Here is a 140,984-nt window from a genome sequence, read left to right on the forward strand (position 1 = left end):
TAGGTGGGCTAAAGAAGTAGTAAAGATATACAGCTTTTGTACAAGAGATTACATCACAAGAGAGAATTGAGAAGGGGAGGGGGAGGCATCTAATTGGTTGTTGCTATTTGAAGAGATTGGAATGGAAGGTTTCTGTTTCCCCCAAATCTCCTGATTTCTAGGAAACAGAAAATCAGGCCTTCAGACTGAATCAAGCAGATAGTGGTCCAGCTAATAGACTAAATGTTGATAAATGTCAGGTTAAGTAAATATGGTTATAGCTTGCCAAGGCTCAAGTAAATATGGGCCTGCACATATTAAAGAGATCATAGGGGAAACACAGAAATAATGAAAATAAAATACAGAAAAAGAATTCACATATTCTTAAAAGTTCTTCACCTTATCTCACTGTATTCCCCACACAGCTATATGTGGCTCCCTGTCTCCACTTTGCCTTTAGGGATCCCAAGCCTAAGCTGTCTAAAATGATCCCAGCTATACTCCCTAGCTCCTGGTTAAGTCTGGTTAGACCTCAGGACACAGTCTTCCTGCTTTCCCAAACTCAGCTCTCTTATCTGTAGCACTTCTGTCCCTCTCTGAGCCCTGACCTCTCTTCAATGACCTGTCTTACCTCCCAGACTCTAACCTTGCTCTCCAGGTCTCTTGTTTCCCTGCCACCTCTTCTTTCAGAGTCCTCAAGGTTGAATCCCAGACTGGATTTTAGATCCCTTGGTCATTCCCTACTGGCTTCATTTAAGAGCCCTCCCCATACTCCAACTTCCCTGTTTTCCCTCTCCCCTACATCAAGTAGTCAATCTATTGCCTAAAATTATGTGTGTGTTAGTTGGGGAGAAGGGATACAGGGAGGACAGAGGACCAAGTGGAGGGAAAGCTGTGACTCAAGAACCACTGAGGTACTAACTTGTCTCCTCCTACATGGGATCCCAAGCCCTTTGTATCTCTGGAGTCTCCACAGGAAGATGGAAAGAGGGGAGTAGTTTTCCTGTTCAGACCATCTTCACTTCCAATCCTGACCCTCCCTGCTGCCTGCATCCCTCAGTAGGTTGGAGTCTTTCCCCTGAAGCCAGGGCCTTTGAAACCCCCCGAGGTCCTTACCCCTTGTGCCTTTTTGTAGGCTTGCCTCCTACCTATGGAAACTTCTCTCCCCTTGTGGGATGGTTCTCCCTCTCCAGCTCCATCTTCAATGAACAAAGGTCTGCTCTAAGCAAGTACTGGATCAAATGTAGACTCCAAACCTGGAGAGAAATTAGAATGGCTCTATTATGAGGCTCCCAAATAGCAATCATCCAGAGGATGATGAACACAAAGTCAGTGAGCCTGGGAAGGAGATTGTGGAGAGAAGATGGGATTTTCTATTCAGAGATAAAGAAGGGAGGGACTCTAGGAAGCTCCAGGCCTTTCTCTTGGTTATCAGAAAAGCATACAATTAAAACCTTTGGTTAGGTGTGATATGACTGTTGATTCAATTGGTACTGTAAAGGAAGCAGAAAACTGAGATAGGTCAACAATGGAGAAGACAGACTCCTTTTGATTTGGAAAAAAATAAGGATTTGAAAAAGAGTTGCCCTCTTTATGGGGCTACATCATCTTTTAAGATGTTACTAGAGAATTTGGCTTATGAAATTCTAACCCCTAGTGACTGGAAATCCAAAACAAGGACGTGTTTAGAACCTGGACAAAACTTGTGGTGGCGTATGGAATATAGTGATTTATGTAGGATTCAAGCCCAACTCAGTAAGCAAACAGGAGTTAATATTCAAATCACTTTTGACCAACTAGCAGGTGAAAGTCAGTATGCAGAGAATTCAGCCTTCAGAAAAATAGAGCAAGGTTCCAGTGAATCTTTTGCTGATTTTGCCGTACGTTTGCAAACAGCTGTCACAAGAACCACTGGAGAAAATGCAGCTACAAGAATTATGATCAGACAACTAGCTAAGGAAAATCCTAATGAGGTTTGCAGAAGAATTATATGGGGACTAAACAAAGATGCTCCTTTAGAGGAGATCATAAGAAGCTGTGCCACAGTGGGCACAAGTGCTTATTATACCCAGATTATGAAGAACATGGGAAGACAGGGTCTCTCTTTGCAAAGGACTTCTGGAGAGCCTCACTGATGCTTTAAATGTGGAAAAAATTGGTATCTGGGAGCCCAGTGTAGGTATAGAGAGAGAATGAGAAGACAGGTTGAGAGAAGACCTAACACCATATATCTAAAATGCAAATGAGGTTTCCACTGGGCCTCAGAATGGAGGTTGACCCAGGCAGATGAGAGGCGGTGCCCAGCTTCAGGGCTCAGCTTCAGAGTCCCAAGTGGGGCATGATGGTAGCCGAGGTTACATCCAGAGTGTCTTTAGAAATTCAATAATAAGACATGATCGATCAGCCAAAAGGCAATCAGATGGCGCAAAGGTTTCACATGAGCTATCAACCAAGAAGGAATCGGGGGGAAAAAGGGATTGCAAATAGGGAAAATTGAATTGTATGCAGTAGGGACTACTGAGATATCCCCTGGAGAAGTGATATCTGTTCCTGTCTGGCTTATGGATTCTTTGCCCCCAGGGACAGTAGGCTTGACCATTTCACCTCCTGAGAGTGCTTACGAAACAGTGTTCATCCATACACTGATGTGAGAAACTGGAGAATGTGTACCCAATATCCCAGTCAACAATGTGTGACTTATCAAGCAGAAGTAGTAGCATCAAGTTTGCTGATACATACCTCTAATAGGCAACCTGATGATAGTTGCCCAGATTCTGATTCCAAGCAGCAGAGCCCAGGAATAAACTGGACAGCAGATGTGACAATTGACGACCTATGCTTACTATTTATATAAATGGCATACCATTAGAAGGATTAGTAGATACGGGTACAGGTAGTACAGTCATTAGAGGTACCAGCTGGTCCAGTCACTGGCCAAAGATTAAGGCAGACACCTATATGTCTGGTGTGGGAAGATCGATAGCAACAGAAGTTAGTGCTGCCCCTATGAGATGGACATTTGAAAATGAAAGAGGAGTTTTTACTCATTTTACGATTGAAAAAATCCCCATCAATTTGTGGGGAAGAGGCATTTTACAGCAGATAGGATTATAGTTGAGTACTTCGGTTTTTAAGTAAGGCTGTTCTTGAAGGCCTGTCTACACTATCACCTATTTCTATGCAATGGAAAACTGATACATTAGTGTGGATAGAACAGTGGCCCTTAACAAGCAATAAAATTCAGGCCTTAGTAGATACAATGCAAGAGCAATTTGCCCAAGGACACTTAACAACCTTGTCTAAGTCTTTGGAATTCCCCTGTATTTGTTGTTTAAAAAAAGAAAAGAAAAGAAAAGAAAAGAAAAGAAATCTGGAAAATGGAGGATGTTGATTGATTTAAGAAGGGTAAATGAATAGATGGAAACTATGGAACTCTTCAGCCTGGACTTCCATCTCTTACTCAGTTGCCTAGAGAATGGCCTCTTTGGATTATAGACATTAAGGATTGTTTCTATTCTATCCCTTTAGATAAGGAGGATATGAGAAGATTTATCTTTTCAGTGCCTTTACAATTTGGGATAACAAGAGAAGAAGCTAGGAGCTTAGTAAAAAGCTCTACAGCTTGCCTTCCTTTCCACGCTCCTTTGCTCCTTCCAGGGAAGAACCCTCGTGGTTTGTGACCCAGTGAAATCTGGCAAATGGATGTGACCCACTATCAATCTTTTGGTCATCTGTCTTTTATCCACGTTGTGGTAGATACCTTTTCAAGATTCACTTTTGCAATACCAACAGCAAAAGAGATAGGCCGAGTGGTCACTGAATTCCATACAAGCTTTTGCAGTTATGGGTGTGCCACAAGCAATAAAAACAGATAATAAACCTGCATATACTTCTAACCATTTTGCAGTATAACATTTTACACACCTTTTAATCCTCAAGGTCAGGCAATAGTAGAGAGGAGAAACAGAGACATTAAGACACTCCTCCATATATTATTGTTCTGTAAAAAATGACTAGTAGTATGAATACAGAAAGGCTTGGTGAGACTTACATGACCTGATGCTGAGTGAAATGAGCAGAACCAGGAGATCATTATACACTTCAACAACAATACTGTATGAGGATGTATTCTGATGGAAGTGGATATCTTCAACAAAGAGAAGATCTAATTCAGTTCCTATTGATCAGTGATGAGCAGAAGCAGCTACACCCAGAGAAGGAACACTGGGAAATGAGTGTAAACTGTTTGCATTTTTGTTTTTCTTCCCAGGTTATTTTTACATTCTGAATCCAATTGTTCCTGTGCAACAAGAGACGTGTTCGGTTCTGTACACATATATAGTATCTAGGATATACTATAACATATTTAACATGTATAAGACTGCTCGCCATCTAGGGGAGAGGGTGGAGCAAGGGAAGAGAAAAGTCAGAACAGAAGTGAGTGCAAGGGATAATGTTGTAAAAATTTACCTATGCATATGTAGTATCAATAAAACGTTATAATTATTTTTTTTAAAAGACACTCCTCCAAAAACAAAAGAAAGGGGGAGCCACAGGAAGTTCAAGAGAACTTCTAAATTTAGCTCTTTATACCATTCATTTTTAAATTTTTGATAAAGATGCATCGGCTCTGGCAGAAAGGTTTTATAACCCAGCAGAAAGACAGTGTCAAGTACGAGCAGCTCCACTATTTTTAGATAATCACCAGATGATGTAGAGGTCCAGAAAGTGGCGAATGGAAGGGACCAGATAGGTTAACTGCCTGGGGGAGAGCTTTTGCTTATATTTGTACAGATGGAGAAGGGATCAGATGGATGCCAACAAGCAGGAAGGAATTTGTGACCAAAGAAGAACCAGATATCATCATTGATCACTAAATAGAAAATTTTTATTATATCAAGTTAAAAAGCTTTTGTACAACCAAAACTAATGCAGACAAGATTAAAGTGAAGCAATAAACTGGGAAAACATTTTTATAGTTGAAGGTTCTGATAAAGGTTTCATTTCTAAAATATACAGAGATTTGACTCTAATTTATAAGAAATCAAGCCATTCCCTGATTGCTTAATGTTTAAAGCATATGAACAGACAATTTTTAGATGATGGGATTGAAACTATTTTCACCCATATGAAAAGATGTCCCAAATCATTATTGATCAGAGAAATGCAAATTAAGACAACTCTGAGACAGGACTATATATCTGTCAGATTGAATAAGATGACAGGAAAAGGTAAGGATGAATGTTGGAGAGCATGTGAGAAAACTGGGACACTGATCATTGTTGGTGGAGTTGTGAATGGATCCAAATATTCTAGAGAGTAATTTGGAACTATGCTCAAAAAGTTATCAAACCGTGAGCACCCTTTGATCCAGCAGCATTTCTACTGGGTAACCCCAACTTTTTTTTGAGGAGCCACGTATCTCCAATTAGGGTCTGACTTTTCTAAAAGCTCCAACCCCCCCACCCAACCTACTAAAGGATGGGTGGGGTAGGATCTTTTGTCTTTCACCTGACCCACTGTTCTCTGCTAAGCACCTCAAGCTGCCTTCCCCCACCTCCCTGCCTCTTGGAAATGGAGTGCAGAAGGGCCACGTGGAATTCATCCACCCACCTTCTGCAGAGGGGCTTGGCTTTGTAAAACGTTCTGAGGTAGACTTTAAATTAATTTGAAGGTAGACCTTTAAAGGTAGACCTTTAAATTAACTGATCTATTTTTAAGACTTGTTAAAACTGGGGGATTTGCTAAAACTGTTTAACTATTGCTGTATAAAACTGTTTAACTATTGTTGTATGAAAATGTTTTAACTATTGCTGTATGTCTGAGGGATTTTGGGAAATTTACTAGTCTGTTATGTATGATCTGATAATTTCTGTAAACAGGGGAGGAAGGAAACTGATTACAACTGGTCAGGAAATTGGGAAAAACTGATGTATTATCTCATTAAGTTCAGACTGACTCTTTGCTTAAAATTTACTAGACTAATTTGCTGGGTTATTATTCTTTAGAAACAATCAAAAATCAGACACCTGTCCAAGGACTGGCAGCCTCTCTGATCTGTTTCTCCACCCCTGTAACCCCAGTTCCTTAATTACTATTTCAGCATATCGATATCAGGACTCTAATGGTTTGGGGTGGCCTGTCTTGGTGTAATTGCATAATTTACTCAGAAATCTGTCTTCTACTAACAGCTCCTATCCAGAGAGAAGGGGGACAAGTGGAGTTCCACCAAGCCCCACTTTTCCCTCTTGAAGCCCCTGATAGTCGTGGGGTGCCCCTCTTAGGGCAGCAGAACTGTGTTGAACACTGCTACTCAACAGAGGCTGAGTTAAATGTACAAATGATCACAGACCTAAAGACTGTCCATTTCTGGTTGAGATGTCCCCCAACTGCATAGATTCGAACAGGGAGGCTTGTGTGTCTTCCTGAATGAGGAATGCTGTTTGATGCTAATAATTCTGGGATTATCGGGGAGAAACTGGTTCTTGCCATAAAACCTTGTATTTTTATAGTCTTAGTCTTGTTTATTATTTATTTTTGTCCTAACTCAGCTTCCCTAATTATCCTGACACAGCCCCGCCTCAGTTCTCCTGCTTCTCTATTCTGAAAAACCTCCTGGCCTCCTTATCAGTAGACCTGATAAGAGTAAAAGAACTTAGGCTTAGAATAGCAGAATTCCTCTCCCATCCCAAGCTATCAGAATATCTTCTCAACTGTCTCCCCTGATTATGTCACTTCTATGGAGACATACTCCAATAGTTTGATTGCTCTTGCATGATATACTGTTCATGAGATTTTGTTTTCTTTTTTCTTTGAAAACCCCCACCCTCTCTATCAGCAAGATGAGACAGGCAGCTTCCCAGGACATCGCTGGCCTGTCTTGGAGCTCTACATTCAAGTTAAGCATTTGCCCATTGAGACGTCATGGCAAAGCTCTGGCGAAATAGACAAAAATTAAAATTTTTTTTTCATCTCTCTCTCTCTCTCTCTTAGGGACGCCTAAAGAGAATGAAACTATAGAGTTGGGGTCCAGTTACTGCCTCTTAATATAGAAATTCACTTGCCTTAAAAAACTCCACTGAACAGATTAACTAATCTATCTCCACCCACCTTGAAAGGGCTTCCCTGCTGCTAGGAGACACACCCACCAAAGCTAGCTCCTTTTGAAATAAAAGAGGTTGGGAAAGAGCAATAAAATTCAAACTTAACCTATGTTTAAAAGTTTAACTTCTTGAATTCTCTTATGTGGAATTGGACATTCTGTATAAGTTTAAATTGATTGTACAATTGTATTGTATTAGATCAGGGACTCTAAAATAATAAATTTTTTTTTTTCCTTGTCCTTTTGAAAATGTTTCTGTTAAGGACAATATGCAATTTGGGATATTTTTCTATGTATTGGGTATTTTAAAAGCAAAATGATTTGTATGAATAATGTTCACTTATGAAACATCTACTTGGATATGATAATTGTTTGTTATGAACTTATCGGGACAAATTCCTTACCGCTATCAATATAAAGTTATGATAAATATTTGTTTAGAATTTATGTTCTTGCATTTTTTTCCTCCTGTAACTGATTTCTAAGATCAGAGCAATAGTCAATAGAAATTTTTAATGCAATTCAATTATGTCATACCTTGCTCTTTCCAGACTGATTATATGCTTGGGCAAACAAGTATTTAGCCTCATCATCTGTCTGTTACTGGACAATTAACAAAGTGTGTAAGACCAAAACTGATTTCTAACACCTGTTGGTTTCTCTTTATCTCGCTAACCTGAGACTCTCAGTTCTTCTCTTCTAAGGGCAACTTCTGTCTCCTGAAAGAAACACTCAGAGCAGATATGCTTTTTAATACAAATCTTTCCCAGATTCCTGTAGGAAAAACTACCTCAGCGAACACCACAGGGGCTGAACTGGCCCCCCAGCATCCTGCTCCCTGGTAGGAATTTGGGGTCTGGCCCTGTTTTATATCAGGACAGCCTGAACACCTCAGGGGCCGTTAAGCTGGGTAGGCTATGCTGACACTGTGCATCCCTCTGATCCCTTCCATCCCTCCCCCATAAAGAGTGGGGAAACTAGGAAGGAAAAGATTCAGGATCTTTGCTTATCGAGGAACCAACTTTCTTCTTTTCAAGAAAAACAGCACAGTTTTCCCAAGATTTCCAAGACCTTAAACTGAATTCTTATATTGATCTGTAGCCCTGACAATTGGAGATAACACCCATCCCTAGACCCTGCCTCACAAAAGAGCAGTGGCTCATTAAATCTGCTAGATATTAAGGCCTCTTGCCTCCCCTGACTTCTGAGTCTACACCCTTTAACTCCCAACCAGGAGGAATTAGGGGTGAAAGGACTAGGCTACAAATACTCTTTTCTCTCAGCATTATCTCCTATTTCTCTTTCATAGTTAGATAAGCAGCCCACAGAAGGGACCTGATGCATTTCTTGCTAAAAGCCCATTCCACTGAATGTCACCATCTTCACCTTGGATGACACCCCACTTTTAATCTGTTCCTAAGATCTGTTTTCTCTAAGCTTCAAACTTTGGATTCTCAGTCACCCTTCAGACTGGAGAACATAGACTGGACAACTGACTGGACGTCCCCTAGATGCCCTGCAGCCATCCCCCACACCTCACACCCCACCTCCTGGCATGAAACCCCAAATCTATACGACCCTTGTCAGCTAGTAGCAGTTAAGAGGAGATCGTCACCCCTTTTCTCACATGCATCTGGAGGTGATATTTTGAGGGGGGAACAAGAAGAAGGGACCCCGATACTCTGAAGATCTTTGGAGAAAATCTTCAACCTTTCCTCAAATGAGGGAGACTGCCCCAAATTTTTTTAAATGAATTTAAATCTTAACTGTTTGAGGAAGGAAATGATGGGTGTTGAGCTCTCTTTAAGGCAGGATCTTTTGATTCACAAATCCTGGTCCCCCAGCTCACACTGGATCTGAGCTAACTTGAATTTTTCCAACCCCCATAGTTTCTTCCTTACCTGAAAATCCATTGAATTCTATTTAATGCTGACCCTGGCTGAAAAACCCGCCGGGAGCCTGGGCTACCCACCTTCAAGATCACCAAGAGCCCCCCATTATAAAAGGGACTACTTTGGAATCCACATTTTGCAGAAGTCCTAAGCATGGCATCCTTATGTCAGTCATGTTAAGGGATTCTGCCCACTGGACCTATTCCAGTGCCGTTTTATCTCTACCCTCAACTTTACTAACTAAGCTTTACTTCCAAATCCCTACAATAAACCTTTTTATCAATCTAGGTTTTGGGGCCGGTAAATAGGGGACACTGCACTTTCATGGGACTATCCTTGCACCGAACCCAAAAGGTGTACCTCCTTTCCTAAGTCTCATCAATAAGAGCTAGATAAGGGGTACCTAAATGAAATAAGGGTTTTGTTAGATTCTTACTAAGTGCTAATGAGATGAGATATTAGGTTCTTACTAAGTGCTAAGTCAGTACTTAACAATTCTCTAGTTCCAGCCTTTACTGGGAGTTTTACTTCTGTGACCTCCTGGGGAGGATATTGCATGCTTAGGAGGAGCAAGTTCAGTGGTTGAAGTAATTTTTCCCAGAAGCCCTTGCATTATCCCATGCCCATTCTCTGGAGGATAAAAGAGGGCGGCACTTGAGAGAAAGAGAGTCTCTTGTCTGGGCCAGCCTTGCAGCTCTCTGGAGGAAGAAGTCTGTCCTCTAGACCAGAGAGTGATCAACAATTTCTAAGACGACAGCACATTACATAATGGTGTCCACAATGTGGGGCAAGGACTTTTGCTTATCCTGACTAGGACTTATTCTGAGCCCTTCAGAGGAGCTAGGCAGGGCCATTGCAATTTGGCACCTGAACAGGGACAGACACAAGCCTGATTCCAGTGGAAACGCCTCCCATCCAGATCTCAGTCTCTCTGACCCAGTACCTGAGTAACAAGGAAACTTTGTTAAAGATTAAGTGAGCTTGCTAATAGATAAATAAGGAGCTTAACTTCTTAAGGGCTAAACCAGCAATCTCTTATAGTGAAATGGAGCAAACGCCTTCTGTTTCAGGAAAATGTTTGGAGAGCATCATCAAGGTTATGAAAAACCAAGGATTGATTATAATTTTGGAGGAGATTACTGAACTTTTAAAAACTGTGTAGGTCATATGTCCTTGTTTTTCTCTGGAAGAAGAATTGGATCCAGATGAATTGGAATTAGTAGGAAAGCAATTAGGTGAACACTACAATTCCAGACCAAACTCAATTTCCAAAGATACACTTCATACCTACAATTTGATCCAAATGGCTTTAAAAATTGTTATTCTAAAGGAAGAGAAGAAGGAGCAAAATGGGGAGGTGTCAGCTAAACTAGGTGAAAAGGATGAATCAGATAATAATGAAGTCAAGTACAATTCTGAGCAACAGGAGCATTTCCCAACTCCTCCCTCAATTAACCCTTCAGGGGTGGAGCAAGAAGAAGGAGTGGAAGAGGCAGAAACACAAACAGAATTGCCTGTGAAGCAGCCTAAGCCTATGACAAGATTAGAAAAAGCATTGGTTAAAGCTAAGAGAGAAGGACAGGATATAAGTGATTTTGTACATGCATATCCTGTGATTGAAGAGATTGACTCTGTAGGTCAAAAAAGGAGAAGATATACACCTTTAGATTTGAATAAAATTAAAGATTTGAAAAAAGATTGTACCCTTTATGGGGCTACATTAGCTTATGTTTTAATATGTTACTAGATGGTTTGTCTTATGAAGTCCTAACCCCAAATGATTGGAAATCCATAGCAAGGACATGTCTAGAACCTGGAGAAAATTTGTTATGGCTTGTGGAGTTTCATGAATTATGTAAGATCCAAGTCAGATGCAATTTGGAAATAGGAGTTAACACACAATTCACTTTTGAGCACTTAGCTGGTGAAGGTCGGTATGGAGAGAATTCAGAACAGATTAATTATACCATGACAATATATGAGCAAATTGCTAAGGCTGCAATAAAAGCTTGGGATGTCCTCCCTGGACAGAAAGATCGTGGAGAGGCTTTCACTAAAATACAGCAAGGTCCCAATGAACCTTTTGCAGATTTTGTGGGACGTTTGCAAACTGCTGTCAAAAGAACTATTGGAGAAAATGCAGCTACAGAAATAATGACCAGACATCTGGCTAAGGAAAATGCCAATGAGATTTGCAAAAGAATTATATGGGGATTAGACAAAGATGATCCTTTAGAGGAGATCATAAGACGCTGTGCTACAGTGGGAACAAATGCTTTTTACACCTGGACAATGATGAACGTGGAAAGACAGGGTCCCTCCTGGCAAGGGCCTTCTAGAGAAACTCAGCTATGTTTTCAATGTGGAAAAATTGGACATCTAAGAGCTCAGTGTAGGTATGGAGATAGAGTGAGAAGACAGGGTGAAAGAAGACCTAAAACTCCATGTCCAAAATGTCACAAGAGCCACCGGGCCTCCAAATGTAGATTGACCCAGGGAAATGTGAGGCAGGGCCCAGCTTCAGCCCCCAAAGTGGGGCATGATGGCAGCTGAGCTTACATCCAGAAAATTTTAAGACATGATCAATCAGCCAAAGGGCAATCAGATGGAAGAAAGGGATTGAAATTAGGAAAAATAGAGTTGTATGCAGTATAGACTACTGAGATACTCCCTGGAGAAGTGAAATATGTTCCAGTTGAGCCTATGGATCCTTTGCCTCCAGGCACAGTGGGAGTGACCATTTCATCTTCTGAGAGTGCTTACAAAACAGTGTCCATACATACATTGATGTGGAAAACTGGAGAACGTGTAGCTAATATCCCAGTCACTAACACAGGTAGACAACGTGTGATTTATCAACCAGGAGTAGTAGTAGCATCAGGCTTATTGTTACGGACCCCTAATAAGCAACCTGGTGATAGTCACCCAGATTCTGACTCCAATGAACAAAATTGAGGAATATATTGGACAGAAGCTGTGACAGCTGACAGACCTATGCTTACTATTTATATAACTGGAATACCATTAGAAAGATTGGTAGACACGGGTGCAGATTGTACAGTTATTAGAGGTACCAATTGGCCCAGTCACTGGTCAAAGATTAAGGCAGACACCTACATGTCTGGGGTAGAAGGCTCAATAGCAGTAGAAGTTAGTGCTAGCCCTTTGAGATGGATATTTGAAGGTGAAACAGGAGTTTTTACTCTTTTTGTAGTTGAAAAAATCCCCATCAGTCTGTGGGGAAGAGACATTTTACAGCAGATAGGATTACAAATAAGCACTTCAGCTTTTTAAGCAGGGCTGCTGTTGAAGGCCTACCTGCACTTTCACCGGTTCCTATTCAGTGGAAGACTGATTCGCCAGTGTGGGTAGAACAGTGGCCCTTAAGAAGTGATAAAATTCAGGCCTTATTAGACATAGTGAAGGAACAACTTGACCAAGGACACTTGCGTCCTTCTCTAAGTCCTTGGAATTCCCCAGTATTTGTGGTGAAAAAGAAATCTGGAAAAAGGAGGATGTTAACTGATCTAAGAAGAGTAAATGAACAGATGGAAACTATAGGAACTCTTCAGCCTGGACTTCCATCTCCTACTCAGTTGCCAAGAGAATGGCCTCTATGGGTTATAGACATTAAGGATTGTTTCTATTCTATCCCTCTAGATAAGGAGGATATGAAAAGATTTGCTTTTTCAGTGCCTAGTGTTAATTTGGCTGAGCCTTATAAAAGATATGAATGGACAGTTTTGCCACAGGGAATGAAAAACAGCCCTACTATGTGCCAAATGTATGTTGCTGCTGCTCTTGCTCCAGTAAGAAAAGTATATCCAAAAGTAATATTGTTACATTATGTAGATGATATTTTGGGATGTGCACCTGAGGAACAAATGTTAGAAGCATGTCTACAAAAGACCATGGAAACACTAAAGTACTACAAACTGCATATAGCTACAGCAAAAATTCAAAGGCATGCTCCTTTTCAATATTTAGGATATGAAGTATATCCTAAGACACTCACAATATAAAAACTTTCTTTAAGAACAGAGAAGTTGAACACCTTAAATGATTTCCAAAAATTAATAGGAGATATCCAATGGATGCATCCAGTGTTAGGCTTAACTACCAATCAACTACAACATCTATATGACATATTAAGGGGAGACAGTTCTTTAAATTCACCACACCAGCTTACAAAAGAAGCACAAGAGGCTTTGAGAGAAGTTGAACTGGCTTTATCCAATGTGGTTGAAAGAGTCACTCAGAAACCCTTGGAAATATCAGTTTTTGCTACACAAGAGGCACCCACAGCAGTCCTTCATCAAGGAGACAGTGTGATTGAGTGGATGAACCTCCCAGCACAACCAGAACAAAGCCTTACTCCTCACCCAGTGCTTGTGGCTAGAATTTTATTAAAGGCTATTAAGAGAGTAATGCAATTATCTGGAATAAGTCCTGAAAAAATATACTATTCTATACTAATGCACAAATTAATGTATGCAGTGAGACCATCCCAGAATGGCAAATTTTATTGGCCACAGCTCCAAATTTTGCACATGGATCTCCATTAAAGATAACCCGGCTACTACATAACTGGCGATGGATTTTTGAAGAAAAGGTTTCTAAGGTTCCTCTTAAAGGACCAACAATCTTTACAGATGCCTCCAAAGAAAATATTTGTGCTGTATACTCTCATGATTTAACCATAAAGAGAGTAGTCACGACTCCTTTTCAGTCCACTCAACAGAATGAATTATTTGCTATCATGCTAGCTCTTACTTATTACCCAGGAGACGTAAATATAATTACTGATTCAGCCTATTCAGTAGGTGTAGTACAAACAATTGCCACAGCCCAAATAAAATTGGGAGCCTCTAATATTTATCAGCTCTTTAAGGAACTTCAAGAGCAAGTGAGAAAACATCCAGGCAAGATTTATATCTTGCATGTCCACTCACATAGTGGACTTCCAGGTCCTATTTTTGATGGAAATTCAAAGGCAGATAGCCTTCTAACCATGTTAGCCAATAGTCTTTTATTTCAGGAAGCACAAGAATCTTTTTCTAAATATCATCAGGCTGCCCAAGCTTTATGTTTGCAATTTGGAATCACAAGAGAGGAAGCTAGGAGCATAGTAAAAAGCTGTACAGCTTGTCTTCCTTTCCAAGCTCCTACACTCCCCCCAGGGAATAATCCTTGTGGTTTGATACCCAATAAAATCTGGCAAATGGATGTGACCCACTATAAATCTTTTGGTCGTCTGTCTTTCATCCACGTGGTAGTAGATACCTTTTCAGGATTCACTTTTGCAGTGCCAACAGCAAAAAAGACAGCCCGAGTGGTCGCTGAATTCCTTATCCAAGCATTTGCAGTTATGGGTGTGCCACAAGAAATAAAAACAGATAATGGGTCTGCATATAGTTCTAAACATTTTGCACACTTTTGTGTGCAGTATGAGATTTTACACACTACTGGAATACCTTTTAATCCACAAGGTCAGGCAATAGTAGAGAGAAGAAACAGAACCATTAAGACACTCCTCCAAAAACAAAAGAAAGGGGCAGCCACAGGTAACCCTAGAGAACTTGTAAATTTAGTTCTATATACCATTAATTTTCCAATTTTTGACAAAGATGCACTGGCTCAGGCAGACAGGTTTTATAACCCACCAGAAGGGCAGTGTCCAGTGCGTGCAGCTCCACTGTACTCAAATAATCTCCAGGTGATGTGGAGAGACCCAGAAAGTGGTGAATGGAAGGGACCAGATAGGTTAACTGCTGGAGAGGTTTTGCTTGTATTTCTTCAGATGGAGAAGGAATCAGATGGGTGTCAATGAGTCATATTCGCCTTGTCCACCAGAGAGAGACAGAAAAAGAGAAAGACCTCAAAACAAAGGAGAAAAATCTAAGAAACATCTGACAATGAAATAACATGGCTAATAAGAAGACTGTTAAAGAACTTTAAAACCAGCAGGAATCACTGGATTTCCTAACACAAGATGAGACTAAGGGACAATGGACTTATGGACATTTATAAATTCTCAATTTATGATTATTTGATCATGTTATTTTTTACTTATTTCTAGTATGTACTATGTTACTATGTTACACCACGTTATTATGTGTTTATGTAATCTATGTAATTATGTGTAATGCCTCCCATATTGATGGATTTATGTTTCAAGGTCATGACCACCCTATGTTCTAAATCAAAAGAAAGGGGGAGATGTTAGGTTCTTACTAAATTCTAATGAGATGAGATATTAGGTTCTTACTAAGTGCTAAGTCAGTACTTAACAATTCTCTAGTTCCAGCCTTTACTGGTAGTTTTACTTCTGTGAACTCCCAGGGAGGAGCTTGCATGCTTAGGAGGAGCAAGTTCAGTGGTTGAAGCAATTTTTCCCAGAATCCCTTGCATTATCCCACACCCATTCTCTGAGAGGATAAAAGAGGGTGGCACTTGAGAGAAATAGAGTCTCTTGTCTGGGCCAGTCTTGAGGTGGCTCTCTGGAGGAAGAAGTCTCTCCTCTAGACCAGAGAGTGATCGGCAATTTCTGGAGACAACAGCACATTACAGGGTTTAATCATGGACTAGTGGCAGGTTCAGGGTACAAGGAGTCAAATGAAGCTTCCCTGCAACCCATTTGGATTTGGTGCAAGGATACAGAGTTAAATGAGGTCTAATGGCGGTGCAAGAGTCCCTTCTAAAGGAATTTACAGACCCCAAAGCCTAGATTGATAAAAGAGGTTTATTTTGGGGTTTGGAATAAATTTAAAGTCTAATTAGTAAAAGGTGAAGGCAGAGATAAAAGGATACTGGAAATAGGATTCCAGTGGGCAGAGAGTCTTTGGTAACAGGCAGCACTATGCCTCTCCGCGATCTTTCTGTCCAGGAAGGACACCCCAAGCTTTTATTGCAGCCTTAGCAATTTGTTCATATATTGTCATGGTATAATCAGTCTGTTCTGAATTCTCTCCATACCGACCTTCACCAGCCAAGTGCTCAAAAGTGAATTGTGTGTTAACTCCTATTTCCAAATTGCATCTGACTTGAATTTTACATAATTCATGAAATTCCGAAAGCCATAATAAATTTTCTCCAGGTTCCAGGCATATCCTTGCTATGGATTTCCAATCATTTGGGGTTAGGACTTCATAAGACAAACCATCTAGTAACATTTTAACATAAGCTGATGTAGCCCCATAAAGGGTACAACCTTTTTTCAAATCTTTAATTTTATTCAAATCTAAAGGTGCATATCTTCTCCTTTTTTGACCTACAGAGTCAATATTTTCAATCACAGGATATGCATGTATAAAATCACTTATATCCTGTCCTTCTCTCTTAGCTTTAACCAATGCTTTTTCTAATCTTGTCATAGGCTTAGGCTTCTTCACAGGCAATTCTGTTTGTGTTTCTGCCTCTTCCCCTCTTTCTTCCTCCATCTCTGAAGGTGGGGTTGATGTGGGCCTGTCAATAATCTGTTCTCTAGGCAGGGTTGAAGCTTCTTCAAGAGAATCATACCATAATTCCTCATTTAAATCCTCTTGCTCTAGGGAAAGATCTTGATCTTTCCTTTTTTCCTCACACTTCCTCCTCTGTTCATTTTTAGAACTTTTCCTTTTCCTACAACTTGCTTGATAGTTTAAGGCTAATTGAACTATGTTGTAGATATAAAATACTTCTGCAGAAATTGAATGAGGCCCATTTTTTGCTTGAAATTCTTTCATTTCATATCCCACTAGCTTCCATTTATCTACATCTATCTTTTCTTCCTCTAAGAACCAAGGGGATGTGTGTCTTAATGCAGCCAAGAGTTTAGCAATCTGTACCCAGGTTACAAGTAAACTCTGCTCCTCAATTATGTTGATTATACTCTCTATAGTACCACTCCTGAATGGAGCTGAGGTTGCGTCTGGGGCTGAGGTTGAGTCGGCTGAGGTCCAGGGATTGAATATAGCTAACATCTGCCCCATTTCAGCTATAAGAGATTCCTGGTTTAGCCCTTAACAAGTTAAGTTCCTTATTTATCTATTAGCACGCTCACTTAATCTTTAACAAAGTTTCCTCGTTACTCACGGTTCTGGGTCAGAGAGACTGAGATCTAGATTGGAAGCTTTTCCACTGGAATCAGGACTGTGTCTGTCCCTGTTCGGGCGCCAAATTGCAAAGGTCTGGTCTAGCTCCTCTTGTCAGGATAAGTAAAAGTCCTTGCCCCACGTTGGGCGCCAATTGTAACGAGCTGTCGTCTCCAGAAGCTGCTGGATCGCTCTCTGGGAAGAGATCTGCTGTGTCTTCTACTCAAATCTCTCCGACAGATTCTTCTTCCTGTAACGAACCGTTGTCTCCAGGCAGTTGCTGTTAACTCTTGTCCAAAGAAGTGACTTCCCTTCCTGCAGAGAGCCCCGTCAGGCCTGATGCAATTCAGAGTCTTCTCCTCTTCCTGGATTGCTGTCCTCTTTATCCTCCCAGAGAATGGGCGTGGGATAATGCAAGGGCTTCTGGGAAGAACCACTTCAGCCAATGGGCTTGCTCCTTCTACCAAGTCAACCTGAGTTCTCACCTTGTAACTATCCAGACAACCTCAGTTCTCACTTAGTAATCCTAACACCCTCTGCAATAGAGGAGTCCAGTCTGGCTCTTTTATAATGAAAGATTTAACTAAAGGGGCCTGTGGCTGGAGTCCTAAGTTGGTTCCTGGATGGGTTTAAGGGAGGACTAGAATTTGCTAGGTGAGGGTTTGGAAATCTGAGCAGATCATTAGAATGGGGGCTAGGACCACCCAAGTTGGCTCAGATCCCATGAGGATTGTGAGACCCAAATATATCCTACTGGAATTCAAAGGAGTGCTTTTGACCTGGGTTTGTGAATCAAAGGTCCTAGCTTCTTGAATTGATCAGCTAGAAGGGGCTGGAAATCAGGAAGGAATAAATCAATTGAAAAGCACTAGTCTTAAAGGAACCACAACCCACATCAGCGCCTTGCAAAGGGCCCAAACAATTTGCTAGGACCCTGCCCACTGTGGCTGATTAAAGGGAATTGTAACAATTCTCTTATTGCCATCAACCTTATGACCACCACTCTCTCTTACTAATTCTAGGTAATTCTTGCTAATTCTAAATTAAGGTCCAAGGTCAAACCAGTAGAGAAATATCTCAAAAACAGAACTAATCTCAGAGGTTATTTCACTACATCTCTACCTAGACATGAATTTTCTCTTTCAATGGCCTGAAATTTGCTCAAGCAGCTTTTCCTCACAGCCTATTCCTCTGTGGGATAGGTTTAATATTTGGAATGTTATTCTAACAAGCATCAATTTGAGCTGAAAACTCTTGGGTGACCCTAATATAGGAAGCTGATGGACAGTTTTCCTAACCCATTGCCCTCAAACATCAGCACAGGCAAGAGGAAAGGAATAGAAGGGAATAAGCATTTATTTTCACTCACTATATTGTCAGGAGTGGAATGGTTTTTTTTTTGTTTTTTGTTTTTTTTTAACAATAAAGTAACAACAATATTGTTTAAGAACAATATTAAGCAAATAAATCATTTTGACTTCAATTACCCATATTAATGATAAAGGACAAAGGGAAAAAGACGCTTTTTGCATATGAATGGAAGCCATCTCTAGAGTGTGTGAAGGCAGAGAAAGGAAAAAAATTATTTGATAAAATTGTCTAAATGAAAAAAGCAGCAAATTGTGCAATCATCTTTTTTAATTGTACTATGGTATAAAAATTCTAGTTTTGTTCCATACTTTAAAAGAAAACTAAATATTATGCCACTTTACCTTCAAAACAACCTTCCAAGTTAGGTGGTATTATTCTCCCCATTAAGAATTGAGGTAACCCAGGCAGATTTTAAGTGCTTGCCAAGGGGCACAGAGCTAGGAACTGTCTGAAGCTTGAGGTAAGCTCAGGCACTTCTGACTCTATGCCCAGGTGTCTCTTAATTGTGCCACCAGCTCCCCTTCACTTCTAGATAATGGAAACCTTGGGAGGAATAATCTTCTATGAAGAAGATGCCCCCAACCCAGATCCCTGTTGGTCAGGCTTGAGGCTGCTCTGGCCCAGTATCACTCCTCTGTCCAGGTGCTGGATTAGGACTCTCTTCCAGAATGGAGCCTGGCAGGAGAGGAGGCGGGACATGGACAAAGGTTTTGGGCTTTGCATCCCTTGTGCCCAAGAGCACCGTGTACATGGCAACAGAAAGACTGTGCGATGATCCTTTCTAAAGGCTCTTCTCAGTGATGTGGTGATTCAGCCAAACTCCAGTACACTTGGGCTGGGGAGAACCATCTGTGGGCACTGAAAGTCGATCATAATAGAGTATTTTACCTTCTTTGTTGTTATTTGTTTGCTTTTCCCCCCTTTTTGATCTTATTTTTCTTGTGCAGCATGACAAATGAGGACATGTGCATAGAAATGTTTAAGGTACTTTGGGTCCCTTGCTCCCAGAGGAGGGAGTGGAGGAAGAGAGGAAGAAAAGTTTGGAGCCCAAGGTTCTGCGAGGGTGAATGTTGAAGACGATCTTTGTATCTACTTTGAAATTTTTGAAAATAAATTTTGAAAAAAATAAATGAAAACATTTTGAAACATTAAAAATAATTATACAGCAGAATAATGTGGCCTATTTGTTTTGTGTTAAATAAGCACTAATGTTTGAGGAAAAAAGAATAATATGTGTGCACATAATAGAGCAAATCTCAAAATGGAGTAGCTCTGGGTCCTCTCATCTTTCCCTAAAGAGAACTAAGTGACAGCTTCTCCCCCTCTTCATCCCTGACTGATTTCCCGCCAAGGGCTTCCGGGCCCAAGGGAAGATAGGATCTCTGGTTTGGGGCCTTCATGGGGGCTGGACCAAGAAGGCCTGAGGAGCTGCCCCGCCCCCCAGGGAGGGGAAAGCAGGGGCAGGAGAGCTGTGGTTACAAGAGGCTTCTGGGAGTTACCAAGAAGGAAGTGCCAGACTTGGGGAAGAAGTGCCTAGAAATTCTTCTTTAAAACATTTCTTAGCCTGGGCGTCCTGGGCTGGTCCCTGAATCTGTGTCTCCCCCTCTCTAACATGAGGAGGTCCCTTCCAGGGATCATCTGGGATCCCACAACAAGTCACTGTTTGGGATTTGGGGGCTTGAAATGCTCCTGAAAGAGACAAAGGGATCAGGTGATCCAGGAAGAGCTTATTTCCTCAAGTCAGCCAACCCTGAAGGGCCAGCTACACGCCGGGCTCGGGGCTAAGCGCCAGGAGCAAAAGGAGCGCAAGGGACGCCCCCTGCCGTGCTGGAGGCCACAGACTGCTGGGCGGACGCACCGGCACCGGCAGTGAGAGAGAACCCTCCGGGGCCCCGCGACAAGCGGGAACGAACGGGGACTCACTCACTGCTTAGGGAGGACGGGAGGGTTTGAGGAGATAGAACGTTGGGAGGGAATAGTCAGAGTGCAATAGCACAAGGGCTGCAGGAGTGAGGGGTGCTTATGGAGGAGGACGGAGGAGTTCTGATCCAGGACATTTAATTCTTCCTGGTTCTCATCCCGCACCATGTGGTTTAAGGCTGAATTTTAAGGGTCGTTTGCCTTGTAGACTTGTAGAGGGTCCAAGATCCCAGTGACTGAGGAAAATTCAGTACAATCCAGTCCTGATCTACAGTTACTGATGCTGTGCAGCCCCCGACTGTCCCAGGAGCCTTTGGCTTCCAGAGGGTCAGAGCGTGGGCTCCCCTCCTGGGCGTTAGTCTCCTGAGGCAGTTTCAGCAGGGGGGAGGGGGTCTTTCTGCCAAGGAGGAGGAGGGGCGAGTGTGGGAAGGGAGGAGGAGGAGGCTGAGGGGAGGAGGAGGAGGAAGAGGAGGAGGAGGGCTTGGGGAAGAGGAGGAGGAGGCCCTGGGGAGGATCGGGAGGAGGCCGAGGGGAGGAGGAGCTCTCAGAGATGAGCAGCCCGGAGGGGGGTGTGGCCCAGGAGCGATTTGAGCCCTGTGGAGGACTCGGGAGGTCTGGGAGGAGTTTAGGGCCGAAGATCTTTGTGTGAAGGGGGGCAGGGCTGAGGTAGGAGAGGCGCCGGGAGGCCCAAACCCAGCCCCTCCCTGTGATTGGAGGAAAGGGCTCCACCGCCCTGGGGGAGGGACGGGGCGGGGTTCTTGGGAAGACCCGCCCGCGCGGGGCTGCCGGAAGCAGGAAGTGTCACCGCTCTCCATTCCCTGCACACAAACTGCTCTGCCTTCCTCTGAAGTTCCTGTCTGTCCCGTCTCCCGGAGCTCGGATCTGTCCCCGTCTCCCGGAGCTCGGACCTGTCCCCGTCTCCCGGAGCTCGGATCTGTCCCCGTCTCCCGGAGCTCGGATCTGTCCCCGTCTCCCGGAGCTCGGACCTGTCCCCGTCTCCCGGAGCTCGGATCTGTCCCCGTTTCTCGGAGCTCGGACCTGTCCCCGTCTCCCGGAGCTCGGATCTCTCCCGTTCCCCGGGATCAGCGACACTCGGAAGCCGGGCCTGTCCTTGCAGCCCCAGGTAGGTCGGAGCCTGCAGCCCCCGGGCTTCCTGACTTCCGTGGCCGCCCTGGCCTTGGGGTCTCCGCTCCGGAACTCGCGGCTCGGGGCCTCCGGCTCCGCCAGGAGCCCTCCTCTCCGCCGCGGCGTCTGTGCGATGAGCTCCCCCAGCCCTAAACCTTCGCTTCCGCACTTGGCCAGATTTCCCGTCGGGTCGGACATTCCCAGACTTCAGACTTTGTCCTCAGAAATCCGGGAGTCCTCCTTTCAGCCTCTAAGCCCGCTCCAAGCCTCAGCTGTCCCAGAAGCTCCCGGCGGTCCTCCCCACCTCCGGGTAGACCCCAGGACAGCGTCTTGGCGCTTTCCCAGGCTCCGCGGTCCGTCAGGAGCACTCCTCTCACTCCGCTGGCCCTGACCTCCTCCCCACGGACTGCGCTCTCCTGCCTTGCCTCCCTCCCTTGGAGCCCTCAGGGTTGAATCCCACTTTGGATTGAGTCTCTCTGGCTCTGGCTTTCCCGATCATTCCGGGGGCTCCCTTCCTGACCTCTTCTGATCTCCACCTCCCCCCTCCCCCTCCCTCCTCCACAAAGAGTCAGTCCCCGGAGGGTGTGGGACGGGGCAGGTCTGCAGTTCCTCTCTCCGGTGAAAGAATTCTCCTCCTCAAAGCTCTCTTGATTAGTAATAAATGCAAGAGGTGTTGAGGGGCAATATCAGCTTGGAATCACTGCCAAGAAACATAATCTAAAAACGTTATACAGAAACAATAGAACAGAGTAGGTAAGAATGCTTACGTTTGTATCTGAATAGGCTTTTCTGCTTCCAGACCATATGGACCAGTTTGTAGAACTAGGAGAGTTCTTCTCCAGAAGATGTAAATCCATTTAAGTTGCATAAGATTTTGTTAGCGATTTGACATACTGGGCTGTCTGGTTCTGCTCTCATCAAGTCTATGGCTGGAATGATGACATGTGTCAGTTCTGTTGAAGGGGGCAGAGGACCAGGTGCAGGGAGAGGCTGACTCAGGAGCCATGGAGGCTGACTGGACTCCTCCGTCTGGACTCCCCAAAGCCCTTGTGCCTCTGGGCTCTCTGTAGGAGGATGGAGAGGGGAGCACTCTTCCTCTTCAGACCACCTTCTCTCCATTCCTGCCCCTCCTGCACTGTGCTTTTACTGCCCAGGGTCCCACAGCCAGGGTTGAGGTACGAGGTGCCTGAGACCAGATTAGAACTCGGGTCCTCCCGAATTCAGGGCTGTGCTCCATCCACAGCGCCCCCTCGCGGCCCCTCCTGCACTGTTCTGCAGGGGGCAGTCTGGAAGCCCTGGGGGACCTCGCACTCCAGGAGTTGCTGTGGGCTCCTCCTGCTCAGAAAAGAGGGGAAAGTCCCCTCGTCCTCTGGGAGCGTTTCCCGCTCCAGCTTCACGTGACCAAGGACTGGCCCCAGCAGGGACCGAGTCAGAGACAGACACCCAGAGTGGGTGGGCCCAAAGAGCGGTCCCCCAGGCCGGGAGCCCCAGGCAGTCCGCTGGGCTTCTCTGGCACAGGCAGAGGGGGGAGGGACGCTCCTGGAGCTCCTGGCCTTGCTCTGGGATTTCTGAGGGGCTTAGAATGAAAGCCCCAGGGTCCCCTGGGACCTCTGTCTGGAAGAGCTTTGGCCTTGTCACTTCTGAGGGTCCTTCCAGGGTGGGAGCAACAGGACCCCGGGATGGAGACGGGGCCCAGAGGGAGGAAGTGGACGCAATGAGTCACTCTGGTTGCTTTGCCACCTCCACAGGGAGCCGGGAGCCAGAGGGGATGGGCCCCGGGAGCCTCGGACCTCCTCCTCGGGTGAGTGCAGTCCATCCCCAGACCCCAGCCCATCAGCAGCCACAGCCATCCTTGTGGCGGGGGCAGGGCCTGATGGACGGGTCATTTCTTTACAAAAAGGGGGACACACAGCAGTAACAACCCTGCCGTGCCCAGCGGATTCCTTGGGCCCCTGGCATCTGGGCACCGAAGCCCGTGCACGCCCCCTGCTGGGGGTTATTTCATTACAGAGCACTGAGGAGGTGCTCCACTTGCTTCCTCAGGAATCTCCTTCCCAGGGGTCAGATCTGCTCCCTTTGGCCCCCCCCAGCCCCCTCCCCACCCCAAGTCTCTCCTGCTCTTGGCCTCCTGTGGCCACGCTGCCCTGAAGCTCCCGTCTCCCCCTTTCACCTGCTCCACTTTCCCTGGGAACAAATAAATCCAAGCCCCTTCCCACAGGGCCCGGCCCATCCCCCCTTCCTCCCCCCCTCCTCCCTTCCCCCCCTCCTCTGGCAGACAGCTGCTGCTCCTCCCTGATCCTCAGCTCCTGGCTGCTCTTTGTGCTAAGCTGAGGTCCCCGCCAGAGGGCGCACCTCCTTTCAGGGCCTCCCCTTCTGTGCCCTTCCCCATCTCCCACACTTGCACTGGGCGCAGTCCCGGGTCTCTGTCGGGGCCTCGGGCTCCTTTCCCCCTCAGACAGAAGGAGACTCACTCAGCTCCATCCCTTCCCATTGTTTTGCTCAGGACTGATCCCTCCCTCCCCCCTCCCCCCTTTTCACTGGGTGCGCTCCTCCATTCATCTCCTGTCACTTACTCTTCCTTCCTTGGGCAGGCTGGAGGAGGTTCCCAAGGTCCCTCCCTCTGTGGAGATTTCTGCCTGCCGTGGGAGCGGCCCCAAGGGGGCGCCGCTGGGTCCGAGCGGCCCACAGCGGGGGAGGGGAGTGGCGCCCCCACAGGGACTTCCTCGGTATCACTGCCTGCTTCACTTGCTGCCTCCTGCTCTGAGGCTGTGTCAGCCATGTTGGTACTTGCCTGGAAGCAGAGTCAGTTCTCCTTGTTTCCTTCTCTGCTTTCTGAATCATTTGTGCCAGACTTGCCTGGGAATGTCCAAAGTCTCCACAAGGGGGCGCGGAGGGAGCAGACAGGAGGGAGGGGGTGGGGGAGGAGGAGGCGGCCTCCCCCCTGTTCACTTTCTCCTCCCTTGTCTCTCTCTTTCCTTCCTCTTTACTCACCTGGTCCCGCCTCCTCCCGCTCCTTCACATCTGCTTCCTGCTGCCCTCTCACTTCCTCTTCCTGGGGTCACACCCGCTGCTGACAGCCTTCCTCCCAGCCCCTTCTTCTCAGATTCTGGACCATAAAGGGGCGTTCCTTGGACGGTTGGGCCTTTTCCTCCTCCTGGTTTTCTTGTGGTGTCTCCTCTGCTGTTCGGCCCCGGACTGGATTTCAGGCTCCGTCCCCTTGATCCGAGTGGGTTTTCTTTCTGTTGGTCATGTTTTATTTCCCTTCTCATCACCACATCTTGTCTCTTGGGTTTATTTGGGTTTATTTGGGATTCGTTCCCATTTTTCTAGGTTTTTGTATAATGCTTAATCTTCCCTTTTCAAGTGAGTGTTTCCCCCTGAGGGCAGCTTAAGCGGAAACTCAGAAATTTTGGAACATTATTTAATTAATCATTTTCATTTTTCTGTTGTTTTTTATTGTGAGGGCATTGGGGGTTGAGTGACTTGCCCGGGGTCACACAGCCGGGCAGTGATAAGTGTCTGAGAGCAGGTTTGAACTCGGCTCCTCCTGGATTCAGGGCTGTGCTCTACCCACTGCGCCCCCTACTGCCCCCATTTCCTTTGACGGAGTTATCGCTGCCGAGTTCTGCTCTCGCACTCAGCCATGATGGAATTCATCCTCACGGGTCAATCTCCTTTTGGGTTTGTATTTCCGGTGCCGATCTCTGAGCCAGTTTTCACTCTTATTTCATTAGGGAATGAGAGGGAACATGGACCATTTCTACCTTCTTACATTCGTGGGCAGGATCTGTGATACAGTGAATTTTTCTAAAAGTTCCTTGTGTCGAAAAGAAATAGGCGTCTTCCTCTGTGGTCCCCCGTCCTGAGTCTTTTACCTCCACCTTCTCTAGACCTTTGTCCATCTCTTCTCCTCGATTTCCTCCTGCTCGTCTTCACCTCCATTTCCCTTCAGTTCTCTCACACATTCCCCTCCCCCTCTTGCTCTTCCACTGGTCCTGTTCCTTGGCTTTCTAACTGCATCCCTTTCTCCCTCTCTAACAGGGACCCCCCTCTCTGCCCTTGGCCTCCATCTTCCCCTCCTGTTTTGCCTGGATTCTCATTCTCGGGCCCGGGGCTCTCTGCCCACGGGCGCTTTCTTTTTCCTTGACGCTTCTTACCCTCAGAGCCTCCAAGGCCCCGTTCTGAGGCTGTGCTGCAGGGGTTTCCGCCACTGCGTGTTGGCCAACGGCACAGACGCCTTGCTTTCAGAGCCCAGGGCAGGTGTTGGAGAGAACCCTGCTTCTGCTGGGGAACATCCCCTGCACATGATCCATCCTGCCTCGCCGTCCTTTCATTTTTCTCCACGTTCTCCTCCCAATGCCAACCCTGTGTCCATGCTGTCCTTCTCCTCCAAGGGCTCGTGTCTCCCAGGAGGGACAGCTCCCCAACCCCAAGACTAGTAGATTTTTCAGGCACTTTAGGTCCCCTGGCTCCTATGAGACCTTTCATCAGTGGAGCCCACCTCCTAAATCCGGCCTCCTGCTTTTCTCCACCTTTCCTAATTCCCACCCTCCTCCCCCCTCCCCATGTGGGCTTCTCCTTGGCAATCTCACAAACTATAAAAAAGCAATAAATTCCTCAGATGTTCAGAGGTGAAATAATAGATTAGAAGAAATAACCTGAAAATTGTGGCTTACACTTAGACCATGATGAGGTCAGGGTGGCAATTCCTTGTTTGACATAAACATGTCAAATTTACAATGGCCATTCTCTTTGGCAGAGATGGTTCATTTAGGAGAAAAGGTTATAGATAAAATGAAAACATAAAATGGGCACGAGAGGGAAATATGAAATGCGCTTGGAAAAGCAGAAGGATCACCAAGGAAACGAGTTTGGAAGAATTCATTAAAAGGACATGCCGTGGGGCCCAAAGATGCCATCCCATTATGTGTTGCATGATAAGTCATTTCTCAGCTTTATTTCAGCTGATCCCAAATTCTCTCAGTCTCTTAATGACCACAGTCTCAAGAGCTGACCCTGACTCTCACAAAGCCTGTGACCTTTGGGCAAATCCCTGCTCTGAGTTTCAGTTTTCTCCAGCAAATTGGAGCAGTTTGGATTCTACTTCAGAAGGCTCTTTCTGCTCCTCATCTTATGACTTTTGATGGTTTAGGAGATGGTGACATTCAAGGATGTGGCTGTGGAGTTCACTAAGGAGGAGTGGGGTCTCTTGGTCCCCTCTCAGAAGGAGCTGTACAAGGAGGTCATGGTGGAGAACGCCAAGAACCTGCTCTCCCTGGGTAAGGGCACTTCCCCTGATGACGGCAGGTCTGCACTCAAAGGGAAAATCTCCATTCCCCAGGGTGCGAGATTGGGGGATGGGGAAAGAGAAGAGCAAGTGCTGGTCTTTGCCTTGCATGATAGGACCTGGGGATGTCCTTTGTTGTTCCTGAAACTCTCTCTTACCCATTCCAGATCAAAGATTAAATCAGGGGAAGCATCTGAAACATGGAACTAATCTTAGAGGTTAGCCTCTACCTGGACACAAATTGTGTCTGCCAAAGGTCTGAAAATTTCTCACACAGCGTTTCCTTTCAACTCATTCCTTTGGTGGATGGGTCTAGTATTTGGAATATTCTTCTTTTTTACAAGCATCAATTTGTAGCTCAAAGCAACTGTTGGCCCTAGAGTATGGGAAGTTTCTCTTTAATCTGCCTTAGTATTGCCTTCAAATTCCAGCAAAAGCGATGAGACTCAGACAGCTAGGTGGGCATTTCTAAGTGGTGGGAAAGGAATAGAAGGGAAAAAGCATATTTTTTTTACCTACTATGTGCCCGGTGCTGTGCCATATGCTTTCTTTACAATACTATAACATTCATTAAGAATAACTTCCATGAAATTAGTTATTTTGACTATTTCTAAGTACCTAAATTAACGATAAAGGACAAATCAAGAAAGATGGCATTTTCATCTAGAGAAAAAACTGAGAAATAGAAATATGGTGGTTGTGTTCTGGTTGGTTTTCTGGAGGTCTTGGAGCAGCCTTCCTTTCAGTTGAGTAATCACCACAAGAATAGCCAGGTGTTAAAGTCCAAAGTCCAAATTCTTTATTGTCTCCTTGCCTGTGACCTGGGCTAGCTTGGTCTCATTGGAGGAAATACAAGAGGACAGGCCACACCATAGTAGGGTGAGATGGAGTGAATCTCTCTGAGTCCCAGAATTGTGCTCCAGCCTCCAGCCACCACAAAAGTGGACAATGGAATGAATCTGTCTCTGAATCCCCATTAGCTTCTTATATGCTCTGTTATAATTACATCATCAGAGGTGTGAATCCATCCTAGGTGGAACTCTGTAAAGTACTAAGTACGTGTACTGAACTAGAGAACTGTGAATCACCATGTTAGACTAGATAATTATCGCTTATCAGTTCCACTGAGTTAACAACTTGTAAGACAATTTGTTTCAGGTACATAGTTCTGGCCCATAATATATGGTTATTATAATTTTACATAAATATGTGTGTGTGTGTGTGCGCGCGCACGCATATATACCTTTACATGTCTGTATATTATTTATTTGTGTATAAAAATGTCTATGTAATGGCAGCCATGCCTATGTTGGGGACAGGTAAAGTGAAGGGAAAAAATGTATGTGATAATTTTGTTATCGATTTGAAAGTAATAGAAAGTTGTACATTGTGGATTTACAGTTTCACGTGCACTCATCTTTTTTTAATGTGCTATTGTACGGAAATGTTTGTTTGTAACTTAATAATAGAATAAAATATTGTGTCACTTTATCCTCATCTTCACTTTCCAAGTTAGGGTGATTTTGTTATCCCCATTTAAGAGCTGAGTAAACAGAGGAAAACAAACAGTTTAATTGACTTGCCCAAAGGTGCAGTTAGTAATTGTCCAAGGCTCCCTTCAAACTCAGGTACACTTGTCCAGGACTCTCCATTGAACTAGGGGCTCTCTTTAAGTAATAGAAAATGGACACTATGGAATGAGTCTATCCTTCTGTAAAAAAAAAGGTGTACTAAGTTTGTGGTCCCTTTTGATCAGGCCTGAGGCTGCTCCCACCCACTAACTCTTTTTACGCAGGTCTGGGATGAGAAGTTTCTTCCAGAAGAGAGCCTCACAGGGCAGGAGGTGGGAGGAAGGTTGTAAAGGCCTGGTCGTCTCTAAATTATCCTTCCAATCTGCCCTCTCAACTCACTCCCAGACTTGACTCATCTCCAGGCCCAATGTTGCCTCTTTTATCCTCCCAGAGAATGGACATGTGAGAACTCAAGGGGGCCTGGGGAAATATTTCAACCAATGAACTTGCTCCTTTTAAAGGGGCATGTGAGAACTCAGGGGCTTAAAGGCTTCTTTAACTCAGGCTTCTTAAAGGTGCAAATTTCTTTTAAACATGTAAATTGTCTCTCAGATTCCAAAGGTGTAAACTCCCCCTAAAGGCTGGAACTAAAGGTGTGAGTTCTGACCTAGAGAATTGCCCAGACAACCTGAGCTCTCTCACCTTGTAATCCTAACATCTCCCCCATTCTTTTGATTTAGAACATAGGGTGGTTATGATTTTGAAACATAAATCCATCTGTATTACACATAATTACGTAAGTTACATAAATACATAGTAATATAACACATGCTAGAAGTAATGTAACAAATAACATGATCAAATCATAAATTGGGAATAAGTCCATTATTCCTTAGTCTCATCTTGTGTTAGGAAGTCCAATGATTCCTGCTGGATTTAAAGTTCTTTAACAGTCTTCTTATTAGCCATGCTCCTTCAGTGTCAGATGTTTCTTAGATCTTCTCCTTTGTTTTGAGGTCTTTCTCTTTTTCTGTCTCTCTCCAGGTGCTTGTTGCCACCCATGTGTTTCCTTCTCTGTCTGTAAAAAAACAAGCAAACCCTCTCTCCCAGGCAGTTAACCTATCTAATTTCCTTCTATTTACCACTTTCTAAATCTCTTCTCATCATCTGGCAATTACATTGGAGTTGTTTGCACTGGACACAGCCCTGTTGGTTTAAAAGGCCTGTATTCTCCCCAAGTGTAATCCATTTCTGCAATCTGATTGCCTTTTGGCTGACTCATCACGTAATCCCTTTCTTCCATGGATTACTCTTCTGCTGATAGATCACATCAGAGTCCTGACTTCTAAAGGCTCTTTGTGTCTAACCTCAGTTGCCATCATGCTCCACCTATCTTTTGATTGATATCTTGGAGCTGGGGTCCACTTCTCATTTCCCTGGGTCAATCTGCATTCAGAGGCCCAGTGGAAGCCCTTGGGACATTTTCCACATGGAGTTTTAGGTCTTCTATAACCCTGTCTTCTCCCTATCTACTGAGCTCTTAGATGTCCAACTTTTACACGTTGGAAACATCGACGAATTTCTCTAGAAGTCCTTTGCCAGGAGGGACCCTGTCTTTCTATGTTCATAATAGTCTGGGTGTAAAAAGGATTTGTTCCTACTGTAGGACTGCTGATCTCTTCTAAAGGAGCATCTTTGTCTAGTCCCCATATAATTCTCTTGCAAATCTCATTGGCATTTTCCTTATCCGATGTCTGGTCATCATTTCTGTAGTAATTGTCCAAGGCTCACTTCAAATTCAGCTATACTTGAAACTATGTCCAGGACTCTCCACTGAACTATGGGCTCTCTTTAAGTTATGGAAAATGGAAACTATGGAATGAGTCTATCATTCTGTAAAAAAAGGTATACTAAGTTCAGTGTCCCTCTTCATCAGGCCTCAAGCTGCTCCCACCTAGTAACTCTTTTTTATCCAAGTTTGTGATCTGACGTTTATGCCAGAAGGGAGCCTCACAGGACAGGAGGGAGGAAGGGCCTTTGTCTCTCTATCAGAGGAAGCTGTAAAAATAGAGGGCACATCCTCTGTTAGGTGACTTGCTCTACAAGCCCCAGTGGGTGAGAATGGACGGATATGTCTGAACATCAGGGGCTGAATTTCAGCATGGAGCAGCTCTGGACCCTCATTGTTTCCCTAAGGAGAACCAGTGGCCGACTTCTCTCCATTTTCTTTCTAACTGCTTTCCATGCCCAGGGCTTCCAGTTCTCAGAGAAGAGGTGACCTCTTATTTTGAGCAAAGATGGATGCTGGACCAAGAAGGCCTCAGGAGCTGCTCTCCAGGTAAGTCAGGTGAAAGCAGGTCTCTGAGAGCTATGGCTACAAAACTCTTCTGGGAGTTACACTGAAGTAAATGCTCAGTGAGAAAGACGAGACTTGGAATTCTGTAATGGATATTTCTTGGCAGCAGTGACCAGGGCCCCTCATTGACCCTCGGTTTCCAATCTACAAAATGAGTGGATCACACTCCATGGCCCTGTTGAGCCCTTCCAGTGCTCATCTATAATCTTATAAGAAGCCACTGTTAGGGATTTGGGGCAATGGAACTCTCCTGAAAGTGCCCCAGGCGATTAGGTTTGGGACTTGAGCCATTCTTAGAACTTCTAGTCAGTAAACAATTAAGGGCCTGCTACAGGTCAGCCCTGGGCAAAACACCAGGAACACAGAGAGATGTGAGGGACATGCCCTGATCTCCTGGAGGTCACAGAGTGGCAGACAATACACTAGAGACTGTGGAGAGACCCACTGTGTACCAGATGAATTGAATAATTTAGTGCTTCACTGCATCATTAATTGGTGAGGATCATAATGGTTTAAGAAGGAGAGCAGGACTGGGGAAGAAAGAGCCAAAGTGAAATAAAATAGCTAGCACTTCTACAGCCCTATTTACCATGCTCTGCATTGTCTTATTTTATCCTCATGAGAATCCAAGGACTTAACTGATATTATTATGCCCATTTGACAGATTAAAAAAAACTGAATCTAACAGAGATCCTATAACTTGACCAGCAACTTTCTGAAGTGAAATTAAAATCCTGGGTTTCCTGGTTCAACGCCCCATCCACATGTTATCCACTATAACTGTAGTTTGATTTTGAAACAGATATGATGAACATAGTCATATGTGTATGAGGTAGAAAACAGGAGAATTGGACAAGCTCCTGTGGAGACATAGAAATTCATTTTTTAAACTCTAGTCCGTCAAAGCAATTGCTAATTAGTATTAAAAAAAAAAGATTTATATTTATATTGGCTCTTGACAAGTATTGCACTAAATGACAAATGTACTCAAGAGTCCATTTCAAATATTGCTTTATGTTGCTTTTCTATAATATTTACATACAACCTTTGAAAGGATAGTAACTGAATCCCTACTGAATGACCAACCCATGTCCCCAACCAATTCCTTTGAGAAACAGCCAGATAGAAGAATAATATAATTAGAGGAAACGTTCAAATTAGAAAATAAGCTTACACATGTCAATGAGTGGCATTTTAAGATCTGATTTTCTGGAAAGGTTGTGGCCTTCCATGATGATTTCATAATGACTCTCCTGTCCCTGCCTCCTGACCATGGTTCTCAAGTACTCTGCCAGCACTGCTGCAGGAATGCAGACCCAAGTCACATCTTACTCAGGCGATTAGAGATGGAGTTGCTAGGTAACCCAGGAAGGAGAGAATGACACTTGTCTGGGGAGAGACAACCCCATGGATCTTTGCACTCCTCTGCCCATTTGTATATGAATGTTCAACCTTCCTGGCATGCTGGGAACATTGTAATATCATTTTCAGAAACCGAAAGTCTGTACTTAGTCTGTTGCACTTAGAAGGAGCCAGAGTTTGATGGGATCACTGCACAATCCTCCTCTGCAGTGTGTTGGTGATTGTGAGAGTTTGAAATCACTGAAAGACAACTATTAAGGTGGAAATGTACACATCTGTCTCAGAGGACAGCTACCTGTATAACCAACTCAGGCATTTATTTACCACTGAAGGTGCCACTGAGACATTTTTGGGTGAGATCTCTTGAATCATTATCTCAATCCTTCAAGGGATTTGTGAGCTTCTGAAAGGGAAAGGATTGGCATAGTGGACCTCCCTTCCATATCACAGGATGGGGAACTCAATTTTCCATATGAAACACATTTTCAGATGTGGATATTTTTATACTTTTTTTGTGTGTTATGTTATGCAGGGGACACATAATGATAAAGGTATTTTTTTTTTTTCTCCTGAAGCAGTTGGGTTTAAGTGACTTACCCAGGATCACACAGCCAGAAAGTGTTAAGTGTCTGAGAGCAGATTTGATGTCAGGTCCTCCTGAATTCAGGACTATATCCACTGGGCCACATAGCTACCCCATGATAATTGTTTAAAAAAGTCATAACTAGTAGCTATCTCAAAAAAGTAATCTGTCAGAACAAAAAAACTTTTGATGTAAGTTATACTCAGGTTTGAGTTACAAATTGTAACAAGTGGGTTAGCCTTCTGAATATGATCTCAGATAATGTAATCAAAAAAAATTAAAATTGAAAGTCATCATCATGGAAATTTGTTATAGTTACAGGTAGGATGGAGCATAAAATAACTTGAGTATTTAGTATATATGCACCACATGACAAATCTATTGAAAAAGCATTGAAAGTAGAAATAATGAAAGGCAAAGGGAAAAATGCGTGGAGATCCTTTGTCGCATACTGTAGGCAGAGCATGTCCATTCACAGAATGTAAATCCTAGTCTAAGCTGCTGGGATTGAAGTCAAATCACTCAGCCATTCTGATCTGAGTTGTGAACCGAATCAGAATGAAGGCCCTTTCACAGTTGTTATAGGTTTATTCTGAGGTTCCACTGTAAAAGTGCATGAAGCTCCTTAAAAATGTCTTTTTGGAATATAAAGTAATGAGATTTAAAGTGTTTGCTTCTGCCCATTTAAAATTTTTCTCTTTGCCTAGGAAAAGAGAAAATAACTGAGTTTCTCTTTTGCTCATGGACAGAAGGGAATATAAACAAACATATATATGCTCTGCATCAAGTTTATATTTCTTTATTGTTTTCTTTCTTTCAAGCAGAGCTCAGATTTGGAATGAAGGGAACTCCTGCAGATATAAGCCATTCTGGGTTTCAAACTCACAAGCAAAGCCTCATGTGTGATAGTCCCTGTAACTTTACTTGGAGAGAAATCTGTGAATCACATGAGAGAATCCAGATTGGGGAGAGACATTATGAAGGTAACCAATATGGGAAAACTTTCATAAAAAGAGGAATTCTTACTGTACACCAGAGAATCCACACAGGAGAAAAACCTTATGAATGTAACCAATGTGGAAAGTCTTTTAGACAAAATGGAGCTCTTATTAAACATCAAAGAATCCACACTGAAGAGAACCCTTATGAGTGTGAACCCTGTGAAAAGACTTTTAGAAGAAAGGGAGCTCTTACTAAACATCAGAGAATCCATAGTGGAGAGAAACCTTATGAATGTAACCAGTGTGGAAAGGCTTTTAGATGGAAGGATAGTTTTATTACACATCATAGAATCCACACCGGAGAGAAACCTTATGAATGTAAACAATGTGGCAAGACTTTTATTAAAAAAGAATATTTTACTGTACATCAGAGAATCCACACTGGAGAGAAACCCTATGAATGTGAACAATGTGGAAAGACTTTTATTAAAAAAGAATATCTTACTGTACATCAGAGAAAGCACACTGGAGAGAAACCTTATGAATGTAACCAGTGTGGAAAGGCTTTTGGAATGAAGAGAACTCTTATTGCACATCAGAGAATCCACACTGGAGAGAAACCTTATGAATGTAACCAGTGTGGAAAGGCTTTTACAGTAAAGAATGCTCTTACTGTACATCAGAGAAAGCACACTGGAGAGAAACCTTATGAATGTAACCATTGTGGAAAGGCTTTTACAGAAAGAAGAACTCTTACTGAACATCAGAGAATCCACACTGGAGAGAAACCTTATGAATGTAACCAGTGTGGAAAGGCCTTTACAGGAAGGAATGCTCTTACTGTACATCAGAGAATCCACACTGGAGAGAAACCTTATGAATGTAACCAGTGTGGAAAGACTTTTGGAAAAAGGGTATCTCTTACTGAACATCAGAGAATCCACACTGGAGAGAAACCTTACAAATGTGACCAGTGTGGAAAGGCCTTTAGAAGCAAGGAAGGTTTTATTGGACATCAAAAAATCCACACTGGAGAGAAACCTTATGAATGTAACCAGTGTGGAAAGACTTTTATACGGAAGGGAGATCTTATCAAACATCAAAAAATCCACACTGGAGAGAAACCTTATGAATGTAACCAGTGTGGAAAGGCTTTTATAGGAAAGGGCAATCTTATCCAACATCAAAAAATCCACACTGGAGAGAAACCTTATGAATGTAACCAGTGTGGAAAGACTTTTATACGAAAGGGAGATCTTAACCAACATCAGAGAATCCACACTGGAGAGAAACCTTATGAATGTAACCAGTGTGGAAAGGCTTTTATAGGAAAGGGAAACCTTAACCAACATCAAAAAATCCACACTGGAGAGAAACCTTATGAATGTAACCAGTGTGGAAAGGCTTTTATAGGAAAGGGAGATCTTATCAAACATCAAAAAATCCACACTGGAGAGAAACCTTGTAAATGTAACCAGTGTGGAAAGGCTTTTATAGGAAAGGGAGATCTTATCAAACATGAAAAAATCCACACTGGAGAGAAACCTTACGAATGTAACCGGTGTGGGAAGGCTTTTACAAAAAGGTTATCTCTTACTAAACATCAAGGAATCCACAGTGGAGGGAAACCTTATGTATATAACCAATATGGAAAGGGTTTTATATAAAAATCTGACTGTTAATTGCCAAATCTATGAAGAAATGTAAAGGCATTAAAATAAGGAGGAAAATGAATTAGGGAGAGAATCCTGGGAGAAGATGTGGTAGTGCTGATGCCTTTTGTACTTGGCCACCTCTAACTATAAGGGGGAAGTGAGGAAGGTAAAATAAAAGAGCACTAGAGGGGGCTGATAACTTCTTAGGCATACTGGATCCTTTTTTTCCACCTGGTCACCTACTTGAAAGGCAGCATCAGAATGGAAGGGCACTATATTTGGAGTCAGGACATGGGTTGAAATTTTGATTCTGCAATTCTGGGCTTGGGAAAGTAATTTTATTTGACTGGAGCTCAGTGCATGTAGACTAGTGTTATGTTCTGTTCCCACCCTAAATCCTTTAAGAAGCCAAAGAAGAGTTTTTAAATGAACCCCATGCCTCCATGCCATTTATTACTGGTTCTCAGCTTCAGATTAAGGGTAATGACTCAGATTACTTCATTAAGCCTTCTGGGTGAGATATGGCAGTTTGGAAGAGGCAATAAGAGATCACCAATTCTAAACCTAGATCATTGTTGATGTAGGAAACTTGCACATCCTTTCTAAATGAAGAACTCTGTGCAACTAATGAAATAGGTTTCTTGCTATATTTGTTCAGGCAGAAGATATTTTATTAAGATGCATTTAAAAATGAAAGCTTTCAACTTTGAGGTTTCATCTTAAATCCATCCAATTGACAGTAATAATCCCAAAAGCTGGAAATAGCACTGGGGGAGGGTGGTTTATCGAATTAGATACACAGTAATACAATATATGTAGCTATGTATTGATGGTCCAACTGTTCTGAAAAGTCATTTAGAGTCAGGATTTATTAAAAGGTGATGATATGTCACATACTTTGTGATAAAGAGACCCTGCAGCAAAGCTTGAACTCTAAGGAATTGAGGGAAAAAAGGATTCCATCTACACTAAAATATTCATTGCCATGGATTTTTTTTTTATTTTTTTTTTAGTTTGGTTTTTTGGTTGTAAATAAAAAATTGATGAATTTTAGTTGGAGAATGTCTAAACAAGTTATGATAATGCACATACTGGAATATTGTGCCATGAAAAAAAAGTGGATAGGAAGAATTCAAAGAAGTATGGGGATATGTAAATGGAGATAGACTGAATTGAGAATAAGCAAGAAAAACTAGCTACATGGTGATTCCCTCAAATACTCAGATATCCTGATTGATTTCTTCAATTCGAATTTCTTCCAACAATGTAGATCCAGCAATGTCTGTCTGTCCATCCTCTGCGACTCTTGCCCAGGTTTCATGTAAGTTCATCACAGAGCATCTATCATGTATGATGGAATCCTTCTTATTCCTTTCTGCTACCATTTCAAGGGCACTTGTAAAGTGTTCTGGCTAACTACTCATCAGCCCTCTTCCTTACCATGTGACCAGCTCCTCTCCTCTTGTCCCACAATTCTTTAATGTGAAGAATGAGCAAAGTCAGTTATTCCAACAGAGGACACAAGAAAGTTCACAAAGTGCATTGTTTAGCAAACATCTGACTCCCTTAACAAATGGAGAGAGGCAGCTGCCAGAGATGGTACCAGCTGGAGTATAAATGAACTTGTGAAATCTTGTAACTTGGTAATCTGTTTTGCTAACAGTGGAAAAACACAACTTTGCGACCCTACAATCTGTCAGTTATTGATAGGTTGATACATTAGACAGAAATGGGGGACCATCACATTCGTCTTGGCTGGTATCTTGCCACTGGGCTCAGATGGTCCAGAATTAGATAGAGTAAGGCTATTGACTTTGCCCAAGTCACTTGCCAATCAAGACATCACTTGCTGATGGCATCAACCCTCTTTGAGAACAAAAGCCATCTTCAGGGGGGGAAGCTCATGAGTTCAAAAGTTCAATTAAAAGCTAAGTTCAGTTTTCCATCACTCATTTTTAATTGGAAGAAAACTCTGGCTGAAGTTGAAATGTGCATTGTTTCTATAAAACACTCAAATTCCAAAGAAATTGTTCTCTCAGCACCACTTGCAAATCATTTCATGCCCAGGAAATTTATTTTCTACTTGGTTCACTATTGTGATTTTTTTCTAAATCATCTATTGTTATATTTAACATGTGTTGGTAAACCTGCCATCTAGGGGAAGGGGTGGGGGTAAGGAGGGGAAAAGTTGAAACAAAGGGTTTTGCAATTGTCAATGCTGGAAAATTATCTATGTATAAAATTTTTGTGAAAATTAAATAATTTTTAAAAAGCATCTATTGCTACCTGTACTAGCCCAGACAGTGCCATTTCTGGAAATGCTGTCTCTATTTTTGTACAATTGGAGGAAATTTGCTATCAGTTATTTCTGCAAGATCCAGGTGGCAAGTATCAATGTTTTTGTGATAAAAAAAGATGTTGTTCCCAATTCACATTTCAGACTTTCAACCAATCAAATTGTCCCTGTCCCCGTGATACTGTTCGTCCTTTACCTATTTAGATTGTTTTCCCCACCTACCAACTTCTGTTTTTTGTTCAATCTTTAAAATGGGGAACAAGAGAACTTTTCATCCTTCAGGTCATTAGCTCCATTAAGAATCCATTAGTCCTCTTTACTATTAAAATTGTGCTTACTTAATAAACTGCTAATATTCAGAGCTTTGTCCCTCACTTGACTTGAGTTGTGACAATTAGGCCTGGTGGTCTTTAGATCACTCATACAATCTCTCCTGAAAGAAGGTTTAAGTTTATAGAATGAATGCTTGGAGGAGACCATTGCCATCAAATTGAACCTGATAGTCTTTTGCCTGATTTGTTGTTCAGTCACTTCAGTGGAACCAAAGATACTGGAAATGGCTTGAAAAAAAATTTTTTTTTTTTTCCCCAGCTCATTTTATAGAAGAGGAAACAGGCAAACAGGGTTCAGTGAGGTGGCTGGACTGACACACCTAATCTGAGACAGGATTTAAACTCAACAGGCAATTGAGTCTTCCTGGTTTAGGGTGAGGGTTGGGGCTTTGAGCACTATGGGCTCCTAGCAGCCCTTGGTCTTACCTTAAAGGCGGCTGTAAGTGTGGAGAGCATTTGTCTTTAAGTCATTCAGTCTTGTTCCACTCTTGAGGGTCAGGAAAGTTATGTCATTCTGTCAACTTCAGGTGATCAACTTGAATCAAGTTGCTGAGACTAACAGTGGTTCAAAGGTATAATTTGTACACAAATTCTTCCAGATTCAGTTTTATAATTTTTGCCATCAATGGTCAATCTTATCAGACAACAATCATTCCTATATTAAGAATAAACTAAACACCACCACCATCTTGGATATTGAGAGGTCTTTCCCAATCAGAATTGGACAGTTTTCCTTTAGCAACGTCTTCCCCAAGGCTGATAAGATTTTCTGACCTTTTCCAAAGAGAACCCACCTGTTAAATCCCAGGTCTTTCCATATAGAATTTTCAAGGTCTCTCCCTCCCCAAATCTTAAAGTATTGTTTTAAAACAAAGAATGGTCAAATAATTCCTAGTGTTGCTAAGTATTGTAACCCTACTCTTGAGCAGCTGAATTCATCATTTGGCATCCAGATCCAAAGGGAGTTAGTTCAGTAAAGGTATAATTACATCACCCTCTAGAAGTCATTTGTTCATTAGGAACTTTTCCTACACAAGGGTTTCCCCAAAATCCCAATACAAGCAAAATTAGAAAATAATAAATGATATAGATTTGAAATATCAGATGGCTATTAACAAATTATATCAATTCGGTCACAAATTCCTTCTCCACAGATCTGAGGTCAAGTATCCTATGGTCTATTTTGTTTATAATATTCTTTTTGTCTAGATCATAAACCCATTTTGATCTTATCTTGGTAGGCGGTGTTAAGTATGGGTCTATGTGGGTCTATGCCTACTTTCTACCATATTAGTTTCCAATTTTCCCAGTAGTTTTTGTCAAATAATGAACTTTTTATCCCAAAAGCTGGGGCCTTTGGCTTTGTCAAACACTACATTACTGTAGTCGTTGACTATTTTGTCTTGTGAACCTAACCTGTTCCACTGATCAACTATTCTGTTTCTTAGCCAGTTGCAAATGGTTTTGATAACTGCGGCTTTCATAACATAGTTTTTGATCTGATACAGGTAGGCCACCTTCATTTGCTTTTTTTTTTTTTTTTTTTTCATTAATTCCCTTGAAAGTTTTGACCTTTTTTTCTCCCAGTTCAATTTTGTTATTTTTTTCTAGGTCAGTAAAATAATATCTTGGGAGTCTGATTGGCATAGCACCGAATTAATAGTTTAGGTAGTATTGTCATCTTTATTATATTCATTCCACCTATCCAAGAGCATGTGATATTTTTTCCAATTGTTTAGATCTGACTTTATTTTCATGGAAAGTGTTTTGAAGTATTGCTTATATAGTTCCTAACTTTCCCTTGGCAGATAGATTCTTGAATATTTTATCCTGTTGACAGTTGACATGGAATTTCTCTTTGTATCTCTTGCTGTTGGCTTTTGTGAGTGATATATAAAATGCTGATGATTTATATGGATTTATTTTGTATCCTGCGACTTTGCTAAAGTTGTGGATTATTTCTAATACTTTTTTAGTCATTTCTCTAGGACTCTTCATTATTTATTTATTAATCTGGGTGGATTCTTACCAATCAGGGATACTGCCTTTACCAAAAGGATTTAAGCATTCAGGGTTGTACAGCTTACACACAGGTTGGACATATTTCTGCACCTGATCGTTTCCTTCTTTCCCAAGAGTCTAAAACATCTCAAGAAACAATGTGAGAGGACTTACCTCTTCCTCTCTAAGATAAGGGGACCAACATCCTCTTAGCTAAGGGCTTAGAGGGAGCTGCTAAGTGCTAGTTAAACCAATCCACCCAATCCTCCATTTGAGATGGCCTCCTGAAGGCACTGTCAGCATCCTGGGGTGCTGTCTGGGATCATCCGCTTCACTTATAATCATCTCCCATTCCTGTATGCTATTGTCAGGATAGCTCATTGTTGCTTTTCCTACTCAGTGTCCATTAGATCAATTCTAATTCTACTTTCAATGCTATCTCTCCCTTACAGACCTCATTCAGCTTTGAAGGCTTTTTTAAAAACAATTTTCTAGCTTCACCTTTTCCCTAAGCTCCTTTACTTCAATCCAACTATTTATTAGACATGTCTAATTCAATTTTCTGCCAGGATCATGAACTCAACAATTAGAAAATGAACTACTTAAGTAGATACAATTCTGGATTTGAAGTCACAAAAACTTGAGTTCAAATTCTACCTTAGACATTTATTAGATATGTATACCTGCTTATGTCACTTAACCTTTATCAGTAAAACAGCAAACATTGTTGTTTTTATTCACTCCTTTCCTCTCTGTCTCTCTCTCTATATATATATATATACACTCACGCACACACACATACACACATACCACTGAATCAAAATTATAAGGATACATTTCCTAATTGATAAAAAGGTCAAAGTATTTGAACAGGCAATTTTCAGATGAAGAAATTAAAGTTATCTATAGTCATATGAAAAAATGTTCAAAATAACTTCATTTCAGAAATGCAAATTAAAATTACTCTGAGGCATCACCTTACACCTATGACATTTGCTAATATGATAGAAAAGGAATATAATAAATATTGAAGAGGATGCGGGAAAATTGGAAATCTAATGTAATGCTGGTAGATTTGTGAACTGAGTCAACCATTCTGGAGAACCATTTGGAATAAAGCCCAAAGGGCTATCCAACTCTGTATACCCTTTGATCCAGAAATACCACTATCACTATTGGGTCTGTATCCCAAAGAACTCTCGAGAACCAAGGAGAGAGACAGGCCTCTATTAAAGCTAACTGGGCCCAAGGAAGGAGATAAGATTTCAAATAAAGGATTTGGACTTTAACTCCTGGCTGCACTTGGGATTATTGAACTGAACTGAAACTAAGGCTGCTTCCAGAAGCTCCCCAAGAAATCTGCTCCCAGAGAATGATTATAATTTAGAGAAGAGAACATTACATTTTGGTGCCCCAATGTGGGACAGACAGGATCCTGATTTCAGTGGAAAAGTCTCTCTGTCCCAGAAATTATGGTGAGTACAAGAAGGAAACTTTGTTAAAGAGTTAAAGTAGAATTTCAGCGAAATGGGGAAAATTTTTAGAAAACAGCCTTCTGTTCAAGGAAAATGTTTAGAGGGCATTGTCAAGGTTATGAAAAGCCAAGGATTGATTATAATTTTGGAGTAGATCACTGAATTTTTAGAAATGTGCAGTACATATCTCCTTGGATCTCTATGGAAAAAGAATTGGATCTAGAGGAATGGAAATTAGTGGGAGAGCAACTTTGTCAAGACTACAACAAAAACAAACCTGACTCAATTTCCAAAGACACACTTAATACACACAATTTAATACAACTGGCTATAGGAAATAAAATAAAGTATAGAATAAGGAAAAAGAAGAAAGAGCAGGAGGGGGAGGTTTCAACTAAACTAGGTGAAAAGGATGAAGAATCAGATAAGAATGGAGTTAAGTATAATTCTGAGAGTGGCACTTCACAACAGGAGCATTTCCCATCGCCGCCTCCCTCAATTAACCCTTCATGGGTGGAAGGGGAAGGAGGAGGGGGAGAGGCAGTAACAAATTCAGAACACCTAGTAAGCAGCCTATGACAAAATTAGAAAAAGCATTGGTTAAGGCAAAAAATGAAGGAGAGGATATATCTGATTTTATAGATGTGATTGAAGAGCTTGACTCTTCAGGTCAAAAATGGAGAAGATATACTCCTATTGATTTGATAAAATTAAGGATTTGAAAAAAGGTTGCACTCTTTATGGGGCTACATCATCTTATGTTAAAATGTTACTAGATGGTTTGTCTTATGAAGTCCTATCCCCAAATGTTTGGAAGTCCATAGCAAGGACATGCCTGGAACTTGGACAAAACTTGTTGTGGCTTTCAGAGTATCATGAATTATGTAGGATTCAAGTCAGATGCAATAGGCAAAGAGGAGTTAACACACAATTCACTTTTGATCAACTAGCTGGTGAAGGTCAGTATGGAGAGAATTCAGAAGAGATTAATTATCCCATAACAGTGTATGAGCAGATCGCAATGGCTGCAATAAAAGCTTGGGGTTCCCTCCCCAGACAGAAAGATAGAGGTGAAGCCTTCACAAAAATAGAGCAAGGTCCCAATGAACCTTTTGCGGATTTTGTGGGACATTTGCAAACAGCTCTAACAAGAACTATTGGAGAAAATGCAGCTACAGAAGTAATGACCAGACATCTGGCTAAGGAAAATGCCAATGAGGTTTGCAGAAGAATTATATGGGGACTACACAAAGAGGCTCCTTTAGAGAAGATCATATGATGCTGTGCTACACTGGGAACAAATACTTTTTACACCCAGACTATGATGAACATGGAATGACAGGGTCCTGGCAAAGGACTTCTAGAGAAACTCGTCGATGTTTTCAGTGTGGGAAAAGCTGGACATCTAAGAGCTCAGTGTAGATATGGAGATAGAGTGAGAAGACAGGCTGAGAGAAGACCTAAAACCCCATGTCCAAAATGCCACAAGGGCTTTCACTGGGCCTCAGAATATAGATTGACCCAGGGACATGAGAGGTGGGGCCCAGCTCCAAGATATCAATCAGAAGACAGGTGGGGCATGATGGCAGCTGAGATTACACCCAGGGGGTCTTTAGAAGGTCAGGACTCTGATGTGATCAATCAGCCCAAAAGCAATAACATGGAAGAAAGGGATTACCTGATCAACCAACAGAAAAGGAATCAGCAGAAATGGATTATGATTGGGGAGAATACAGGATTTTTAAACCAACAGGGCAGTGTGCAGTGTAATCAGCTCCAATGTAATTGCCAGATGATGAGAAGAGAGTTAGAAAGTGGTAAATAGAAGGGAATTAGTTAGGTTAACTGCCTGGGAGAGAGGGTTTGCTTGTTTTTTTACAGACAGAGAAGGAAACACATGGGTGGCAACAAGCACCTGGAGAGAGACAGGAAAGGAGAAAAACCTCAAAACAAAGGAGAAGATCTCAGAAACATGTGACACTGAAAGAGCATGGCTGATGATAGACTGTTGCAGACTTGGTTCCAGTGTTCTCCACAGGACAGCTGCCACTACTTCTCTGTCTTCCTTCCTTCTGCCCGACTGCCGACTCTGGCTTCTGAATCTCCCCGACTTCCAAGGGTTTGTGCTTTAGCCTCCAGCCACAACAAAGGAGGGCGAGGGAATGAATCTGTCTCAGCCTCAGAGAGCTTCTAATGCGCTTGTCCTCTCTGACCCTGAGAGCCTCTCCTTATGTGCCCCATACTGAGTATACACCAATCATTACATCACTAGGAAACCACTAGTCTCCTCAGTCCCACTCAGTACCTTGTTTCAAGTTCTGGCCCAGAACAACCATGCAACAACCTAATGAAATTGTTTTCAATTCTATGAATCATCTCTGGCAACAATAGAAAAGCGGACACTATAATCTTACAGTTCTGAGATGACGCACACACAAGATCCGTCAGATACTGGCCATCCTTTACAAGTTACCATTGAATTACTAGCAGGGGAAGACCCTTTGTAAATGGTCAAGAAAAAGAGTTTGCCTTTGGAGGTGGGGAGCACTCCTTCCTCTTCTTTCACAGCCCTTATTTTGAGCAGACTGTTGCTCTCAGATAGTTGTTATAGTAGGGAGGGAATTTAGAACTCATAAATACATCTCTAGGGAAATGTTAATTTAAAGGCTCCTGACATTTCTAGGAAATCTGTATTATTAGAGATATTATACATTATGTATGTATAAAAGATGTGATGGCTGAAAGGGCTTAAAGGCTAGAATCCTGTGCTATGAAGGGAAATTCAGGCACTTGTGAAGACTCGTCAAGATGGTACAACAGAAATAGTTTTCCACTTTGAAGAATAATCTTATTGAGACTGTATTTTTAAAAAAGCCTTTTATCTAGGAAAAAATGGATCCCAGGAAGTACAAAGAGTATGGGGTAACGTTCTAGGTTTGCAAGTTTGCTTGTACAAATGAGACATTTAGAGAAAGAGCAACAATTCAAAAAGTCACTTTAAGACTATAGATATTCAGATACAAAAATACATGAAATCAATTCACTTCCAAAATATGTTCTGTTTATCCTTGTGAGCACATCTGTGTCTGTAAACCCCATCCTTGTTTATAGTGTTTGTTCTCCCATGTGGTCCTAAGCACTGGTGTCATCGAAGTGCTAGAGACTAGGGATGAAAAGACCAAAACCCTTCAGTGAAGGGTGTTTAATTTCTCACTGTGATAGTTGATGGCTCTCACCCGCAGCTTCCTAACTATAACCTGGAAATAAGAACAACTGTTATAACCACCTCACAGGCAATGAGATAACACCTCTTGCTACTTAAATCGCATGGAATAATTAAGAAATGACAAGGTGGGGTGGTCTCAGAAATATGTGGGGAGACTTATATGATCTGATACAAAGTCCAGTGGGCAGAACCAGGACCTGGCACACAAAAAAAGTAATCCTGTAGCATAATCAATTGGGAGACTCAGCTATTTTTATCAATACAAAGATCCAAGTCAGCTAATGTCCATCTTCTGCAAGAAATCTGATCAGAAAATCTCAGAATCAGAGGTTAGATGACCTCAACGATCTAATCCAGGATATTAGACAGAATAATAATCCCATCGACATTATATACTTGACAAATTGTCGTCTCTGCTCTGATTAAAAAATCTCTAGGCAGGGGCATCCCAGTACTTCTCCAAGTTCCACCTTAGCATATCTGTAATTGTTACAAAGATTTTCCCAGACTGGCCCTTCAGGTTCTATGTGGTGATGCCTGAGTCACCTGACTTTTGTGGACATAGTTTCTTTATCATTGGGATGAGAAGAGAGGAAGTGACTTGGAAGGGTAAGAGTTGTCACTGAAGCTCTTGCCCAAAGCAACCGATTCTCTCTCCCAGCAGAGAAGACTCCCTCAGCTGACTCCTACTGTGAGCTGAGGACGTCTAATTGCTGGAACTTGAGCAGCCTTGAAGTCCTCGGGAGCTGCCTTCAATTCTCCTCAAGCTCAGCCATCAGTCTTTTTAATCGATCATTTCCTTTTCCTAATCCTCATAAATTTCAGGAGAGCCCCCGAATATCAATGGAATCATGAAAGATTCCATTCCATTCCAAAAGCACTTCCCCAACTTTTCCCATTCAATCAAAAGCTCTTTAAAAAACATACTTCAGTCCTGACACGTTTAGGTGATTTCTTTCTTTTGAGGTTTTGCCCAAAGTTAAAGTGTTCCTTACAATTGAATGAAACATGGACCATGCTGGGAGCTGGGAAGCTTCCCCAGGAACATCCATGACTTTAGCACCTTGACACTGTGTTCCTATACATTCATTTATCGAGTTTTTAATAAATGAAAGATCTTTCCCTGCGGACTCAAAATGTGAAACTGCTCCCAAACAATGAGGTATCAGCTTGTATCATTCACAAAGAGATTTGACTCTTTTTTAATCACATACCACAGGGTTGTTTTTTATCCAAAGCCTATTCATTTGAAAGCTGTTGACACATTTATATGTATATTAGGGGTATATTCTAAAATAAGTTCCTTTTGTTCCTCTTTAGCTCAATCATCACTTTGAACAGTCACAACATCTTACAGCCTTTAATAATCGACTTTAGTCTTTCCTTTACACAGAAATGTTTTCTGCCCTTTTCATCCCCAGACTGCAGTCATCTTCCCCTCTGAATGAGCTCCTAACTATCACATGAAAGCACCCAAGTCACACCTCGGGTCTGTATCCATGGAAGGAGAACCCGAAGGGTGGGACAACTAAGCATCATCCCCACCCTGTGCCCACCCAAGACTCCCTATTGTTCATGCTTTAGGGCAAAGAACTCATTTTGAAGGAATTCTTCATGGAAACCACTAAGCTCCTGGAAGGCTCGGCTCAAGAATCACCCACATCAAGACGTTCCTGGGTTTCCCCTGGGTGTCAGAGGCCCACTCTCCCTGGCACCACAGACTCCAGAAAGTTTCCAGACATCAGTAGCTCAGTACAAGAAAACATGGGAGCCACAGCCAGAAAATAAAGAGGCCCCAGCTTTGCTGAGTCCCCCTCTGGCTTTCTAGAAAGTCAACGAGAGGACTGTATTCCTTACACAGCACAAACAAACAACCCTGACTGGTTCTCCCAGGCTCTGGGTGCACTCACCTGGGGAGGACTCGACGCCCCGGAGAAGCTGTAAGCTCGCCGTCCCTCTGGGCCCTTCAGTTCCTAAGCTGCAAGGACAGGGTCCACAAGCAGGGAAGCCTTGGGCAGCAGGAAGCCTTGGGCAGCAGGTCTGGCGGGTTGGACCAGCCCTTGTTCAGTGAGTGACTCCTCCCCTCTCAAAAGTCTTAGCTGCAACACCTGGGGATGCTGTGCAAGATACAGAATCACAGCCCTTCCCCGCATCTAGGGGTTGGGTTCCCCCCTCCCCCATAAGTCACTGGCCTCCCCTCCCCCTCCTCTGCCACTGCAGCAGGGGTGCACCCGCCCCAGCCCCGCCCACACAGAGCCAGATTCGAGACTAAAAATGAAGCTCTTACCTCTTTCTCTTTACATTCTTTATTTTAAAACCTTTCTCTGGCTCCATCCTATGTACCCGCCGCCTGTACTGAGGCCACAAGAAAGGGAGAAGATGCTCACTGTACCTAAGATGACCCGTTAGAAATACTCCCACGTGTCCACATCTTAAAGGATCAGGGCAGGGCAATGGTCAGGGAACAAGTGATCTTCCCACTGGCTTGGCCCTGGACTCCCTGGGAAAAAGCAAGAGAGGAGAGGCCTGACCCATGCTGCTGTCAACCACCCAAAGAACCTGGGGAATCCTTCCTCATTTTCCCACTACCCACATCTGCTTTGGAGAAGACATTTCTTTTTCTTTTTAATTTCTCTTCAGCCTATCTCCCCCTTTGATTTAATGAATCCTGTCTCTACTTCAGTTGCTTCCAGACATCACCCCCAGTCCCACTGAGAGGAGCAGAAAGAAATAAAATGGATTTGACCCGGGGCAGCAGAGTAAAAAAATAAATCCCACTTCATCCATGTCCTCAGGGAAGGGAAGTAAGGAGGGAGGGAGAGGGAGGGCCAGGAACCAAGTTGTTTTTTCTTCCAGATGTGGAGCAATGCCACGAGAAACCTGGCAACTGGAAACAATAAAGAATTAGAGAATGATTAATATGGAATCAGCTGTAACATTTCCCTAATGGCACCACCAGTGGATGGGCTAATGTTTGAACCTCGCTGGGATATTTTCAACATGAATTAGTTTATATTTCACTTCTATTGGGCACAGTGGTTGATACCAACTGACTTCTATCCTTCTGGTATTCTTCCTGCTTATCGACTGACTGAAGGAAGGTAAAACAGGAGGTCGCCCTATGCTGTCCACAGGCTTATGTAGGAATCCATGGATTCATAGCTTGCAAAGTTCCCTGGGGGAAGGAAATATATGCCCCAACCCCACTCCATCCCACCTTCTCCCAAACCTCCAGTCCAACCTAGGTATTCTTGCATTTAAAAGTTAGAAGGAAGACTTGATAAATGTGATTTTTATTTAATTATAACTTTGAACTAAGCCAGGGGAATAAAAATAAAAGTTGAAAATCTCTGGTATCTTAGAACCTGTTTTTAACTATATATATATATATATATATATATAGCAATGAACCACATTTTGGGGTCTACTTTTCTTTAAAAATAAGAATTATAGAGTTCTTTTAGTTATAAAGTAACTGGTCCAGGAAAACCAAGGACAGCTAGCACTGATGGAGCATTGGAAGGCTCGCTAACTTTCACATGTTATTTCATTTGATCTCCACAACCACCCTATGTAGTACTTAACACCCATTTTACAGATGAGGAAGCCAAATTAGTTAAGGATCGAGTATTTTCAGGAAATAAATTCTGAGGTAGGATTAGGACATAGGTCTTCCCTTATGCACAGTTAAAGATATTTCCTGTCCCACTGCTTCCTGGAGATTATGAATTCGTAAAAAATAAACCGAGATCCTTCCCTTCAAGACTTCTCTCTGAGAATTAGAGGGTGGTGCAATGGGAAAGCATGTAGATGGGGAATTGGAATTTCAAATCTGGGGGCTACTACCTGTTACATGTGACCTTGGACAAGTCACTTCTCTCTATGGGACTCAGTTTTAAAATGAGGGGTTAAAGCAGATTACCTCTACAATCCTCTTCAATTCCATGGTCCTCTGATGGTATCACTGGAACCTGAAATGGTCTAATTCAGCAACTTCTAGAAAGTTACCTCCTTCCAGTGATCAATGAGGAAATGATGCCCTTTAAGGGGACATGACTTGGTGAATGTTTATCTAACAGGTGAGCTTGGACCAGAACTCAGAATTCTTGACTCTAATAGTCAATGCCAGTGAACAGATTCCCATTTGGGGACCAATTTTTTAGGTCAGTGACCACTCTGGGCCCTCTGAACCCATCTCACCTGACCTCGATTCTTCTTGAACTGGACATTTCCAGACTGAAGGCTACAATTCTGTTTATCTCTAATTTTGTATGTGAAGCTGATTCTTTGGATAGGACTATTTATAGTATTCTACCCGGTCCCTTCTACATCAACAGAGCTATGCAACAAGGTCTAATCTCAACTCTTTGAACCTTGACATGGCATTGAATTATGTTTCTTGTTATTTTATCTGCAATGGGAAAACAATTTGCATTGAAGGGTTCTGATAAAGGGTTCATTTCTCAAATATATAAAAAATTGACTCAGATTTATAAGCATTGAAGCCATTCTCCAATTGATAAATGGCCAAAGATATGAACAGGCACTTTTCAAATACAGAAATTAAAACCATTTCTAGCCATAAGAAAAGATGCTCTAAATCACTATTGATCAGAGAAATGCCAATTAAGTGAACTCTTAGGTATCACTACACACCTCTCAGTTTGACTGAGATGATAGGAAAAGATAGTGACAAATGTTGGAAGGGATGTGGGAAAACTGGGACACTAATACATTGTTGATGGAATTGAGAACTGATCCAAAGAATCTGGAAAGCAATGTGGAACTATGCTCACAAAGCATTATCAAGTCGAGCACACCCTTTAATCCAGGGTGTTTCTTTTGTTTTTTGTTTTTAATTTTTTATCATAGCTTTTTATTTACAAAATGTATACACAGGTAATTTTTCAGCATTGACAATTCCAAAACCTCTTGTTCGAACTTTTCCCCACCTTCCCCCCACCCCTTCCTCCAGATGGCAGTTGACCAATACGTTTTAAGTGTGTTAAAGTATAAGTTAAATACAATATATGTACACATGTCGAAACAGTTATTTTGCTGTACAAAAAGAATCGGACTTTGAAATAGTGTACAATTAACCTGTGAAGGAAGTCCAAAATGCAGGCGGAAAAAGGTAGAGAGCTTGGGTATTCTATGTAGTGGCTCATAGTCATCTCCCTGAGTTCTTCCGCTGGGTGTAGCTGGTTCAGTTCATTACTGCTCTATTGGAACTGATCTGGTTCATCTCATTGTTGAGAATGGCCACGTCCCTCAGAATTGATCATCATTTAGTATTGTTGTTCAAGTATACAATGATCTCCTGGTCCCGCCCATCTCACTCAGCATCAGTTCCTGTCAGTCTCTCCAGGCCTTTCTGAAATCATCCCGCTGGTCATTTCTTACAGAGCAATAATATTCCATAATATTCACATGCCACAATTTATTCAGCCATTCTCCAATGGATAGGTATCCACTCGGTTTGCAGTTTGCTCCATCAGTTGTTTCTACTGGCCTATATACCAAAGAGATCTAAAAAAAGGGAAAGTGACCCACATGTGCAAAAATGTGGCAGCCTTTTTGTAGTGGCCAGAAACTGGACACTGAGTGGATGCCCATCAGTTGGAGAATGGCTGAATAAACTATGGTATATGGATGTGATGGAATATTATTATTCTGTAAGAAAGAACCAGCAGGATGATTTCAGAGAGGCCTGGCAAAACTTACTTGAAGTGATGGTGAGTGAAGTGAGCAGAACAAATCATTGGACATGGCAACAACAAGATTATACAATGATCAATTTGGATTCAAGTGGCCCTTTCCAGCAAGAAGATGACTGAGGCTGGTTCCAATGATCTTGTGATGCAGAAAGCCATCTACACCCAGAGAGAGGATCCTTTTGGATCTGATTTTTCTTATGCAGCATGATCATTTGTATACATATATTTGATTAAATGCTTATTTTTATGTGTTTAACATAAAACTGGATTACTTGCCATCTAGAGGAAGGGTGAGGGAAGGAAGAGAAAATTTGCAACACAAGATTTTACAAGGATTAATGTTGAAAAATTATCCTTGCAAATGTTTTGAAAATTAAAAAAAACTGCACATGGGGTTCCCTTTCCCTCCTTTAAGATCTCTTTGGGATATAAGCCCGGTAGTAGCACTGCTGGATCAAAGGGGATGCACAGTTTGATAACTTTTTGGGCATAGTTCCAGATTTCTCTCCAGAATGGCTGGATGTATTCACAATTCCTCCAACAATGTGTCAGTGTCCCAGTTTTCCCGCATCCTCTCCAACATTCTGCATTATCCTTCCCTCTCATTCTAGCCAATCTGACAGGTGTGTAATGGTATCTCAGAGTTGTCTTAACTTTCATTCATGGGATCAATAGTGATTTGGAACACCTTCTCATATGACTAGAAATATTTTCAATTTCTTTATATGAAAATTGTCTGTTCTTGTCCTTTTCCCATTTATTGATTGGAGAATGGTTTGAATTCTTATAAATTTGAGTCACTTCTCTATATATCTTAAAAAAAACAGTAGTTCTACTGGGCTTATATCCCAAAGAGATCTTAAAGGAGGGAAATAGACCCACATGTGCAATAATGTTTGTGGCAGCCCTCCTTGTAGTGGCAAGAAACTGGAAACTGAGTGGACGCCCATCTGTTGGAGAATGGCTGAATAAACTGTGGCATATGAATGTAATGGAATATTATTGTTCTGTAAGAGACGACCAGCAGGAAGATTTCAGAGAGGCCCTGAGGGAAATGAGCAGAACCAGGAGATCATTGTACATGGCAACAACAAGACTGTACAATGATCCATTCTGATGAACATGCCTCTCTTCAACAATGAGATGATTCAAACCAGTAAACCAGAGTGAGAGGGAGACAGTGAATGTGACAGTGGGAGAGAAGAAGAGAGTCAGAAAGTGAGAAAGAGAAAAAACCCAAGAGAGAGACAAATCGACAGAGAAACAGAGAAGGGGGCCAGAGTAGGAAAGAGTTAGAAAAAGAGCAACTCAGAGACAGAAACAAAGACACAGAAAAAGAGTTAGAGAGAGCAAGCCAGAGCTAGAAAAAAGGAGAGAAAGAAAGTGCCAGAGGGAGAAATAGAGAGCACCAGAAAATAAGAGAATGAATAGGAGAAAAAGAAAGAGCCAGAGAAACAGAACGAAGACACAATGACAGAGAAAGAGACAGATATTGAAATAGAGTAAAAAAAAAGAAGAGAAAGAGAGAGAGGGGAGGGGGGAGACAGAGACAGAGAGAGAGAGAGAGAGAGAGAGAGAGAGAGAGAGAGAGAGAGAGAGACAGAGACAGAGACAGAGACAGAGACAGAGAGACAGAGAGACAGAGAGAGACAGAGAGAGACAGAGAGAGAGAGAGACAGAGAGAGAGAGAGAGAGAGAGAGAGAGACAGAGAGAGAGAGAGAGAGAGAGAGAGAGAGAGAGAGAGAGAGAGAGAGAGAGAGAGAGGCACAAAAATACAGCCGAGCCCCCTTGCCCTTTCCTGAGTCAATCTACATTCTGGAAGCCTCTGTTGCATTTTGGACATGGGGTTCTGGGTCTTGTTCTCTCATCCTGTGTTCTCACTCTGTCTCTGTGCCGACACTGAGCTTTCAGGTGCCCGACTTTACCACACTGAAGGCATGGCGAGTCTCTCTGAAGTCCCTGGCCACGAGGGACTCTGTCTTCCCATGTTCTGCATCATAGCCTATGTGCAAAGGGCATTTGTGCCACTGTGGCGCAGCCTCTCATGATCTCCTCTAGAGGAGCATCCCTGTGTAGTCCCAGTGTGGTTCTTCTACAAACCTCATTGGCATTTTCTCCAGCAAGATGATGATTATTATTATTATCATGATTCCTGTTGCTGCATTTTCACCATCAGTTCCTATGACAGCTGTCCACAGATGTCCCACAAAATCAGCAAAGGGTCCACTGGGACCTTGGGCTGTTCTCGGGAAGGCTTCCCCTCTGTCTTGCCATGGGAGGAGGCAGGGAGAAGAGGAGGGAGGAGAGGGCCACAGAGGAAAGGTTGCCTCAGTCATGGCCTACATCTCGGCCCTCCACCTGCCCTGAGGAAGGCTTCCCTCCTGCTCCTTGTGGAGGATTTGGAGATTTGCACACAGAATTAGGAATGCAGGAGACCAGGATTTGGGGAGAAGCTAGCCCCAGGTTCGATGGCCCCCAGGGAAGGACATGGGCCCCATTAGAGTGGAAGAAATTTAAGGAACTGAAAGAGGCAGGGAACACTTACGGGGTGACTCTCCACATGTGAAGGAGCTGTTGGCTCTCCTGGCCTCCAGCAGTGTACTAATCACTAGTTACCAATCAGATATTGAACTTACAATTAGACAGGGTGAATACTCTGAGCCTATTTCAGAAACCAGTTGGACAGATGCAATGGTAGGGGCTCGAATCCTTATTCCAGTTTCTTCCTTTCTTTTTGGTAAAATAACATAAACTCTTTTTTTATGGGAAAATTCTGAACCTCAGAGAACATTCTTACAGCTTTATAGATGAGTGAAGGCTTCTGTGTTTATTTCTCTGAAACACTTAAGTTAAAATGTTTGATTCTTTGACCCATAACAGCAAGGGAATAATAGACAGTAATGCAGTGAATGACTGCAGCTGAAACTAATGGTTACTTCATATCTGCATGTGGACAATTCCAAGGGTTAGGGTTAGAGTCGGGAGAAATGTGCAACTAGTGGACACCAGCCAGCTAGAACCTGGCTACAAACTGCGTATAACTGCTCTAGGGAGCAGCTGACAGAAATTCTTTGTCTAATGGAGATCAGCTGAGAGCAGGCTAGGTAGGAGCAAAATTGTTCAACCAAAAACAATCAAAGGATTTTTATTAATAAGGCTGAGTGTTTGTATTTGTGCCTTAAGCAGCTGTAGAGATTTTCTAAAAATACGTATACGTATAAAACATGTGTCAGAGTAGAAGTAACAATACAAAGATACAAGAGAGGGGATGGGAAAGGAAGCATGTTTGATCCAATGAGCCAGTGCCTTCACAGTCATGTTGGCCCCAAGTCAGGTGTTGGGACCAGAGTATTAGGTGGAGCTGTGGAAGGATTTCCCCAAATCAGCTGCAACTCAGACGCAAGGTAGGCAATTGGAAGTCCTGAGGTTGTGGGGCAGCACCCGGACAGCATGTGAGCTGTCTGATACAATGTTAATGGGCTCGGGGTGTCTCCTACAGGCCTGGAGAATAGAGAAAAGATCATTTTCCTGGAGTCACACAGAGTCTCCATCACCTGAATCTCTTTTGAGCACTCATGTTTTGACCACACTTCTTTGTTTGTTGTTTCCCAAGTATGCTTTTTCTTTCTTTCTTTTTTTGTTTTTATAGCTTTTTATTTTCAAGATATATCTGTATTGACCCTTGCAAAACCTTCTATTCCAACTTTTCCCCTCCAGTTTCTTTAATGCAGCCTTAATGACATTCTGAAAGGCGAGTCTGAGTCAAACTCCCCACATCAATGGACTTCCTCCACAAAGGACAAGATTTGTAAGATCATTGCTCTTGTTTCTAAATCATAAACAGGAATGTGGGACTCCACGTGTGCCATAAAGATCTCTTCGGTAGACCAAAACAGTCCTTTTGTGGTATTACATCAATGTGCACATGAAAAGATCACAGAAAGTATTACCGAACCATATTGAGATGCTGGGAGAACTTATCCTTGAGACAGAGAAAAGAGCATCTCATCTAACAGGGAAAAGACCCTTAATGTATTATTTATTAATTTTTCATAGCTCTTTATTTACAAGATACATGCATGGGTAATTTTTCAGCAGTGACAATTGGAAAACTTTCTGTTCCAACTTTTCCCCTCCTTCCCCCCACCCCTTCCCCCAGATGGGAGGTAGACCAAAACATGTTAAATATGTTAAATTATACGTTAAATTATGTACATGTCCATACAGTTATTTTGCTGCACAAGAACTATCTGACTTTGAAATAAAGTAAAATTAACCTGAGAAGAAAAACAAAAATGCAAGTGGACAAAAACAGAAGGATTGGAAATGCTATGTAGTGGTTCACATTCATTTTCCAGAGTTTTTTCACTGGGTGTAGCTGGTTCTATTCATTCTTGAACAAATGGAACTGATTTGGTTCATCTCATGGTTGGAGAGAGCCTCGTCCATCAGAATTGATCCTCATACAGTATTGTTGTTGAAGTGTATAATGATCTCCTGGTCCTGCTCATTTCACTCAGCATCAGTTCATGTCAGTGTCTCCAGGACTCTCTAAAATCTTCCTGCTGGTCATTTCTTACAGAATAATATTCCATAACATTCATATTCCACAATTTATTCAGACATTCTCCAATTGATGGGCACCCATTCAACTTCCAGTTTCTGGCCACTACAAAGAGGGCTGCCACAAACATTTTTGCACATGCGGGTCCTTTCCTTCCAGGAGCTGGAGAAGTCATCATGCAAACTTATTGGCCATGGCCGTATTATGTTCAGTAGCTACACTGAGCCCCCTTTCCCCATGCTTGCTACTTGCCTTGCTGTCCCACACTACAGTACAGCCCCCTCTTAAGATGATTATTGATGAGCCCCGTGCAAGGCACAAATGTCCTTACCGACGCCTCTAAGAACTGCAAGGCCTCAGTTTATCATGAGTGCTCAAAAGAGATTCAGGTGATGGAGACTCTGTGTGACTCCAGGAAAATGATCTTTCTCTATTCTCCAGGCCTGTAGGAGACACCCCGAGCCCATTAACATTGTATCAGACAGCTCACATGCTGTCCGGGTGCTGCCCCACAACCTCAGGACTTCCAATTGCCTACCTTGCGTCTGAGTTGCAGCTGATTTGGGGAAATCCTTCCACAGCTCCACCTAATACTCTGGTCCCAACACCTGACTTGGGGCCAACATGACTGTGAAGACACTGGCTCATTGGATCAAACATGCTTCCTTTCCCATCCCCTCTCTTGTATCTTTGTATTGTTACTTCTACTCTGACACATGTTTTATACGTATACGTATTTTTAGAAAATCTCTACAGCTGCTTAAGGCACAAACATACAAACACTCAGCCTTATTAATAAAAAAGGGGGATATGTTAAGGGCGTTTGTGTCCCTGAGAATTGTCATGTACTCCATGACAGCTGGTAGGGAAGGCCCAGGAGGTAAAAAGAGCCTTGGCCTCTGAGGCAGGAGGTTGTGTCTGCCAAGAGTTAAATAAACTACTAATAGGTGTAGTGAGCTGTCGTCTCCAGAAGCTGCCGGATCGCTCTCTGGGAAGAGATCTGCTGTGTCTACTCAAATCTCTCAGACAGATTCTTCTTCCTGTAGTGAACCGTTGTCTCCAGGCACTTGTTGTTAACTCTTGTCCAGAGAAGTGACTTCCCTTCCTGCAGAGAGCCGACTTCCCTTCCTGCAGAGAGCTGTGTCAAGCCAGATGTAGTGCAGAGTCTTCTCCTCTTTAACTCTTGTCCTTCTCCAGTCCAATCTGCTCTCCAGGCCCAATGTTGCCTCTTTTATCCTCCCAGAGAATGGGCGTGGGATAATGCAAGGGCTTCTGGGAAGAACCACTTCAGCCAATGAGCTTGCTCCTTCTATCAAGTCAACCTGAGTTCTCACCTTGTAATTGTCCAGACAACCTGAATTCTCACCTAGTAATCCTAACAAATAGGTTCCTTTAGATGGGGAGGGGGTGCCCCTTGCTAGATCTCCATCTAGAATGCAGCACTAACTCCAGGTGTCTTCCTTCTGTGAATCCACCTGTGCATAGCTGAATGGGCTAAGCACAGGGTAGTCCCAGAGGAGAATCAATATAAAGCTTTGAGTCCATGAGAGAGAGACAGAGACAGACAGACAGACAGACACAGACACAGGCACACATACATACATTTGCTCTTGCACACTCTTGCTCTTGTTTCCTGATACCCCCTGCTGAGATTACCTATAAAAAAAAAGGCTGTTTTGCATCTCAAGATCGGCTAGTTTTCGTGTATCCAGGATTATCCCAAAGACTTGTATATGTGGCCCTAGTGGTCTAAAATAGTGTGCACAGACAGTCCAGCACACTAGAGAAGAGGAAAGATTTAGAAATCTTTAGAATTGCAAACAGTGTAAAAGAGCAACGAATTTCTCAATTGTTCTGATGTGAAATAATTGAATGAAATAAATAAAACATGAAATATGGATGACACATACACCTCAAATAAAGATGTAGTAAAGAAAAAATCAAAATGTATTTTAAAAAAAAATGGAACAAGGGAGAATTGTTCCCAAACATTGGAATCTCTGATGAAGTGAATCCTATGCTTATAGTGGAAATGGAAGAAAATGATATGGAAAACCATCAAAATCCAGGTGCATTGGCCAAATGGACGTTTTACATATATAGATGGTTGGAAATATAGAGGAGCTCTCCCAAGTATCAGAGTATTCTCAGCTCTGACCAGCCTTTCCATATATGGTCCATCCATATATAGTTGGCATCTCAGTTGATTTTCATGGCTCTTGTCCTCCCAAGATTCTGTAGTTTGTAAGTGTCTCTTTAAAGTATGTTTTTTTAAATAAAGAGATGGCAAAGTATTTTCCTCCTGAATTGTTGTTTAATTGATGAAAAAAATCTCCATGCTAAATGTTCTTTTCTGTAATGAAATAATATAATGGAATAAAGAAATGAAAGCCATTATAAATAAAGGCATGTTTTACTCATGATAACATCATGCCCAGAACGACCTCAGGTGCTTAGTAGAACAACAGATAATAGTACTTCACTTGGATGGAAACTGTCTCCTACCACTCAGTACAGTCTAGATTCTGATGAATATCTCTTTAGAATCCTTTTCATAAGATAAAACTTTATTCCAGATTCTGAGAAAACAAAATATATCTTTTCTTTCACTTTGTTCTCTTTAAGTGATGACATATAACTTTTTCTCCCAGAGGATTTTGGGTTAGAGTTAAGGTTAGAGTTAGCTCCTCATGAACTCTTTGAAGCATTGTGTTCAGAACATATCATTTATATCAGGTCTGCTGAGGAAGACATTTTTCATCACCCTCTTTGCTCTCTTCCACAGATCCATCTATTTTATAGATAAAACATAAACTTTTTTTTTACATGTCCAAACAGTTGTTTTGCTGTAGAACAAGAATTGGACTTTGAAATAGTGTACAATTAGCCTGTGACGGAAATAAAAAATGCAGGTGGACAAAGGTAGAGGGTTTTGGAATTCTATGTAGTGGTTCATAGTCAACTCCCAGAGTTCTTTCCCAGGGGGTAGCTGGTCCAGGTCATTACTGCTGTATTGGAACTGATTTGGTTCATCTCATTTGAAGATGGCCACGTCCATCAGAACTGATCATCATAAAGTATTATTGTTCAAGTATATAATGATCTCCTGGTTCTGCTCATTTCACTCAGTATCAGTTCATGTAAGTCTCTCCAGGCCTCTCTGAAATCATCCTGATGGTCATTTCTTACAGAACAAAAATATTCCATAATATTCATATACCACAATTTATTGGTAATCTCCAATTGATGGGCATCCACTCAGTTTCTGGCCACTACAAAGAGGGCTGCCGTAAACATTCTTGCACATCCAGGTCCCTTTCCCTTCTTTAAGATCTCTTTGGGATATGAGCCCAATAGTACAACTGCTGGGTCAATGGGTATGCACAATTTGATAACTTTTTGAGCATAGCCCCAAACTGCTCTACAGAATGGCCGGATTCTTTCACAACTCCACCAACAATGTATCAGTGCCTCTGTAAAACATAAACTTTCTCCCTGATTCCACAAGAAGGTTCATTTCATGATAAGACAATTGTTAGCTTTATTCCAACTCCTCCTAAAAATGCTATTTCTCAAAATTCAATCAGCCTCTTAATGACAACAAGAGTTGCCTCTGACACACATAAATGGGATGACCCTTGAGCAAATCACTTCTCTGAACTTGTGTCTTCCTGTATATTGAAGAAGGTTGGACTCTGAAGTGTCTTTCAGCGCATGATTTTGGTGGTTTAGGAATTGATGACATTCAAGGATGTGGCTGTGGACTTCATCCAGGAGGGGTGAGGCTTCTTGCACCAGCCTCAGGAAAACATGTACAAGAAGACTTATGGCATTTCCCTTGGTAAGAATGAATCTGGAGTCAGAGGAATGTCTTTATTCCCTAGTGTGCCGAGTTAGGAGGGTTTATCAGAGACTGGAAAAGGAAAAGTGCTGGTCTTCTGTGTCTAGGAAACATCATCTTTCAAGAGGCTGTTTTTCACGTAAAATGTCTTTGAATTGTGTGATAAGAACCTGAGCTCTTCCTCTATTGTTCCTGCAGCTGTCTCTTACTAATGGTAGATAATTCTTACTAATTCTAAATTAAGGTTCAAGGTCAAACTAGTATAGAAGTATCTCAAACACAGAACTAATCTCAGAGGTTATTTTACTACATCTCTGACTAGACATGAATTTTATCTTCCAATGGCCTGAAATTTGCTCTTCCTTACATCCTATTCTTCTGTAGGATGGGTCTCGTATTTGGAATATTATTCTTTCTAACAAGCATCAATTTGAGCTCAAAGTATCTCATTGACCCTAATATAGAAAGTTGGTCCACAATCTTCCTTCCCTATTGCCCTCAAATATCAGCAGAGGCAATAAGAAAGCAATGGAAGAGAATAAGCATTTATTTTCTTGTTTGTCAAGGTGTGGTATACTTTTTTTTTTTTTTAACAACACGGTAACAACAATATTGTTTAAGAACAACATTCATCATATTATGTAATATTATTGTTCTGTAAGAAAAGATCAGCAGGATGATTTCAGAAAGGCCTGGAGAGACTTACATGAACTGATGCTGAGGGAAATGAGCAGGACCAGAAGATCATTACATACTTCAACAACAATACTGTATGAGGATGTATTCTGATCGACGTGGCCCTCTTCAATAATGAGATGAACCAAATCAGTTCCAGTAGAGCAGTAATGAACTGGACCAGCTACACCCAGGGAAAGAACTCTGGAGGATGCATCTGTTAGGATTACTAGGTAAGAACTCAGGTTGTCTGGACAGTGACAAGGTGAGAATTCAGGTTGTCTGGACAATTACAAGGTGAGAACTCAGGTTGACTTGATAGAAGGAGCAAGCTCATTGGCTGAAGTGGTTCTTCCCAGAAGCCCTTGCATTATCTCACGCCCATTCTCTGGGAGGATAAAAGAGGACAGCACTCCAGGAAGAGGAGAGGTCTCTGCATTACATCAGGCCTGACGGGGCTCTCTGCAGGAAGGGAAGTCACTTCTAAGGACAAGAGTTAACAGCAATTGCCTGGAGACAACGGTTCACTACAGGAAGAAGAATCTGTCTGAGAGATTTGAGTAGACACAGCAGATCTCTTCCCAGAGAACGATCCAGCAGCTTCTGGAGACGACAGCTTCGCTACAATTGGCGCCCAACGTGGGGCAAGGACTTTTGCTTATCCTGACAAGAGGAGATAGACCAGACCTTCGCAATTTGGTGCCCAGACACGGTCCTGATTCCAGTGGAAAAGCCTCCCATCCAGATCTCAGTCTCTCTGACCCAGAACCGTGAGTAACGAGGAAACTTTGTTAAAGATTAAGTGAGCGTGTTAATAGATAAATAAGGAACTTAACTTGTTAAGGGCTAAAGCAGCAATCTCTTATAGCTGAAATGGGGCACATGTTAGCTAAATTCAATCCCTGGACCTCAGCCGACTCAACCACAGCCCCAGAAGCAACCTCAGCTCCATCCCCATTCAGGAGTGGTACTATAGAGAGTATAATCAAGATAATTGAGGAGCAGAGTTTACTTGTAACCTGGGTACAGATTGCTAAACTCTTGGCTGCATTAAGACTCACATCTCCTTGGTTCTTAGAGGAAGAAAAGATAGATGTAGATAAATGGAAGCTAGTGGGATTTGAAATGAAAGAATTTCAAGCAAAAAATGGGCCTCGTTCAATTTCTGCAGAAGTATTTTATATCTACAACATAGTTCAATTAGCCTTAAACTATCAAGCAAGTTGTAGGAGAAGGAAAAGTTCTAAAAATGAACAGAGGAGGAAGTGTGAGGAAAAAAGGAAAGATCAAGATCTTTCCCTAGAGCAAGAGGATTTAAATGAGGAATTATGGTATGATTCTCTTGAAGAAGCTTCAACCCTGCCTAGAGAACAGTTTATTGACAGGCCCACATCAACCCCACCTTCAGAGATGGAGGAAGAAAGAGGGGAAGAGGCAGAAACACAAACAGAATTGCCTGTGAAACAGCCTAAGCCTATGACAAGATTAGAAAAAGCATTGGTTAAAGCTAAGAGAGAAGGACAGGATATAAGTGATTTTATACATGCATATCCTGTGATTGAAGAGATTGACTCTGTAGGTAAAAAAAGGAGAAGATAGGCACCTTTAGATTTGAATAAAATTAAGGATTTGAAAAAAGGTTGTACCCTTTATGGGGCTACATCAGCTTATGTCAAAATGTTACTAGATGCTTTGTCTTATGAAGTCCTAACCCCGAATGATTGGAAATCCATAGCAAGGACATGTCTGGAACCTGGAGAAAATTTATTATGGCTTGCGGAATTTCATGAATTATGTAAAATTCAAGTCAGATGCAATTTGGAAATAGGAGTTAACACACAATTCACTTTTGAGCACTTAGCTGGTAAAGGTCAGTATGGAGAGAATTCGGAACAGATTAATTATACCATGACAATATATGAACAAATTGCTAAGGCTGCAATAAAAGCTTGGGGTGTCCTCCCTGGACAGAAAGATCGTGGAGAGGCTTTCACTAAAATACAGCAAGGTCCCAATGAACCTTTTGCAGATTTTGTGGGACGTTTGCAAACTGCTGTCAAAAGAACTATTGGAGAAAATGCAGCTACAGAAATAATGACCAGACATTTGGCTAAGGAAAATGCCAATGAGATCTGCAAAAGAATTATATGGGGATTAGACAAAGATGCTCCTTTAGAGGAGATCATAAGACGCTGTGCTACAGTGGGAACAAATGCTTTTTACACCCGGACAATGATGAACGTGGAAAGACAGGGTCCCTCTTGGCAAGGGACTTCTAGAGAAACTCGGCGATGTTTTCAATGTAGAAAAATTGGACATCTAAGAGCTCAGTGTAGGTATGGAGATACAGTAAGAAGACAGGGTGAACGAAGACCTAAAACCCCATGTCCAAAATGCAACAGAGGACTCCATTGGGCATCAGAGTGTAGAATAATTCAGGGAAATGGGATGAGGGGCCCAGGTCCAGGGCCCCAGGCAAAAAAGACTTGGGGCATGATGGCAGCTGATGTTACACCCAAAGAGCCTTTAGAAGGTCAGGACTCTGATTTGATCAACCAGCAGAAAAGTAATCACTTGGCAGAAAGGGATTACCTGATAAGTGAGCCAAAAGGCAATCAGATTGCAAAAATGGATTACACTTGGGGAGAATACAGGCCTTTTAAACCAACAGGGCTGTGTCCAGTGCAAACAATTCCAATGTAATTGCCAGATGATGAGAAGAGATTTAAAAAGTGGTAAATAGAAGGTAATTAGATAGGTTAACTGCCTGGGAGAGAGGGTTTGCTTGTATTTCTTCAGCAGGAGAAGGAATCAAATGGGTGCCAACAAGTCATATTCGCCTTGTCCATCAGAGAGAGACAGAAAAAGAGAAAGACCTCAAAATAAAGGAGAAGATCTAAGAAACATCTTACACCGAAAGAGCATGGATAATAAAAAGACTGTTAAAGAACTTTAAAACCAGCAGGAATCATTGGACTTCCTCACACAAGATGAGACTAATGGACAATGGACTTATGGACATTTATAAATTTTCAATTTATGATTATTTGATTATGTTATATACTTCTAGCATGTGTTATGTTACTATGTTACTATGTGCTTATGTAATTTATGTAATTATGTGTAATACCTCCCATATTGATGGATTTATGTTTCAAGGTCATGACTGTCCTATGTTCTAAATCAAAAGAAAGGGGGAGATGTTAGGATTACTAGGTGAGAACTCAGGTTGTCTGGACAGTGACAAGGTGAGAATTCAGGTTGTCTGGACAATTACAAGGTGAGAACTCAGGTTGACTTGATAGAAGGAGCAAGCTCATTGGCTGAAGTGGTTCTTCCCAGAAGCCCTTGCATTATCTCACGCCCATTCTCTGGGAGGATAAAAGAGGACAGCACTCCAGGAAGAGGAGAGGTCTCTGCATTACATCAGGCCTGACGGGGCTCTCTGCAGGAAGGGAAGTCACTTCTAAGGACAAGAGTTAACAGCAACTGCCTGGAGACAACGGTTCACTACAGGAAGAAGAATCTGAGAGATTTGAGTAGACACAGCAGATCTCTTCCCAGAGAACGATCCAGCAGCTTCTGGAGACGACAGCTTCGCTACATGCATCATCACATAAAACTACCAATCCCTCTGTTTTTGTCCTCCTGCATTTTGGATTTCCTTCACAGGCTAATTGTACACTATTTCAAAGTCTGACTCTTTTTGTACAGCAAAATAACTATTTGGAAATGTATACATATATTTCTTTAACTTATACTTTAACATATTTAACATGTATTGGTCAACCTGCCATCTGGGGGAAGGGGTGAAGGTAAAGAGGGAAAAAGTTGGAACAAAAGGATTTGCAACTGTCAATGCTGAAAAATTACCTATGCATATATCTTGTAAATTAAAAGGTATAAGAAAATTAATAATAATAATAAAGAACAATATTCAGCAAATAAATGATTTTGACTTTAATTATACAAACTAATGATAAAGAAAAAAAAACATGCTATTTGCCTATGAATGGTAGCCATCTCTAGGGTGTGTGAAGGCAGAGGATAGGAAAAAAATTATTTGATAAATTTATTGTCTAAATGAAAAAAACAGCAAATCGTGCATTATAGATTTACAGTTTCATGTGCAATCATTTTTTTAATTGTACTATATTATAGAAATACTTGTTTTGTTCCATAATTTTAAAAGAAAACTAAATATTATTTCACCTTATCTTCAAAATAACCTTCCCAGTTAGGTGGTATTCTCCTCCCCATTAAGAATTGAGGTAACCCAGGCAGATTTTAAGTGCTTGCCAAGGGGCACAGAGCTAGGAACTGTCTGAAGCTTGAGGTAAGCTCAGGCACTTCTGACTCTATGCCCAGGTGTCTCTTAATTGTGCCACCAGCTCCCCTTCACTTCTAGATAATGGAAACCTTGGGAGGAATAATCTTCTATGAAGAAGATGCCCCCAAACCCAGGTCCCTGTTGGTCAGGCTTGAGGCTGCTCTGGCCCAGTATCACTCCTCTGTCCAGGTGCTGGATTAGGACTCTCTTCCAGAATGGAGCCTGGCAGGAGAGGAGGCGGGACATGGACAAAGGTTTTGGGCTTTGCATCCCTTGTGCCCAAGAGCACCGTGTACATGGCAACAGAAAGACTGTGCGATGATCCTTTCTAAAGGCTCTTCTCAGTGACGTGGTGATTCAGCCAAACTCCAGTACACTTGGGCTGGGGAGAACCATCTGTGGGCACTGAAAGTCGATCATAATAGAGTATTTTACCTTCTTTGTTGTTATTTGTTTGCTTTTCCCCCCTTTTTGATCTTATTTTTCTTGTGCAGCATGACAAATGAGGACATGTGCATAGAAATGTTTAAGGTACTTTGGGTCCCTTGCTCCCAGAGGAGGGAGTGGAGGAAGAGAGGAAGAAAAGTTTGGAGCCCAAGGTTCTGCGAGGGTGAATGTTGAAGACGATCTTTGTATCTACTTTGAAATTTTTGAAAATAAATTTTGAAAAAAATAAATGAAAACATTTTGAAACATTAAAAATAATTATACAGCAGAATAATGTGGCCTGTTTGTTTTGTGTTAAATAAGCACTAATGTTTGAGGAAAAAAGAATAATATGTGTGCACATAATAGAGCAAATCTCAAAATGGAGTAGCTCTGGGTCCTCTCATCTTTCCCTAAAGAGAACTAAGATACAGCTTCTCCCCCTCTTCATCCCTGACTGATTTCCCGCCAAGGGCTTCCGGCCCCAAGGGAAGATAGGATCTCTGGTTTGGGGCCTTCATGGGGGCTGGACCAAGAAGGCCTGAGGAGCTGCCCCGCCCCCCAGGGAGGGGAAAGCAGGGGCAGGAGAGCTGTGGTTACAAGAGGCTTCTGGGAGTTACCAAGAAGGAAGTGCCAGACTTGGGGAAGAAGTGCCTAGAAATTCTTCTTTAAAACATTTCTTAGCCGGGGCGTCCTGGGCTGGTCCCTGAATCTGTGTCTCCCCCTCTCTAACATGAGGAGGTCCCTTCCAGGGATCATCTGGGATCCCACAACAAGTCACTGTTTGGGATTTGGGGGCTTGAAATGCTCCTGAAAGAGACAAAGGGATCAGGTGATCCAGGAAGAGCTTATTTCCTCAAGTCAGCCAACCCTGAAGGGCCAGCTACACGCCGGGCTCGGGGCTAAGCGCCAGGAGCAAAAGGAGCGCAAGGGACGCCCCCTGCCGTGCTGGAGGCCACAGACTGCTGGGCGGACGCACCGGCACCGGCAGTGAGAGAGAACCCTCCGGGGCCCCGCGACAAGCGGGAACGAACGGGGACTCACTCACTGCTTAGGGAGGACGGGAGGGTTTGAGGAGATAGAACGTTGGGAGGGAATAGTCAGAGTGCAATAGCACAAGGGCTGCAGGAGTGAGGGGTGCTTATGGAGGAGGACGGAGGAGTTCTGATCCAGGACATTTAATTCTTCCTGGTTCTCATCCCGCACCATGTGGTTTAAGGCTGAATTTTAAGGGTCGTTTGCCTTGTAGACTTGTAGAGGGTCCAAGATCCCAGTGACTGAGGAAAATTCAGTACAATCCAGTCCTGATCTACAGTTACTGATGCTGTGCAGCCCCCGACTGTCCCAGGAGCCTTTGGCTTCCAGAGGGTCAGAGCGTGGGCTCCCCTCCTGGGCGTTAGTCTCCTGAGGCAGTTTCAGCAGGGGGGAGGGGGTCTTTCTGCCAAGGAGGAGGAGGGGCGAGTGTGGGAAGGGAGGAGGAGGAGGCTGAGGGGAGGAGGAGGAGGCCCTGGGGAGGACCAGGAGGAGGAGGAGGAAGAGGAGGAGGAGGGCTTGGGGAAGAGGAGGAGGAGGCCCTGGGGAGGACCAGGAGGAGGAGGAGGAGGGGAGGAGGAGGAGGCGGCCTAGGGGAGGAGGAGGAGGCCCTGGGGAGGACCAGGAGGAGGAGGAGGAGGCAGAGGGGAGGAGGAGTTCTCAGAGATGAGCAGTCAGGAGGGCGGCGTGGCCCAGTTGGGCAGCAGATCTTTGTGTGAAGGGGGGCAGGGCTGAGGTAGGAGAGGCGCCAGGAGGCCCAAACCCAGACCCTCCAGTTGATTGGAGGAAAGGGCTCCACCGCCCTGGGGGAGGGACGGGGCGGGGTTTTGGGACCGGGAAGACACTCCCACGCGGGGCTGATGGGAAGCAGGAAATGACATCACTCTCCATTCCCTGCACAGAAACTGCTCTGCCTTCCTCGGAATTTCTGGTCACTCCCCGTCTCCCCGGAGCTCGGACCTCTCCCCGTTCCCCGGAGCTCGGACCTCTCCCCGTTCCCCGGAGCTCGGACCTGTCCCCGTCTCCCGGAGCTCGGACCTGTCCCCGTTCCCCGGAGCTCGGACTTGTCCCCGTCTCCCGGAGCTCGGATCTCTCCCCGTTCCCCGGAGCTCGGACCTGTCCCCGTCTCCCGGAGCTCGGACCTGTCCCCGTTCCCCGGAGCTCGGACCTGTCCCCGTCTCCCGGAGCTCGGACCTCTCCCCGTTCCCCGGAGCTCAGACCTGTCCCCGTCTCCCGGAGCTCGGATCTCTCCTCGTTCCCCGGGATCAGCAACAATCGGAATCCGGGCCTGTGCTTGCAGCCCCAGGTAAGTCTGAGCCTGCAGCCGCCAGGTTTCCTGGCTTCCATGGCCGCCTGGGCCTTCCGGTCTGTGGTTCGGAACTCGGGGCACGTGACCTCCGGCTCCGCCGCCGCGGCGTCTGTGCGATGAGCTCCCCCAGCCCTAAACCTTCGCTTCCGCACTTGGCCAGATTTCCCATCGGGTCGGACATTCCCAGACTTCCTCATTTCTGCCTTCTAATGAGGCTCCGGGCCCCAGTGCTCCCAAGCCCCCGCGGTCCTCCCCTGCTCCACGCTCCGTCAGGAGCACTTCCCTCCTCCCCATGGACGTGCTGGCCTGTGGCCTCCCGGACCCTGCTCCCCAAACCTCCTGCTTCCTCCGCCCCTCTTCTCCCTGAGCCTTGGGGTTCAGTCCCAGACTGGATCCAGTCTCCGGGCTCTAGCTTTCCAGATCATTCCCGATCATTCCCCGGGGGCTCCATTCCTGCCCCTCCTGCACTGTGCTTTTATTGCCCAGGGTCCCACAGCCAGGGTTGAGGTACGAGGTGCCTGAGACCAGATTAGAACTCGGGTCCTCCCGAATTCAGGGCTGTGCTGCATCCACAGCGCCCCCTCGCGGCCCCTCCTGCACTGTTCTGCAGGGGGCAGTCTGGAAGCCCTGGGGGACCTCGCACTCCAGGAGTTGCTGTGGGCTCCTCCTGCTCAGAAAAGAGGGGAAAGTCCCCTCGTCCTCTGGGAGCGTTTCCCGCTCCAGCTTCACGTGACCAAGGACTGGCCCCAGCAGGGACCGAGTCAGAGACAGACACCCAGAGTGGGTGGGCCCAAAGAGCGGTCCCCCAGGCCGGGAGCCCCAGGCAGTCCGCTGGGCTTCTCTGGCACAGGCAGAGGGGGGAGGGACGCTCCTGGAGCTGCTGGCCTTGCTCTGGGATTTCTGAGGGGCTTAGAATGAAAGCCCCAGGGTCCCCTGGGACCTCTGTCTGGAAGAGCTTTGGCCTTGTCACTTCTGAGGGTCCTTCCAGGGTGGGAGCAACAGGACCCCGGGATGGAGACCGGGGCCCAGAGGGAGGAAGTGGACGCAATGAGTCACTCTGGTTGCTTTGCCACCTCCACAGGGAGCCGGGAGCCAGAGGGGATGGGCCCCGGGAGCCTCGGACCTCCTCCTCGGGTGAGTGCAGTCCATCCCCAGACCCCAGCCCATCAGCAGCCACAGCCATCCTGGAGACGGGGGATGGGCTGTGGCGGGGGCAGGGCCTGATGGACGGGTCATTTCTTTACAAAAAGGGGGACACACAGCAGTAACAACCCTGCCGGGCCCAGCGGATTCCTTGGGCCCCTGGCATCTGGGCACCGAAGCCCGTGCACGCCCCCTGCTGGGGGTTATTTCATTACAGAGCACTGAGGAGGTGCTCCACTTGCTTCCTCAGGAATCTCCTTCCCAGGGGTCAGATCTGCTCCCTTTGGCCCCCCCCAGGCCCCTCCCCACCCCAAGTCTCTCCTGCTCTTGGCCTCCTGTGGCCACGCTGCCCTGAAGCTCCCGTCTCCCCCTTTCACCTGCTCCACTTTCCCTGGGAACAAATAAATCCAAGCCCCTTCCCACAGGGCCCGGCCCATCCCCCCTTCCTCCCCCCCTCCTCCCTTCCCCCCCTCCTCTGGCAGACAGCTGCTGCTCCTCCCTGATCCTCAGCTCCTGGCTGCTCTTTGTGCTAAGCTGAGGTCCCCGCCAGAGGGCGCACTTCCTTTCAGGGCCTCCCCTTCTGTGCCCTTCCCCATCCCCCACACTTGCACTGGGCGCAGTCCCGGGTCTCTGTCGGGGCCTCGGGCTCCTTTCCCCCTCAGACAGAAGGAGACTCACTCAGCTCCATCCCTTCCCATTGTTTTGCTCAGGACTGATCCCTCCCTCCCCCCTCCCCCCTTTTCACTGGGTGCGCTCCTCCATTCATCTCCTGTCACTTACTCTTCCTTCCTTGGGCAGGCTGGAGGAGGTTCCCAAGGTCCCTCCCTCTGTGGAGATTTCTGCCTGCCGTGGGAGCGGCCCCAAGGGGGCGCCGCTGGGTCCGAGCGGCCCACAGCGGGGGAGGGGAGTGGCGCCCCCACAGGGACTTCCTCGGTATCACTGCCTGCTTCACTTGCTGCCTCCTGCTCTGAGGCTGTGTCAGCCATGTTGGTACTTGCCTGGAAGCAGAGTCAGTTCTCCTTGTTTCCTTCTCTGCTTTCTGAATCATTTGTGCCAGACTTGCCTGGGAATGTCCAAAGTCTCCACAAGGGGGCGCGGAGGGAGCAGACAGGAGGGAGGGGGTGGGGGAGGAGGAGGCGGCCTCCCCCCTGTTCACTTTCTCCTCCCTTGTCTCTCTCTTTCCTTCCTCTTTACTCACCTGGTCCCGCCTCCTCCCGCTCCTTCACATCTGCTTCCTGCTGCCCTCTCACTTCCTCTTCCTGGGGTCACACCCGCTGCTGACAGCCTTCCTCCCAGCCCCTTCTTCTCAGATTCTGGACCATAAAGGGGCGTTCCTTGGACGGTTGGGCCTTTTCCTCCTCCTGGTTTTCTTGTGGTGTCTCCTCTGCTGTTCGGCCCCGGACTGGATTTCAGGCTCCGTCCCCTTGATCCGAGTGGGTTTTCTTTCTGTTGGTCATGTTTTATTTCCCTTCTCATCACCACATCTTGTCTCTTGGGTTTATTTGGGTTTATTTGGGATTCGTTCCCATTTTTCTAGGTTTTTGTATAATGCTTAATCTTCCCTTTTCAAGTGAGTGTTTCCCCCTGAGGGCAGCTTAAGCGGAAACTCAGAAATTTTGGAACATTATTTAATTAATCATTTTCATTTTTCTGTTGTTTTTTATTGTGAGGGCATTGGGGGTTGAGTGACTTGCCCGGGGTCACACAGCCGGGCAGTGATAAGTGTCTGAGAGCAGGTTTGAACTCGGCTCCTCCTGGATTCAGGGCTGTGCTCTACCCACTGCGCCCCCTACTGCCCCCATTTCCTTTGACGGAGTTATCGCTGCCGAGTTCTGCTCTCGCACTCAGCCATGATGGAATTCATCCTCACGGGTCAATCTCCTTTTGGGTTTGTATTTCCGGTGCCGATCTCTGAGCCAGTTTTCACTCTTATTTCATTAGGGAATGAGAGGGAACATGGACCATTTCTACCTTCTTACATTCGTGGGCAGGATCTGTGATACAGTGAATTTTTCTAAAAGTTCCTTGTGTCGAAAAGAAATAGGCGTCTTCCTCTGTGGTCCCCCGTCCTGAGTCTTTTACCTCCACCTTCTCTAGACCTTTGTCCATCTCTTCTCCTCGATTTCCTCCTGCTCGTCTTCACCTCCCTTTCCCTTCAGTTCTCTCACACATTCCCCTCCCCCTCTTGCTCTTCCACTGGTCCTGTTCCTTGGCTTTCTAACTGCATCCCTTCCTCCCTCTCTAACAGGGACCCCCCTCTCTGCCCTTGGCCTCCATCTTCCCCTCCTGTTTTGCCTGGATTCTCATTCTCGGGCCCGGGGCTCTCTGCCCACGGGCGCTTTCTTTTTCCTTGACGCTTCTTACCCTCAGAGCCTCCAAGGCCCCGTTCTGAGGCTGTGCTGCAGGGGTTTCCGCCACTGCGTGTTGGCCAACGGCACAGACGCCTTGCTTTCAGAGCCCAGGGCAGGTGTTGGAGAGAACCCTGCTTCTGCTGGGGAACATCCCCTGCACATGATCCATCCTGCCTCGCCGTCCTTTCATTTTTCTCCACGTTCTCCTCCCAATGCCAACCCTGTGTCCATGCTGTCCTTCTCCTCCAAGGGCTCGTGTCTCCCAGGAGGGACAGCTCCCCAACCCCAAGACTAGTAGATTTTTCAGGCACTTTAGGTCCCCTGGCTCCTATGAGACCTTTCATCAGTGGAGCCCACCTCCTAAATCCGGCCTCCTGCTTTTCTCCACCTTTCCTAATTCCCACCCTCCTCCCCCCTCCCCATGTGGGCTTCTCCTTGGCAATCTCACAAACTATAAAAAAACAATAAATTCCTCAGATGTTCAGAGGTGAAATAATAGATTAGAAGAAATAACCTGAAAATTGTGGCTTACACTTAGACCATGATGAGGTCAGGGTGGCAATTCCTTGTTTGACATAAACATGTCAAATTTACAATGGCCATTCTCTTTGGCAGAGATGGTTCATTTAGGAGAAAAGGTTATAGATAAAATGAAAACATAAAATGGGCACGAGAGGGAAATATGAAATGCGCTTGGAAAAGCAGAAGGATCACCAAGGAAACGAGTTTGGAAGAATTCATTAAAAGAACATGCAGTGGGGCCCAAAGATGCCATCCCATTATGTGTTGCATGATAAGTCATTTCTCAGCTTTATTTCAGCTGATCCCAAATTCTCTCAGTCTCTTAATGACCACAGTCTCAAGAGCTGACCCTGACTCTCACAAAGCCTGTGACCTTTGGGCAAATCCCTGCTCTGAGTTTCAGTTTTCTCCAGCAAATTGGAGCAGTTTGGATTCTACTTCAGAAGGCTCTTTCTGCTCCTCATCTTATGACTTTTGATGGTTTAGGAGATGGTGACATTCAAGGATGTGGCTGTGGAGTTCACTAAGAAGGAGTGGGAGCTCTTGGACCCCTCCCAGAAGGAGCTGTACAAGGAGGTCATGGTGGAGAACGCCAAGAACCTGCTCTCCCTGGGTAAGGGCACTTCCCCTGATGACGGCAGGTCTGCACTCAAAGGGAAAATCTCCATTCCCCAGGGTGCGAGATTGGGGGATGGGGAAAGAGAAGAGCAAGTGCTGGTCTTTGCCTTGCATGATAGGACCTGGGGATGTCCTTTGTTGTTCCTGAAACTCTCTCTTACCCATTCCAGATCAAAGATTAAATCAGGGGAAGCATCTGAAACATGGAACTAATCTTAGAGGTTAGCCTCTACCTGGACACAAATTGTGTCTGCCAAAGCTCTGAAAATTTCTCACACAGCGTTTCCTTTCAACTCATTCCTTTGGTGGATGGGTCTAGTATTTGGAATATTCTTCTTTTTTACAAGCATCAATTTGTAGCTCAAAGCAACTGTTGGCCCTAGAGTATGGGAAGTTTCTAGTTAACCTGCCTTAGTATTGCCTTCAAATTCCAGCAAAAGTGGTGAGACTCAGACAGCTAGGTGGGCATTTCTAAGTGGTGGGAAAGGAATGGAAGGGGGGAAAAGCATATTTTTTTAACCAACCTTTTACCCATTGCTGTGCCATATGCTTTCTTTATAATACAATAACAACATTCATTAAGAATAACTTCCATGAAATTAGTTATTTTGACTATTTCTAAGTACCAAATCAAGATGCCATTTTCATCCTGAGAAAATAATTGAGAAATAGAAATATGGTTGTAGTGTTTTGGTTGGTTTTCTGGAGGTCTTGGAGCAGCCCTCCTTTCAGTTGACAAGAATAGCCAGGTGTAAAGTCCAAAGTCCAAATTCTTTATTGTCTCCTTGCCTGGCACCTGGGCTAGCTTGGTCTCAGTGGAGGAAATGCAGGAGGACAGGCCATACCATAGTAGGGTGAGATGGAGTGAATCTCTCTGAGTCCAAGGATTGTGCTCCAGCCTCCAGCCACCACAAAGGTGGACAATGAAATTTATCTGTCTCTGAATCCCCATTGGCTTCTTATATGCTCTGTTGTGATTACATCATCAGAGGTGTGAATCCATCCTAGGTGGAACTAGGTTAAGTACTAAATATATGTCCTGAACTAGAGAACTATTAATCACTATGCTAAACTAGATAACTATTATATTACCAATACCACTGAGTTAATACTTTTTAAGACTTCTTGTTTCAGGTACATAGTTCTGGCCCATAACATATGGTTATCAATGTGTGTGTGTGTGTGTGTGTGTGTGTGTGTGTGTGTGTGTGTATGTTTGTGTGTGTGTGCATATATACCTTTACATGTCTGTATATTATTTATGTGTGTATAAAAATGTCTGTGTAATGGCAGCCACCTGTGTAATGGCAAAGTGTGATAATGTCGTTGTCTGTTAGGTTCTTACTAAGTGCTAAGTCAGTACTTAACAATTCTGTAGTTCCAGCCTTTACTGGGAGTTTTACTTGTGAACTCCTGGGGGAGGAGCTTGCATGCTTAGGAGGAGCAAGTTCATCTGTTGAAGTAATTTTCCCTTCAGAAGAGCTAGGCAGGGCCATTGCAATTTGGCGCCTGAACAGGGACAGACACAAGCCTGATTCCAGTGGAAACGCCTCCCATCCAGATCTCAGTCTCTCTGACCCAGAACCGTGAGTAACAAGGAAACTTTGTTAAAGATTAAGTGAGCTTGCTAATAGATAAATAAGGAGCTTAACTTCTTAAGGGCTAAACCAGCAATCTCTTATAGTGAAATGGGGCAAACGCCTTCTGTTTCAGGAAAATGTTTGGAGAGCATTATCAAGGTTATGAAAAACCAAGGATTGATTATAATTTTGGAGGAGATTACTGAACTTTTAAAAACTGTGCAGGTCATATGTCCTTGTTTTTCTCTGGAAGAATTGGATCTAGATGAATGGGAATTAGTAAGAAAGCGATTAGATGAACACTACAATTCCAGGCCAAATTCAATTTCCAAAGATACACTTCATACCTACAATTTGATCCAAATGGCTTTAAAAATTGTTATTCTAAAGGAAGAGAAGAAGGAGCAAAATGGGGAGGTGTCAGCTAAACTAGGTGAAAAGGATGAATCAGATAATAATGAAGTCAAGTACAATTCTGAGCAACAGGAGCATTTCCCAACTCCTCCCTCAATTAACCCTTCAGGGGTGGAGCAAGAAGGAGGAGGGGAAGAGGCAGAAACACAAACAGAATTGCCTGTGAAGCAGCCTAAGCCTATGACAAGATTAGAAAAAGCATTAGTTAAAGCTAAGAGAGAAGGACAGGATATAAGTGATTTTGTACATGCATATCCTGTGATTGAAGAGATTGACTCTGTAGGTCAAAAAAGGAGAAGATATACACCTTTAGATTTGAATAAAATTAAAGATTTAAAAAAAGGTTGTACCCTTTATGGGGCTACATTAGCTTATGCTATAATATGTTACTAGATGGTTTGAAGTCCTAACCCCAAATGATTGGAAATCCAAAGCAAGGACATGTCTAGAACCTGGACAAAATTTGTTATGGCTTGTGGAGTTTCATGAATTATGTAAGATCCAAGTCAGATGCAATTTGGAAATAGGAGTTAACACACAATTCACTTTTGAGCACTTAGCTGGTGAAGGTCGGTATGGAGAGAATTCGGAACAGATTCATTATACCATGACAATATATGAGCAAATTGCTAAGGCTGCAATAAAAGCTTGGGGTGTCCTCCCTGGACAGAAAGATCGGGGAGAGGCTTTCACTAAAATAGAGCAAGGTCCCAATGAACCTTTTGTGGATTTTGTGGGACGTTTGCAAACTGCTGTCAAAAGAACTATTGGAGAAAATGCAGCTACAGAAATAATGACCAGACATCTGGCTAAGATATGCTCCTTTAGAGGAGATTATAAGACGATGTGCTACAGTGGGAACAAATGCTTTTTACACCCGGACAATGATGAACATGGAAAGACAGGGTCCCTCCTGTCAAGGGCCTTCTAGAGAAACTCGGCGATGTTTCCAATGTGGAAAAATTGGACATCTAAGAGCTCAGTGTAAATATGGAGATAGAGTGAGAAGACAAGATGAAAGAAGACCTAAAACCCCATGTCCAAAATACAACAGAGGACTCCATTGGGCATCAGAGTGTAGACTAATTCAGGGAAATAGGATGAGGGGCCCAGGTCCCTTGGTTCATTGGTTGAAGTAATTTTTCCCAGAAGCCCTTGCGTTATCCCACACCCATTCTCTGGGAGGATAAAAGAGGGCGGGACTCGAGAGATAGAGAGTCTCTGCTCTAGGCCAGAGTTGAGGCGGCTCTCTGGAGGAAGAAGTCTCTCCTCTAGACCAGAGAGTGATCGGCAGTTTCTGGAGACAACAGCACATTACAAATTGGCGCCCAACGAGGGGCAAGGACTTTTGCTTATCCTGACAAGGACTTATTCTGAGCCCTTCAGAGGAGCTAGACAGGGCCATAGCAGGTGTCGATTTGAAAGTAATAGAAAGTTGTACATTGTGGATTTACAGTTTCAGGTGCACTCATCTTTTTTAATATACTATCATATGTAAATATTTGTAAATTAAAAGTAGAATAAAATATTGTGTCACTTTATCCTCATCTTCACTTTCCAAGTTAGGGTGATTTTGTTATCCCCATTTAAGAGCTGAGTAAACAGAGGAAAACAAACCATTTAATTGACTTGTCCAGAGGTGCAGTTAGTAATTGTCCAAGGCTCCCTTCAAACTTGGGTACACTTGTCCGGGGCTCTCCACTGAACTACGGGCACTTTTTTAAGTTATGGAAAATGGAAACTATTGAATGAGTCTATCCTTCTGTAAAAAAAGGTGTACTAATTTCAAGGTCCCTCTGGATCAGGCCTGAAGCTGCTCCCACCCACTAACTCTTTTTACCCAGGTTTGGGATCAGAAGTTTCTGCCAGAAGGGAGCCTCACAGGACAGGAGGTGGGAGGAAGGCCTTTGGCTCTGTATGGGGAGGAAGCTGTACAAATAGTGGGCACATCCTCTCTTAGGTGACTTGCTTTACAAGCCTCAGTGGGTAAGTATGGACGGATATGTCTGAACATCAGGGGCTGAATTTCAGCATGGAGCAGCTCTGGACCCTCATTGTTTCCCTAAGGAGAACCAGTGGCCAACTTCTCTCCATTTTTTTCCTAACTGCTTTCCATGCCCAGGGCTTCCAGTTCTCAGAGAAGAGGTGACCTCTTATTTTGAGCAAAGGGAAGCACTGTGGATGCTGGACCAAGAAAGCCTCAGGAGCTGCTCTCCAGGTAAGTCAGATGAAAGCAGGTCTCTGAGAGCTATGACTACAAAAATCTTCTGGGAGTTACAATGAAGTAAATGCTCAGTTTTGGGGAGAAAGGCCAGACTTGGAATTCTATAATGGATATTTCTTGGCAGCAGTGGCCAGGGCTCCTCAGTGAACCTCGGTTTCCCATCTACAAAATGAGTGGGTCACACTCCATGGCCCTGTAGGGCTCTTCCAGTGCTCATCTGTGATGCTGTAAAAGCCACTGTTAGGGATTTGGGGCAATGGAACTCTCTTTAAAGTGCCCCAAGGATTGGGTTTGGAACATGAGACATTCTTAGAACTTCTGGCCAGTAAACAATTAAGGGCCTGCTACAGGGCAGCCCTGGGCTAAACACCAGCAACACAGAGAGATGTGAGGGACATGCCCTGATCTCCTGGAGGTCACATAGTGGCAGGGCAGACAATACACTAGAGACTGTGGAGAGACCCACTGTGCACCAGATGAACTGAATAATTTAGTGCTTCACTGCATCACTAATTGGTGAGGATTATAATGGTTTAAGAAGGAGAGCAGAACTGGGGAAGAAAGAGCCAAAGTGAAATAAAATAGCTAGCATTTCTACAGCCCTGTTTACCATGCTCTGCATTGTCTTATTGTATCCTCATGAGAATCTGGGGACTTAACTGCTATTATTACACCCATTTGACAGATTAAAATCCTGGGTTGCCTGGTTCAACGCCCTATCCACATGTTATCCACTACAACTGTATTTTGATTTTGAAACAGATATGATGAACATAGTCATGTATGAGGTAGAAACAGGAGAATTGGACAAGCTCCTGTGGAGACATGGAAATTCATTTTTTAAACTCTAGTCAGTCAAAGCATTTGCTAATTAGTATAAAAAGAAAGATTTGTATTTATATTGGCTCTTGAAAATATTGCACTAAATGACAAATGTACTCACGGGTCCATTTCAAATATTGCTTTATGTTACTTTTCTATAATATTTACATACTCACAACCTTTGAGAGGGTAGTAACTGAATCCGTACTGAATCACCAACCCATGTCCCCAACCAATTCCTTTGAGAAACAGCCAGATAGGAGAATAATATAATTAGAGGAAACATTCAAAGCAGAAGATAAGCTTACACATGTCAATGAGTGACACTTTTAAGGTCTGATTTTCTGGAAAGGTTGTGGCCTTCCATGATGATTTCATAATGACCTCTACTGTCTCTGCTTCCTGACCATGATTTTCAAGTAGCCTGCCAGCACTGCTTCAGGATTGCAGACCCAAGTCACATTTTGCTGAGGCAATCAGAGATGGGGTTGCTAGGTAACCTAGGAAGGAAAGAAATACACTGGTCCAGGGAGAGAAAGCCCCAAGGATCTTTGCACTCCTGTGGCCGTTTGTACATGCATGTTCCACCTTCCTAGAATGGTGGGAATACTTTGGTTTCAATTTGAGAAACCAAAAGTTAGAAGCACTTAGAAGTAGCACAATCCTCCACAGCAGTGTGTTGGTGATTGTGAGAGCTTGAAATCACTGAAAGACAACTATTAAGGTGGAAATATGCACATCTGTGTTGTCCCAGAGGCCAGCTACCTGTATAACCAAATGAGACATTTATTTACCACTGAAGGTGCCACTAAGATATTTTGGGGTCAGCTCCCTTGAATCATTATCTCAATCCTTCAAGGGGTTTGTGAGCTTCTGAAAGGGAAAGGATTGCCATAGTGGAACTCCCTTCCATATCACAGATGAGGAACTCAATTTTCTATATGAAACACATTTTGTGGTGGCAGCTAGGTGGCACAGTGGATGGAGCACCAACCCTTGAATTCAGGAGGACCCGAGTTCAAATCTGGTCTCAGACATTTAAAACTTCCTAGCTGTGTGACCCTGGGCAAGTCACTTAACCCCAGCCTCAGAAGAAAAAGAAAAAACAAAAAAAAAAACATTTTCAGATGTGGATGTTTTTATACATTTTTAAAAATTGTGTTTGTTATTCAGGGGACACATAATGATAAAGGGTTGTTTTTTTTTTTCTTTTTTCTCCTGAGGCAATTGGGTTTAAGTGACTTACCCAGGATCACACAGACAGCAAGTGTTAAGTGAGAGCAGATTTGAACTCAGGTCCTCCTGACTTCAGGATGGTATTCACTGTGCCACCTAGCTGCCCCATAATAATTGTTTAAAAAAGAAATAACTAGTAGCTATCTCAAAAAAAGTAATCTGTCAGTACAAAATCACTTTTTTATAAGTTATACTAAGGTATAAGTTACAAATTATAACAAGTGGGTTCTGTAACAAGTAGCCTTCTGAATATGACCTCAGATAATGTAATAGAAAAAATTGAAGTTGAAAATGATCATCAGCGAAATTTGTTATGGTTACAGGTAAGACGAATCATAAAACAACTTCAGTATTTAGTATATATGCACCACATGACATGGTGCACATATGGAAAAAAGCATTGAAAGTACAAATAATGAAAGGAAAAGGGAAAAATTGAGTGGAGATTCTTCATCACATACTGTGGGCAGAGCATGCCCATTGACATTATGTCAATCCTAGTCTAAGCTGCTCGGATTGAGGTCAAATCACTCAGCCATTCTGACCTGAGTTGTGCACCTGATCAGAATGAAGGTTTATTCTGAGGTTCCACTGTAAATGTGCATGAAGCTTCTTAAAAATATATATTTGGAATGTAAACTAATGAGGTTTAAAGTGATTGTTTCTGCCTATTTAAAATGTTTCTCTTTGCCTAGGAAAAGAGAAAATAACTGAGTTTCTCTTTTACTCATGGAAAGAAGGGGATATAAACAAATATATTTATATATATGGCCTGCATCAAGTTTCTGTTTCTTTAATTATTTGTTGTTTTCTTTCTTTCTTTCTTGGAAGCAGAGATCAGACTTGGAATGAAGGGAACTCCTGCAGAGCTAAGCCATTCTGTGTTTGAAACTCACAAGCAAAGACCCGTGGGTGATGGTCCCTGTGACTTGACTTGGAGAGAAATCAGTGAATCACATGAGAGAATCCAGATCAGAGAGAGACATTATGAAGGTAACCAAAGTGGAAAAGGTTTTATAAGAAGAAAACCTCTCATTGTACATAAGAGAATCCATACTGGAAGGAAGCCTTATAAACGTAACCAAGGTGGGAAACCTTTTGTAAAAAAAGGAAATCTTACTACACACCGGAGAATCCACACAAGAGAAAAACTTTATAAATGTAACCGATGTGGAAAGGCTTTTAAACAAAAGAGAAGTATTATGATACATCAAATGATACACACTGGAGAGAAACCTTATAAATGTTATCAATGTGGGAAGGCTTTTAAAGAGAGGAGAATTCTTACTGGACATCAAAGAATCCACACTGGTGAGAAACCTTTTAAGTGTGAACAGTGTGGAAAGGCTTTTAGAGTAAAGGGAACTCTTACTGTACATCAGAGAATCCACACTAAAGAAAAACCTTATGGATGTAACCAGTGTGGAAAGACTTTTACAAATAGCGACCGTCTTACTAAACATCAGAGAATCCACACAGGGGAGAAACCTTATGAATGTAACCAGTGTGGAAAGGCTTTTGCCAAAAAGAAATCACTTAGTGTACATCAGAAAATCCACACTGGAGAGAAACCTTATGAATGCAACCAATGTGAAAAGGCTTTTACCAAAAAGAAATCACTTAGTGTACATCAGAAAATCCACACTGGAGAGAAACTTTATAAATGTAAGCAGTGTGGAAAAGCTTTTACAGAAAAGAATGCTCTCACTGTACATCAGAAAAAGCACACTGGAGAGAAACGTTATGAATGTAACCAATGTGGAAAGGCTTTTAGAGTAAGGAATGGTCTTACTTCACATCAGAGAACCCACACTGGAGAGAAACCTTATGAATGTAACCAATGTGGAAAGACTTTTGCATGGAAGGATAGCTTTGTTATACATCAGAGAAATCACACTGGAGAGAAACCTTATGAATGTAAGGAGTGTGGAAAAGCTTTTACAAAAAGGGTATCACTTATTGTACATCAGAGAATCCACACTGGAGAAAAACCTTATGAATGTAACCAGTGTGGAAAAGCTTTTACAGAAAAGTATGCTCTCACTGTACATCAGAGAAAGCACACTGGAGAGAAACGTTATGAATGTAACCAATGTGGAAAGACTTTTAGAGGAAGGAATGGTCTGTATTCACATCAGAAAATCCACACTGGAGAGAAACCTTATGAATGTAACCAATGTGGAAAGACTTTTGCATGGAAGGATAGTTTTATTACACATCAGAGAAAGCACACTGGAGAGAAACCTTATGAGTGTAAACAATGTGGAAAGACTTTTATTAAAAAAGAATATCTTACTGTACATCAGAGAAATCACACTGGAGAGAAACCTTATGAATGTAACCAGTGTGGAAAGACTTTTACAGCAAAGAATGCTCTTAAGGTACATCAGAGAATCCACACTGGAGAAAAACCTTATGAATGTAACCAGTGTGGGAAAGCTTTTGGAACGAAGGGAGCCCTTACTGCACATCAGAGAACCCACACTGGAGAGAAACCTTATGAATGTAACCAGTGTGGAAAGACTTTTACAATAAAGAATGCTCTTACTATACATCAGAGAAACCACACTGGAGAGAAACCTTATGAATGTAACCAGTGTGGAAAGACTTTTACAGCAAAAAGTGTTCTTACTGTACATCAGAGAATCCACACTGAAGAGAAACCTTATGAATGTAAGCAGTGTGGAAAGGCCTTTAGAAGCAGGGAAGGTTTTGCTGGACATCAAAAAATCCATACTGGATAGAAACCTTATGAATGTAACCAGTGTGGAAAGAGTTTTATGCGAAAGGGAGATCTTAACCAACATCAAAAAATCCACACTGGAGAGAAACCTTATAAATGTAACCAGTGTGGAAAGGCTTTTATAGGAAATGGAGATCTTATCAAACATCAAAAAATCCACACTGGAGAGAAACCTTGTAAATAGAGCCAATATGGAAAGGGTTTTATATAAAAATCTGACTGTTAATTGCCAGATAGCATTAAAATAAGGAGGAAAATGAATTAGGGAGAGAATCCTGGAAGAAGATGTGGTAGTGCTGATGCCTTTTGTACTTGGCCAGTTCTCACCATGATCCTAAGGGGAAAATAAAAGAAGACTAAAGGGGGCCGATAACTTCTTAGGCATATTGGATCCCTTATTGCCACCTGGTCACCTACTTGAAAGGCAGCATCAGAATGGAAAGATCACTATATTTGGAGTCAGGACATGGGTTGAAATTTTGATTCTGCAACTCTGGGCTTGGGAAAGTAATTTTATTTGACTGGAGCTCAGTAGATTTAGACTAGGCTTAGGATCTGTCCCTGTTAGGTTCTTGTTAAGTGCTAAGTCGGTACTTAACAATTCTCTAGTTCCGGCCTTTAGGGGAGTTTTACCCCTGTGAACTTCTGGGGAGGAGCTTACATGTTTGGGAGGAGCAAGTTCATTGGTTGAAGTATTTTTTTCCCAGAAGCCCCTGAGTTATTCCACGCCTATTCTCTGGGAGGATAAAAGAGGGCAGCCTTGGGTCTGGAGTTAGTCTTGTCTGGGCCAGACTTGAGGCGGCTCTCTGGAGGAAGGAGAAATGTCTATTCTAGATCAGAGTTGGCAGCTGAGACAGCAGATCTCCTCTCAGAAAGCGACTGGCAGTTTCTGGAGACAACAGGACTTTACATATTGGCGCCCAACATGGGGCAAGGACTTTTGCTTATCCTGACAAGGACTTATTCTGAGCCCTTCAGAGGAGCTAGCCCAGACCTCTGCATGTCCCCACCCTAAATCCTTTAAGAAGACAAAGAAGAATTTAAAAATGAAAACTATGCCTCAATGCCAATTATTACTGGTTCTCAGCTTCAGATTAGGGGTAGTGACTTAGATGACTTCATTAAGCCTTCTGAGTATGATTAGCAGTTTTGAAGAGGCAATAAGATATCAGCAATTCTAAACCTAGATCTTTGTTGATTCAAGAAACTTGTACATCCTTCCTAAATGAACAACTCTGTGTAACTAATGAAATGTGGTTCTTGCTATATTTGTTCAGGTAGAAGATGTTTTGTTGAGATGCTTTTAAGAATGAAAGATTTCAACTCTTGAGGTTTGATTTTAAACCCTTCAAATTGAGAGTGATAATTTCAAAAGCTGGAAATAGCATGGGGGTGGGGGGGAGGAGGGAGGGTAATGGAATTACAGATACAGTAATACAATGTATATAGCTATGAATTGATGGTCCCACTGTTCTGAAAAGTCATTTTGTATCAGGATTTATTAAAAGATTACCAAATGTTCAAACTTTGTGATAAAAAGATCTTAAGAGAAAGGCATGCATTCTAAAGAAGTGCGGGAAAGAAGGATTCCATCTACATTAAAATATTCATTGCAGTGGATTTTTTTTAGTTTGGTTTTTTTTTGTAGCAAAAAAAAAAAAAAGTTGATGGTTTTTAGTTGGAAAATGTCTAAACAAATTATGATAATGAACATACTGGCATATTGGGCCATGTGAAAAAGTGAATAGGAAGAATTCAAAGCATGGGGATATGTAAATGAATGGAGATAGACTGAATTGAGAAAAAGCAATAAAAATTAGGTACATGGTGATTCCCTCAAATACTCAGATATCCTGATCAGTGATTTCTTCAATTTGAAATTCTTCTAACAATGTAGATCCAGCAATGTCTGTCTTTCCATCTTCTGTGACTCTTGCCCATGTTTCCCATAAGTTGATCACAGAGCATCTATCCCAAGGGTTCTCAAATTATGGTCCAAGGGCCAGATGTGGCTGCTGAGGACGTTTATGAGGCCCTCCGGGTTATGGCAAAATGAGCTGAGGGGCAGAGACAGAGTGTGAGATTTTGTTTTTACTATAGTCCGGCCCTCCCAGTCTGAGGGACAGTGAACTGGCCCCCTATTTAAAAAGTCTGAGGACTACTGATCTATATGATGGAGTTCTTTCTTTCTTTCTCCTACCATCTCAAGGGCACTTGTAGAATGTTCTGGCTATCTACTCATCAGCCCTCTTCCTTATTATGTGGCCAGCTCCCCCTCTTGTCCCACAACTCTGTAATGTGAAGAATGAGCAATGTCCATTATTGCAACAGAGGACACCAAGAAAGTTCACAAAGTGCATTGTTCAGCAAACATCTGACTCCCTTAATAAATGGAGAGAGGCAGCTCCCAGAGATGGTACCAACTGGAGTAGCAATGAACTTGTGAAATTTTGTAACTTTGTAATCTGTTTTGCTAACAGTGGAAAAACACAACTTTGTGTTGTTGATAGGTTGATACATTAGGCAGAAATGGGGGACCATCACCAATTGTCTTGGCCTGTATCTTGCCACTGGGCTCAGATGGTCCTGAAGGATGGAGTAAGACTGATGACTTTGCCCAGTTTTATGTCATTTACATCCAAGTCACTTGCCAATCAAGACATCACTTACTGATGGCATCAACCCTCTTTGAGAACAAAAGAACAAAACAAATCTTCAACTCAAAAAGCTCATGAGTTCAAAAGTTAACCTCTCAATTAAAAGCAAAAGTTCAGTTTTCCCATCAGTCACATCCAAACTTTGGCTTAAGTTGAAAAGTGCATTATGTTTACAAAACACTAAAGTTCCAAAGAAATTTGTGTCTCAGCACTACTAGGAAATCATTTCATGTCCAGGAAATTTATTATTTTCTATATGTTTATTATTTTGCTCTAGAGCATCTGTTGTTATTGGTACTAGCCAAGATGGTGCCATTCCTGGAAATGCTGTCTCTAGGTATTTTTGTACAATTGGAGGAAATTTGCTATCAGTTATTTCTGCAAGATCCAGGTGGAAAGTATCAAATGTTTTTGAGATGATAAAAGAGGTTGTTACCAATTCACATTTCAGACTTTCAACCAATCGAATTGTCCCTGTCCCCGTGATACTGTTCGTCCTTTACCTATTTAGATTGTTTTCCCCCACCTATCAACTCCTGTTTTTTGTTCTATCTTTAAAATAGAGAATAGGGGAACCTTTCATCCTTCAGGTCTTTAGCTCCATGGAGAATCCATTCATCCTCTTCACTATAGCTTTGTCCCTCAATTGACTTGACTTGACTTGTGACAATTAGGTCTGATGGTCTTTAGACCACTCATACAATCTCTCTTGAAGGAAGGTTTAAGTTTATAGAATGAATGATTGGAAGCCATTGCCATCACATTGAACCTGATTGTCTTATGCCTGATTTGTTATTCATTCACTTCAATGGAAGCAAAGATACCAGAAGTGATGTGAATTTTTTTTTCCAGCTCATTTTATAGAGGAGGAAACTGAGGCAAACAGGGTTCAGTGAGGTGGCTGGGCTGACACACCTAATCTGAGACAGGATTTAAATACAGGGAGTTGAGTCTTCCTGATTTAGGGTGAGGGTTGGGGCTTTGAGCACTATGGGCTCCTAGCAGCCCTTGGTCTCACCTTAAAGGCGGCTGTAAGCGTGGAGAGCATTTGTCTTTAAGTCATTCAGTCTTGTTCCACTCTTGAGGGTCAGGAAAGTTATGTCATTCTGTCAACTTCAGGTGATCAACTTGAATCAAGTTGCTGAAACTAAAAGGTGGCTCAAAGGTTGTACACAAATTCTTCCAGACTCAGTTTTATAATTTTTGCCATCAATGGTCAATCTTATCAGACAACAATCATTCCTATGTTAGGAATAAACTTCTAAACATCACCATCACCTTGGATATTGAGAGTTCTTTCGTAGTCAAAATTGGACAGTTTTCCCCAAGGCTAATAAGATTTTCTTACCTTTTCCAAAGAGAACCCACCTGTTAAATCCCAAGTCTTTCTACATAGGGAGAATTTTCAAGGTTTCCTCCTCCCCCAGTCGTATTGTTTTGAAATAAAGAATGCTCAAATACATACTGTAGTTGCTGAGTATTATAACCCTACTCTTGAGCAGCTGAATTCATCATTTGGCATCTAGATCCAAAGGGAGTTAATTCCGTAAAGGTATGATTACATCACCCTCTAGAAGTCATTTTTTCATTTATAACTTTTCCTACATAAGGGTTTCCCAAAAATCCCAATACAAATAAAATTAGAAAATAATAAATGATAGATTAAAAATATCGGATGGTTAATAAATGATATCAATTCAGTCAAATGTATTTCCAAATTGTGTTATATAGAAAATCACTTCATACATCTATCAATTTGACACTCTAGACTGATTGCATGCAGAATAGAATAGAGTAATTCTGACCCATTACCTTTCATTGTTATAGTTCCTCAACCTATAGCATTAGTGGTAAATTTTAGGGGTGTTTTCCCTTAAAGTCTGGTCAATGGGAGAGCTCAATCCAATCCAATCTGGATTTATAATTACAAATTTTGTATAGCATTCCGTTTTTCCCAAAAGCCATTTGCTTCAAGTTCCTCACAGTATAGGACCCCTTACTTTGGGTTAATCCAGTGCTGCAATTTTAGCAGAGCAGAGCTTTCTGCTAAAAAAAGGAGGGGCTAGGGTAGCTAGGTGGTACAGTGGATAGAGCACCAGCCCTGAAGTCAGCAGGACCAGAGTTCAAATATGGTCTCAGACACTTAACGGGAACTAGGTGTATGAACCTGGGCAAGTCCCTTAACCCCAATTGTCTCAGCAAAAAAGAAAAAAAAAAAGAGGGGATGAGTCTGGAAGGGAAGGTGCTGTTGGAGGCCTTGGGCAGTAGGAATTATCAGAGATGACCAGCCTGGTGGGTGGTGACCCAGGTGGAATTTGAGTACTGGGGTGGAGTTTGTAAGCTTGGATGAGGAGTTGAAAAGATGGGACCTTTGTAAGATTGAGGGATTGGAGGGGGAAAAGGGTTTAGGTGGGAGAGGCAGTGAGATTCCTTCAGTCTTGGCCCTGGTTGTGAGTAGAGGAAAGAGCTGAAGCTTCCAGGGGATAGATAGGGTGAAGCTCTTGGGACAAGGGAAACCCTCTCAGACTGGGTTGGAGGGAAGCAGGAAATCTCTGAGGTGAGATCCATCTGTATTCGCTGTAGCTACAATCTCTCTCGGTTTTTTCCCCTTGGAGCTACAATCGATTTGTCTTCTGGAAGCCAGAACTGGGCTTACAGCTCCCAAGTACGTCTAAGCCAACATCCCCCATATTTCCTGAGGGATGTAGAAGACCCTTCCCCAAAATGACTACTCAGAGATCACTCAGTAGAAGGCAGAAAGGTTGTTTCTTGAAAACCTCTGGAGGATGAGCCCTCCCATCAGGAGATAAGAAAGAGAAAGCTCAAGGTAGGTGGGCTAAAGAAGTAGTAAAGATATACAGCTTTTGTACAAGAGATTACATCACAAGAGAGAATTGAGAAGGGGAGGGGGAGGCATCTAATTGGTTGTTGCTATTTGAAGAGATTGGAATGGAAGGTTTCTGTTTCCCCCAAATCTCCTGATTTCTAGGAAACAGAAAATCAGGCCTTCAGACTGAATCAAGCAGATAGTGGTCCAGCTAATAGACTAAATGTTGATAAATGTCAGGTTAAGTAAATATGGTTATAGCTTGCCAAGGCTCAAGTAAATATGGGCCTGCACATATTAAAGAGATCATAGGGGAAACACAGAAATAATGAAAATAAAATACAGAAAAAGAATTCACATATTCTTAAAAGTTCTTCACCTTATCTCACTGTATTCCCCACACAGCTATATGTGGCTCCCTGTCTCCACTTTGCCTTTAGGGATCCCAAGCCTAAGCTGTCTAAAATGATCCCAGCTATACTCCCTAGCTCCTGGTTAAGTCTGGTTAGACCTCAGGACACAGTCTTCCTGCTTTCCCAAACTCAGCTCTCTTATCTGTAGCACTTCTGTCCCTCTCTGAGCCCTGACCTCTCTTCAATGACCTGTCTTACCTCCCAGACTCTAACCTTGCTCTCCAGGTCTCTTGTTTCCCTGCCACCTCTTCTTTCAGAGTCCTCAAGGTTGAATCCCAGACTGGATTTTAGATCCCTTGGTCATTCCCTACTGGCTTCATTTAAGAGCCCTCCCCATACTCCAACTTCCCTGTTTTCCCTCTCCCCTACATCAAGTAGTCAATCTATTGCCTAAAATTATGTGTGTGTTAGTTGGGGAGAAGGGATACAGGGAGGACAGAGGACCAAGTGGAGGGAAAGCTGTGACTCAAGAACCACTGAGGTACTAACTTGTCTCCTCCTACATGGGATCCCAAGCCCTTTGTATCTCTGGAGTCTCCACAGGAAGATGGAAAGAGGGGAGTAGTTTTCCTGTTCAGACCATCTTCACTTCCAATCCTGACCCTCCCTGCTGCCTGCATCCCTCAGTAGGTTGGAGTCTTTCCCCTGAAGCCAGGGCCTTTGAAACCCCCCGAGGTCCTTACCCCTTGTGCCTTTTTGTAGGCTTGCCTCCTACCTATGGAAACTTCTCTCCCCTTGTGGGATGGTTCTCCCTCTCCAGCTCCATCTTCAATGAACAAAGGTCTGCTCTAAGCAAGTACTGGATCAAATGTAGACTCCAAACCTGGAGAGAAATTAGAATGGCTCTATTATGAGGCTCCCAAATAGCAATCATCCAGAGGATGATGAACACAAAGTCAGTGAGCCTGGGAAGGAGATTGTGGAGAGAAGATGGGATTTTCTATTCAGAGATAAAGAAGGGAGGGACTCTAGGAAGCTCCAGGCCTTTCTCTTGGTTATCAGAAAAGCATACAATTAAAACCTTTGGTTAGGTGTGATATGACTGTTGATTCAATTGGTACTGTAAAGGAAGCAGAAAACTGAGATAGGTCAACAATGGAGAAGACAGACTCCTTTTGATTTGGAAAAAAATAAGGATTTGAAAAAGAGTTGCCCTCTTTATGGGGCTACATCATCTTTTAAGATGTTACTAGAGAATTTGGCTTATGAAATTCTAACCCCTAGTGACTGGAAATCCAAAACAAGGACGTGTTTAGAACCTGGACAAAACTTGTGGTGGCGTATGGAATATAGTGATTTATGTAGGATTCAAGCCCAACTCAGTAAGCAAACAGGAGTTAATATTCAAATCACTTTTGACCAACTAGCAGGTGAAAGTCAGTATGCAGAGAATTCAGCCTTCAGAAAAATAGAGCAAGGTTCCAGTGAATCTTTTGCTGATTTTGCCGTACGTTTGCAAACAGCTGTCACAAGAACCACTGGAGAAAATGCAGCTACAAGAATTATGATCAGACAACTAGCTAAGGAAAATCCTAATGAGGTTTGCAGAAGAATTATATGGGGACTAAACAAAGATGCTCCTTTAGAGGAGATCATAAGAAGCTGTGCCACAGTGGGCACAAGTGCTTATTATACCCAGATTATGAAGAACATGGGAAGACAGGGTCTCTCTTTGCAAAGGACTTCTGGAGAGCCTCACTGATGCTTTAAATGTGGAAAAAATTGGTATCTGGGAGCCCAGTGTAGGTATAGAGAGAGAATGAGAAGACAGGTTGAGAGAAGACCTAACACCATATATCTAAAATGCAAATGAGGTTTCCACTGGGCCTCAGAATGGAGGTTGACCCAGGCAGATGAGAGGCGGTGCCCAGCTTCAGGGCTCAGCTTCAGAGTCCCAAGTGGGGCATGATGGTAGCCGAGGTTACATCCAGAGTGTCTTTAGAAATTCAATAATAAGACATGATCGATCAGCCAAAAGGCAATCAGATGGCGCAAAGGTTTCACATGAGCTATCAACCAAGAAGGAATCGGGGGGAAAAAGGGATTGCAAATAGGGAAAATTGAATTGTATGCAGTAGGGACTACTGAGATATCCCCTGGAGAAGTGATATCTGTTCCTGTCTGGCTTATGGATTCTTTGCCCCCAGGGACAGTAGGCTTGACCATTTCACCTCCTGAGAGTGCTTACGAAACAGTGTTCATCCATACACTGATGTGAGAAACTGGAGAATGTGTACCCAATATCCCAGTCAACAATGTGTGACTTATCAAGCAGAAGTAGTAGCATCAAGTTTGCTGATACATACCTCTAATAGGCAACCTGATGATAGTTGCCCAGATTCTGATTCCAAGCAGCAGAGCCCAGGAATAAACTGGACAGCAGATGTGACAATTGACGACCTATGCTTACTATTTATATAAATGGCATACCATTAGAAGGATTAGTAGATACGGGTACAGGTAGTACAGTCATTAGAGGTACCAGCTGGTCCAGTCACTGGCCAAAGATTAAGGCAGACACCTATATGTCTGGTGTGGGAAGATCGATAGCAACAGAAGTTAGTGCTGCCCCTATGAGATGGACATTTGAAAATGAAAGAGGAGTTTTTACTCATTTTACGATTGAAAAAATCCCCATCAATTTGTGGGGAAGAGGCATTTTACAGCAGATAGGATTATAGTTGAGTACTTCGGTTTTTAAGTAAGGCTGTTCTTGAAGGCCTGTCTACACTATCACCTATTTCTATGCAATGGAAAACTGATACATTAGTGTGGATAGAACAGTGGCCCTTAACAAGCAATAAAATTCAGGCCTTAGTAGATACAATGCAAGAGCAATTTGCCCAAGGACACTTAACAACCTTGTCTAAGTCTTTGGAATTCCCCTGTATTTGTTGTTTAAAAAAAGAAAAGAAAAGAAAAGAAAAGAAAAGAAATCTGGAAAATGGAGGATGTTGATTGATTTAAGAAGGGTAAATGAATAGATGGAAACTATGGAACTCTTCAGCCTGGACTTCCATCTCTTACTCAGTTGCCTAGAGAATGGCCTCTTTGGATTATAGACATTAAGGATTGTTTCTATTCTATCCCTTTAGATAAGGAGGATATGAGAAGATTTATCTTTTCAGTGCCTTTACAATTTGGGATAACAAGAGAAGAAGCTAGGAGCTTAGTAAAAAGCTCTACAGCTTGCCTTCCTTTCCACGCTCCTTTGCTCCTTCCAGGGAAGAACCCTCGTGGTTTGTGACCCAGTGAAATCTGGCAAATGGATGTGACCCACTATCAATCTTTTGGTCATCTGTCTTTTATCCACGTTGTGGTAGATACCTTTTCAAGATTCACTTTTGCAATACCAACAGCAAAAGAGATAGGCCGAGTGGTCACTGAATTCCATACAAGCTTTTGCAGTTATGGGTGTGCCACAAGCAATAAAAACAGATAATAAACCTGCATATACTTCTAACCATTTTGCAGTATAACATTTTACACACCTTTTAATCCTCAAGGTCAGGCAATAGTAGAGAGGAGAAACAGAGACATTAAGACACTCCTCCATATATTATTGTTCTGTAAAAAATGACTAGTAGTATGAATACAGAAAGGCTTGGTGAGACTTACATGACCTGATGCTGAGTGAAATGAGCAGAACCAGGAGATCATTATACACTTCAACAACAATACTGTATGAGGATGTATTCTGATGGAAGTGGATATCTTCAACAAAGAGAAGATCTAATTCAGTTCCTATTGATCAGTGATGAGCAGAAGCAGCTACACCCAGAGAAGGAACACTGGGAAATGAGTGTAAACTGTTTGCATTTTTGTTTTTCTTCCCAGGTTATTTTTACATTCTGAATCCAATTGTTCCTGTGCAACAAGAGACGTGTTCGGTTCTGTACACATATATAGTATCTAGGATATACTATAACATATTTAACATGTATAAGACTGCTCGCCATCTAGGGGAGAGGGTGGAGCAAGGGAAGAGAAAAGTCAGAACAGAAGTGAGTGCAAGGGATAATGTTGTAAAAATTTACCTATGCATATGTAGTATCAATAAAACGTTATAATTATTTTTTTTAAAAGACACTCCTCCAAAAACAAAAGAAAGGGGGAGCCACAGGAAGTTCAAGAGAACTTCTAAATTTAGCTCTTTATACCATTCATTTTTAAATTTTTGATAAAGATGCATCGGCTCTGGCAGAAAGGTTTTATAACCCAGCAGAAAGACAGTGTCAAGTACGAGCAGCTCCACTATTTTTAGATAATCACCAGATGATGTAGAGGTCCAGAAAGTGGCGAATGGAAGGGACCAGATAGGTTAACTGCCTGGGGGAGAGCTTTTGCTTATATTTGTACAGATGGAGAAGGGATCAGATGGATGCCAACAAGCAGGAAGGAATTTGTGACCAAAGAAGAACCAGATATCATCATTGATCACTAAATAGAAAATTTTTATTATATCAAGTTAAAAAGCTTTTGTACAACCAAAACTAATGCAGACAAGATTAAAGTGAAGCAATAAACTGGGAAAACATTTTTATAGTTGAAGGTTCTGATAAAGGTTTCATTTCTAAAATATACAGAGATTTGACTCTAATTTATAAGAAATCAAGCCATTCCCTGATTGCTTAATGTTTAAAGCATATGAACAGACAATTTTTAGATGATGGGATTGAAACTATTTTCACCCATATGAAAAGATGTCCCAAATCATTATTGATCAGAGAAATGCAAATTAAGACAACTCTGAGACAGGACTATATATCTGTCAGATTGAATAAGATGACAGGAAAAGGTAAGGATGAATGTTGGAGAGCATGTGAGAAAACTGGGACACTGATCATTGTTGGTGGAGTTGTGAATGGATCCAAATATTCTAGAGAGTAATTTGGAACTATGCTCAAAAAGTTATCAAACCGTGAGCACCCTTTGATCCAGCAGCATTTCTACTGGGTAACCCCAACTTTTTTTTGAGGAGCCACGTATCTCCAATTAGGGTCTGACTTTTCTAAAAGCTCCAACCCCCCCACCCAACCTACTAAAGGATGGGTGGGGTAGGATCTTTTGTCTTTCACCTGACCCACTGTTCTCTGCTAAGCACCTCAAGCTGCCTTCCCCCACCTCCCTGCCTCTTGGAAATGGAGTGCAGAAGGGCCACGTGGAATTCATCCACCCACCTTCTGCAGAGGGGCTTGGCTTTGTAAAACGTTCTGAGGTAGACTTTAAATTAATTTGAAGGTAGACCTTTAAAGGTAGACCTTTAAATTAACTGATCTATTTTTAAGACTTGTTAAAACTGGGGGATTTGCTAAAACTGTTTAACTATTGCTGTATAAAACTGTTTAACTATTGTTGTATGAAAATGTTTTAACTATTGCTGTATGTCTGAGGGATTTTGGGAAATTTACTAGTCTGTTATGTATGATCTGATAATTTCTGTAAACAGGGGAGGAAGGAAACTGATTACAACTGGTCAGGAAATTGGGAAAAACTGATGTATTATCTCATTAAGTTCAGACTGACTCTTTGCTTAAAATTTACTAGACTAATTTGCTGGGTTATTATTCTTTAGAAACAATCAAAAATCAGACACCTGTCCAAGGACTGGCAGCCTCTCTGATCTGTTTCTCCACCCCTGTAACCCCAGTTCCTTAATTACTATTTCAGCATATCGATATCAGGACTCTAATGGTTTGGGGTGGCCTGTCTTGGTGTAATTGCATAATTTACTCAGAAATCTGTCTTCTACTAACAGCTCCTATCCAGAGAGAAGGGGGACAAGTGGAGTTCCACCAAGCCCCACTTTTCCCTCTTGAAGCCCCTGATAGTCGTGGGGTGCCCCTCTTAGGGCAGCAGAACTGTGTTGAACACTGCTACTCAACAGAGGCTGAGTTAAATGTACAAATGATCACAGACCTAAAGACTGTCCATTTCTGGTTGAGATGTCCCCCAACTGCATAGATTCGAACAGGGAGGCTTGTGTGTCTTCCTGAATGAGGAATGCTGTTTGATGCTAATAATTCTGGGATTATCGGGGAGAAACTGGTTCTTGCCATAAAACCTTGTATTTTTATAGTCTTAGTCTTGTTTATTATTTATTTTTGTCCTAACTCAGCTTCCCTAATTATCCTGACACAGCCCCGCCTCAGTTCTCCTGCTTCTCTATTCTGAAAAACCTCCTGGCCTCCTTATCAGTAGACCTGATAAGAGTAAAAGAACTTAGGCTTAGAATAGCAGAATTCCTCTCCCATCCCAAGCTATCAGAATATCTTCTCAACTGTCTCCCCTGATTATGTCACTTCTATGGAGACATACTCCAATAGTTTGATTGCTCTTGCATGATATACTGTTCATGAGATTTTGTTTTCTTTTTTCTTTGAAAACCCCCACCCTCTCTATCAGCAAGATGAGACAGGCAGCTTCCCAGGACATCGCTGGCCTGTCTTGGAGCTCTACATTCAAGTTAAGCATTTGCCCATTGAGACGTCATGGCAAAGCTCTGGCGAAATAGACAAAAATTAAAATTTTTTTTTCATCTCTCTCTCTCTCTCTCTTAGGGACGCCTAAAGAGAATGAAACTATAGAGTTGGGGTCCAGTTACTGCCTCTTAATATAGAAATTCACTTGCCTTAAAAAACTCCACTGAACAGATTAACTAATCTATCTCCACCCACCTTGAAAGGGCTTCCCTGCTGCTAGGAGACACACCCACCAAAGCTAGCTCCTTTTGAAATAAAAGAGGTTGGGAAAGAGCAATAAAATTCAAACTTAACCTATGTTTAAAAGTTTAACTTCTTGAATTCTCTTATGTGGAATTGGACATTCTGTATAAGTTTAAATTGATTGTACAATTGTATTGTATTAGATCAGGGACTCTAAAATAATAAATTTTTTTTTTTCCTTGTCCTTTTGAAAATGTTTCTGTTAAGGACAATATGCAATTTGGGATATTTTTCTATGTATTGGGTATTTTAAAAGCAAAATGATTTGTATGAATAATGTTCACTTATGAAACATCTACTTGGATATGATAATTGTTTGTTATGAACTTATCGGGACAAATTCCTTACCGCTATCAATATAAAGTTATGATAAATATTTGTTTAGAATTTATGTTCTTGCATTTTTTTCCTCCTGTAACTGATTTCTAAGATCAGAGCAATAGTCAATAGAAATTTTTAATGCAATTCAATTATGTCATACCTTGCTCTTTCCAGACTGATTATATGCTTGGGCAAACAAGTATTTAGCCTCATCATCTGTCTGTTACTGGACAATTAACAAAGTGTGTAAGACCAAAACTGATTTCTAACACCTGTTGGTTTCTCTTTATCTCGCTAACCTGAGACTCTCAGTTCTTCTCTTCTAAGGGCAACTTCTGTCTCCTGAAAGAAACACTCAGAGCAGATATGCTTTTTAATACAAATCTTTCCCAGATTCCTGTAGGAAAAACTACCTCAGCGAACACCACAGGGGCTGAACTGGCCCCCCAGCATCCTGCTCCCTGGTAGGAATTTGGGGTCTGGCCCTGTTTTATATCAGGACAGCCTGAACACCTCAGGGGCCGTTAAGCTGGGTAGGCTATGCTGACACTGTGCATCCCTCTGATCCCTTCCATCCCTCCCCCATAAAGAGTGGGGAAACTAGGAAGGAAAAGATTCAGGATCTTTGCTTATCGAGGAACCAACTTTCTTCTTTTCAAGAAAAACAGCACAGTTTTCCCAAGATTTCCAAGACCTTAAACTGAATTCTTATATTGATCTGTAGCCCTGACAATTGGAGATAACACCCATCCCTAGACCCTGCCTCACAAAAGAGCAGTGGCTCATTAAATCTGCTAGATATTAAGGCCTCTTGCCTCCCCTGACTTCTGAGTCTACACCCTTTAACTCCCAACCAGGAGGAATTAGGGGTGAAAGGACTAGGCTACAAATACTCTTTTCTCTCAGCATTATCTCCTATTTCTCTTTCATAGTTAGATAAGCAGCCCACAGAAGGGACCTGATGCATTTCTTGCTAAAAGCCCATTCCACTGAATGTCACCATCTTCACCTTGGATGACACCCCACTTTTAATCTGTTCCTAAGATCTGTTTTCTCTAAGCTTCAAACTTTGGATTCTCAGTCACCCTTCAGACTGGAGAACATAGACTGGACAACTGACTGGACGTCCCCTAGATGCCCTGCAGCCATCCCCCACACCTCACACCCCACCTCCTGGCATGAAACCCCAAATCTATACGACCCTTGTCAGCTAGTAGCAGTTAAGAGGAGATCGTCACCCCTTTTCTCACATGCATCTGGAGGTGATATTTTGAGGGGGGAACAAGAAGAAGGGACCCCGATACTCTGAAGATCTTTGGAGAAAATCTTCAACCTTTCCTCAAATGAGGGAGACTGCCCCAAATTTTTTTAAATGAATTTAAATCTTAACTGTTTGAGGAAGGAAATGATGGGTGTTGAGCTCTCTTTAAGGCAGGATCTTTTGATTCACAAATCCTGGTCCCCCAGCTCACACTGGATCTGAGCTAACTTGAATTTTTCCAACCCCCATAGTTTCTTCCTTACCTGAAAATCCATTGAATTCTATTTAATGCTGACCCTGGCTGAAAAACCCGCCGGGAGCCTGGGCTACCCACCTTCAAGATCACCAAGAGCCCCCCATTATAAAAGGGACTACTTTGGAATCCACATTTTGCAGAAGTCCTAAGCATGGCATCCTTATGTCAGTCATGTTAAGGGATTCTGCCCACTGGACCTATTCCAGTGCCGTTTTATCTCTACCCTCAACTTTACTAACTAAGCTTTACTTCCAAATCCCTACAATAAACCTTTTTATCAATCTAGGTTTTGGGGCCGGTAAATAGGGGACACTGCACTTTCATGGGACTATCCTTGCACCGAACCCAAAAGGTGTACCTCCTTTCCTAAGTCTCATCAATAAGAGCTAGATAAGGGGTACCTAAATGAAATAAGGGTTTTGTTAGATTCTTACTAAGTGCTAATGAGATGAGATATTAGGTTCTTACTAAGTGCTAAGTCAGTACTTAACAATTCTCTAGTTCCAGCCTTTACTGGGAGTTTTACTTCTGTGACCTCCTGGGGAGGATATTGCATGCTTAGGAGGAGCAAGTTCAGTGGTTGAAGTAATTTTTCCCAGAAGCCCTTGCATTATCCCATGCCCATTCTCTGGAGGATAAAAGAGGGCGGCACTTGAGAGAAAGAGAGTCTCTTGTCTGGGCCAGCCTTGCAGCTCTCTGGAGGAAGAAGTCTGTCCTCTAGACCAGAGAGTGATCAACAATTTCTAAGACGACAGCACATTACATAATGGTGTCCACAATGTGGGGCAAGGACTTTTGCTTATCCTGACTAGGACTTATTCTGAGCCCTTCAGAGGAGCTAGGCAGGGCCATTGCAATTTGGCACCTGAACAGGGACAGACACAAGCCTGATTCCAGTGGAAACGCCTCCCATCCAGATCTCAGTCTCTCTGACCCAGTACCTGAGTAACAAGGAAACTTTGTTAAAGATTAAGTGAGCTTGCTAATAGATAAATAAGGAGCTTAACTTCTTAAGGGCTAAACCAGCAATCTCTTATAGTGAAATGGAGCAAACGCCTTCTGTTTCAGGAAAATGTTTGGAGAGCATCATCAAGGTTATGAAAAACCAAGGATTGATTATAATTTTGGAGGAGATTACTGAACTTTTAAAAACTGTGTAGGTCATATGTCCTTGTTTTTCTCTGGAAGAAGAATTGGATCCAGATGAATTGGAATTAGTAGGAAAGCAATTAGGTGAACACTACAATTCCAGACCAAACTCAATTTCCAAAGATACACTTCATACCTACAATTTGATCCAAATGGCTTTAAAAATTGTTATTCTAAAGGAAGAGAAGAAGGAGCAAAATGGGGAGGTGTCAGCTAAACTAGGTGAAAAGGATGAATCAGATAATAATGAAGTCAAGTACAATTCTGAGCAACAGGAGCATTTCCCAACTCCTCCCTCAATTAACCCTTCAGGGGTGGAGCAAGAAGAAGGAGTGGAAGAGGCAGAAACACAAACAGAATTGCCTGTGAAGCAGCCTAAGCCTATGACAAGATTAGAAAAAGCATTGGTTAAAGCTAAGAGAGAAGGACAGGATATAAGTGATTTTGTACATGCATATCCTGTGATTGAAGAGATTGACTCTGTAGGTCAAAAAAGGAGAAGATATACACCTTTAGATTTGAATAAAATTAAAGATTTGAAAAAAGATTGTACCCTTTATGGGGCTACATTAGCTTATGTTTTAATATGTTACTAGATGGTTTGTCTTATGAAGTCCTAACCCCAAATGATTGGAAATCCATAGCAAGGACATGTCTAGAACCTGGAGAAAATTTGTTATGGCTTGTGGAGTTTCATGAATTATGTAAGATCCAAGTCAGATGCAATTTGGAAATAGGAGTTAACACACAATTCACTTTTGAGCACTTAGCTGGTGAAGGTCGGTATGGAGAGAATTCAGAACAGATTAATTATACCATGACAATATATGAGCAAATTGCTAAGGCTGCAATAAAAGCTTGGGATGTCCTCCCTGGACAGAAAGATCGTGGAGAGGCTTTCACTAAAATACAGCAAGGTCCCAATGAACCTTTTGCAGATTTTGTGGGACGTTTGCAAACTGCTGTCAAAAGAACTATTGGAGAAAATGCAGCTACAGAAATAATGACCAGACATCTGGCTAAGGAAAATGCCAATGAGATTTGCAAAAGAATTATATGGGGATTAGACAAAGATGATCCTTTAGAGGAGATCATAAGACGCTGTGCTACAGTGGGAACAAATGCTTTTTACACCTGGACAATGATGAACGTGGAAAGACAGGGTCCCTCCTGGCAAGGGCCTTCTAGAGAAACTCAGCTATGTTTTCAATGTGGAAAAATTGGACATCTAAGAGCTCAGTGTAGGTATGGAGATAGAGTGAGAAGACAGGGTGAAAGAAGACCTAAAACTCCATGTCCAAAATGTCACAAGAGCCACCGGGCCTCCAAATGTAGATTGACCCAGGGAAATGTGAGGCAGGGCCCAGCTTCAGCCCCCAAAGTGGGGCATGATGGCAGCTGAGCTTACATCCAGAAAATTTTAAGACATGATCAATCAGCCAAAGGGCAATCAGATGGAAGAAAGGGATTGAAATTAGGAAAAATAGAGTTGTATGCAGTATAGACTACTGAGATACTCCCTGGAGAAGTGAAATATGTTCCAGTTGAGCCTATGGATCCTTTGCCTCCAGGCACAGTGGGAGTGACCATTTCATCTTCTGAGAGTGCTTACAAAACAGTGTCCATACATACATTGATGTGGAAAACTGGAGAACGTGTAGCTAATATCCCAGTCACTAACACAGGTAGACAACGTGTGATTTATCAACCAGGAGTAGTAGTAGCATCAGGCTTATTGTTACGGACCCCTAATAAGCAACCTGGTGATAGTCACCCAGATTCTGACTCCAATGAACAAAATTGAGGAATATATTGGACAGAAGCTGTGGCAGCTGACAGACCTATGCTTACTATTTATATAACTGGAATACCATTAGAAAGATTGGTAGACACGGGTGCAGATTGTACAGTTATTAGAGGTACCAATTGGCCCAGTCACTGGTCAAAGATTAAGGCAGACACCTACATGTCTGGGGTAGAAGGCTCAATAGCAGTAGAAGTTAGTGCTAGCCCTTTGAGATGGATATTTGAAGGTGAAACAGGAGTTTTTACTCTTTTTGTAGTTGAAAAAATCCCCATCAGTCTGTGGGGAAGAGACATTTTACAGCAGATAGGATTACAAATAAGCACTTCAGCTTTTTAAGCAGGGCTGCTGTTGAAGGCCTACCTGCACTTTCACCGGTTCCTATTCAGTGGAAGACTGATTCGCCAGTGTGGGTAGAACAGTGGCCCTTAAGAAGTGATAAAATTCAGGCCTTATTAGACATAGTGAAGGAACAACTTGACCAAGGACACTTGCGTCCTTCTCTAAGTCCTTGGAATTCCCCAGTATTTGTGGTGAAAAAGAAATCTGGAAAAAGGAGGATGTTAACTGATCTAAGAAGAGTAAATGAACAGATGGAAACTATAGGAACTCTTCAGCCTGGACTTCCATCTCCTACTCAGTTGCCAAGAGAATGGCCTCTATGGGTTATAGACATTAAGGATTGTTTCTATTCTATCCCTCTAGATAAGGAGGATATGAAAAGATTTGCTTTTTCAGTGCCTAGTGTTAATTTGGCTGAGCCTTATAAAAGATATGAATGGACAGTTTTGCCACAGGGAATGAAAAACAGCCCTACTATGTGCCAAATGTATGTTGCTGCTGCTCTTGCTCCAGTAAGAAAAGTATATCCAAAAGTAATATTGTTACATTATGTAGATGATATTTTGGGATGTGCACCTGAGGAACAAATGTTAGAAGCATGTCTACAAAAGACCATGGAAACACTAAAGTACTACAAACTGCATATAGCTACAGCAAAAATTCAAAGGCATGCTCCTTTTCAATATTTAGGATATGAAGTATATCCTAAGACACTCACAATATAAAAACTTTCTTTAAGAACAGAGAAGTTGAACACCTTAAATGATTTCCAAAAATTAATAGGAGATATCCAATGGATGCATCCAGTGTTAGGCTTAACTACCAATCAACTACAACATCTATATGACATATTAAGGGGAGACAGTTCTTTAAATTCACCACACCAGCTTACAAAAGAAGCACAAGAGGCTTTGAGAGAAGTTGAACTGGCTTTATCCAATGTGGTTGAAAGAGTCACTCAGAAACCCTTGGAAATATCAGTTTTTGCTACACAAGAGGCACCCACAGCAGTCCTTCATCAAGGAGACAGTGTGATTGAGTGGATGAACCTCCCAGCACAACCAGAACAAAGCCTTACTCCTCACCCAGTGCTTGTGGCTAGAATTTTATTAAAGGCTATTAAGAGAGTAATGCAATTATCTGGAATAAGTCCTGAAAAAATATACTATTCTATACTAATGCACAAATTAATGTATGCAGTGAGACCATCCCAGAATGGCAAATTTTATTGGCCACAGCTCCAAATTTTGCACATGGATCTCCATTAAAGATAACCCGGCTACTACATAACTGGCGATGGATTTTTGAAGAAAAGGTTTCTAAGGTTCCTCTTAAAGGACCAACAATCTTTACAGATGCCTCCAAAGAAAATATTTGTGCTGTATACTCTCATGATTTAACCATAAAGAGAGTAGTCACGACTCCTTTTCAGTCCACTCAACAGAATGAATTATTTGCTATCATGCTAGCTCTTACTTATTACCCAGGAGACGTAAATATAATTACTGATTCAGCCTATTCAGTAGGTGTAGTACAAACAATTGCCACAGCCCAAATAAAATTGGGAGCCTCTAATATTTATCAGCTCTTTAAGGAACTTCAAGAGCAAGTGAGAAAACATCCAGGCAAGATTTATATCTTGCATGTCCACTCACATAGTGGACTTCCAGGTCCTATTTTTGATGGAAATTCAAAGGCAGATAGCCTTCTAACCATGTTAGCCAATAGTCTTTTATTTCAGGAAGCACAAGAATCTTTTTCTAAATATCATCAGGCTGCCCAAGCTTTATGTTTGCAATTTGGAATCACAAGAGAGGAAGCTAGGAGCATAGTAAAAAGCTGTACAGCTTGTCTTCCTTTCCAAGCTCCTACACTCCCCCCAGGGAATAATCCTTGTGGTTTGATACCCAATAAAATCTGGCAAATGGATGTGACCCACTATAAATCTTTTGGTCGTCTGTCTTTCATCCACGTGGTAGTAGATACCTTTTCAGGATTCACTTTTGCAGTGCCAACAGCAAAAAAGACAGCCCGAGTGGTCGCTGAATTCCTTATCCAAGCATTTGCAGTTATGGGTGTGCCACAAGAAATAAAAACAGATAATGGGTCTGCATATAGTTCTAAACATTTTGCACACTTTTGTGTGCAGTATGAGATTTTACACACTACTGGAATACCTTTTAATCCACAAGGTCAGGCAATAGTAGAGAGAAGAAACAGAACCATTAAGACACTCCTCCAAAAACAAAAGAAAGGGGCAGCCACAGGTAACCCTAGAGAACTTGTAAATTTAGTTCTATATACCATTAATTTTCCAATTTTTGACAAAGATGCACTGGCTCAGGCAGACAGGTTTTATAACCCACCAGAAGGGCAGTGTCCAGTGCGTGCAGCTCCACTGTACTCAAATAATCTCCAGGTGATGTGGAGAGACCCAGAAAGTGGTGAATGGAAGGGACCAGATAGGTTAACTGCTGGAGAGGTTTTGCTTGTATTTCTTCAGATGGAGAAGGAATCAGATGGGTGTCAATGAGTCATATTCGCCTTGTCCACCAGAGAGAGACAGAAAAAGAGAAAGACCTCAAAACAAAGGAGAAAAATCTAAGAAACATCTGACAATGAAATAACATGGCTAATAAGAAGACTGTTAAAGAACTTTAAAACCAGCAGGAATCACTGGATTTCCTAACACAAGATGAGACTAAGGGACAATGGACTTATGGACATTTATAAATTCTCAATTTATGATTATTTGATCATGTTATTTTTTACTTATTTCTAGTATGTACTATGTTACTATGTTACACCACGTTATTATGTGTTTATGTAATCTATGTAATTATGTGTAATGCCTCCCATATTGATGGATTTATGTTTCAAGGTCATGACCACCCTATGTTCTAAATCAAAAGAAAGGGGGAGATGTTAGGTTCTTACTAAATTCTAATGAGATGAGATATTAGGTTCTTACTAAGTGCTAAGTCAGTACTTAACAATTCTCTAGTTCCAGCCTTTACTGGTAGTTTTACTTCTGTGAACTCCCAGGGAGGAGCTTGCATGCTTAGGAGGAGCAAGTTCAGTGGTTGAAGCAATTTTTCCCAGAATCCCTTGCATTATCCCACACCCATTCTCTGAGAGGATAAAAGAGGGTGGCACTTGAGAGAAATAGAGTCTCTTGTCTGGGCCAGTCTTGAGGTGGCTCTCTGGAGGAAGAAGTCTCTCCTCTAGACCAGAGAGTGATCGGCAATTTCTGGAGACAACAGCACATTACAGGGTTTAATCATGGACTAGTGGCAGGTTCAGGGTACAAGGAGTCAAATGAAGCTTCCCTGCAACCCATTTGGATTTGGTGCAAGGATACAGAGTTAAATGAGGTCTAATGGCGGTGCAAGAGTCCCTTCTAAAGGAATTTACAGACCCCAAAGCCTAGATTGATAAAAGAGGTTTATTTTGGGGTTTGGAATAAATTTAAAGTCTAATTAGTAAAAGGTGAAGGCAGAGATAAAAGGATACTGGAAATAGGATTCCAGTGGGCAGAGAGTCTTTGGTAACAGGCAGCACTATGCCTCTCCGCGATCTTTCTGTCCAGGAAGGACACCCCAAGCTTTTATTGCAGCCTTAGCAATTTGTTCATATATTGTCATGGTATAATCAGTCTGTTCTGAATTCTCTCCATACCGACCTTCACCAGCCAAGTGCTCAAAAGTGAATTGTGTGTTAACTCCTATTTCCAAATTGCATCTGACTTGAATTTTACATAATTCATGAAATTCCGAAAGCCATAATAAATTTTCTCCAGGTTCCAGGCATATCCTTGCTATGGATTTCCAATCATTTGGGGTTAGGACTTCATAAGACAAACCATCTAGTAACATTTTAACATAAGCTGATGTAGCCCCATAAAGGGTACAACCTTTTTTCAAATCTTTAATTTTATTCAAATCTAAAGGTGCATATCTTCTCCTTTTTTGACCTACAGAGTCAATATTTTCAATCACAGGATATGCATGTATAAAATCACTTATATCCTGTCCTTCTCTCTTAGCTTTAACCAATGCTTTTTCTAATCTTGTCATAGGCTTAGGCTTCTTCACAGGCAATTCTGTTTGTGTTTCTGCCTCTTCCCCTCTTTCTTCCTCCATCTCTGAAGGTGGGGTTGATGTGGGCCTGTCAATAATCTGTTCTCTAGGCAGGGTTGAAGCTTCTTCAAGAGAATCATACCATAATTCCTCATTTAAATCCTCTTGCTCTAGGGAAAGATCTTGATCTTTCCTTTTTTCCTCACACTTCCTCCTCTGTTCATTTTTAGAACTTTTCCTTTTCCTACAACTTGCTTGATAGTTTAAGGCTAATTGAACTATGTTGTAGATATAAAATACTTCTGCAGAAATTGAATGAGGCCCATTTTTTGCTTGAAATTCTTTCATTTCATATCCCACTAGCTTCCATTTATCTACATCTATCTTTTCTTCCTCTAAGAACCAAGGGGATGTGTGTCTTAATGCAGCCAAGAGTTTAGCAATCTGTACCCAGGTTACAAGTAAACTCTGCTCCTCAATTATGTTGATTATACTCTCTATAGTACCACTCCTGAATGGAGCTGAGGTTGCGTCTGGGGCTGAGGTTGAGTCGGCTGAGGTCCAGGGATTGAATATAGCTAACATCTGCCCCATTTCAGCTATAAGAGATTCCTGGTTTAGCCCTTAACAAGTTAAGTTCCTTATTTATCTATTAGCACGCTCACTTAATCTTTAACAAAGTTTCCTCGTTACTCACGGTTCTGGGTCAGAGAGACTGAGATCTAGATTGGAAGCTTTTCCACTGGAATCAGGACTGTGTCTGTCCCTGTTCGGGCGCCAAATTGCAAAGGTCTGGTCTAGCTCCTCTTGTCAGGATAAGTAAAAGTCCTTGCCCCACGTTGGGCGCCAATTGTAACGAGCTGTCGTCTCCAGAAGCTGCTGGATCGCTCTCTGGGAAGAGATCTGCTGTGTCTTCTACTCAAATCTCTCCGACAGATTCTTCTTCCTGTAACGAACCGTTGTCTCCAGGCAGTTGCTGTTAACTCTTGTCCAAAGAAGTGACTTCCCTTCCTGCAGAGAGCCCCGTCAGGCCTGATGCAATTCAGAGTCTTCTCCTCTTCCTGGATTGCTGTCCTCTTTATCCTCCCAGAGAATGGGCGTGGGATAATGCAAGGGCTTCTGGGAAGAACCACTTCAGCCAATGGGCTTGCTCCTTCTACCAAGTCAACCTGAGTTCTCACCTTGTAACTATCCAGACAACCTCAGTTCTCACTTAGTAATCCTAACACCCTCTGCAATAGAGGAGTCCAGTCTGGCTCTTTTATAATGAAAGATTTAACTAAAGGGGCCTGTGGCTGGAGTCCTAAGTTGGTTCCTGGATGGGTTTAAGGGAGGACTAGAATTTGCTAGGTGAGGGTTTGGAAATCTGAGCAGATCATTAGAATGGGGGCTAGGACCACCCAAGTTGGCTCAGATCCCATGAGGATTGTGAGACCCAAATATATCCTACTGGAATTCAAAGGAGTGCTTTTGACCTGGGTTTGTGAATCAAAGGTCCTAGCTTCTTGAATTGATCAGCTAGAAGGGGCTGGAAATCAGGAAGGAATAAATCAATTGAAAAGCACTAGTCTTAAAGGAACCACAACCCACATCAGCGCCTTGCAAAGGGCCCAAACAATTTGCTAGGACCCTGCCCACTGTGGCTGATTAAAGGGAATTGTAACAATTCTCTTATTGCCATCAACCTTATGACCACCACTCTCTCTTACTAATTCTAGGTAATTCTTGCTAATTCTAAATTAAGGTCCAAGGTCAAACCAGTAGAGAAATATCTCAAAAACAGAACTAATCTCAGAGGTTATTTCACTACATCTCTACCTAGACATGAATTTTCTCTTTCAATGGCCTGAAATTTGCTCAAGCAGCTTTTCCTCACAGCCTATTCCTCTGTGGGATAGGTTTAATATTTGGAATGTTATTCTAACAAGCATCAATTTGAGCTGAAAACTCTTGGGTGACCCTAATATAGGAAGCTGATGGACAGTTTTCCTAACCCATTGCCCTCAAACATCAGCACAGGCAAGAGGAAAGGAATAGAAGGGAATAAGCATTTATTTTCACTCACTATATTGTCAGGAGTGGAATGGTTTTTTTTTTGTTTTTTGTTTTTTTTTAACAATAAAGTAACAACAATATTGTTTAAGAACAATATTAAGCAAATAAATCATTTTGACTTCAATTACCCATATTAATGATAAAGGACAAAGGGAAAAAGACGCTTTTTGCATATGAATGGAAGCCATCTCTAGAGTGTGTGAAGGCAGAGAAAGGAAAAAAATTATTTGATAAAATTGTCTAAATGAAAAAAGCAGCAAATTGTGCAATCATCTTTTTTAATTGTACTATGGTATAAAAATTCTAGTTTTGTTCCATACTTTAAAAGAAAACTAAATATTATGCCACTTTACCTTCAAAACAACCTTCCAAGTTAGGTGGTATTATTCTCCCCATTAAGAATTGAGGTAACCCAGGCAGATTTTAAGTGCTTGCCAAGGGGCACAGAGCTAGGAACTGTCTGAAGCTTGAGGTAAGCTCAGGCACTTCTGACTCTATGCCCAGGTGTCTCTTAATTGTGCCACCAGCTCCCCTTCACTTCTAGATAATGGAAACCTTGGGAGGAATAATCTTCTATGAAGAAGATGCCCCCAACCCAGATCCCTGTTGGTCAGGCTTGAGGCTGCTCTGGCCCAGTATCACTCCTCTGTCCAGGTGCTGGATTAGGACTCTCTTCCAGAATGGAGCCTGGCAGGAGAGGAGGCGGGACATGGACAAAGGTTTTGGGCTTTGCATCCCTTGTGCCCAAGAGCACCGTGTACATGGCAACAGAAAGACTGTGCGATGATCCTTTCTAAAGGCTCTTCTCAGTGATGTGGTGATTCAGCCAAACTCCAGTACACTTGGGCTGGGGAGAACCATCTGTGGGCACTGAAAGTCGATCATAATAGAGTATTTTACCTTCTTTGTTGTTATTTGTTTGCTTTTCCCCCCTTTTTGATCTTATTTTTCTTGTGCAGCATGACAAATGAGGACATGTGCATAGAAATGTTTAAGGTACTTTGGGTCCCTTGCTCCCAGAGGAGGGAGTGGAGGAAGAGAGGAAGAAAAGTTTGGAGCCCAAGGTTCTGCGAGGGTGAATGTTGAAGACGATCTTTGTATCTACTTTGAAATTTTTGAAAATAAATTTTGAAAAAAATAAATGAAAACATTTTGAAACATTAAAAATAATTATACAGCAGAATAATGTGGCCTATTTGTTTTGTGTTAAATAAGCACTAATGTTTGAGGAAAAAAGAATAATATGTGTGCACATAATAGAGCAAATCTCAAAATGGAGTAGCTCTGGGTCCTCTCATCTTTCCCTAAAGAGAACTAAGTGACAGCTTCTCCCCCTCTTCATCCCTGACTGATTTCCCGCCAAGGGCTTCCGGGCCCAAGGGAAGATAGGATCTCTGGTTTGGGGCCTTCATGGGGGCTGGACCAAGAAGGCCTGAGGAGCTGCCCCGCCCCCCAGGGAGGGGAAAGCAGGGGCAGGAGAGCTGTGGTTACAAGAGGCTTCTGGGAGTTACCAAGAAGGAAGTGCCAGACTTGGGGAAGAAGTGCCTAGAAATTCTTCTTTAAAACATTTCTTAGCCTGGGCGTCCTGGGCTGGTCCCTGAATCTGTGTCTCCCCCTCTCTAACATGAGGAGGTCCCTTCCAGGGATCATCTGGGATCCCACAACAAGTCACTGTTTGGGATTTGGGGGCTTGAAATGCTCCTGAAAGAGACAAAGGGATCAGGTGATCCAGGAAGAGCTTATTTCCTCAAGTCAGCCAACCCTGAAGGGCCAGCTACACGCCGGGCTCGGGGCTAAGCGCCAGGAGCAAAAGGAGCGCAAGGGACGCCCCCTGCCGTGCTGGAGGCCACAGACTGCTGGGCGGACGCACCGGCACCGGCAGTGAGAGAGAACCCTCCGGGGCCCCGCGACAAGCGGGAACGAACGGGGACTCACTCACTGCTTAGGGAGGACGGGAGGGTTTGAGGAGATAGAACGTTGGGAGGGAATAGTCAGAGTGCAATAGCACAAGGGCTGCAGGAGTGAGGGGTGCTTATGGAGGAGGACGGAGGAGTTCTGATCCAGGACATTTAATTCTTCCTGGTTCTCATCCCGCACCATGTGGTTTAAGGCTGAATTTTAAGGGTCGTTTGCCTTGTAGACTTGTAGAGGGTCCAAGATCCCAGTGACTGAGGAAAATTCAGTACAATCCAGTCCTGATCTACAGTTACTGATGCTGTGCAGCCCCCGACTGTCCCAGGAGCCTTTGGCTTCCAGAGGGTCAGAGCGTGGGCTCCCCTCCTGGGCGTTAGTCTCCTGAGGCAGTTTCAGCAGGGGGGAGGGGGTCTTTCTGCCAAGGAGGAGGAGGGGCGAGTGTGGGAAGGGAGGAGGAGGAGGCTGAGGGGAGGAGGAGGAGGAAGAGGAGGAGGAGGGCTTGGGGAAGAGGAGGAGGAGGCCCTGGGGAGGATCGGGAGGAGGCCGAGGGGAGGAGGAGCTCTCAGAGATGAGCAGCCCGGAGGGGGGTGTGGCCCAGGAGCGATTTGAGCCCTGTGGAGGACTCGGGAGGTCTGGGAGGAGTTTAGGGCCGAAGATCTTTGTGTGAAGGGGGGCAGGGCTGAGGTAGGAGAGGCGCCGGGAGGCCCAAACCCAGCCCCTCCCTGTGATTGGAGGAAAGGGCTCCACCGCCCTGGGGGAGGGACGGGGCGGGGTTCTTGGGAAGACCCGCCCGCGCGGGGCTGCCGGAAGCAGGAAGTGTCACCGCTCTCCATTCCCTGCACACAAACTGCTCTGCCTTCCTCTGAAGTTCCTGTCTGTCCCGTCTCCCGGAGCTCGGATCTGTCCCCGTCTCCCGGAGCTCGGACCTGTCCCCGTCTCCCGGAGCTCGGATCTGTCCCCGTCTCCCGGAGCTCGGATCTGTCCCCGTCTCCCGGAGCTCGGACCTGTCCCCGTCTCCCGGAGCTCGGATCTGTCCCCGTCTCCCGGAGCTCGGATCTGTCCCCGTCTCCCGGAGCTCGGACCTGTCCCCGTCTCCCGGAGCTCGGATCTGTCCCCGTCTCCCGGAGCTCGGATCTCTCCCCGTTCCCCGGAGCTCGGATCTCTCCCGTTCCCCGGGATCAGCGACACTCGGAAGCCGGGCCTGTCCTTGCAGCCCCAGGTAGGTCGGAGCCTGCAGCCCCCGGGCTTCCTGACTTCCGTGGCCGCCCTGGCCTTGGGGTCTCCGCTCCGGAACTCGCGGCTCGGGGCCTCCGGCTCCGCCAGGAGCCCTCCTCTCCGCCGCGGCGTCTGTGCGATGAGCTCCCCCAGCCCTAAACCTTCGCTTCCGCACTTGGCCAGATTTCCCGTCGGGTCGGACATTCCCAGACTTCAGACTTTGTCCTCAGAAATCCGGGAGTCCTCCTTTCAGCCTCTAAGCCCGCTCCAAGCCTCAGCTGTCCCAGAAGCTCCCGGCGGTCCTCCCCACCTCCGGGTAGACCCCAGGACAGCGTCTTGGCGCTTTCCCAGGCTCCGCGGTCCGTCAGGAGCACTCCTCTCACTCCGCTGGCCCTGACCTCCTCCCCACGGACTGCGCTCTCCTGCCTTGCCTCCCTCCCTTGGAGCCCTCAGGGTTGAATCCCACTTTGGATTGAGTCTCTCTGGCTCTGGCTTTCCCGATCATTCCGGGGGCTCCCTTCCTGACCTCTTCTGATCTCCACCTCCCCCCTCCCCCTCCCTCCTCCACAAAGAGTCAGTCCCCGGAGGGTGTGGGACGGGGCAGGTCTGCAGTTCCTCTCTCCGGTGAAAGAATTCTCCTCCTCAAAGCTCTCTTGATTAGTAATAAATGCAAGAGGTGTTGAGGGGCAATATCAGCTTGGAATCACTGCCAAGAAACATAATCTAAAAACGTTATACAGAAACAATAGAACAGAGTAGGTAAGAATGCTTACGTTTGTATCTGAATAGGCTTTTCTGCTTCCAGACCATATGGACCAGTTTGTAGAACTAGGAGAGTTCTTCTCCAGAAGATGTAAATCCATTTAAGTTGCATAAGATTTTGTTAGCGATTTGACATACTGGGCTGTCTGGTTCTGCTCTCATCAAGTCTATGGCTGGAATGATGACATGTGTCAGTTCTGTTGAAGGGGGCAGAGGACCAGGTGCAGGGAGAGGCTGACTCAGGAGCCATGGAGGCTGACTGGACTCCTCCGTCTGGACTCCCCAAAGCCCTTGTGCCTCTGGGCTCTCTGTAGGAGGATGGAGAGGGGAGCACTCTTCCTCTTCAGACCACCTTCTCTCCATTCCTGCCCCTCCTGCACTGTGCTTTTACTGCCCAGGGTCCCACAGCCAGGGTTGAGGTACGAGGTGCCTGAGACCAGATTAGAACTCGGGTCCTCCCGAATTCAGGGCTGTGCTCCATCCACAGCGCCCCCTCGCGGCCCCTCCTGCACTGTTCTGCAGGGGGCAGTCTGGAAGCCCTGGGGGACCTCGCACTCCAGGAGTTGCTGTGGGCTCCTCCTGCTCAGAAAAGAGGGGAAAGTCCCCTCGTCCTCTGGGAGCGTTTCCCGCTCCAGCTTCACGTGACCAAGGACTGGCCCCAGCAGGGACCGAGTCAGAGACAGACACCCAGAGTGGGTGGGCCCAAAGAGCGGTCCCCCAGGCCGGGAGCCCCAGGCAGTCCGCTGGGCTTCTCTGGCACAGGCAGAGGGGGGAGGGACGCTCCTGGAGCTCCTGGCCTTGCTCTGGGATTTCTGAGGGGCTTAGAATGAAAGCCCCAGGGTCCCCTGGGACCTCTGTCTGGAAGAGCTTTGGCCTTGTCACTTCTGAGGGTCCTTCCAGGGTGGGAGCAACAGGACCCCGGGATGGAGACGGGGCCCAGAGGGAGGAAGTGGACGCAATGAGTCACTCTGGTTGCTTTGCCACCTCCACAGGGAGCCGGGAGCCAGAGGGGATGGGCCCCGGGAGCCTCGGACCTCCTCCTCGGGTGAGTGCAGTCCATCCCCAGACCCCAGCCCATCAGCAGCCACAGCCATCCTTGTGGCGGGGGCAGGGCCTGATGGACGGGTCATTTCTTTACAAAAAGGGGGACACACAGCAGTAACAACCCTGCCGTGCCCAGCGGATTCCTTGGGCCCCTGGCATCTGGGCACCGAAGCCCGTGCACGCCCCCTGCTGGGGGTTATTTCATTACAGAGCACTGAGGAGGTGCTCCACTTGCTTCCTCAGGAATCTCCTTCCCAGGGGTCAGATCTGCTCCCTTTGGCCCCCCCCAGCCCCCTCCCCACCCCAAGTCTCTCCTGCTCTTGGCCTCCTGTGGCCACGCTGCCCTGAAGCTCCCGTCTCCCCCTTTCACCTGCTCCACTTTCCCTGGGAACAAATAAATCCAAGCCCCTTCCCACAGGGCCCGGCCCATCCCCCCTTCCTCCCCCCCTCCTCCCTTCCCCCCCTCCTCTGGCAGACAGCTGCTGCTCCTCCCTGATCCTCAGCTCCTGGCTGCTCTTTGTGCTAAGCTGAGGTCCCCGCCAGAGGGCGCACCTCCTTTCAGGGCCTCCCCTTCTGTGCCCTTCCCCATCCCCCACACTTGCACTGGGCGCAGTCCCGGGTCTCTGTCGGGGCCTCGGGCTCCTTCCCCCCTCAGACAGAAGGAGACTCACTCAGCTCCATCCCTTCCCATTGTTTTGCTCAGGACTGATCCCTCCCTCCCCCTCCCCCCCATTTCCCTCTCCCCCCTTTTCACTGGGTGCGCTTCTCCATTCATCTCCTGTCACTTACTCTTCCTTCCTTGGGCAGGCTGGAGGAGGTTCCCAAGGTCCCTCCCTCTGTGGAGATTTCTGCCTGCCGTGGGAGCGGCCCCAAGGGGGCGCCACTGGGTCCGAGCGGCCCACAGCGGGGGAGGGGAGTGGCGCCCCCACAGGGACTTCCTCGGTATCACTGCCTGCTTCACTTGCTGCCTCCTGCTCTGAGGCTGTGTCAGCCATGTTGGTACTTGCCTGGAAGCAGAGTCAGTTCTCCTTGTTTCCTTCTCTGCTTTCTGAATCATTTGTGCCAGACTTGCCTGGGAATGTCCAAAGTCTCCACAAGGGGGCGCGGAGGGAGCAGACAGGAGGGAGGGGGTGGGGGAGGAGGAGGCGGCCTCCCCCCTGTTCACTTTCTCCTCCCTTGTCTCTCTCTTTCCTTCCTCTTTACTCACCTGGTCCCGCCTCCTCCCGCTCCTTCACATCCGCTTCCTGCTGCCCTCTCACTTCCTCTTCCTGGGGTCACACCCGCTGCTGACAGCCTTCCTCCCAGCCCCTTCTTCTCAGATTCTGGACCATAAAGGGGCGTTCCTTGGACGGTTGGGCCTTTTCCTCCTCCTGGTTTTCTTGTGGTGTCTCCTCTGCTGTTCGGCCCCGGACTGGATTTCAGGCTCCGTCCCCTTGATCCGAGTGGGTTTTCTTTCTGTTGGTCATGTTTTATTTCCCTTCTCATCACCACATCTTGTCTCTTGGGTTTATTTGGGTTTATTTGGGATTCGTTCCCATTTTTCTAGGTTTTTGTATAATGCTTAATCTTCCCTTTTCAAGTGAGTGTTTCCCCCTGAGGGCAGCTTAAGCGGAAACTCAGAAATTTTGGAACATTATTTAATTAATCATTTTCATTTTTCTGTTGTTTTTTATTGTGAGGGCATTGGGGGTTGAGTGACTTGCCCGGGGTCACACAGCCGGGCAGTGATAAGTGTCTGAGAGCAGGTTTGAACTCGGCTCCTCCTGGATTCAGGGCTGTGCTCTACCCACTGCGCCCCCTACTGCCCCCATTTCCTTTGACGGAGTTATCGCTGCCGAGTTCTGCTCTCGCACTCAGCCATGATGGAATTCATCCTCACGGGTCAATCTCCTTTTGGGTTTGTATTTCCGGTGCCGATCTCTGAGCCAGTTTTCACTCTTATTTCATTAGGGAATGAGAGGGAACATGGACCATTTCTACCTTCTTACATTCGTGGGCAGGATCTGTGATACAGTGAATTTTTCTAAAAGTTCCTTGTGTCGAAAAGAAATAGGCGTCTTCCTCTGTGGTCCCCCGTCCTGAGTCTTTTACCTCCACCTTCTCTAGACCTTTGTCCATCTCTTCTCCTCGATTTCCTCCTGCTCGTCTTCACCTCCCTTTCCCTTCAGTTCTCTCACACATTCCCCTCCCCCTCTTGCTCTTCCACTGGTCCTGTTCCTTGGCTTTCTAACTGCATCCCTTCCTCCCTCTCTAACAGGGACCCCCCTCTCTGCCCTTGGCCTCCATCTTCCCCTCCTGTTTTGCCTGGATTCTCATTCTCGGGCCCGGGGCTCTCTGCCCACGGGCGCTTTCTTTTTCCTTGACGCTTCTTACCCTCAGAGCCTCCAAGGCCCCGTTCTGAGGCTGTGCTGCAGGGGTTTCCGCCACTGCGTGTTGGCCAACGGCACAGACGCCTTGCTTTCAGAGCCCAGGGCAGGTGTTGGAGAGAACCCTGCTTCTGCTGGGGAACATCCCCTGCACATGATCCATCCTGCCTCGCCGTCCTTTCATTTTTCTCCACGTTCTCCTCCCAATGCCAACCCTGTGTCCATGCTGTCCTCCTCCAAGGGCTCGTGTCTCCCAGGAGGGACAGCTCCCCAACCCCAAGACTAGTAGATTTTTCAGGCACTTTAGGTCCCCTGGCTCCTATGAGACCTTTCATCAGTGGAGCCCACCTCCTAAATCTGGCCTCCTGCTTTTCTCCACCTTTCCTAATTCCCACCCTCCTCCCCCCTCCCCATGTGGGCTTCTCCTTGGCAATCTCACAAACTATAAAAAAGCAATAAATTCCTCAGATGTTCAGAGGTGAAATAATAGATTAGAAGAAATAACCTGAAAATTGTGGCTTACACTTAGACCATGATGAGGTCAGGGTGGCAATTCCTTGTTTGACATAAACATGTCAAATTTACAATGGCCATTCTCTTTGGCAGAGATGGTTCATTTAGGAGAAAAGGTTATAGATAAAATGAAAGCATAAAATGGGCACGAGAGGGAAATATGAAATGCGCTTGGAAAAGCAGAAGGATCACCAAGGAAACGAGTTTGGAAGAATTCATTAAAAGGACATGCCGTGGGGCCCAAAGATGCCATCCCATTATGTGTTGCATGATAAGTCATTTCTCAGCTTTATTTCAGCTGATCCCAAATTCTCTCAGTCTCTTAATGACCACAGTGTCAAGAGCTGACCCTGACTCTCACAAAGCCTGTGACCTTTGGGCAAATCCCTGCTCTGAGTTTCAGTTTTCTCCAGCAAATTGGAGCAGTTTGGATTCTACTTCTGAAGGCTCTTTCTGCTCTTCATCTTGTTCCTTTTCATGGTTTAGGAGATGGTGACCTTCAAGGATGTGGCTGTGGACTTCACTAAGGAGGAGTGGAGGCTCTTGGACCCCTCCCAGAAGGAGCTGTACAAGGAGGTCATGGTGGAGAACGCCAAGAACCTGCTCTCCCTGGGTAAGGGCACTTCCCCTGATGACGGCAGGTCTGCACTCAAAGGGAAAATCTCCATTCCCCAGGGTGCAAGATTGGGGGATGGGGAAAGAGAAGAGCAAGTGCTGGTCTTTGCCTTGCATGATAGGATCAGGGAATGTCCTTTGTTGTTCCTGAAGCTCTCTCTTACCTATTCCAGATCAAAGATTAAATCAGGGGAAGCATCTGAAACATGGAACTAATCTTAGAAGTTAGCCTCTACCTGGACACAAATTTTGTGTGCCAAAGTATATGTGTGTGTGTGTGTGTGTGTGTGTGTGTGTGTGTGTGTGTGTGTGTGTGTATTTATATGTCTGTGTATTATTTATGTGTATACAAAAATTTCTGTGTAATGGCAGCCATCTCTAGGTTGGGGACAGGCAAAGTGAAGGGGAAAAAAATAAATTCGTTGTCTATTTGAAAGTAATAGAATGTTGTACATTGTGGATTTATAGTTTCATGTGCACTTATCTTTTTTAATGTACTATGATATCGAAATGATTGTTTATAAATTAAAAATAAATCAAAATATTTTATCACTTTATCCTCATCTTAACTTTCCAAGTTAGTGTGATATTGTTATGTCCATTTGAGAGTTGAGGAAACTGAGGAAAACAGAGTTTAATTGACTTGCCAAGAGGTGCACAATTAGTAATTGTCCAAGGCTCACTTCAAATTCAGGTATACTTGACTCTGTGTCCAGGACTCTCCACCGAACTATGGGTTCTCTCTAAGTTATAGAAAATGAGTCTATCATTCTGTAAAAAAAGTGTACTAAGTTCAAGGTCCCTCTTGATCAGGCCTGAGGCTGCTCCCATCCAGTAGCTCTTTTTTACCCAAGTTTGTGATCAGAAGTTTCTGTCAGAAGGGAGCCTCACCGGACAGGAAGTAAGAGGAAGGACCTTTGGCTCTCTATCAGAGGAAGCTGTACAAATAGTGGGCACATCCTCTCTTAGGTGACTTGCTTTACAAACCCCAGTGGGTGAGTATTGATGGATATGTCTGAACATCAGGGGCTGAATTTCATCAGGGAACAGCTCAGAATCCTCACTTTTCCCTAAGGAGAACTCAGTGGCCAACTTCTCTTTATCTTCTTCTCTTTCTGATTTCCCTGTCCAGGGCTTCCAGTTCTCAGAGAAGAGGTGACCTCTTATTTTGAGCAAAGGGAAGCACAGTGGATGCTGGACCAAGAAGGCCTCAGGAGCTGCTCTCCAGGTGAGTCAGGTGAAAGCAGGTCCATGAGAGCTGCGGTTACAAAACGCTTCTGGGAGTTACACTGAAGTTAATGCTCAGTTTTGGGGAGAAAGGCCAGACTTGGAATTCTGTAATGGATATTTCTTGGCAGCAATGGCCAGGGCTCCTCAGTGAACCTCGGTTTCCCATCTACAAAATGAGTGGGCTGCTCTCAATGGCCCTGTAGGGCTCTTTCAGTGCTCATCTGTGATGCTGTAAGAAGCGACTGTTAGGGATTTGGGGCAATGGAACTCTCTTTAAAGTGCCCCAAGGGATTAAGTTTGGGACTTGAGCCATTCTTAGAACTTCTAGTCAGTAAACAATTAATGGCCTGCTACATGGCAGCCCTGGGCTAAACACCAGGAATACAAAGAGATGTGAGGGGCATGCCCTGCTCTCCTGGAGGTCACAGAGTGGCTGGGCAGACAATGCAGCAGCAACTGTGGAGAGACCCACTGTGCACCAAATAAAATGAATAATATAGTGCCTCAGGGCATCATTAATTGGTGATGATCATAATGGTTTAAGAAGGAGAGCAGGACTGGGGAGGAAAGAGCCAAAGTGAAATAAGATAGCTACCATTTCTACAGCCTTGTTTACCATGCTCTGCATTGTCTTATTTTATCATCATGTGACCCCAAGGACCTAACTTCTATTATTATGCCTATTTGACAGATAAAAAAAACCTGAATCTATAGAAGTCCTATAACTTGACCAGAAAATTTCTGAAGTGGATTAAAAAAAAAACCTGTGTTGCCTGGTTCAAGGCCCTATCCACATGCAATCCACTGTTTTATGATTTTGAAGCAGATACGATGAATATAGTCATATATGTATGAGGTAGAAAACAGGAGAATTTGATAAAAAATGGAGACATGGAAATTCATTTTTTAATCTCTAGCCAATTAAAAGCTATTGCTAATTATTGTGAAAAAAGATTTATATTTATGTTGGCTCTTGACAAGTATTGCACTAAATGACAAATGTACTCACGGGTCAATTTCAAATATTGTTTTATGTTGCTTTTCTATAATATTTACGTACTCACAACCTTTGAAAGGATAGTAACTGAATCCCTACTAAATGAACAACCCACATCCCCAACCGTTTCCTTTGAGAAACAGCCAGATAGAAGAAGAATAACATAATTAGAGGAAATGTTCAAATTAGAAGATAAGCTTACACACTTTAAGGTCTGATTTTCTGGAAAGCTTGTGGCCTTCCATGATGATTTCATTATGGCCTCTCCTGTCCCTGCCTCCTGACCTGGTTTTCAAGTAGCCTGCCAGCACTGCTGCAGGAATGCAGACCCAAGTCACATCTTACTCAGGCAATTAGAGATGGGGTTGCTAGATAACCCAAGAAGGAGAGAACTTCAGTGGTCCAGGGAGAGACAGCCCCATGGGTCTTTGCCCTCCTCTGGCCATTTGTATATGAATGTTCAACCTTCCTGGAATGCTGGGAATACTTTGGTGTCATTTTGAGAAACCAAAAGTTAGAAGCATTTAGAAGCAGCCAGAGTTTGATGGGATCACTGCACAATCCTCCTCTGCAGTGTGTTGGTGATTGTGAGAGCACATCTGTGTTGTCCCAAGGGACAGCTACCTGTATAACCAACTCAGACATTATTTACCACTGAAGGTACCATTAAGACATTTTTGGGCCGGGTCCTTTGAATCATTATCTCAATCCTTCAAGGGGTTTGTGAATTTCTTAAAGGGAAAGGATTGCCATAGTGGAACTCCCTCCCATATCACAGGATGAGGCAATTTTCTATATGAAACACATTTTCAGATGTGGATATTTTTATGCATTTTTTTAAAAACTGTGTTTGTTATTCTATGCATGGGGCACATAATGATAAAGGTTTTTTATTTTAATTTTTTTCTGAGGCAATTGGGGTTAAGTGACTTGCTCAGGATCACACAGTCAGGAAGTGTTAAGTTTCTGAACCCAGATTTGAACTCATCATTGGTGCTCTATCTATTGTGCCACCTAGCTGCTTCATGATAATTGTTTTAAAAAGAAATAAATATTAACTATCTCAAAAAAAGTAATCTGTCAGAACAAAATCACTTTTGATATAAATTATACTCAGGTATAAGTTACAAATTGTAACAAGTGGATTCTGTAACAAGTAGCCTTCTGAATATGACCTCAGGTAATATAATAGAAAAAATTAAAATTGAAAGTGATCATCATAGGTATTTGTTATGGTTACAGGTAAGATGGATCATAAAATAACTTGAATATTTAGTATATATGCACTACATGACATATCTATGGAAAAAGCATTGAAAGTACAAATAATGAAAGACAAAGGAAAAAACTGCATGGAGATCCTTTGTCACATACTATAGGCAGAGCATGTCCATGCACAGAATGTAAATCGTAGTCTAAGCTGCTGGGACTGACGTCAAGTTACTCAGCCATTCTGACCTGAGTTTTGCACCTAATCAGAATGAAGGCACTTTCAGTGTTGTTATAGGTTTATTCTGAGATTCCACTGTAAGTGTGCATGAATCTCCTTAAAAAATAAATTATGTTTGGAATGTAAACTAATGAGATTCAAAGTGATTGCTTCTACCCATTCAGAATTTTTCTCTTTGCCTAGGAAGAGAAACAACTGAGTTTGTCTTCTGCTAATGGAGGGAAAAGGATATAAATAAATAAACAAACATATATTTATATATATGCCCTGCACCATTTTTATATTTCCTTAATTTTTTGTTGTTTTCTTTCTTTCTTTCTTGGAAGCAGAGATCAGACTTGGAATGAAGGGAACTCCTGCAGAGCTAAGCCATTCTGTGTTTGAAACTCACAAGCAAAGACTCATGTGTGATGGTCCCTGTGACTTGACTTGGAGAGAAATCTGTGCTTCACATGAGAGAATCCAGATTAGAGAGAGACATTATGAAGGTAACCAAAGTGGAAAAAGTTTTATAAAACAGCTAACTCTTATTGTAGATCAGAGAATCCACACAGGAAGGAAGCCTTATGAATGTAATCAATGTGGGAAGGCTTTTGTAAAAAGAGGAAATCTTACAACACACCAGAGAATCCACACAGGAGAAAAACCTTATGATTGTAACCAATGTGGAAAGTCTTTTACAAGAAAGGGAGCTCTCGTTATACATCAGAGAATCCACACTGGAGAAAAACCTTATAAATGTTACCAATGTGGAAAGGCTTTTACAAAAAAGGACGCTCTTACTAAACATCAGAGAATCCACACAGGGGAGAAACCTTATGAATGTAACCAATGTGGAAAGGCATTTAGTTATAAAGAAACTCTTACTATACATCAAAGAAACCATACTGGAGAGAAACATTACAAATGTAACGAATGTGGAAAGGCTTTTAGGCGTAAAGGAACTCTTACTACACACCAGAGAATCCACACTGGAGAGAAACCTTATGAATGTAACCGCTGTGGAAAGTCTTTCACTAAAAAGAAATCTCTTATTATACATGAGAGAAACCACACTGGAGAGAAACCTTATAAATGTAACCAATGTGGCAAGGCTTTTACAGAAAATGGAACTCTTATTAAACACCAGAGAATCCACACTGGAGAGAAACCATATGAATGTAACCAGTGTGGAAAGACTTTCAGTAAAAAGGAATCTCTTATTATACATGAGAGAAACCACACTGGAGAAAAACCTTATAAATGTAACCAATGTGGAAAGGCTTTTACAGAAAATGGCACTCTTACTGTACACCAGAGAATCCACACTGGAGAAAAACCTTATGAATGTAATCAGTGTGGGAAGGCATTTAGTCATAAAGGAACTCTTACTTTACATCAGAGAAACCACACTGGAGAGAAACCTTATGAATGTAATCAATGTGGAAAGACTTTTAGAGGCAAGGGAGCTCTTACTAAACATCAAAGAATCCACACTGGAGAGAAACCTTATGAATGTAATCAATGTGGAAGGGCTTTCACAAAAAAGGCACATCTTACTGTACATCAGAGAATCCACACTGGAGAGAAACCTTATGAATGTAATCAGTGTGGAAAGGCTTTTACAAAAAGGATATCTCTTACTGTACACCAGAGAATCCATACTGGGGAAAAACCTTATAAATGTAATCAATGTGGAAAGACTTTTACAAAAAGGGTATCTCTTACTAAACATGAAAGAATCCACACTGGAGAGAAACCTTATGAATACAACCAGTATGGAAAGAGTTTTATATAAAAATCCTACTGTTAATTGCCAGATATGTGAAGAAATGTAAAGACAATAAAATAAGGAGGAAAATGAATTCAGGAGAGAAGCCTGGGAGAAGATGTGGTTGTGCTAATGCCTTTCATACTTAGCCATCTCTAGCTATAACCCTATGGTGAGAGTGAAGAAGGGAAAATAAAAGAGGAGTAGAAGGGGCCAATAACTTCTTAGGCATTTAAAAGACAGCATGGCAGAATGGAAAGATCACTATTTTTGGAGTCAGGACATGGGTTGAAATTCTGATTCTGCAACTCTGGGCTTGGGAAAGTAATTTAATTTGACTGGAGCCCAGTGGATTTAGACTAGGGTTAGGCTCTGTCCCCACCCTAAATCCTTTAAGAATGTCAAAGAAGAATTTTAAAATGAACCCTATGCCTCCATGCCAATTATTACTGGTTTTCAACTTTGGATTAGGGTAATGACTCAAATGACTTCATTAAGCCTTCTGGGTATGATTGGCAGTTTTGAAGAGGCAATAAGATAACAGCAATTCTAAACCTAGACCTTTTTTGATTCAGGACACACACATCCATTCCTAAATGAACTATTCTGTACAACTAAAGAAATAGGTTTCTTGCTATATTTGTTCAGGCAGAAGATGTTTTATTAAGATGCTTTTAAAAATGAAAGATTTCAACTTTGAAGTTTCATCTTAAATCCTTCAAATTCACAGTGATAATCCCAAAAGCTGGAAATAGCACTAGGGAAAGGTGGGTTATCGAATTAGAGACACAGTAATACAATGTATGTAGGTATGAATTGATGATCCAACTGTTCTGAAAGTCATTTAGGATCAGGATTTATTAAAAGGTGACCAAATGTCACATACTTTGTGATAAAGAGACCCTACATCAAGGCATGAACTCTAAGGAAGTGAGGGAAAGAAGGATTCCATCTACACTAAAATATTCATTGCAGTGGATTTTTGTTTGTTTGTTTTACTTTGGTTTTTTGGTTGCAAATAAAAAAATTGATGATTTTTATTTGGAGAATGTCTAAACAAATTATGATAATGAACATCCTGACATATTGTGGCATGAGAAAAAGTGGATAGGAAGAATTCAAAGAAGTATGGGGATATGTAAATGAATAGAGATAGACTGAATTGAGAAAAAGGAAGAAAAACTAGCTACATAGTAATTCCCTCAAATACTCAGATATCCAGATCAATGATCTTTTTATTTTGAAATTCTCCCAATAGTATAGATACAAGAATGTCTGTCCATCCTGTGCAACTCTTGCCTATGTTTCACTTAAGTTCATTAGTTCCTTACTTTCTCCTACCATCTCAAGGGCACTTGTGGAGTATTCTGGCTATCCACTCATCAGCCCTCTTCCATACCATGTGACCAGCTCCTCTTCTCTTCTTGTCCCACAATTCTTTTATGAAAAGAATAAGCAATGTCAATTATTCCAACAGAGGACACAAGAAAGTTCACAAAGTGCATTGTTTAGCAAACATCTGACTCCCTTAACAAATGTAGAGAGGTTTGGAGAGACTTACCTGAATTGATGCTGAGTGAAATGAATAGAACCAGAAGATCACTGTACACTTCAAGATATATTCTGATGGAAGTGGATATCTTCAACATAAAGAAGATCCAACTCACTTCCAGTTGATCAATGATGGACAGAAACAACTACACCCAGAGAAGAAACACTGGGAAGTGAATGTAAATTGTTAGCACTACTGTCTATCTACCCAGGTTACTTATACCTTCGGAATCCAATACTTAACGTGCAACAAGAAAATTGGATTTACACACATATATTGTATCTAGTTATACTGTAACACATGTAAAATGTATGGGATTGCCTGTCATCAAGGGGAGGGAGTAGAGGGGGGGGGGATAATTTGGAAAAATGAATACAAGGGATAATGTTATAAAAAAAATTACTCATGCATTAAAAAAAAAAAGAAATGACCCTAAGGATGATTTCAGAAAGGCCTGGAGAGACTTATAGGAACTGATGCTGAGTGAGAGGAGCAGGACCAGGAGATCGCTGTATATTTCAACAACAATACTGTATGATGATCAATTCTGATGGACGTGACCCTTTCCAACAATGAGATGAACCAAATCAGTTCCAATAGAGCAGTAACGAACTGAACCAGCTACACCCAGCGAAAGAACTGTGAACCACTACATGGAATTCCCAATCCCTCTGTTTTTGTTCGCCTACATTTTTTGAGTTCTTCATAGGTTAATTGTTCACTATTTCAAAGTCTGATTCTTTTTATACAGCAAAATAACTGTTTGGACATGTGTACATATATTGTATTGTAATTTAATTTAATACATATTTAACATGTATTGTTCAACCTGCTATCTGGGGGTAGAGGGGTGGAAGGAAGGAGGGGAAGAATTGGAACAAAAGGCTTGGCAATTATCAGTGCTGTAAAATTTCCCACACCCATATATCTTGTAAATAAAAAGCTATAATAATAATTTTTTTTAATGTCTTTCCTTATCTTCCCACTCCAATTTACTATGTATGTATCTAACTTGGACATAACTGTTTGCATATTGCCTCTCCCATTGAGGTGTTACAAGATGAGCTTCTTGTGAGTAGGAACTGATTTGGCCTCTGTACTTATGAAAACAATTGGCAAATAGTAGATACATAATAAATGGTCACTGATTGTTGACTTGCTTTGAATGTATTTTATGTACAATTATATAGGTATTTTGTTTCCTATTTAGGATGTAAGCCCCTTGAGGGAAAGCACTTATTAAATATTTGCTGACTGCTTGTAAGAGATCTCGGTGTGAAATGTTTTGAAAAATAGAAGAAAAGCATAGAACAGTGAACAGAGCACTAACCCTGAAATGAGGGAAATCTGAGGTCAAATCTGGCCTCAGATACTTGACACTTAGTGCCTGTGAGTCCCTGGACAAGCCACTTAATCCCAACAGCCAAAAGAAAAAGGGAAAAGCAAAAGGCCAGAAGAACTTCAGTGCATCCAGAGAAGTTCAGCCAGGAGGGGAGAGGACTGAGAATGTCTTAGGAGGAATGTCTGCATTCATTGGGAAAGTTTAGCAGAGAAAGAAAAGATGAGATTTAATAGGAGAGATAATAGGTATCTCTGAGGATATGAAGGACTCCATTCACATAAAGGAAGGTTCAGGAGTGTGTTGCTGTGTTTCACTGGGCAGAAGCAAGAGTAGCTGGTGGGTGTGAGAGACAGGTTTCTGATGGGAGAAAGTTTCTCAGCACTTTGAACTGATGCAAAATCAATCAGCTACACCCAAAGAGAACCCTAACCCTAATTGCAACACAGCATTTCCATTCTCTCTGCCGTTATTTGCTTGCATTTTTGTTTTCATCCTCAGCATTTTTTCTTTATTTCTAGATCCGATATTTCTTGTGCAACAAAATAACTGTATAGATAGGTATACATATATTGGATTTAACATGTATTGGGGTACCTGCCATCTAAGGGGGGGTGTGGGGAAGGAGGGGAAAATCTGAAACACAAGGGTATGCAAGGATCTGTGTTGTCAAATTATCCATGCATGTGTTTTGTAAATAAATAAAATCTGAAAAAAGGGTAAATGTTGATAAATATGCATATATTTTTAAAATAAGAAGCTTTAAAAATAAAGAAATCCATCTGTCAATTTGACACTCTAGACTGATTGCATACAGAATAGAATAGAGTAACTCTGATCCATTACCTTCCATTCTTATAGTTCCTGACCCCATAGCATTAATGCTAAAATTTAAGGATATTTTCCCTTAAACTCTGGTCAATGGGAGAACTCAATTCAATCCAATCGGGATTTACAATTACAAATGTTGTATAGCATTCCGTTTTTCCCAAAAGCCATTTGCTTCAAGTCCCTCAGAGTATAGGATTTATTTGGGGTTAATCTGGTGCTGCAATTTTAGCAAAGCAGTCTTTCTGCTAAAAAAGGAGGAGGGGTTAGGGTAGCTAGGGGGGGCAGTGGATAGAGCACCAGCCCTGAAGTCAGAAGGACCCGAGTTCAAAACTGATCCCAGACACTTAACATTTCCTTGCTGTGTGACCCTGGGCAAGTCACTTAACCCCAATCACCTCAACACAAATAAATAATTAAGAAAGGAGGAGGGGATGAATCTGGGAGGGAAGGAGCTGGTGGAGGCATTGGGGAGGAGGAACTATCAGACATGACCAGCCTGGTGGGTGGTGACCCAGGTGGAATTTGAGCATTGGGTGAAGTATGAAAGGCTGGAGGAGGCTTTTAGAAGAGGGGTCCTTTGTATGATTGAGGGGTTGAGGGGGGAAGGGTTTAAGTGGGAGAGGCAGTGAGATTCCTTCAGTCCTGGCCCTGGTTGTGAGTGGAGGAAACAACTGAAGCATCCCAGGGATAAATAGGGTGAAGCTCTTGGGACAAGGGAAACCCTCTCAGACTGGGTTGGTGGGAAGCAGGAAATCTGAGCTGAGATCATCTGCAGTCTGTTTGTAAAAAATAGGCTTTGAGAAAAATGTCTCTTTGCAATATCACTTGTCTCTTGAATGTGATCTTGTCCTCCAAGAGAGCTACCTTGGCATCTTTTTTACTAATAAAGCTTTTCATCACAGCTTTGAGTTTGCGAAATTCTTTCCCTAGGAACCCGCCCACAAAGAGAAGACTCTCAGATCCCATCCCTGCCTTAGATGACACCTCATCAATGTGGCAAGTTATTCATTCCCTGGTGCTCTAGATCAGGCTTCCTAATGTTTTTCCTCACGTAACCCCTTTTGGCTTGTGAAATTTTTACACAAATCTGGAAAAGAGGTAAACTAGACATACAGACCCAACACTTACTGATGCTAATCTTAATTTCATGCCTCCCACATTCAGGTGCAGGATCCCATATGGGATCCTGACCCACAGTTCAAGACGCTGGACTCTACACAACTTTAGAATTAAGCGCTCCATTGTTTGCATATGAGGTAATAATGCACAATAAAAATACTATTGAATGTTACTATAGATTATGAATTAATAAAAAACAGATATTGTTTTTTCACAATAAAAATAAATTGATGGCAACTTTTTGCTGGTGAAGCTAGATTTCAGAAACGTTGTGTATTTTCTTATGTTATGCCACTGTTCTCTTTTATTGTCCTAACTCAGTTTCTCTAATTGTTCTGCTTCAGTTTATAATTATCAGCTCAAAACAAAACCTCCCCTCACTTTTTATCAGAATACATGAGAAGGATAAAAGATCTTATGTTTTAGAGTATCAGAATGCCTCTCCCCATCCCAAGCCACCAGAATGTCAGATACCATGTTATCAAGGTGCCTCTCGCCATCTCCGGGGTTCCTCCCCCCATTATGTCATCCCATCTCCAGTGGCTCACCCCACCCTGCCAGAGACCCTTTCTGGCTCTCAGCCCCCTGAGTCTGAGCCATGTGTATAGAGGTCATTGAGAACTCACATTGTTGGCTGGATTGTTGGAGAAGATAGTCTCATTCAGCCCTGGGACCAAACCATGCATCCATTGGTTCCAGTAAATCTCTCCCATTAAATAAATTATTAAATACTCTCTAATTTTTATCTTGCCTCAGTTTTTCCTGCATTACAATTATAGCATAATTCTACCTAATTCAGCAAAGAAAAAAAAAAAAAACTCCATCCTACCCCATAAAGTAGAATTATAAAAAAAAAGTCCAAAGACAATATGCATGAATTTCATGCCTCTTGTTTTGTTTCTTCCCCAAAAATGATTAACAAAAGCTACTAACAAAGTTTGCTTTCATTTGTTTATTTTTCACTAAGGATTTCTAGAAACAACTCTAAAGATTCTGTTTTGGGAGGCTAGGTATCTATATTTTGGATAAGAAAGACTGCAAATGATTTAAACTTTGCTTTGATTAAATAGGTGGCAAAACTGGTCACCGGCCATTGTCTTTCCTAGATTTAAATAGGAATTTTGTTCCTGCAGGGAATACCTCAATGCAGAAAAAACACACTTCATTTTCTGTCATGGTTCAGGACCCAGAGACCCTGGGACCCTGGAGGAAAGTCAACCTTGGAACTGGGAACAAAGGCAAGTCAGAGGAAGAGCTTGCCCATGCCATCTAGTGCCTGTCAATTTTAACTATTCTTACTAACCAGGCATTAAATTGTTGTTTCTAGTTTACTGAAAGACAGCAAAAGCTGTCAGCACCATCTAAATGTAAGTATGGTTTTTTCAATCATTTCAATCATGTTCAATTTGTTTCTCCCTATATTTTCAGATGAGGAAACTGAGGCAAACAAGATTAGATGTTTTGCCCAGAGTCACACAGGAAGATGTCTCTGTGACCCTCTGCCCAGCCCTCTACCCACTGCATCATCTACTGTCCCCTACATTTAATCCTCCTGAGCAAAGCCCCGGGCACCATGAGTTCTGAGTACTCATGAGATAGCGTCACAGGGAACCTCCTTGTCTATAAATGTAAAAGGGATTTTGCTTGGTACTTCTTGTGTGTTCAAAAATGAAACATTTCTTGAGAAGCAAAGGGGACCTCAGGCTTGGGATAATTATTCCTAGCCTAAGCTCAGATCACACGCCTTGTTATGAAGAGGAGGAACTCTTGTCTATAGTGACTCTTGTTACACAAACCAAGATGTGCCTAATGATGGGATTAAAAATCATCTTTATATTATTTATCAAGTTCTGGCATATATTCTTGAGGACTGTATGGGGCATGTGCATAAAACTAAAAAATTAGTTTTATTCATTCTCTTTCTTTTTACCCAAGTGGATCCTTGGGTGTGGCTCTGGGTCACCATTTATGCCGCAAGTGGTCTCCAAAGTGAGTGCTATTAAATGACCTCACCCAGTGTGGGTCACCAACTGGGGGAGTAGATTTTGCTACGCAATCTGATCTCTGGGCACTGGCCCCTCCCAAAGTTATGTTTGTATAAGTTTTATTGATCTGTTTTCTCTCTGTATTTACAGATTACTCCTATTTTATGAGTGAAATAGTTCAGTAAAAGTAATAACTCAGTGATCTTGCCTGAAAGAGTAAGCAATGTATCACACTTGGAGCACACATTTTTATCTTAAACAAAAATGAACAGAAACCTATTTTATTTGCCTTCCTCTTCCATCACTCTGAAGGGGAAAAAGACAAATTTCTTATAACAAATATATCTACTTGAAGAAGATAAATTCCTCAATGGTTATGCAAGCATAGAGCGAATTTATGCTCTCTCCCCCCCCCCCCCTCTCTCTCTGTCTCTCTATGTCTCTAAGTCTTTCTATGTCTCTCTCTGTCTCTCTCTTTTCTCTCTTTCTTTCTTTCTGTCTCTCTATGTCTCTCTCTATGTCTCTCTATGTCTCTCTATGTCTCTCTCTGTCTCTCTCTCTGTTTCTCTATTTCTATCTCTGTCTCTGTCTCTCTGTCTCTCTCGGTCTCTCTGTCTCTATTTCTATCCTGTCTCTCTCTCTGTCTCTGTGTCTCTATCTCACCCCCCCTCTCTCTGTCTGTCTCTCTCTCTCTCTGTCTCTCTCTATTTCTATCTCTGTCTCTCTCTCTGTCTCTGTCTCTCTCTCTCTCTATTTCTATCTCTGTCTCTCTCTCTGTCTCTGTGTCTCTATCTCACCCCCCCTCTCTCTGTCTGTCTCTCTCTCTCTCTCTGTCTCTGTCTCTCTATTTCTATCTCTGTCTCTCTCTCTGTCTCTCTCGGTCTGTCTATTTCTATCTCTGTCTCTCTCTGTCTCTCTCTGTCTCTCTCTATTTCTCTCTCTGTCTCTCTCTCTGTCTCTGTCTCTCTCTCTCTCTATTTCTATCTCTGTCTCTCTCTCTGTCTCTGTCTCTCTGTCTGTCTCTCTCTCTCTCTCTGTCTCTCTGTCTCTCTCTATTTCTCTCTCTGTCTCTCTCTCTGTCTCTGTCTCTCTCTCTCTCTATTTCTATCTCTGTCTCTCTCTCTGTCTCTGTCTCTCTGTCTGTCTCTCTCTCTCTCTCTGTCTCTCTCTCTGTCTCTCTCTGTCTCTCTATGTCTCTCTCTGTCTCTCTATTTCTATCTCTGTCTCTCTCTGTCTCTCTGTCTTTCTCTCTGTCTCTGTCTCTGTCTCTCTGTCTGTCTCTGTCTCTGTCTCTCTCTCTGTGTCTCTCTGTCTCTGTCTCTGTCTCTCTTTTTCTCTTTCTCTCTCTCTCTCTGCATCTGGCACTTCCTTTCTCTCCTTTCCCTTTCTTGTTCTCTCTAGTTCTGGTTCTTTCTCTATGTCTCTTACTGAAGAGGGCACCCCAAAACTCTAAAAATCCTTAAAGGAGAAAATCTCCTTCAACTCTGCCTCAGTGAGGGACCCTGCCCTGAGGGACAAACAGTTTCCTCCTTGTTATCTAGGTGGGGTCAGCTCAGTGCAGAAACTCATTGAATTCACTTCAAATTCCAGCTCAAGCTGAAACCCAGTGAGGAGCCAACTTGGGACTCCACCCACATGTTCCCTTCAGCTAAAGCTCCCATTATAAAAGAGCCAAACTAAAACCCTCTCTTTGAAGAGGCTCCAAATTTGCCAGCTATGCTATGTCATGCTGTGCCACGGAGCCTCTGTCCAATGGAATACTCTTTCCAGTGCCATCCTCTCTATACCCTCACCTATTTCCTAACCAGACTTTATGCCTCTCTGTCAGGATTTCTAACGTCTTTTATCAATTTAGGTTTTGGGGTCTGTAAATTCTTTTACAGAGAACCTCCACACTGCCAGAAGGGAGTCTCCAAAATTTTCTATCCTTGGACCATATCCCAAGGGGGTGCAGTGGAGCCAATCTCTCCATTTGGTTCCCTGAACCCCAAACCTGCCACTAGACCTTATCATTTAACTCCCTGACCACCAAAAACCCTAATCTCCTTTTGGTTCCCTAAATTTAAACCTTATCATTACTATCTCTTGGGGCAGCTAGGGGGCGCAGTGGGTAGAGCACCAGCCTTGAATTCAGGAGGACCCGAGTTCAAATCTGGTCTCAGACACTTAACACTTCCTGGCTGTGTGACCCTGGGCAAGTCACTGAACCCCAGCCTCAGGGAGGAAAAAAAAAAGACTATGGATCATTACTATCTCTCTCTCCCTCTCCATCTGGTAATTCCTTTCTCTCTTTTTCTTTCTTTTTCACTATGTCTTGCTCTCTCTAGCTCTGGTTCTGTCTCTCTCTGTCTCTCCCCCTCCCACCTCCTTCTCTCTTTCTCCATCTGGCACTTCCTTTCTTTTTCCTGTCCACTCTGTCTTGCTCTCCTCTCTAGCACTGGTTCTGTCTCTGTCTCTCTCTCTCTCTATCTCACTGTCTATATCTGCCTCTAGATCTCTGTCTTTCTTTCTTTGTCTCTCTCTCCCCTTCTCACTCCCCACCCCTCTTTCCCTTCCTCTCTCCCTATCTGGTAATTCCTTTCTCTCCTTTTTCTTTTTCACTGTGTCTTGTTCTCTTTGCTCTGGTTCTGTCTCTGTGTCTTTTTTCACTCTATTTCTTTTAATTATTTCTTTTCTTTCTTTCTTTTTCAGTCGCTGTCTTCCCCTCTCTCACTGTTTATGTCTGTCTGTTTTTTTTCTTTTTCTCACTCTCTCTTTTTTATGTTTTTTATATATTTCAAAATACATGCAAAGTGCCTTTTCCTCATTCACCCTTGCAAAAGCTTGTGTTCCAGATTTTTCTTTCTCCCTCCTCTCCTCCTGCTCCCCAGTAAGTAATCCAGTACAGGTTAAATTCTTATAAATATCTTTCCACATATAAGATTCTACACAAAAAAAGTCAGATCAAAAAGGGGAAAAAACCAAGAGAAAGAAAAAAAAAAAAAAAACAAGTGTGTGGAATAGAGATAACGTGAAGAACTTACGAGAATGTATGAATTCTTTTTCTGTATTTTATTTCCATTATTTCGGTGTTTCCCCTATGATCTATATAATATATATATAGGCCCATGTTTACTTGATCCTTGGCCAGCTATAAACAGATTTACTTAACCTGAGCTGATGACATTTATCAGTATTTGTCGATATTTAGTCTATTAGCTGGACCACTATCTGCTTAAGCCTGAAGGTCTGATGTACTGTTTCCTAGAAATCAGGACATTTCATGGAAACAGAAACCTTCCATTCCAATCTCTCCAAATAGCAGCAACCAATTAGATGTCTCCCCCTCCCCTTCTCAATTCTCTTCTGGTGTAATTTCTTGTATAAAAGCTATGCATCTTTACTACTTCTTTAGCCCTCCTACTTTGAGCTTTCTCTTTCTTATATCTCCTGATGGAGGGCTCATCCTCCAGAGGTTTTCAATAAACAACTTTTCTGCCTTCTACTGAGTGATCTCTGGGTAGTCATTTTGGGGAAGGGTCTTCTACATCCCTCACACAAGCAAGGAAACAACAACACCACCAAAGGTGGAAATGCTGTGTTGTGATCCGCATTAAGTCCCCCTCATGCTCTCTCTGGCTGCCAAATCTCAAATTAAAAAAAAACAAAAAACAAAGCCACAGGATTCTCCCTTCTGGTTTGATCTTTGGACTGTGCTAAAAATCAAAAACTGAATGCTCTCCCTCTGGTGGCAACAATCTGTAAGAGCAGAAAGGAAATTGCCAAAACCTACCTTACTAATTCATTCATACTTGGAGATATGAATTAAATTGTCTCTCTGTGTCTGTATTTCTCTTTGCCTCTCTGACTGTTTCTTTCTCTCTTTCTCCCTCTGTTTTTCTCTCTCTGGCTTAATCTCTTTCTCTCTGACTCTGTGTCTCTTCCTGTTTTTCTGACTCTCTGTTTTTCACTCTGTATGTATGTGTGTGTGTGTGTGTGTGTGCTTTTCTGTTTCTCTCTGAAATATACCATATACCAAGTAGTTTCAATGTTCCCGAATGACAGCTGGGAATGACTGTGCTATATGGGCTATACTCACAGAACAATCATCCCTGGCTACTCTGGAGGACTTATGATGAAAACTTCCATCCATACCCAGAAAAGGAAATGATTTTGTCTCAATATAGACTGAAGCAGTCTCTCTTTCTCTTCTTATCCTGAATTTTTCTTGAGGTTTTTTTATTTTCATTAGGGTGGGAGATTTTCACACACACACACACAACCAGACTTCTATGAAAATATTTTGCAGACGTTCACAAGTGTTTTATGAATGGTAGGTGAGGATAAGGGAGAGACTCTAGAACTCCAAAATTTTAGGGAAAAAGTGTGTACCTGGGGAAAATATTGAATAAACAAAATTTCCAAAAAAAATACATTTCTGCCAGAATGGAATCCAGCAAGAGAGGAGGTAGGGGAAAGAGCATGTAGCTTTCTCTCAGAAGCTGTACAACAGGATATCGTGGTGCATTCTGTTTGGGGTTGATGAAGAGAGTTGTGAGAATTGGGTTAGGAATCCCCTCAAGTGCAGGTCCAACATGAAAATATTCAGAAATCCAAAAAGTCTGAATAACAAAAGGGCAGTTTATTGGCACTGAGAAGCCAGCTTTGCTAGGAAAACAGGCTTCTGAGTGCAAGAGGTCCTGACAGAGAAATAACAAGAGAAGAGGGTCTCTTCACAGCGGGCAGGACTCCTGGCAGGCAACTTTTTCAAGAAGAGAGCTTTGTTGGAAAAGCCTAATTCCTACTTTGGACTTCTGCAAAGATTTGGAGTTTAAAATTGTCTTTTTATTGGCAGTCTGGGGGGAGGGCTTCCATTGAATGAGATTCCTTCATGTGGTCACTGCCCCCAGGCCTGGATTTCCAGGTGAAAAGAAAGTACTTATCTTGGGAGTTTCAAGCCACTCAATAACTAGGAGTTGGAACTACTGAGAGTGGTCCTGGGCTAATCTTAATGAAACCATTTAACTGCCCTGAAGAGAGAATATCACTAGGACCCAGATAGTGAGAAAAAAAGGTCAGAAAGAGACAAAAGAGAGGCAGAGAGATAGAGAAAAATCACCAACAGATGAGGAAATTGGGCAGTAAGAAAAAGAAAAGGTGATTCCAAGGGACAGCAAAACAGACAGTTAAAGATATCAAAAAGGACATGGCCAGATACAGTGTCAGAAAGACATAGAGACAGAGAGTGAGAAAGTGAAAAAGAGAGAAACAGTGAGAGCGAGTGAAAGAGGAGAGGAACAGAGTCAGAGAGAAAGAGTGAGAGACACAGAAAAAGAGAGAGAGCAAGCAAAAAACACTGAGTGAAAAAAAGACAGAAAAAGAAAAAAACAGAAGAGAGAGGCACAAAAATACAGCCGAGCCCCCTTGCCCTTTCCTGAGTCAATCTACAATCTGGAAGCCTCTGTTGCATTTTGGACATGGGGTTCTGGGTCTTGTTCTCTCATCCTGCGTTCTCACTCTGTCTCTGTGCCAACACAGCTTTCAGGTGCCCGACTTTACCACACTGAAGGCATGGCGAATCTCTCTGGAAGTCCCTGGCTGCTTTTTCCAGGTTCTTGTGGGCAACTATTCAACCAGGTGAGAAGGCCGGGCATCCAGCTCACATCTGTATCATTGTTTCTCTTTTGCAGGCCCTCCATCTTCCCTTAAAACTGACAATGGCCCCGCATATTCCTCCAAAGGATGCTCTCTTTTTGCAGGAATTTGGGATCTGCTGCCGTACAAGCCTTCTATACAACTCTACAGGTCAGGCAGTGGTGGAATGTGCTAACCCCAAGCTAAAGACTGTTCTACAAAAAAAAAAAAAAAAAAAAAGAGGGAGGGGAGGTGGTGGTGGAAGGAGGGACAATTAACTGACTCCCAACTGGATCCTGCCCTCTACACACTTAATTTTCTTCAATTTTCAGCTATTGATGATGTTCTTACTCCGCCTTGCGCCTTTTTGCTATGCCACAGGTCAGGGACTCACAGGTTCTGCCTTATACCAGGACAACTCTGATATAATGGCGAGCGATGTAGAAAGATATATCAGATGGGAGTTCCGGCCAAGATGGCGGCGTGGAGGCAGACAGCTGCTTGAGCTCCTCGTTTTCTCTCAGAACTTACTTCATGACAAGCCTCTGACTTAATGCTTGACCCAGAAAGAAATCCACAAATTATCACCAAGAGAAGACATCCTTGAAAGTCGCCAGAAAAGGTCTGTGTTTGCTCGGGGGAGGTCAATCAGACTGGGCACAGACTGAGGGCAGGCAGCCAGAGCAAGACAGGCAGCTAACGCAGCTCAGACCGGAGGGGGAGGGGTGTGATCTCTGCCGTTTCTGTGAAAGGGCTTTTGGCCCAGTGTGGATGCTCCGTCTTGGCAGCAAGCCAGGAGCGGCTAAGAGGGTGTAAACACCAGAGGTGAAGACTAAAACCCCAGAAAGCCAGCGTCTCTCAGAGCCCGGCCACCCCCAACCCCCACCTGGACTGACTCGGTGCGTTCTCGGAGCCTCAGAGAGCGCAGACTCAGTACAGTCATTGCTGTTCTGTTAGTGGCTCTCTGCTGCCCTACCCCCAGTCTGTAGAGGAAGCCCATTAATACCATCCAGCCCCATCCCCCACAAAACAGACCAATTGTTTCTCTTGTCAGTTTGTTTTCTTTGATTCCTACTCTGACAAAATGAACAAAAAATTCAAAAGGGCTCTAACCATTGACAGCTTCTGTGTGGAGAGAGAGCAGACTTCAAATGCTGAGGAGACTAGGAACAGACTGTCCCCAGAGGAATCCCCTAAGGGGGATATGAGCTGCTCCTCAATACAAAAGAACCTCATAGAGGAAATCAAAAAGGCTCTCACAAGAGAGCTGGAAGAGAAATGGGAAAAGGAAAGGGAAACTTGGCAAGAGAGCCTGGAGAAGTCATCCCATGCATTCAAAGACAGAGTGGATAAAGAAATCAAATCATTGAGAAACAAGATTAGTGAGTTGGAAAAGGTAAACAACTCCAAGGAAAACAGGATTAGTGAGCTGGAAAAGGTAAACAATTCCAAGGAAAACAGGATTAGTGAGCTGGAAAAAGAAATCAGCTCTCTAAAAAATAAAATGGATAAAATGGAAAAAAATTCCATAGAAGATAAAAACTCAATTGGACAATTACAAAGAGATATAAAAAAAGTGAGTGAAGAAAATACATGATTGAAAATTAGACTGGAGCAAGTAGAAATGAATGACTCAAGGAGAAACCAAGAGGGAGTCAAGCAAAACCAGAGAAATGAAACAATTGAAAAGACTGTCAAGTACCTTACCAGAAAGACAACAGACCTGGAAAACAGATCCAGGAGAGACAATTTGAGAATAATCGGACTCCCTGAAAAATGGGAGGAAAAACAGAGCTTGGACACCATTTTCGAGGAAATTATCAAAGAGAACTGCCCAGACGTTTTGGAAACAGAGGGTAAAATAGACATTGAAAAAATTCATCGATCACCTACTGAAAGGGACCCTAAAATCAAAACGCCAAGAAATATAGTGGCCAAGTTCAAGAACCATCAGACAAAGGAAAAGATATTGGAAGCTGCTAGAAAAAAACAATTCAGATATGGAGGATCCACAATAAGGATAACCCAGGATCTAGCAGCGTCCACATTAAAAGAACGCAGGGCCTGGAACATGATATTCCGAAAGGCTAAGGAACTTGGTATGCAGCCAAGAATAACTTACCCAGCAAGAATGAGCATCGTTTTCCAGGGAAGAAGATGGACATTTAACGAAATAAATGAATTCCATCTATTTTTGATGAAAAAACCAGACCTACATAAAAGGTTTGATCTTCAAATACAGAACTCAAGAGATTTCTAAAAAGGTAAAAAGAAATCTTGAGAACTATACTTCTGTCAAAAAAATATGTAAAGAACATATGTACAATTTGTCTTAGAAACTAGAGGTGGAAAGGAGATTATATCATAAAAAAGTGTAAAGTGGTGGTACTACATCTCATGAAGAGGCAAAGGTAACCTATTATATCTGAGAGAAAGAAAGGAGGGAGATGAACATAGCGTGTATCAATAGACATATTCGATTTATGGTGAAACTTCTTCCACTTCATTGAAAAGTGAAAGGGAAGGAGTAAGCTAAGGGGAAGGGAATACAGTAATTTCGAAGAAAAGGGGTAAAATAAGGGGAGGATCTTTAAGGTGGGGGAGGGATCCTAAAAAGGGAGGGCTGTGAAAAGCAAGTGGTGTTCACCAGTTTAATACTGGATAGGAGGGTAAAAGGGAAGGAAAGGGGAAAAGTATAAGCAATATAGAATTAGTCCTTCTAACCATAAATGTGAATGGGGCAAACTGCCTCATAAAGAGGAAGCAGTTAGCAGACTGGATTAAAAGTCAGAATCCTACTATATGTTGTTTACAGGAAACACACCTGAAACAGGATGAGACATTCAAACTAAAAGTAAAAGGGTGGAGCAGAATCTATTATGCTTCAGGCAAAACCAAAAAAGCAGGAGTAGCCATCCTCATCTCAGATCAAGCAAAAACAAAAATTAATCTAATAAAAAGAGATAAGGAAGGGCATTATATCCTGCTAAAGGGAAGCATCAATAGTGAAGCAGTATCAATATTAAACATGTATGCACCAAGTGGTGCAGCATCTAAATTCTTAAAAGAGAAATTAAGAGAACTGCAAGAGGAAATAGCAAAACTATAATAGCGGGAGATCTCAACCTTGCACTCTCAGAATTAGATAAATCAAACCACAAAATAAATAAGAAAGAAGTCAAAGAGGTAAATAGAATACTAGAAAAGTTTGATATGATAGATCTTTGGCGAAAGCTAAATGGAGACAGAAAGGAGTATACTTTCTTCTCAGCAGTTCATGGAACCTATACAAAAATTGATCATATACTAGGGCATAAAAACCTCAAAATCAAATGCAGTAAGGCAGAAATAGTAAATGCATCCTTTTCAGACCATAATGCAATCAAAATAACATTTAATAAAAAGCCAGGGGAAAATGGACCAAAAAATAATTGGAAACTAAATAATCTTATACTAAAAAATGATTGGGTAAAACAGCAAATCATAGACATAATTAATAACTTCACCCAAGAAAATGACAATAATGAGACATCATACCAAAATGTGTGGGATACAGCCAAAGCAGTAATAAGGGGAAGTTTTATATCTCTACAGGCCTACTTGCATAAAATAGAGAAAGAGAGGGCCAACGAATTGGGCTTACAACTAAAATTGCTAGAAAAGGAACAAATTAAAAACCCCCAGACAAACACAAAACTTGAAATTCAAAAAATAAAAGGTGAGATTAATAAAATTGAAAGTAAAAAAACTATTGAATTAATTAATAAAACTAAGAGTTGGTTTTATGAAAAAACCAACAAAATAGACAAACCCTTAGTAAACCTGATTTAAAAAGGGAAAGAGAAAAAGCAAATTGATAGTCTTGAAAATGAAAAGGGTGAACTCACCACTAATGAAGAGGAAATTAGAACAATAGTTAGGAGCTACTTTGCTCAACTTTATGCCGATAAATTCGATAACTTAAATGAAATGGAAGAATACCTTCAAAAATATAGCTTGCCCAAATTAACAGAGGAAGAAGTAAGTAGTCTAAATAGTCCCATCTCAGAAAAAGAAATAGACCAAGCTATTAACCAACTTCCTAAGAAAAAGTCCCCAGGACCAGATGGATTTACATGTGAATTCTACCAAACATTTAAAGAACAACTAACTCCAATGCTATATAAACTATTTGAAAAAATAGGGATTGAAGGAGTCCTACCAAATTCCTTCTATGACACAGACATGGTACTGATACCTAAACCAGGTAGATCGAAAACTGAGAAAGAAAACTATAGACCAATTTCCTTAATGAATATTGATGCTAAAATCTTAAATAAGATATTAGCAAATAGACTTCAGAAAATCATCCCCAGGATAATACACTATGACCAAGTGGGATTTATACCAGGAATGCAGGGCTGGTTTAATATTAGGAAAACTATTAGTATAATTGACCATATTAATAATCAAATTAATAAAAACCATATGATCATCTCAATAGATGCAGAAAAGGCATTTGATAAAATCCAACATCCATTCCTACTAAAAACGCTTGAGAGTATAGGAATAAATGGACTATTCCTTAAAATAATAAGGAGCATATATTTAAAACCTTCAGTAAACATCATATGTAATGGTGATAAACTAGAACCTTTCCCTGTAAGATCAGGAGTGAAACAAGGTTGCCCACTATCACCATTACTATTCAATATAGTACTAGAAACTCTAGCCTTGGCAATAAGAGCCGAGAAAGAGATTCAAGGAATTAGAGTAGGAAATGAAGAAATCAAATTGTCACTTTTTGCAGATGACATGATGGTATACTTAGAGAACCCCAAAGACTCTGCTAAAAAGCTATTAGAAATAATTCAGAATTTTAGCAAAGTCGCAGGATACAAAATAAATCCACATAAATCCTCAGGATTTTTATACATTACCAACACAATCCAACAGCAAGAGATACAAAGAGAAATTCCATTCAAAATAACAGTCGATAGTATAAAATATTTGGGAATATATCTACCAAAGGAGAGTCGGGAATTATATGAGCAAAATTACAAAACACTTGCCACAAAAATAAAGTCAGATTTAAATAATTGGAAAGACATTCAGTGTTCTTGGATAGGCCGAGCGAATATAATAAAGATGACAATACTCCCCAAACTAATCTATGTATTTAGTGCTATACCAATCAGACTCCCAAGAAACTATTTTAATGACCTAGAAAAAATAACAACAAAATTCATATGGAAGAATAAAAGGTCAAGAATTGCAAGGGAACTAATGAAAAAAAAGTCAGAGGAAGGTGGTCTAAGTGTACCTGATTTAAAGCTATATTATAAAGCAACAGTCACCAAAACCATTTGGTATTGGCTAAGAAATAGACCAGTTGATCAGTGGCATAGGTTAGGATCACAGGGCAAGATAGTGAATAAAAGTAGCAATCTAGTGTTTGACAAACCCAAAGATCCCAAATTTTGGGATAAGAATCCATTATTTGACAAAAACTGCTGGGAAAACTGGAAATTAGTATGGCAGAAACTAGGCATGGACCCACATTTAACACCACATACTAAGAGTAGATCAAAATGGGTCCAAGATTTAGGCATAAAGAACGAAATCATAAATAAATTGGAGGAACATGGGATGGTTTACCTCTCAGACTTGTGGAGGAGGAAGGAGTTTGTGTCCAAGGGAGAACTAGAGACCATTATTGATCACAAAATAGAACATTTTGATTACACCAAATTAAAAAGTTTCTGCACAAACAAAACTAATGCAAACAAGATTAGAAGGGAAGTAACAAATTGGGAAAAAATTTTTACAGTTAAAGGTTCTGATAAAGGCCTCATCTCCAAAATATACAGAGAATTGACTTTAATTTATAAGAAATCAAGCCATTCTCCAATTGATAAATGGTCAAAGGATATGAACAGACAATTTTCAGATGGTGAAATTAAAACTATTTCCACTCATATGAAAGAGTGTTCCAAATCACTATTGATCAGAGAAATGCAAATTAAGACAACTCTGAGGTATCATTACACACCTGTCAGATTGGCTAAGATGACAGGAACAAATAACGATGAATGTTGGAGGGGCTGTGGGAAAACTGGGACACTGATGCATTGTTGGTGGAGTTGTGAAAGAATCCAACCATTCTGGAGAGCAATCTGGAATTATGCCCAAAAAGTTATCAAAATGTGCATACCCTTTGACTCAGCCATACTACTACTGGGCTTATACCCCAAGGAACTACTAAAGAAGGGAAAGGGACCTGTATGTGCCAAAATGTTTGTGGCAGTCCTTTCTGTAATGGCTAGAAACTGGAAAATGAATGGATGTCCATCAATTGGAGAATGGTTGGGTAAATTATGGTATATGAATGTTATGGAATATTATTGTTCTGTAAGAAATGACCAACAGGAGAAATACAGAGAGGCTTGGAGAGACTTACATCAACTGATGCTGAGTGAAACAAGCAGAACTGGGAGATCATTATACACTTCAACAATGATACTGTACGAGGATGTATGCTGATGGAAGTGGATTTCTTCAACATAGAGAAGAGCTAATCCAATTCCAATGGATTAATGATGGACAGAACCAGCTACATCCAGAAAAGGAACACTGGGAAATGAATGTAAACGGTTATTTTTACCTTCTGAATCCAATTCTTCCTGTGCAACAAAAAATTCGGTTCTATACACATATATTGTATCTAGAATATACTGTAATATATTTAACATATATAAGAGTGCTTGCCATCTGGGGGAGGGGGTTGGGGGAGGAAGGAAAAAAAATCTGAATAGAAGTAAGTGCAAGGGATAATGTTGTAAAAAATTACCCATGCATATGTACTGTCAAAAAATGTTATAATTATAAAATAAAATAAAAATTAAAAAAAAAAAGATGTAGAAGTCAACATATGAATAAAATAAGTGATTTCCCATAAAAAAAAAAAAAAAAAAGATATATCAGATGGGTCATGGAAGGGGCCTGGGGTAGTGCATAAATGGGGGGCAGGGTATGCATATATCATTCCAGGTCCCCATGAAGCCGGACAGTGGGTGCCCACCCACTCCTTGTGACTTCTGGAACCTCAATTAGAAGAAGAAAAGGAAAAGGAGGCAGAAAACGAGGACCAGCAGAAAAAAGAGAGCGGGAGAAAAGACTGAAATGGTTGTATTGTGGATTTGCTCTCCTTGCTCTTAGGACCGTCCTGCCAACAACAACAGTGTGGCGCAGCACAATGACGCGCTACTGGTCCACATTGATGTCAGGAGAGAAAAGGAACCGGGACATTCAGGGACATTGGACTTGGGGGGTCTCAATCAATCCCCCATTGTTAGATATGGTTGGATGGGGCGAGCAAACACCAAACTTTCTGATATTGGGCAATGTGTCTAAATTAAGAGCAAGCAGTCCTAGGGAGAGTGATATGTCACCAATCCCTCTGAAGAGTGCTACATTTATAAGCTAATCCTCTCCCATTTGCTTAGTGATAAGACACAGAATAGAGACCCCAGGCTGTGTTCCCCTCTGTCCTTTTAACATCACATCAAGTTTTCATCATGCACCGACAATCGGTAGACACCCTACTGACTTTAACATATCTATCCATGCCATACAGCATGATGCGCATTTGTTTGATCAGTATAAACTAACACATAAATTTTTCAATCATACATCACCATTACCCTCATGTGTCAAAGGGACACCTGATGTATGGGTACTGTTTATATCCTATGAGTTTGAACCATACTCGCTACTCTTTAGATACAGCTTTGACATTGTGGAATGGGATAGTCCCCTACCACGCTTTTTTAGTACAAGCCACCTCACTCAATTACACTTGGGAACAAGTTAGAGATCATCTTAGGGGTGCTCTGCTAGCTGCCAATGTGTCCAGTCAAATCCTCAAATTGGCAAAGCTTGTTGCTGACATTAATGTATTAGCAAAAAACATCAGTCTCCCTAGTGAAGCTTCTCATGATCTTATTGATTGGATAAAGCAACATACAATGACAATACCTTCATGGTTATCTCATCTCCTGTTATTAATTGCCTTTTTTGTTGTATTGCTTTTACTTTTGCCTTGTATTTTGTGATGCTTTCTCTCTCTCATACAGCAATCTCTTACAGAGTTAGTGGCCGAGTGGCAATCCTTCAAAGAAAACAAAAAGGGGAAGATGCTAGGGAATAGGATAACAAGAGTCTGTATTAATCTTATCAATGGTACCCTGCATGTAATGCCCCATTTACATAAGACACAAGTATGTGTGAAAACAAATCTTGTGCAGCCTGACCTTGTGGTCTGTAGCTGGGTAGTTCTCTGCCAGCACAATCTTGGGAAGGGATGTCAAGGGATGTCGAGGTCCGTGGGTGTATGTTTTTTCCTGGCTGACCATAGGTCCAGATTATGTTCTGAGGCACTGAGCACACACCAGATCAAGATAACATCACAAGGAATGGGGTCTGAGATACAGAAGCTATACTCATACTTGTTGCTGATTCATGTGGGCAAGGCAGAAGAGAGGGACATAAATAAATACAGGACTGCAGAGAGAGAGAGAGAGAAAAGGAGAAGCAGACAGGATGATGTAACAAAGCAATAAAACTTCTTAACTGCATAGTGGTGTCTGTCTACTCTGTTGTATCCCAAGACATCCAAAGGTCGTGGAGGCGATGATAACTGTTGGTAAGTGTTCAGTTTCCTAACCCCTCCTAAGATTACCAATAAAGAAAGGCTATTTTGCACCTCAAGATCCGCTCATCTTCGTGTGTATCCAAGAGTATCCCAAAGATTGGTATGTATGGTCCTGGCAGTCTAGAATAGTGTGCACACATGTCCGGCAGGCAAAAGAAAAGGAAAGATTTAGAAATCCTTTGGAATTGCAAACATTCTAAAAGAACAATGAATTACTCAATTGTTCAAATGTGAAATAATTGAATGAAATAAATAAAACATGAAATGTGGATGACAAGTACACCCCCAAAAAAGATGTGGTAAAGAAAAAATCAAAATGAATTTTAAAAAAACATGGAACAGCAATTTTTTATACAAAGTGGAGAATTGTTCCCAAATATCAGAATCTCTGATGAAGTGAATCCTATGCTTATAAAGGAAATGGAAGAAAATGACATGGAAAACCATCAAAATCCAGGTACACTGGCGAAACTGAAGTTCTCTATATATAGATGGTTGGAAATATAGAGGAGTTCTCCCAAGTATCAGGTATTTTCAGATCTGACCAGTCTCTCCATATATGGTCCATCCATATATAGTTGGCGTCTCAGTTGATTTTCATGGCTCTTGTCCTCCCAAGATTCTATAGTTTGTAGGGGTCTCTTTACAGGATGTTTTTTAAGTAAAGAGATAGCTAAGTATTTTCTTCCTGAATTGTTGTTTAATTGATGAAAAAAATCTCCATGCTAAATGTTCTTTTCTGTAATGAAATAATATAATGGAATAAAGAAATGAAAGCCATTATAAATAAAGGCATGTTTTACTCATGATAACATCATGCCCAGAACGACCTCAGGTGCTTAGTAGAACAACAGATAATAGTACTTCACTTGGATGGAAACTGTCTCCTACCACTCAGTACAGTCTAGATTCTGATGAATATCTCTTTAGAATCCTTTTCATAAGATAAAACTTTATTCCAGATTCTCAGAAAACAAAATATATCTTTTCTTTCACTTTGTTCTCTTTAAGTGATGACATATAACTTTTTCTCCCAGAGGATTTAGGGTTAGAGTTAAGGTTAGAGTTAGCTCCTCATGAACTCTTTGAAGCATTGTGTTCAGAACATTTTGGATTTGGAACACTTTCATATGAGTGGATATAATTTCAATTTCATCATCTGAGAATTGTCTGTTCATATCCTTTGACCATTTATCAGTTGGAGAATGGTTTGATTTCTTATGAATCAGAGTCAGTTCCTATATATTTTGGACATGAGGCCTCTATCAGAAAATTTAACTGTAAAAATGTTTTCCCAGTTTGTTACTTCCTTTCTAAAGTTGTTTGCATTAATTTTGTTTTACAAAAGTTTTTTAATTTGATGAAATGAAAATTTTCTATTTTGTGATTACTAATGATCTCTAGTTCTCCTCCACAAGTCTGAGAAGTAGACTATCCTCTGTTCCTCTCAGAGGTTATTTCACTACATCTCTACCTAGACATGAATTTTATCTTCCAATGGCCTGAAATTTGCTCAAGCAGCTTTTCCTCACAGCCTATTCCTCTGTGGGATAGGTTTAATATTTGGAATGTTATTCTAACAAGCATCAATTTGAGCTGAAAACTCCTAGGAAGCTGATGGACAGTTTTCCTAACCCATTGCCCTCAAATATCAGCACAGGCAGGAGGAAAGGAATTTAGGGTTATAAGCATTTATTTTCACTCACTATATTGACAGAAGTGGTATGCTTTTTTTTTTTAAACAATAAAGTAACAACAATATTGTTTAAGAACAATATTAAGCAAATAAATCCTTTTGACTTCAATTACCCATATTAATGATAAAGGACAAAGGGAAAAAGACGCTTTTTGCATATGAATGGAAGCCATTTCTAGGGTGTGTTAAGGCAGAGGAAAGGAAAAAAATTATTTGATAAATTTATTGTCTAAATGAAAAAAGCAGCAAATTGTGCAATCATCTTTTTTAATTGTACTATGTTATAAAAATTCTAGTTTTGTTACATAATTTAAAAAACAACTAAATATTATGCCACTTTACCTTCAAAACAACCTTCCAAGTTAGGTGGTATTATTC

General features: G+C 42.6%; 3 protein-coding genes and 1 long non-coding RNA gene across 12 annotated transcripts; 3 read left to right on the forward strand and 1 right to left on the reverse strand.

Annotated features, from left to right (window-relative positions):
- Positions 1-20,911: 20,911 nt before the first annotated feature.
- Positions 20,912-37,811, forward strand: LOC141553868 (uncharacterized). 8 transcript variants are annotated; one of them, XM_074285295.1, is made up of 5 exons: positions 20,913-21,459; positions 23,210-23,262; positions 26,614-26,740; positions 30,511-30,597; positions 33,382-37,811. In XM_074285295.1, the coding sequence occupies exons 2-5, from the start codon at positions 23,230-23,232 to the stop codon at positions 35,166-35,168; spliced, it is 2,034 nt and encodes a 677-aa protein (XP_074141396.1). In that variant the 5' UTR covers positions 20,913-21,459; positions 23,210-23,229; the 3' UTR covers positions 35,169-37,811. The 8 variants fall into 8 exon arrangements, with proteins under 8 accessions (XP_074141399.1, XP_074141396.1, XP_074141398.1 ...); XM_074285297.1 differs by having other exon boundaries at positions 20,915-21,459; positions 33,385-37,811; XM_074285298.1 differs by lacking the exon at positions 23,210-23,262 and having other exon boundaries at positions 20,912-21,459.
- A 25,409-nt stretch (positions 37,812-63,220) lies between these two features.
- Positions 63,221-66,440, reverse strand: LOC141553875 (uncharacterized). Its single transcript, XR_012485701.1, has 2 exons — positions 66,293-66,440; positions 63,221-64,019 (listed from the first exon to the last, which is right to left on the reverse strand). It is a non-coding gene; the product is annotated as an uncharacterized LOC141553875 (long non-coding RNA).
- On the forward strand, positions 65,859-81,654 carry LOC141553864 (uncharacterized). 2 transcript variants are annotated; one of them, XR_012485697.1, is made up of 4 exons: positions 65,859-66,378; positions 67,463-67,515; positions 70,884-75,227; positions 78,126-78,178. XR_012485697.1 is itself a non-coding variant. In XM_074285290.1 (4 exons), the coding sequence occupies exons 1-4, from the start codon at positions 65,947-65,949 to the stop codon at positions 80,033-80,035; spliced, it is 2,565 nt and encodes an 854-aa protein (XP_074141391.1). In that variant the 5' UTR covers positions 65,932-65,946; the 3' UTR covers positions 80,036-81,654. The 2 variants fall into 2 exon arrangements, 1 of the variants encoding a protein (XP_074141391.1); XM_074285290.1 differs by lacking the exon at positions 67,463-67,515 and having other exon boundaries at positions 65,932-66,378; positions 70,884-71,010; positions 75,132-75,227; positions 78,126-81,654.
- A 24,751-nt stretch (positions 81,655-106,405) lies between these two features.
- LOC141558201 (uncharacterized) lies at positions 106,406-122,800 on the forward strand. The gene is made up of 7 exons (XM_074295052.1): positions 106,406-106,412; positions 106,448-107,056; positions 108,807-108,859; positions 112,224-112,350; positions 113,485-113,580; positions 116,359-116,517; positions 122,432-122,800. Exons 1-7 carry the CDS (start codon positions 106,406-106,408, stop codon positions 122,476-122,478), a joined length of 1,098 nt encoding a protein of 365 aa, XP_074151153.1. The 3' UTR covers positions 122,479-122,800.
- The last annotated feature ends 18,184 nt before the right edge of the window (positions 122,801-140,984 follow it).

The sequence above is a fragment of the Sminthopsis crassicaudata genome, chromosome 2, assembly GCF_048593235.1.
Source record: "Sminthopsis crassicaudata isolate SCR6 chromosome 2, ASM4859323v1, whole genome shotgun sequence".
NCBI lineage: Eukaryota > Metazoa > Chordata > Mammalia > Dasyuromorphia > Dasyuridae > Sminthopsis > Sminthopsis crassicaudata.

Coding starts and splice junctions, on each gene's coding strand:
- LOC141553864 (XM_074285290.1), top strand. CDS start 65,947: ATGACATCACTCTCCATTCCCTGCACAGAAACTGCTCTGCCTTCCTCG. Junction 66,379..70,883: donor GCCTGTGCTTGCAGCCCCAG/GTAAGTCTGAGC, acceptor TTGATGGTTTAG/GAGATGGTGACATTCAAGGA. Junction 75,228..78,125: donor CCTCAGGAGCTGCTCTCCAG/GTAAGTCAGATG, acceptor TCTTGGAAGCAG/AGATCAGACTTGGAATGAAG.
- LOC141553868 (XM_074285295.1), top strand. CDS start 23,230: ATGGGCCCCGGGAGCCTCGGACCTCCTCCTCGG. Junction 23,263..26,613: donor GCCTCGGACCTCCTCCTCGG/GTGAGTGCAGTC, acceptor TTGATGGTTTAG/GAGATGGTGACATTCAAGGA. Junction 26,741..30,510: donor CAAGAACCTGCTCTCCCTGG/GTAAGGGCACTT, acceptor TTCCATGCCCAG/GGCTTCCAGTTCTCAGAGAA.
- LOC141558201 (XM_074295052.1), top strand. Junction 112,351..113,484: donor CAAGAACCTGCTCTCCCTGG/GTAAGGGCACTT, acceptor TTCCCTGTCCAG/GGCTTCCAGTTCTCAGAGAA. Junction 116,518..122,431: donor TAGAGAGAGACATTATGAAG/GTAACCAAAGTG, acceptor TTCTTTCCCTAG/GAACCCGCCCACAAAGAGAA.